We start from the raw sequence: 144,179 nt of genomic DNA, 5'->3' as shown, positions 1-144,179 counted from the left end.
TGGGCCAATAAAAAAAAGCCAGTAGCAAGATCCTGAGTGTTGTGTGTCCAGGCATCAGTAAGGAAGCCAGTGAAACTGGAGGGAGAGCCTACAAGGCAAGGAGATTGGAGGGTTAATGACGGGCCTCATCATGGGGAGATACATAAGTCAGAGACAGAAATCTGAATGTATTCTAAGTGTGACAGGAGGCCATGGGAGTATTAAATTAAAAACTGTTGCTTTGGTTGTTTGTATGCAGATAGGACTAAAGACTGTGAAAAACAGAAAAGCTTATTAGGTTACTGAAATATCTTAGTCCTTATATAAGGTAGCTTGGATCAGGAGAGGGAAACAGTGATGAACAATGAACAGTTCTTTGTATCATGTGGATCTATTTTAATTTCTTTGGAGGGACATTTAGTGAATGCTTCCAAATAAGAAGCAAGTATTTTTCCTGACATAAATATTTCTTGAAGTATCCTACAGAAAATGCCCTCTCTTATTCAAAAAAAAAATCTTTATTTTCTTGGTTGTGGTCATTCTAAAACTCTTATTATTTTGATGACAGACCTCTTATCATTCTAATTTTCATAGATTTTTTCACTCTAACTTTCCTGCCCTTTATATTTTTTCCTTCAGTAATATTTTTTCAACTTAATATTTGAAGTTTTTTATTGAATTTTGATTTCTGATGTTATATCTATAGTGTTACTCTATAAAACATAAAATTATATGTATATTATACATTATATTAATATAAATATATATAATTACTACATATAATTACAAAGAGTTCTTTGTTTTCTAAATATACCATATACTAGCATCTTATCCTTGTTTAATAGACTATATATTTTCTCCTACTCCTCGGAGGCTGTCAATGGTCTTATTTGTTTGTTTTCTTTTTATAGTTTTAGTTTATTCAGAATTGCTTTTTCTTTCTGCTGGTTTGTTATTTATCTTTCATATTAGAGGAATTCTTCAGTTGCCTGTGACTTTTAATTATCTTCTTATATTTAAGAGTGGGAAACTAAAAAATCTATTTGGAAGTTTGAGCCAGTGTGTGAGACTGTAGACTGTGGGATAATTGTACTGGCTGGTTTGTGCACTTAATGCTTTTCCTCTTCGGTGAATCAGTTTCACCTGCAAGAGAGTTTCCACACTCTTGTCTGAAACCTTTCCAGAAGATAGGGAAGGGAGAGGTAGGTCTCAGCAGCCAGTGTGTAAACACACTTAGCCCCTCTATTTTCAGTGTAGCACTGCCCTGAAAACCACGACTGATAACTTCTTACCAGAAACCCCTATTTTATCCTATTTAGTCTTCCAATAGTTGAAAGATAAAGTGGGGAGATAACATGGAGATTTAATTGCTTCTTTTATATACTTTCAATCAGTCTTTTCAAATTTTTGCCTTTATCCCCATTCCCAAAAGTATTGATACTCAATCCCTGCCTTTTTTTTTTTTTTTTTTTTTTTTTTTTTTTTGGAGAGGGTTTTATATGCATTATATACCCTATGCCTTTTCCATTTTCCTCATTACTGGTGTAAGATTCAGCTTCCTTGGATTCACTCACCTAACAGTTGTCTGTCAATTTCACAGCTCTCAAAATTTATTGCTTTTATTTTCTCTTCTTTTCTCTTTTCCTCTGTGGGTTTTGTACAATTTAAGACATCTTTAATTTCCATTTAGGGAATAAAGGTAAGTGTGTTTTCACTCCACTATCTCTACCCAGAGTGCATTAGTATGAATTATCATAAAGACCATGCAAAGGTAGAATACTCCTTGTTTTACAAAAGTAAAAATTAAACTCAGAGAATTTAAGTAATTATTTTTATATTCTCAAGGTTTATAATTGGTAGACTCAGAAGTGTTGTCCAGTTCAGAGTGACTCTAAATCTGTGGCTTGTTCTGGTAAATGCTGCTGCTTCAGTTAACACCCTTTGTTTACAGTAGACTAAATGAAAACATATTGTCCCTCTGCCAGGAATAGTTAGTGGCTTATCATAGTCCCACATGTCCTGTACACACATCTATTGACTTTGTCTTCTCACCCCAAAAGCAGACAAGTCTGCAAATCTCTACTTTCCAATTAGTCAAGTTAATGAAGCTTTTTAAAGAAATCCATAAAGCCTGCCTCCATGGTCCTGACATTTAGTAACTTCTGGATAATGGTCTCCAGGCCCCTTCTCCATTAAAATATTGTACACTGATTCCTAAAGTTCTGACTCTGAGACTTCCTTAGAATGGTATGAGGAGGGGTTTTCCTCTGAGCCTTCCCCAAATCCAGGATAAATGCAGAAATAGCATTTTTAACAGCTAAGCCCACTGAGAGGCCACCTCTAATATAGTTGTCTCCCATCAGAAAATCTGTAGTTTTCTGAATGAGGCAGAACAGCTGGAGAAAGGAACAAAAGAGAAAGGGAAGGAGCCTGGAATTGAGTCTTACAATGGCCAACAGAAGGCCTACAAATGAAAAGATGATCCATGTAGTAAAACGACAATAGGCCATAAGCTGGACTCCTCAAAATTCCCTCTTGGTGTTTCAGTTTTCTATTCTGTGTAATAGGAATAATAGCTTGTTCTTAATTTTGTCTTTAGTGAAGGTTCAAAAGAGAGCAAGTGTGGGGATATACCCAGATGGAAGGAATTAAATTACAGATCAACACTGGGATGTTCACATTAAGCTTGGCGAGTATGGCCAAGGAAGTTGAATCACATGTTTCTAACATTTTCTCCACAGTTTGGAGGCATATATTTGTCCCCTTAGTCAATGGCCTCCTCTGTCACATCTCTTACCCAAAATGTAAAGCTTGCTGGAACTCTGCTTTGACTTTTCATTTCAGTCATTCATTTTGATCACTTACTTGCATTTATCTATCTGGCTTCCACTACACTTACCTAAATCTAATTAAATAGTGTACAAAGGATAAACTATTCTGAGGTGTAACGTAAGTTTGCCAGTCATCCCCATAGAAAACCAACATTAAAATTTCACCAAAAAGCAGCATTCACCTGGCAAAATGCAATCCATATTCTCAATACATTATGATCTACATGACGTAATTCCAAACTACTTTTGTAGTTTCATTTCCTCTCTTCCTCTCATTCATTGATCTCCAACAACTTGGTGAGGTAGGTACAAGTATTTTCCCCATTTTAAAGAAACTGAATCTCAAAAAAAATAATTAACCTGATCGTGTTTATCTCTCTGGGAAGCAACAAAACAAGGACTAGGCTCTAATTTTATGCCTCTCAGCCTAGTGCACTTTCCACTACATTGTGGCTACCCTTGACTCTTGCCTGCATCTATTTAAAACTTGTGCAGCATTTTATGGTTAGTTAAAATCTCTCTTAAATCATAAATTCTTATAAAAGCACTCTACTCCATGGAGACCACTCTATATTCTAAAATAAGCAATGATCATTCAGGTCACTGGAAGTCACTTATTACTCCTGATGCCTTTTCTATGTTTGCAGTTATTTTTACACAATGTTGTTGCTAAGTCATCTATATGCTTCTATTACTTCTCTCCACTTTGGTTCTCTCTGAGAACCAAAGGTTGTCTCTCTGTAGGACTTAGCACATTGTTATCAATTTAGTAGGTTCTAGTCTGAGATTATTTCCTCAAGTACAAACTCTCCTTTTACAATTGGTCTAGAGATATATTTGGAATCCTAAAAGATTTGGATGGAGTTACAACCAAATGATGCATAAAAAATGCGATCAGGGAGAGTGGGGAGAGGTAGAAAAATCCAAAAGCAATTGATGTCAAAAACCCACCTTCTTCATCAATAAATCTATTTCAGCACCAATAAGCCTGTATGCCAGAGGTGAAGGAGAAAATATTTTCCTTTATTTAAGAATCCTGGAGTGGGAATAATATACTTACACTTAGTCTACACTTAGACTTTGGGAAATTCCTCCCTTTGTTTCTATTCTCTTATATTGGGCTACACATATGGTGACAATTAGAAGATAACCCACACTCCTTTCCTGATACAAATTACCAAAATATTTCTTGATAAAAAGTGATTTTCATTATAATAGATTAATGCTTGCAATAGAAAATTTTTAAAAAAGAGAAGCCATAAGATTAAAATAGAAAGTGACCTATAGTTATAAACCCAGGAATAATCACTGTTGATATTTGGTTCTAGTATCTGTGCTAAGCAAATGTATAAATCTTCTGATTCTTTTTTATGGTAACATAAAGATTGCATTATTGGGAAACTAGCTTGTTTCATTTAACAGTGTACCATGAACATTTTTCCATCTCATTAACTATTTTACAATATCACTTTAATGACTACATGAATATCTTTTTATGTATTTCAGGAATATAATAAACCAATCTACTATTACTAAATAGTTAGGCTTTATCTACTGTTTTGCCTTGTTATTACAAACTGTGCAAACTAGCAGGTTTTGTGACTTCTCTGGCACTCAGTTTCCTCCTTTAAAAAAATGGGAGTAGTAATAGTACCTGTCATGATGGGGATTAGAATTACACTTACCATGATGAGCCCTGAGTAGTATACAGAAATGCTAAATCACTATATTGTATACCTGAGACTAATATTATCTGTCAACTATTAAAGTAGAAAGCTTAACAAAAAAAAAAAAATTGTACCTGTCAGAGGGTTGTATGAGATTAAATAAGCTAATTTATGACCAACCAAAAAAGGTCAGTGATTATTAATAATCATTCTTAAACTGCTATACATTAGTGATAATTTCTTTGTATACATTTTTTGTGCACTCTGATTTCTTTGGGATTTCTGTATAAACGGTGTTTTGTTTTTATGTCCTTTGATACACAATGGAAAATTTACTTTCCCCAAAATGAACCAATGTACACAACCATCAACAATGTGTGAAAGCATCCGTTTCTCTACATCTGCACTGACCTAGTTCTTGGAATTACTTAGTCTTCTCAGGCACAATGGATATAAAACTGTTATTTCTTTGCTATTTTAATTCATATCCTTCTGTAGATGAGCATTCTTATATCAGTTTATTGATCCTTACTTATATCAGTTTATTGATCAGTTTATTGATATATATCATATATTGATCAATATAAATTGATCTTATATCAGTTTATTGAATTTCTAGTTACTATCCTTTACCTAGTTTTATAAAAAGCTTTTCATCAGTTTTTATTAAGCTGCAAAATATATTTACATACTCAAAGCAACAACCTGTTCTTTTTCATATATATAAATATATACATATTTCAAAATTTTTTTTCAAATTTGATTATATCCTTTCATATCCACATGAGGTGTAAATTTTTATGTAACTATATTCATAAATCTTCCTTTAGAGCCATGTTTATAAAGTCCTGCTCATTCTAAGACTTCAAATACTCAATTATTCATTTTCTTTTGAACTTGTGTTGATATGATTTTCATTTACCATTTTAATCAAAGTTTATAGTATAACATAGAGATGGGGTTTTTTTTTAATCCCTGAAATAGTAAGCTAATGAGTTTAATTAGCTTTATTTACTTTATTTAGGAATTTTATTTATTAGTTTATTTAGGAATTTTACACTTATTTGAAATGATGTTTTTTGATATTGTTCTATCTATACTTTTTAAACTAATAATATGCTCTTTATTGCTTTAGAGCTGGTAATATGTTAATAAAATGTTTCTTGGAAATTTTTAGTTTTAAACAGATTCTTCCGTTGTACTTTAAAAGAGGAAATGGTGTTAGTACTGCTACATTGTATTACATGATATGGACAGTCTTTTCAGTATTGAGTTTTCTAATTCAAAAACATCAAATGTAACTCTCCATTTATATATATAATATAGCTCTTATATAATATTGATATTGTTATGTATTTGTAACACATATCAATACTTTATAGTGCTCTTGATATTGATATTACATGTTTTTAAAATTTAGTCATAACTTATGAATTTTTATCATAAATAGGATTTTCTTTTATTGATGCAATCAGTTATATATGGATATTTTAAAAAACCCTGCTGCTCATGTACAAATTTTCTTTTACAATTTTCCAAGTTACTGTCATTTTTCTTTTCAGAAATGTTTGGAAGATATTTTTCTCAAGAAGTTTATTTAGATGTTTTATGTATAATTTTAACTAACATGGAAGAGAAAATGTTTTCATGTTTCAAATAGGGGAAGCACTTCACACAAGGAGATGGCTTGTGTTATTTGGAGCTAAGAAGTGTATGCCCTGCCTGGCCTGCGATTTCTTTCTTTTTTTTTTTTTTTTTCTTAAAACTTAGTTGAATTTCTTGGACCTTGTAGGAAGAAAATCATGTAACTTAAAAATATTTATTTTATTCCACTTTGTTATTTATAAACATTATATATTTTTCTTAGCTTATTGCATTGGATAGAAAGCTTAATCTTTTTATTCTTTAAAAGTTTGTTCCAACCTGTATGCTGAAAAAAATGTTGATATATTTCAGAAACTCCAAGGACCGTAGTACTACCACCTTATACTTACACAGCTCCTTTCAGTTTTCAAAAATCCTTTAATATCTTTTACCTAATTTTTCTTAAAAGCTTGTGATATAGAGAGGTTTTATATTTTTCTCATTTACAATATGGAAAAAAATTTTGGATTTTTTAACCACTCATCCAAGATACTATAGCCAATAACTTAAAAAACCAGGACTAAAACTCGGGTTTTTCAACTTCTAGGCTAGAGCTCTTTTCAAAACAGCAATTCAGCTTGTGGCCTTCTCTTGTATAAATTGTTTGGAAAGTCTTCAAATTTTGGATATAGTAACAATATTTCTGGTATATATAGACATTTGTTTTGTTGATGAGATGTTACTTGGCAATTGTTATTTATTAAATAACATGCACATGTGTTTCATTAAACAACATGTAAAACAGCTGAATCACTACAATTTAACATCAATTCAGAAAGTACTAATATGGATGGACCAAACCTTTAGGTACTAGGATATAAGAACTGACAAGATACAACAAATATATTAGAATAAAAGAAACTTTTAAAATAAGATCCCAAATCACTATGGCTTAAAATTTTATCTCTCTCAAACCACATGACCCTTTTTGGGTGACCATTACTGTGTTGTGCTCACATAGTAACTTAGAAACCTCCACTGACATTTTTTGTACATTTTCCCACAATCCACATGGCAGAGGATGGGAATGTGACCCATCACTCGCTGGTTGTTGAGGGTTCAGTACAGAGATGGCTCAGATCATAAGGCTATGACCAATTTGAAAAGGGTCAAAGAAGGGCAATCATATCATGTGTTTGAAAGGAGGGGGTCAGAATATTTACAAATAGTCCTGACGATTCTCAAAACTTCTGTCCTGGAACTATTCACAGTATTTTGGAGAAGACAGAAAGTAAACAAAACATGTAAGTATAATAATTATAATATAAATGATAACCTGGGCAAACTGTAGTTGGGGACTAAGTAATCTGTAGGAGTAAAATATAAAAATTAAATTTTCTTGGAGAAGATAAAAAATACCTCTCAGAGAAACTGGCATGTGACTTGACTTAAAAATATAAACTTACTAAGTAGACAGCATTCTATTCATAAACTTCAAATTAATTCCTGTGTATATGCAATTGAGAAATAATTACTTAAACAGGTATAAAGACAATCTTAGTTTTAATGAACTATTCACAATAAGGTATATGGCTTCAGATAAAATACTTCGCCTCTCTAGACCACAAGTCTCATGATAATATAATAAAAGGTGAACTAATAAGAACGTTCTCAGCTTTAATGTTATATGTTAGAATTTTTATGTTGGAAATTTGTCAGTAATTTGTAAATCCTAATACTTTGCTAATCATTATATATCAAAGAAAGGAAATGGCAGGTATTACACATGATTTTACACTGTGTAGGCCAATTCTAATCATTTAGATGGGTCTGAGTAAGAGGTAGCCTGATAAAAACAGGTGTGAATCACTGACAATGATTCCCATGGACTCAGAAATAAAGGTGGGATTGAGTAGAGATGTAGGAGTAGGTATCCCCAAGAGTTCTTGCTATAGAAGTGGTTCCATTTAAACAGTTGTTAGGCCTGTGATAAAAATAAATTGGTGTGATATTGGTGATATATGGTGATATCACACCAATATATTTTATCACAGGCCTAACAATGGATGAAATGGCACCACTTTTATAGTGATGTATTCTATATATCACTTTTTTATAGTGGTATATATCCTACACACACACACATACACACACACTCACACCCTGCCTGCATGATATATAAAATTTTGACAGCAGTAGTCACACAAATCATCTAGTAGACAGATTGCTCCTTCCCTTTCTTTAAGATGCTTACTCTGGTACCCATGAATGCAGAAGACTAACTCACCCAGACTCAGCACCCAGTTTTAATGGACCACAACCAGCACCAGGGATTCCCTTTCTTATACTGAAAACACTTTCTGAATCTGGGAGCATGCACATAAAATTGATGGAGAAAAAGAAAGCAGAGAAAAATTAAACTAGCAATATAGAGTAGAAAATATAGGGAAGAACAGAGAATGTCTTTTAAAAAGTGGCTATTTTATGGGACGCCTGGGTGGCTCAGTTGGTTAAGCAGCTGCCTTCGGCTCAGGTCATGATCCCAGTGTCCTGGGATCGAGTCCCACATCGGGCTCCTTGCTCAGCAGGGAGCCTGCTTCTCCCTCTGCCTCTGCCTGCCATTCTTGCTCTGTCTGCCTGTGCTTGCTCTCTCTCCCTCTCTCTCTCTCTCTCTGACAAATAAATAAATAAAATCTTTAAAAAAAAAAAATAAAATAAAATAAAAAAAAAATAAAATAAAAAGTGGCTATTTTAGTTTCTTCCATGCTTTAAATGAACTATTCTTGTTTTTATTATTTTTTTCCCTAAATAAAGTAAAGGCTAAAACCTGTTCTCAAAATATCTCTATACTTTGTAAGTACTACCTATATAGATTTAGGTAGTTTTACAGCATTATAAAAGTCCTAGCAAATGAGAATTTATCATCAAATTGATATAATTGTTAAATGATAACCCATTTATTCTGTTTTCAGTTAAGAATAATGATTGAAAATGAGTTGTCAGGCGATGAACTATTTCTTGATTAAATAGAATAATGTAAGTTTATGTTTTCCTTTCTAGTAAATAGACTACTTACCTATGTAACTGTCATAAAATGTGAATCTTAGATTGAAATATATCGATAGAACAAATCTATCGATTTTTTCAGTAATTTTTTCTGCTTCACTCCATTGGAAACTCCTTTCCAGAAATCAGTAGCTATGTACAATTTTCAAATGTATTTTTTTCTAAAATGTTTCTTAGTTCAAGATTTATAACTATGTATTTATTCTTATCAAGTCCTTAGAGATTCAAGACTTGTACTGTTGATTACAACTAAACCAATTATAAGTGAAAATAAATAGAGAAAACTTTGGGAAAAGATAAGAAATTTGTGAATGAAAATGGTATATAACAACATAAGGTCTAGTTTTAATTGCCCCCAAGTAATACCAATTATTTCAATCTAGTTTGTGATAGAAATCCAATAAGGAATACAGAAATATTTTAATTAACCCATCAGAGTATAAACTTGCTTAATTTATTATTCAATTATTGCTTGTAAACAGATAACTTTTAGTAATGCTGCCATGGGTAAAATAGCTATATCTAGAAATGACTTAATCCAATTAATAATTACATACCATGATACCTAATTCGATTTTCTATTATTTTTTAACATTTTGTGTTCTCTTCTGCCTGTACTCTTACATATTCACCATGCACAAAACATATACATTTAGAAAAATATATCAGCAAACCAACACCACAATTTCTTTATAAGACAACAATATTGCATTCAGACATTATAATTATTGTTGTCATATTTACTTATTACTTATTTGTGTGGTTTGTGTTTTTTATTTGTCATTTTATTATCTCTAACAATACTTCCATAGAAATAGATCCTTAAAATTTAGGGGCATCTGGTTGGCTCAGGCAGTTAAATGTCTGCCTTCAGCTCAGGTCATGATCCCAGGGTCCTGGGATTGAACCCCACATCAGGCTCCCTGCTCAGCAAGGAGCCTGCTTTTCCCTCTCCATCTGCTGTACCCTCTGTTTGTACATACACACTCTCCCTCTGTCAAATAGATAAATTAAAAAAATTTTAAAAATTAAAGATAACCCTTTGACACCAATGTATTTAGATCTATGCAACAAATCATCATGCTGTGCCATTTACATGTATTATTTCTCCAATCCTCCCTATAATTTCCATGCTCTTACTCTTTGAGAAGAGCAAGGAATTATTATTATTATTTAAAACAATGAGAAAACTGAAGCTTAGACAGATTAAATGATTTATCCAGTGTTAGTAGTTGTAAGATTTTGGACTCAAAATAAGGTGTACCAACTTGCATAATGTTCTTCATGTAGAAGAAAATTATTGCAAATATTTTCAGAGCTAAATGTGTAAAAATAGGTGATAGCTATGTAAAAAATGGAGAAACCTTATGTAGATGTTGGAGGAGTCTGCCATTAAGTTAGGATGTCTCATTAATTATTATGTCCAACTATCCCCAATTACCTGAGTAGAAAACTATAATTCTAAATCAGTGTCATCCAGTACAATAGCCACCAGTCACATGAGGACATTTAAATATGTGTCAAAAGTGACATCAAATAAAAGTAAAATTTGGTATTCATTTGCATGAACTACATCTCAACTGTTCAGGTGCTCAACAGTCACATGTGGCTAGTGATTAGTATATAGGACAGTAAAAATGGAGATTTCCATTATCACAGAATGTTCTTAGTGTTTCTCTAGATAAATATACTGATTAATTATTGGTTTTTATATTCACATTTTTATGGGGTAAGCTTCATAAGGTACATATTTTATACTTTCCCATATATGAGATTGTGGTTGATCACTCTAGAGCAGTCACAGTTTGTAGTATTACAAAGGAGGACACAGACCAGATCTTTGATAACTATTTCCTGTTGCATAATCAGTTAAGACAACAAGAAAAAGTAGTTGAGCTTTTTTTTTCTTTTAATTTTAACTCTTAAAACCTGAAATTAAATCAGCTACTCCACTTACTACCACACAACTTTTGACAGTTCTGTTATGAGTGTGTTTGTGTTTAAAGGTGCTTGAGGGGCACCTGGGTGGCTCAGTGGGTTGGGCCGCTGCCTTCGGCTCCGGTCGTGATCTCGGAGTCCTGGGATTGAGCCCCGCGTTGGGCTCTCTGCTCAGCGGGGAGCCTGCTTCCTCCTCTCTCTCTGCCTGCCTCTCTGCCTGCTTGTGATCTCTCTATCAAATAAATAAATAAAATCTTAAAAAATAAATAAATAAATAAAGGTGCTTGAGGGGCTGACCAAAACAATGATATTTAAAAAACAAAGAAAGCAGTCATCTCTGGATCAAGAGTGCAGTGATGAACTTTGTTTAGGATACTAACTAATCATCCTCAATTGCTTAATGAAGGGCATATGAAACATGAGTTCAGTGTATTTGAAGTCCAGTAGATAGGAACTCTAAGTTAGGAAAAATTATTTGCCAATATGTTTATTATTAATATTTGCTAACAATTACTTTAGTGTTTTATTGAACTCCTTCCTTCTGATTCAGTATCCTTTTTCCTTAATATTATTCATTGGATTTTTAAATATCAGAGTAGGATTAATTTGCCTTCTAGTCTGCAAATGGCTTTAAGTGTTACATTATTGATTAATAACTTGGCTTAGTGCAAAATTCTAGATTGACAATTGTTTTCTTCTTCCATTACTCTGAAGATTTCAATCAATGGTCTCATGCTATGTGTTAATGCTGGATAGAAGCCTATCTTCAAAGTATTTTATCACTGTTATTACTCTGTACTAATCTTTGTCTTGTAATGTCTAATTTTATTTTCTCTTTTGTTTTGATGGTATACATTTTCACAATGACATGTCTAGTGTAAAATTCCCCCCCTGCCCAGGATTCAATGTACTCTTTCTAAATCAAGAGTCATATCTTTCTTTAGTTCTAGAAAATTCATAGTCATTATATACCCAAATATACAGGGACTTCATTAGATCCTTAATATTCCATATTCCTTCATATTTTCTCTTTCATTTTTCTGAACAACATTTTGAGATATTTCTTAAGCTTTACCATTTGGTTTAATAAACACCTTTAGGAATATATTTCTGGTATACCTTTTAAGTCATAATTTAGGTTATTATTTTTTATCCATACCTATACATTTTTATCCATACCTATACATTTGGTCTAGAAATTCTGATTATTTTTCATATTTCCTGATTTTTCCCATATGATGCTTTTCCTTAAGTTTATGTATTTTTAAAGAATTTATTTGAGAGAGAGAGAAAGAGCAAAAGTGAAGCAGACTCTGCACTGAGTGCAGGGCCCAACATGGGGCTCGATGCCACAACTTTGGGATCATGACCTAAGCTGAAACCAAGTGTCAGATGCTCAGCCAACTGAGCTACCCAGGTGTCCCCTTAAGTTTATATTTTATCTTTATCTATTTGAACACTTTAAAATACCTCTTTCAGTATCTTAGTTCTACTTATATTGTGAATTCTTTTTGAGGTGCTGACTGATTCTTCCTCCATGTGCAGTGTTTCATGTTGTGTTTGTAATTTTTGATTGTACCCTGATCTCTCGGAGTTTTAATTTTGTTCCTGTGTGCATGTATGCACATGTATGTGTATGTGTTTTTTTGTGTACATGTGTGTAAATGTCCTCTATCCTGAGTTACTAAAGGACAGCTTTTTTATTTGCCTCAGCTTAGGGCCTTAAGTCTTCATCAGTTCTTGATCAAGAAAATGATCTTTTTTTGCATTAATCTCTTAGCTTCTGGATATCTATAGGACAATATTATAATTTTATATCCAAATAGGACATTTATGAAAGTGAACAGGAACTTTATAACAGTCATAAACCAGAACTGTCCTGGACCAATAGAATATATGATCATTCTATTCATGCACCACAAGAACAATGAGAATGTGGAACTACAACCATGGATGGATCATAAATACTGAAGAGTTTTCTTTTTTAGGTGATGAACCCTGAGGCAATGGAAAGGTCCTATCAAGGTAACTTTAGCTCTCCCACTTTATGAACTACACTTAGTTCATAGACAAATTATCTTTGGGCATTATCCAAGTAGTTCAGTTTCTACAGCCTAGACTTGTTACACTATGTGGACTCTGCAGGCCTAGTTTCCAATTACTAAAAGGTCTATGTCTTTGTAAATGAATGATTATACTTCAGATTCTACTAAAGCTCACTGCCCTTATGCATTGTCCTTATTTGATGTAAGCTCGTAGTTATATTTTAATTTTAAAACAATTTGTTATTCAGCATTATTATGTATTTGCTTGGAGTACAAGTAGGGATTTTTCTGTATCAACTTACTCCACTATATTTCTGAGTACAGTTTTAGACAGATTATATTAACATATTTTAAAATAACATAAGTTATGTTCTATTTCTTTCCACATATACTCAAATTTATTTATCTCTTCACCAAAGGACTCTAAATTTTTAAAATTTCTTTACTACTTCACTGACTATAACCTTTACATTCTTCCCTATTCTTTTTTGACTTATGGTTTCCTCCAAATATATACCAGTTTTGGTATAAGCCAAGATTCTCTCCTTAAATGTTTTATGATAGCCTTAAAAAGAGGATCACCTGTGGGCGTCTGGGTGGCTCAGTGGGTTAAGCTGCTGCCTTCAGCTCAGGTCATGATCTCAGGGTCCTGGGATTGAGTCCCACATCGGGCTCTCTGCTCAGCAGGGAGCCTGCTTCCCTCTCTCTCTCTGCCTGCCTCTCTGTCTACTTGTGATCTCTGTCTGTCAAATAAATAAATAAAATCTTTAAAAAAAAAAAAAAAAAGAGGATCACCTGTATCAAGAGTCAGCATATCAAATCCTAGGGGCCAAATACTGCCCACTGACTCATTTTGAGACTATCAGCTAATATTGATTTCTATAATTTAAACAATTTGAAAAAAAGATAAAGAATTATATTTTAACCTATGAATATGATATGAAATTCAGATGAGTTGTCCATTTAGAGTTTTATTGAACTTAGTCACACTCATGTATTTTCTATGGCTGTCTTTAATTACAATGGCAGAGCTGAGTAGTTATAGCAAATATCATAAAAACACAAATCTAAAATATTTACTATCTTGCACTTTACAAGAAATATTTGCTATCTTGCACTTCACACTGACCTCTGGCCTACTTAATTAAATGATCAAAATAATGGCATATTCTTTTTAAGAAATCTAGAATTTCTATGATCAACATCAATGGATCCATTTTAATTGAATTACTGGGGTAAAAATAAGTTCATGTGACATTGTGCTTTAGCGATTGGAATGAAAGAGGTGGTGTGAATGATATTTTATAATTTATCATAATGTAAAGTTTGATACTACATAAAGCAAAAAAAAACAGAAAATGACACATCATGAAAAGAAAGGAATAGTAAAAATGGTTGTGTGTATTTCCAAAACAGTTTTCTAATAAACTTCATTAATTTGGAGCACATGTATAAATAAATAAGACTAACACTGAAAAAGGAAAACAAAATTCATCATGCCAAATGCTGATATTTTGAATCTATGACTTCATGAAGTTCATAGGGATGAAAAATTTTTGACTACATTAAATATAAATCAACAACAATTGTACTAAGAGAAATGAAAGTCACATGCTCTTCTAGAGGAAAAACTCACAAAGGCAAAAAAAGAGAAAACTGATATTAACAAAGAAGATTAAAGTTTCCCTCTCCTAAGAGAGGGAATGAGTTTCATGAGTTTCACCTAAAATATCAAGGGGACTGATATACTGGGAAAAACTGGTTGCAACAAGAGAAAAATAAATCAAGTATGATAGAAAACTAAGGAATACTTCTATATAATTAATAGACATACTTTCTTCTATCTTCATCATTTAGTGGAAAAAAATATAGTAGTGCTAACTTTTTTAAATAATGAAGGACCTGTAATTCCTAAGGTGGGTTCTGGGACCAAATTTTATTTTAAAATCTGAAGAACTAAATAAAATTAAAAAAAAAACTATTCTTATTTTATGTGCTCTGAATTTACAAAGACATTTTTTAAATATCTGTTTATTTATGTTTCAACTCTTGAGGAACTATACTTGTTTATAGGAGTGTGGACTTTCAAAGAAAACTACTTTCATTGACAAATGTTTAGTAAGTGTCCAAAGAGAAATTTGTATCATAATTAGACCACAGTTCTAGAACTGGGATTGAAGAAGCCTGTACGAAGTGATCACTATGTTGTAGGCATTGTACTAAATAATTTATATTGATTATTTAACTTAATATTCACAAGACACTGACAAGTTACTCTTGCTTTATACATGAGAAAATTGAGACTCACAGAAAACAAGTTATGTATCTCTTGTCTAGTTAGTAGAAAGTGGTAAAACTGAACTTAGAAGTTACAGGTCTGTCTAAAGCTAAAGCATACCATTCTCAGGACATTGCTCTGCTTATATTTATTTCAGGATCATCCCAGGACAAACTATAACTCATAAAACATAGCTAAAAGGCAAAAAGAACAGGCTTTGAACTCAAATAGACCTAAATATCATGTTCAAATCAGATAATTCCAAGTCCTAGCTGAGAAAGTATTTAAGTTCTTGAACTTCAGTTTTCTTATCTGTGAAATGGGTATAATATTATCTATTACATAGAATTGTTGTGAAGGTCAAATATGTTAATTTTTTCTATGAAGTTCCCCATTCTTTCTCCAGGTAAATGGACTCTTTTTACTTGGTGAACCTTATATTACTGTAGCATTTATCCAATGATCTTTAATATTTATATCCAGCATAACATGTAACATTCTAGCAGATCTGACTCATTATTAAAATAGTAACAATTATTTCATTTTAAAATTATTCTGTTAACTTACTCAACAATAAATGAATAGCTTGGGTAACAATTTTGAAAGGTTTGTTTTTTGCTTTTGCTTTTGTTTTTGTTTTTTTTGCCCTCATACAGCACACAGATAATAATTCACAAACAAAGAACCAAAAGATTTCACGTAATGATAAATGGTATAAAGGAAAAAACAAAATAGGGTAACGGGATAAAGAAGATATGTTTTACATATGCCACTCAAAGACTGCTCCTCTGAGGAGACCCCTGAGAAAAGTCTTAAGTGAAGGCAAAGTCTGCCAACCTTAGTTCAGGAAAAGACTGCACCAGGCAGAGAAAGAGCAGATGTAAAAGCCTGTGTGATGCAAGAGCAGTGAGTTAGAGAGAAGAGAGTAGGAGATGACATTCAGAAGACAGTAGGGTTCACACTTAGGTGTCTGGACTATAATCTAAATGTTATGGGAAGTCAAAATATATAAAAATGTATCAAACTCAACACCCAAAAACCAAATAATCCAGTTACAAAATTGGCAGAAGACATGAACAGACATTTTTTTCCAAAGAAGACATACAGATGACCAATAAACACATGAAAAGAAACCCAGTATCACTCATCATCAGGGCAATGCAAATCAAAACCACAGTGAGATACCACCACACACCTATCAGAATGGCTAAAATTAACAATGGGAAATGACAGCTATTAGAAAAGACATGGAGAAAGGGGAACCCTCTTACACTGTTGGTGGGAATGAAAGCTGGTGTAGCCAGTCTGGAAAACAGTATGGAGGTTCCTTGAGAAGTTTAAAGTAGAACTACTTTATGATCCAGCAATTGTACTGCTGGGTATTTGCCCTGAGGATACAAAAATACAGATGTTTATAGTAGCATTAGCAAAGACAGCCAAGTTATGGAAAAAGCCCAAACATCCACTGACACAGACAGACAGACAGACACACCACACACCACACACACACAAAAACACCCATCAAAAGAATGAAATGTTGCCACTTCAACAACATGGGTGGAGTGAGAATGTATTATGCTAAGTAAAATGAATCAGTCAAAGACAGACAAATACCATATGATTTCACTCATATGTGGAATTTAAGAAACAAATAGGGGAACATAGGGGAGGGGGAAAAATAAAGAAAGAGGGAAGCAAACCTTAAGAGTCTCTTAACTATAGAGAACAAAACTGAGGGTTGCTGGGGGATGGGCTAAATGGGTGATCCTATTAAGAAGGCACTTGTTGTAATGAGCACTTGGTGTTTTATGTAAGTGATGGATCACTGAATTCTACTCCCAAAACCAATACTACACTAAATAAAAAAAATTTTTTTTTAAATGTTATGTAATACCACTGGAGAGTTTTGAGTAGTAAGAGGAATGGTTTAAGTTGTATTTTGAAAAGATCCTTCCCACAATTCCCTAGGGGATAAAGGGGAAGGAAGGAGGTCCATCAGGAGGCTACGTTGCTCTTGTTGAGGACAATGGCATTGTGGTTTGGATTATGGACAAAGGGTGGTGAGTAGTGTTCTGATTTAGGAAAAGATTTTGTGTGTGTAAATAATAGGACTTGTTGCTGGATTGGATATGGGATTTCAAATGTGTATTTCTTTGTTAAAAGAGCTATTGATCTCATTGTGTATACAGTAACAAATGAAAATTTTATAAAAGCAACACACAGATAACTATGACTCAGTGCTAGTTTGTGAAAAATAAAATTTTTGTTAAAACCTGACCCTGTGATAGACACAAAACCATGTATACTTATATATTTGTATGCCTATACATGCACTTATATACACATATATTTATATGCTCATAAATAGCTTATATGTTAAGGTTAAGATGCTTAACATTTATAAGTTGAGTGCAATAAGAGCATTCTCATGATGCTTTGAGAGGTGTTTTATCACCTCCCCCTACATTACCTAAAGTAACACTCCATCTCCTACTATTCTTTGATATGATCAATGAACATTTTTTTTTAAATCTTTAGTAGTGATATACTAATACTCTTAGAAGCTCCTTTCCCTCTTCCTATCAGATTGCTAGGCAGACTAAGCACTCCTAAAAATGAATGCAAACATCTACATGCTAGCCAGGGCGTTTAAGTTTTTATTTTTCCTTTTGCTTTTTATATATAACACACACTTGCTTAGTAATTGGCTCCCATGATCACATGAAGTCTATATTCATTATTATAGACTTCATAATAATGTCTATAATATTATAGACATTATTGAAAGGAAAAACTCTTTAAAAAATGATTTTATTTATTTATTTGACAGAGAGTGAGAGAGCACAAGCAGAGAGAATGGTACATGGAGAAGGAGAAGCAGGCTTTCTGCTGAACAGGGAGCCTGATATGGGGCAGGATACCAGGGTCCTGGGATCATGAGCTGAGCTAAAGGCAGATGCTTAACTTATTAAGCCACTCAGGTGCCCCTGAAAAATTCTAAAATAAGTAGAAAAGATGGAAGATGACTATGTGATCTTTCTCCAACCCTCTTGTTTTCCTAGGGGACTGGGGCTGGTTCCTGGTATATTGGGGCTGGTCAATGTGTTCCAGCCTGTGAGTCTGTGGAATGGCTATGGTGGCAGCAGATACCATGTCTGGATGGAGAGCTGTGCCTAACATAGGATCTCCAGAGCTACCCTGGCTCCCAAGGAATTGGCTTTTACTTTGAATGCTTTTGTCTGTTGTGCTCAGCTTATTATAGCTGTGGTTCTTTGCTATTAATCAATTTGATCACTGTATCTGGAGTGATGAGTCCAGGCATACAGAGCGTCTTCAAAAGTATGCTATGCTCAGACCAGGGTAAAGTGCTGCAGCGGTCTTTATGGCAGCATGGAAACAGAGGTTGGGGTGGAGGGCTTGTTGGCTGCTTGTAGGAACTGGGGTTTCCTTATATCAGAGATTTCCATCTGGTTGCATGGAGCCTACCTTTTAAAAGGTCCTGAGGGTGGGAGAATCAAAGCGCATGCTTCCCTACCACCATCAAGTTACTCCTTACAAACTTAGATGCCACACAGATAGGGTATTGGAAGTCATCTGACATTATGGGTGTGTACTGTCCATCTGTCCAGACCACAGCTTGGCTGACAGGACACTCCCTTTCTCTTCATGGTCCTCTCTGAAGCTATTACAGACTGCATGGTCTTGCCATGATCAAGGGCTCCTGAGAAATCTATTTTCCCAAACTCAATACTTCTCTTCCTCCAAATACTGTGCATTGTCAGAGGCAGCATGTGGAATCAGAACCTTGCAGTTGGCCATCCCGATGATTTAATTTACCTTAAGTAAGTGACTTAACTCCTGTGATGCTCAATTTCCTCATTTTTGAAACAAGTATATCATTACTTCTGTACTCACAGAGCTTTTATAAAGAGTAAATCCACTCAAGCATGTAACTCACTTAGCTCATGTGGGGCATAGTGTTGGTGTTCAACAAATGATGGACATTATCTTTTTTTCTGATTAAAAAATGATTTGATGTACTTTTCCTAAGTGCACTATATAATTTTCATGACAACACTATATGCATCTGTTACTACTGGTAGAATAAACAAATGAAAACCAAGTCCTTGAGAACCTTGAGCAACAGTCAATTACAACACTTAAATTTAAGAATCACGCCTAAGAAATTTCATAAGAAAGGCGTATTTACACTAATGTTTCTCCTTTTGATAAAAAGCCTTACAAGCAAAGATACCATAGTTTGTTTTTTTTTAAATTTGAATACACTCAAAACTCACTCATAAACCACACTTTAAATATCCTTCAAAGATCGTATGAGGCAATGAATAAGTGCACTTTTGTTCTTTAACTGACCTGCAGGTCCTAAATGCAGCAAGAGTATTTTCTTAGACAATATGAATTAGTGCATATATTTTGTTTTAAATTTATTTTTACTGAGGTATAATTGGCATACATTATATTAATTTAGGAATATAGCAATGATTTGATATTTGGGTATATTGTAAAGTGATCACCACAATCAGTCTAGTTAACATTGATCACTATATGTCATTACAAAGAAATTTTTTCTCTTATGAGAACTTTTAAGCTTTACTCTCTTAATATTACGCCTCCATCAGAAAGGATGAATACCCAACTTTCATATCAACATGGACAGGACTGGAGGAGATTATGCTGACTGAAATAAGTCAAGCAGAGAAAGTCAATTATCATATGGTTTCACTTGCTTGTGGAACATAAGGAATAACATGGAGGACACTGGGAGATTGAGAGGAGGAGTGAGTTGGGGGAAATCAGAGGGGGAAATGAAGCATGAGAGACTGTAGACTCTGAGAAACAAACTGAGGGTTTTGGAGGGGTGGGGGTAGGGGTTGGGAAAGCCTGGTGGTGGGTATTAAGGAGAACACGTATTGCATGGAGCACTGGGTGTGGTGCATAAACAATGAATCTTGGGACACTGAAAAAAAAATAAAAAAGATTTACTCTCTTAGCCAACTTTCGAATACATAGTATAACATTACTAACTGTAGTTCCCACACTGTCATTTTATCCCTATGATTTATTCATTTTATAACTCAAAGTTTGTACCTTTTGACTCCTTTAACCCATTTTACCCACTCCTGCTTCTGGCAACCACAAACCTGTTCTCAGTATCACAAGCTTGTATTGTTGGTTTAGATTCCACATATAAATGAAATTTTATGGTATTTGTCTTTCTCTGTCTGACTTATTTCACTTAGTGTAACACCCTCAAAGTCCATCCATGCTATTGCAAATGGCAAGATCTTTTTTTTTTTTAAGGCTGAATTATACTCCTGTGTGTGTGTGTATAACCACATTCTCTTTATTTTCTTTATGCCTTCATCTTTTGTAGTGTACATACATTAAAATTATTTCTGAAAGTGTTAGCTGACACATACAAATTCTCAATGCATGCCTTCTCTAATGCTGTGTGAATTAGGTACTCCAGCCCTCTTTACAAACTGCCTGTTTGTATGTGTGGTCATTGACAAACAGAGTGAGCAATTTAATCACAAAATCTGCCTGTACATGTTTTTAAATGTCGATTTTGGAAAAATCAACTGTCCTCAAAAAATTATTGTAGTTTGATACACTGTAATTTTAAAAACCCTGCTTGCCTTATGCCTGATGGTGTTCTCAATACACTGCACTAACTAGCACATAACTAGCAAGCCTATAGAATGAGGCAGAAAAGAGATGAACCATTCTTGTACAAGAAAGAGTGAAAAATCAGTAGCGATGGTGACACGCAACGGCAAAAACACAGTCACAGGCAAACAGAGGTTCAGATGAGAGCTAGGGCTTAACATCTCTGGCTACCCTAAAAAGATTTAAGAAAAGACAATGATTTCTGATGACCCAAAAGATAGTTTTGTGCAAATTAGGAAAAAAAAAAACATTTAAATTCTATTTTTTCATATCTTCAGAATCAAGCCTCAGGAAAACTTTTCAAAATCCAAGAGCAAAACACTGACTGTACACCCACACAAGCCCAAACTTTAGCCTTCCCACACACACCCTGCTACTACAAGGACACTCACGCCACTACTACAGAACATACTCAGTGCCGTGCCACCCCCTGACTCAGGCTGAGATGACTGTGTCAGATTCAGAATAGGATGAAGGAAAAGAATTCAGCCTCACAGACTAGTGGGTAGATAGGATAAAGCCATCTCAGGGCACATTTGGAAGCACAGCTGGACACGAATGGCTGCAAGGTAGCTTTAAGCAGGTTAAGGTTTACATCAGTTTATTTATTGTTTCTCTACAACTTGGTATATCTATGTCTAAGATGTGAACAGCATAGCCCTGAGTTGTGTCTTTTTTGTGTAGTACACTCAAATACCCCAATGTGACAGATATGCCTGTGAGAAAGCACATAACATTTGTACACTTACATCCGATGTCCAGTGCAAAAACTATGCCCAGACGCAAATATAGCATGGTTTAAGAAAAAGAAGAAGGGATCCAAGATTGATTACTAGACACAAATTATGCACTTGAGAAATATGTGCTGTTATATCAGAGTATGTATTTCATCTGAAATTCTTACTATTTCTATTTCCACTTTGGTATACTTGATATAACTCAGTTACTATTGTGTCACACGGAATGTTAAAACTACAGAGGGATTTAGAGATAATTAAGTTTTAGTTAGTTAACTTCATAGGTGAAGAACTTGACATCCTGAAAAATTAAGGGACTTGTGATAATAAAGCACCCAAACAGGAAAGCAGGACAAACTCTTAGCTGCCTGATCACTGGTATTGTTTTCAATATGCATCTTTATTAGTCATTTAAAGAAAAAAAATGTTAATCAATTTTATGTGTGTGTTTAATTATTTTGCTTTTTGCTAGCCATGCCTTTTGTCTTCCCCCTTCACTTTAGCTTTCATACTGCACTTGCTGCAATCATTCTAAAGCAGAAATAACAGAAATAGGGTCATGCAAATATCCTGCATGGAATATTAATCTGTTTTTGTACTGTGTATATTGATTTATTCATTTATTCTAATTATATCTATCATATCTATGAAAGATGCTGGTTACAACGTAATGAAAATACACATGGTCTCTGGCCTCATGGGATATCTGGTGAGAGACATTTAATATGGTAAAGAAGCAAAATGCCATACAAATATATACATAATTATAAATTTTGCTTAGTGACAAAAAAACCAAAAAAACAAAAATAAAAACCAAACTACCTCCTCCTCTGACAAAACCGTAGGCAGAATTCACCATGGTCTACCCAGGGCTCTCATATGCTTTGTATAGTTCCAGTTACCACTGGGCACTTTGCTGATTGATTTACATTTGTTTGCACCAGTTGACTGTGAATTCAATGAGAATAAGAACTATGTTTTACTCATTTGTCTAAATGAATGAATGAATGAATGTGTTAAATTCCTCAAGTCACAAAAATGTCACAATGGCATTCATGACAAACTTGGAACTAGAACCCAGAACTCTTAATTCCCAGCCCAGATCCATTTAGCATTCTAAACACACAAACTGGGTGTAACATTACAACACGACATGGTATCAGAAAGACAAAGACAATTTATCCAGAGTTTGAAGAGGGAGATAATATTGGTTCTCTCCATGCAAATCTAGGAAAACGTGTTTGGAAAATGACATTCAATTTAGAGCACTGCCGAACTGCATAAACATGAGGACACAGAGAAGAAAAACAGAACGTATTAGGCAAACAAACAAGTTGGCTTAGCAAAGAATCACAAGGATTCACACCTGAAATGGCTACTTGACATGAAAGAAGAGAACAGTTTAGTGCATAAACAAGAGAATGAAATACTGGATGCTTTATCAAAAGGAGAAATAAAATCAAATTTCAAGCCAAAGTTTATTACAACTAATTATTGTAATAAGTAAGTAACATATAATAGCTATATGTTTTTTTTCTTTTAAAGATTTTATTTATTTATTTGACAGAGAGATCACAAGTAGGCAGAGAGGCAGGCAGAGAGAGGGGGGAAGCAGGCTCCCTGCTGAGCAGATAGCCCAACGCAGGGCTCAATCCCAGGACTCTGGGATCATGACCTGAGCTGAAGGCAGAGGCTTAACCCACTGAGCCACCCAGGTGTCCCATAATAGCTATATTTTTAAAAGCATGTTTATAGTCACTGCTTCAAAACTGCATAGTAAGATAAAGTTAACTTGTATTATGACCTCTGTTAAACAGCTTGGGGACAGGGTTCTGACTTGCCAGAATCATACAACTAGAATTAGAATTATATGTGAATCATCTACTTCTCAGGACAGTGTGTTCACTGCTACATCACAATGGAATCAACCGTCTGTAAGTGCATGCATGGTGGACTAAACATGAGAAAAATATTCAGGAGTGAGACGCCCTGCCTTGGGAGCTAATCATTTTTCTGAGACATGTTGATGCATGTCCCAGTGCAAAATATTGTTGTATGTTACTTTAGACAACAGATATGTATCTCAACAGTTCTGCATAAATATGGGGTTTTTTTTGTAAATTTTATTATATTATAAATGTATTGACACCTTACTAGTAAAAGGAAACCTAAAATAAAAACTTCTGCAACATAATCATATAAATAAAATAATTATTATTCAATTTTGTAGTATAGGCAACTTGTAACTTTCATCCGGTCAAAAGTAGGAGCAATTTTGGTTCTTGTTATTTCGTATCATTTTTGTATCCCACCATTCAGGAAAATCTTATCTTGCGCTGCCTTCCCATTTGTACCTTCATTTTTTTTTTTTCCTCTCATTGTCTTTTCATGGATTTCTCATGTCAACAATCATAGGATTCTTATTCTTCTGTCATTATTTTAAATTCGGCATCTTTTCCAGATAATTTTAATGAATTCAAAAAGAGAGAGGACATCATAGTGTCCACCCTGGATGCTGATCTTTGGATCCAACACAATATGGAGGATACAGTCCTGACTAGTGCAAAGGACTGGGGAATGAAGTTGTCAGAGCCAATACCCATATCAACTGGTGACATGACCTTTAGCAAATTCAGTCAATGTTTTGTACTTCCTTGGGAGTGGTTTTCTTAACCTTCCAGAGTGAAAGAAGGTTGAGCCTTGATATAAATAACTTTGGGTCACCAGGTACTTTTCTGATTGATGTTCAAACACTGAATCCCACCTCCAGGACAGGACTGGGTTTTTTGGCACTCTGTTGAAGGGATGAACAGGAGGTAACAAAGTTGTCATTATTTGAATTTCTATTATGAGACATAATCTTCTCTGAAGCATGTCAGCACTGCAGAAATGAAGAGAATTCTGCTTATCAGGGTATTTGATTTGTAATGACAGCTGTCAGAGGGCTCTGCTAAGGCCCAGGTTTTAGAATGCAGAGTTGGAGAACAGCTTCCCTATGCCTTGTTTGCTTCCTTCCCCCCCCCCTGATTTTAATTTGAAAGAGCAAATTCTAAATTGCATTTCATGGTTCAGAGGAGACAGAAACAGAGCTCAATTATCTATGTTTATTTATCATTTGTACCAATTGGATAAACTGTGAAATTCTACACTACTAAAACTCAAAGCAGAGATTTTAGTCTATTTTGCAGTATTTAGTACACTCCACCCAAGCAAATTAACTTCAGGTCAGAAGAATCTGGTGCTATATGGATCTCTTGGTTTCTTAAATTCCTTGACACTTGACAAAGCTCAAGGGCTATTTATATATTTTTCTTATTAAAGTGTTGAGATCTGGTATTGAACTTCTTAGAGAATGACGTAAGAAAATTTACAGAAATTTAATAGTGAGCAAAAGAATATGGTACTAATGATCCTGAAGCTTATAATCTAGGAAGAAAGCTACATATAAACAAACATACACAATTACATATTCAGTTTTACTGAATTAATTGATCTGAAAGGAAATATTTGGTGCTGGGTAAGAGTATAACATGAAAATCTTCATAGGTGAATAATCACATCATTTCATCATGGTAATGTTGTTCAAATTGCTTAATATCAAGCCTATTTTGTAGATAAGGAAAAATGGCTAAAAAAGGCTTGAGAAAAAAAAAAATTACCAAGTCACCATGAGAACTGATTATCAAGGCAAGATCTTTCCTCAATCCCTAAGTCAATGTTTCTTTTATAGTTTGTGGGAATTCCACTTCAACACTGTGATTTTTTTTTTTTTCTAATTTCATCAAGGTAAGGCTACAGTTCCCAGACATCCAAACACTAAATTAAGTATTGCTGTAAAGATATATTGTAGATGTGATTAAAGTCCATAATAAGTTGACTTTAGCTAAAGGAAACTATCCTAGATCTTCTTGATAGGCTTGACTCGATCAATCAAGAGGCCTTAAAAGCAGAACAACTCTCAAACAAAGAAGGAATTCTACCTGAGAACAGTAGCTTCACCTTATGCCCCAGAATTCCAGCTCCTCCCTGACAATCCACTCTAAGGATTTCAGGTTTGCCTAGCAAGCCCCTCTAAGCACGGAAGCCAGTTCCTTGCAATAAATCTCTCAATATAATATCTCTGCCTGGTTCTTCTCTTGTTGAAGTCTTACTGGTTTAAACCTTCAGATTTTACCTGATACAAAGAAAATGTAGATAGCTCTTCAAGCTATTTTAGAAAGAAGTGAGTGAAAATAAATATTTAAACCATTTTTAGAAGAATTTTTAAAAGTTATTTTGAAGTGTCACCTTCCCCATCCCCCCCTCCTTTTCAAAGACAATTCTCCAAACTTCCATGGCACCAAACTGAAGAAAGGAGTGAAACAATGGATACCCTTTTCTCTCACTGCCTTGGGAAAAGGCATTCAACTGGAAAAAAGATGACTTTGTTTCAGGTCACAACCCTGCTACTTTCCAGTCCATCAGGTTTTGTGAACTTCACCTTTCTCAGTATCAAATGAAGCTCACCACTGCTGTCCTGCTTACCTCTGGGCTTGCTGTGAGCATTACAGAGAGTACAGATGTGAAAGCACTCTGCTTAGCATTAATGCTTTTAACAAAATAAGGCATAGAGTAACATGGTAAGTTCAATTCTGATTCTGTTATTTGCTTGATCTGCAGCAATGCTTCAATAGCTTTGCATAGCATTGGGGCACAGATGCTTTCTTCTTATGACTTACATGGATGCAAATTGTAGGCAACAGAACAATGTTGGTATTACATGTCAAAGCACAATAGGAGACAGAATAAAAAGGTTATAATCAAGCTGCACAATCTATTCAGTCAACTCTCTCTGAAATACATCAAATGCTATTTCCTGGAATTTGAGGCCCTTGATGGGTGAGATCATTAGTAAACACATCCACTTCATGAAGGCACTACTTATAAAATTTTAGTACTAAAACTGTAAGCACACATGTATACACAGAAACACATACAACACACAGTTTACTATGGATTAATTCCAGAATTCTACTTGTCACTATGTTATGAGATATATAAAGAATATTTTATATATGTCTTTGCTCTGGCACTGAGAAACTTTTTGCATTGAGGTTTTATATTGTTCTCTGATCAAAAAAACAAAAGGTTAGGTAAGAAAGGTCAATGAATTATTTTAGACCAGTAGTGTTTCTATGACTTTCCTTTAATTTCATCAAGGAAACAGAAAAGAGATGTGAAAATGGTACACAAAATTTTCAGAAAGCATTCTTACAGAATTAACAGCTAAAATTTTTAAAGTTCTTAAAATTAACAAACAAGCAGAAGGACATATTCTTCCCTACACTGTCTTTGTTGATATAATGATGTTATATCCATTCATCTTAAAAGCACATGTGTTAAGTAAACAAAATGTCATAGATGGTTTTGCTAATGAGAGAAAAGAGAGGGAGGGAAACTATGTGTCATATTCGACTTCATTGTTTTATTTGATTTTCAATAATCCTAAAAAGTTGTAGATTAGAAGTTAAGTGGCTTGTCCAAGTTCAAGCTTACCAAAAAATCTATTCCTGGCGTACCTGGTGGCTCAGTCAGTTAAGCAAGTGATTCTTGGACTCCTGATTTTTGCTCAGGTCATCATTTCTGGGTCATGGGATGGAGCCCCGGGTCAGACTTAGGCCTCAGCTTTGAGTCTGCTAGTCCCTCTCCCTCTGCTCCTCACTGCCACCTCCCCTCACCCCATGAGAACTCTCTCTCTCTCTCTAAAATATACAAATAAAATCTTAAAAAACAAAAAAACAAAAAATCTTCTATTCCAGATTCACAACTCTTTTATCCAAAGAACTCATTACATGTAAAACATTTTAATGAACATAGTATAGAGCTTAATATAAACTATTCCAGTAGGTAAAGATGAAGTCTTCAAGGTTATTCTCAGTAACATGCAGAATGGAACTTTTCTTGTTTTGAGAGAGTCTTGTAAAATGGCATTTTGTTTTACATAACATTTTAGCTATCTTTTCTTAAATTGATTTGTTCAGGTAAAGCTATACTTATACTTAAGCTCTTAGTATAAAATACTCATTTCTTCTCTACTATAGGCTTGTTCAATTTTTTAAATTAATTTTCATATTAATATTTGTTATTTCTGATTATAAAATTAATACAAGCAATGTTTCAAACATCTAGAGTATAAACTATTTGTTCCTTATAGGTCAGGAATAAGATAATCCTGTTTGCTATGAGTGTTATTATTTAACATCGTACAAACTGAAGCAACTAGACAAGAAAAAAGCAATACAGATTCAAAAGGAAGAAGAAAACAATAATTATCTAAAGATACATTATAATCTATCATAGAACAATTGTTATAAACACCAAATTTCAGAAAGTTGACAGATATAAAGCTAACATTCAAAAATCACTTGTCCCTTTTTAATCAGTAAATTAAAGTTGAAAATGAAAGAGAAAATATGATCATTTGCTTTAACAAAAAAACTATATCGTATGTATTAATCTAACAATTTCTTCTGAAGAAATTTATGAAACACTATAATACAAAATGCAAATATACTGAGAATAAAACCACATCAAATATAGTGACTTAGCATTATAAAGATTTCAAAACTCCCCAAATTAATTGATAATTTCAAAATAATTTTAATAAAAATACAAGGGTTTTTTTTTTGAAAAAATAAGTTAATTCTAAAACTTGTATGGAAGAATATAGTGTTCTGACAGCAAAATAACTTGAGAAATACTGGTGACAGGTCTCATTTACTAGCTATTAAGACATTTAGAGTCACAGTAAATTAAACAATTCATGCAATTAAATCAAAAGAGAAATAAACCAGCATGTTAGAATAGGGGTCTAGCAAGTTACTGATGTTACTTTTTGGAATTTAGTTCATAATGGAGGTGACATTAAAAAATTAGTGTATCAATATGGAATGGGTTATTTTGTAAAAGAATGTTGGAACTATTGTTCCACTCTTTAATAATGATGATGATGTTGATGATGATAATATAATCAATAACAGTACCTATATGGTATCCCAAATGTGTCAGGCAATGATCTGAACACTGCAAATTTACTAACTCTTGATAACATAGTCTTAAAAGAGAGGCATTGTCTTTGTGTTTTACAGATCAGGAAACTGAGGCACAGACTAGAGTTAAATAACAAAATGACATACAAGTAGCAGAGTTGGGAAACAAACTCACTGGATTGGCTATGAAGTCTTCTTAGGCATATCTTGTATGCCTAATAAGAATACTAAGAAGTATTCAACCTCACTAGTAATTAGCAAATCTTTTAAAGATGAGATTTATGTTCATTAGAACAACAAAAATCAAAATGCTTTTTATTAGAACTAAGTACTTGCTAATTGGGTTAAAAGTGATATAACCATTTAGAGAGCAATCTGGAAAAACAAAATTAAGTATGAGCCCTCATCCTGAGCCACTTTATTTCTGGATTTATCCACCTAAGATAACCCAGCCAACCGGTCCAAAGAGACATGTGAAGATGTTCTTCACATTGTTAGCAGTAAGTTTTGGAGACAACTTAAGAGATTTTACCAGAATAATATATATCAGGAATTCTAAGGAGTGATCTGAAGGACTGACAGAAGACTATATAGAGAAACAAAGGGGAATGGGAGATGCAGGCTACTAGTTAGATTGTAGGTGTGTGGGTGGGTGGGTGTGTGCATGTACACGTGCATGTGTGCAGGTGTGTTGAATTACCCGTTGAACTGGTTAAATGGAAGTAAATATAATTTTGTCACATTAACATTTATTTAGAAGAGTAGAGAAAACATGAGGGAGTTAGAATAGGTCTTTTATAGAGATTTAATTGGAATGCTGTTAAAAATTATATTTCCCTGTAATAGTCTCTAACATAATTTGGAGATCACACTTTCACTTTTCAATAATGCTTTTTTGACTCATATAGGAAGAAGGGCATTGATATATTGAACTAAAATTAATAAAATCAAATAAACTAAACCACCTTCTTGAAGAATAAGAGAATAAACTTTAAACTTACGCCTTATAGTCTAATTAATTTTATAGACATATAAGACAGGATTTAGAAATATTAATTAGGGATCTTTTCAATAATTGTAGAAGGACAGCGGCACCCGGGTGGCTCAGTGGGTTAAAGCCTCTGCCTTTGGCCTAGGTCATGATCTCAGGGTCCTGGGATCGAGCCTCACATCGGGCTCTCTGTTCGGCAGGGAGCCTGCATCTCCCTCTCTCTCTCTGCCTACTTGTGATCTCTGTCAAATAAATAAATAAAATCTTAAAAAAAAATCGTAGAAGGACAATTCATATGGAAGTAGTCTTCTGACATTTAAGTTGCAAATTCTAATACTTAAGTGTATGTGTTTTAAATAAAATTATCTGAACTGCTATATACATGGATAATTGAATTCTATAATATCATTCTAAAACAAAGAAACAAACAAACAAAAAAAAACAAATGATTCAACCTCCTTTCCCAAGTTATTTAATTCCTTTCACTATTCAAATGGAATAAAGAAGCAGAAATTATCTTGTAGAGTTTTAAGCCTTGCTGTTCCTTTATGTCTGCTCCTAAATCTTTTTGATAAATTGTTCTGTTCCTTAACAAAAGAGGAAAAAAAACTATAAGAAAAACAACAGAAACACATTTCTGAGGATGAAACTTTTAGTGTTTACAAATGAATGTTTGGATAATCTGATTATAAACATGAAGTCTCTTAACAGGGCTTGCTAAAATGTTCTTCTAGTAGATAATATGTAGAAAAGACACTGGGCACTGGGACCCAAGATACCTGGTTTGAAACCCGGGCTCTATTATTTTCAGGATGTGTGCTACTTGGCAAATGTCTTAGCCATTGAACTTCACAGACATTTTGCTTAGGATTAATCAGATGATGATTTCTTATAGTATAGTTCTTGGCCATAGAATATAATCAAATAATGATGGTTAATAATAAAGGTAATGATTATAATGATGGAGTTGGAATTGATAATAATGAGGAGGATGGTAAAGAATGGAAGCTTCATGATGTCCTTTTGCTAAGGAGTTTCTGCCTCATAAATGAGTCAAATAATCAAACTGTAATGTAAAGAAAGTAGAATATAAATCCTCACACTTTCTTCCTATATGAGAGGACTTTCATCCCTTTTATTAATCAGAGAAGACATAGATACTTGGCTCTATAAAAACTTAGTTTCATGCCCTTTAGAGGAAGGACCAGAATTGGCTTCATGGGTATGTGATCTGTGTACTTGCACTGGGCACCATGCTCACAACTTCTTTACCTTTTATTTTTTTTTTTAAGCTTTTATTTTAATCACTTGGTGCTCATCACAAGTGAACTCCTTAAGCCCCATCACCCATTTCACCCAAACCCCAACCTACCTCTCCTCTGGTGACCGTCAGTTTATTCTCTATAGTAAAAGTCCATTTTTCACTCTCTCTCTCTCCCCCCACCCCTCATTTTCTTTCTCTTTCTCTTTACCTTTGCACATTTGCTTTGTTTCATAAACTCTACATATGAGTGAAATCATATGGTGTATATCTTTCTCTGACTGGCCTATTTCACTTAGCATATACTCTTGTTTTCATCCATGTCATTGCAAATGGCAAGCTTTCATTCTCTTTTATGGTTGAATAATACTCCATTGTCTGTATGTGTGTGTATGTGTGTGTTTGTTCTTTATTTACTCACCAGTCAATAGACAGGGGCTGCCTCCACAATTTGGTTATTTTAAATAATGCTATAAGCACAGGGGTGCATATATCCCTTTGAATTAGTATTTTTGTATCCTTTGGGTAAATACCCAGTAGTGTGATTCCTGGATCAGAGGGTAGTTCTATTTTTAACATTTTGAGGAGCCTCCTTACTGTTTTCTACAGTGGCTACACCAGTTTGCATTCCCACCAACAGTTCAAGAGGGGTCCTTTATCTCTACATCCTCACCAATACCTGTAGTTTCTTGTGTTGTTGATTTCAGCCATTCTGATAGGTGTGAGTGAGTTTGGATTTGCATTTCCCTGATGAGAAGTGATGATGAGCATCTTTTCATGTATCTGTTGTCCATCTGCATATCTTCTTTGGAGCATTTTTAACTGAGTTATTTGTTTTGGGGAGTGTTGAGTTTTATAAGTTCTTCATATTTTCTGGGTACTAATCCTTTATCAGATATGTCACAAGTTCCTTACTCTTGATTTAATGTTCTGTTGTGTCTATCCTGAAATTATTAATTTTTAAATAAGTAACTCTACATTTTCATTTTGTGTTGGGCCCAGGAAATTATGTAGCTAATCTTGGAAAGAATTAAACAGAAGAAGTAACCCTTTGCTTTAAAATTTGTTGGATGAAATTCAGAACATACTTCCTAATAAAAAATAATGATATAACTTATTTTGTCCTGGTTGGGCCTTTATCATGCTCTGTGGCCCATAAACATGCTAAACTACCGAATATGCCTTCTAGTTACTAGCTCTGTACTTTGGGATACGTTGGTTATCTGAGATTAACACCTCAATGTTTGACTCTGCACGTTGGGGATAATAATACTCATCTCAAAGATTTGTTCTAAGGATTAAATAGTACAGTGTATTTAAAACTATTTTACTCATGACCTAGAATATGGAAATGGTTCAATGTTAAATATAATCATGTGTATATAAGGTTAGATAGGTTATATAAGCTTCTATAAATATGTTAAATAAGTCAAAGCTGATGGTTTAACATATAATAATTATTTATTAAAAAATGTTTGCGAGCACAGTAATATTTACATGATTTTAATAATTTCTTTAAAAGAATTACTGGAAGTGGGTTTATAAACTTTTGACACAGCAGTTTACTACCTTGTATTTGTCAAGTCTCTTTTTTGTCTACCACCTTATCCCCCAGTTTTGAAGTTTCAAAGAAAATAGCATGTCTAGAGCAATAGTGGTGGATAAGAACCAGACCTGAGGCTGAAGACATGGTTCTGTAATGTCAAATACAAAGTTTTTCACTTCAAACCAGGCAGGTACTTCATATGCAGAATGATAGGTTGTGTAATATACAAAAGGGCAGAAGTCTTAGTTGCTGTGTTTGAAGAGCTTACAATTTTGTTGAGTAGAATAGAATATATGAATACCAGTACACATGAAACAAATAGAGATTAAGACAATATAAAAAAGAAACGCTGCATTTCATGATCTGGGGATGACTGGAGATTTGAAATTTGAGATTACTTCAGGCATACTGAAGTTTGATTCTAAAAGTTGTTGAAACTTCTCAACCCTATGTTACCGAAATGCTCTCAGGCACTGGGAATTTCAGTCTTTCCTAACCTGCCTGCCTCATAGATACACCTCTAAAACATACTATTGCATCTTTGGGAATTTAAGTAACTGAGTCTGAAACTTTCACATTTCTGTTCTCAAATTTTGATCAATAGGTAAAATATATTTTTGCCACCATTGAATATAAATGTGAATATTAATGGCCTAATGAAGACATGGAAGCATAATGGACTCCCAAATAAGACTGCCTATAGTCAATTCCTAACTCCACTACCTACTGAGTCTTGACCTTGAATGAATTCTCTAACCACAATAAAATCTGTTATTCTTATTTATACTATGGAATTAAGATAGTACCCTCATAAATGTGGTAATGAGGAATTAATATAGTAATTCATATAAAGCATTTGGTAAAAGGCCTGGCAGATGGCAAACACTCAATATATGTTAGAAATGATGATAAGATGGAAAAGAATGATGACAATAATGGTGATGGTGATGATGATGATGGGATTATGACATTAATGTTGAACTGAGTAGATTCCTAGAAACTGTAGGGTTAACCACCTCCTATTTAGAAGTATGATATTTACACAGAATCTGCCTGGCAACACAGAAAGAACATTCATGAACTTATGTTTTGAGTAGGAGATATGTTAATGGAGTGAATAGTTCTACATAGGGAATGATGTTAACAGTTCTACATAGATAATGAACTATTTTATAAATGTTATATAGACACAGCACTGGTTTTTTGTTGTAATTAATGCCAATATACTAACTATTGCTTTGAGATTTTTAGTTACTTAAAATGTTCTTAAACACAAGAAAGCTAAACAAGGTATAATTACCTTTAGTAAGGGGACAGGGAAGTGAGACATACTATTTATTAAAAATCCACTCTATTACGGTAGTGGACTTGGCCTTTCTACAGGTTTCAGATCATCTAATCTTCACAGTATTATATAGTCTTTGAGGCAATAAAGGGTATTAACCTCTCATAGATGAGGAAATTGGAGAGATAGGTTACCTAACTTCTCCAATATCATGAAGATAGACATGGAGAAAAGATTCAATGTTAGATCTCAATTCCCAAGTCAGAATTCATGTCCTTTCCATTAACACCTCTTATTCTTACCCCATAGGAATAATCACTATCAACTACAAAAAACAAAATCATGAGTTAAGTGCAGACAGTTCTTCGATAAGCAGGCTGCTTTAAAGTGACTTGATAATTGCCCAGTGAAAATGGTATCTATCTTGGAAGAAAGGGGCTCAAATCTACTGAATTTTTGAAGATTGTCATGGGGTTCAAAAGCATGCTGCACAATTACGTTACAAAATTTGCGGATGCCTAGCATGCCACAGTAGAAAAATCTTTCTATTTAGGGGTTGAGGGAAATCTTGATTAAATTTTGGGTCCATGCTTGACATGGGCAATTTACCTCATCTTTCTCAGTAACAATGTCTCCATTTACAAAATAAAGGGAATTACAAAATTTAAGAAATGATTATTAGGCTTGAAATGCATAACAGAACAGAAAGTACTGATAAACTCTTAAGCATAATTAGAATGAAAGCTATTATGATCACATCAGCTCAAAATTGAACTAGAAGTTGGATATACTCTTATAAAAACTAAGAACAATTAATTATATTTATCAATTGGGTGCCAAAATATCATCATCTTATTTGTAAGTTTTATCCAAGTTTTTTTTTCAATACTGCTATTCTTATTTGACAAAGTTATGCATTATCTGTGTACTCCAAATACACAAATGTGCCTTGAATTGCGTCTCCACATCTGTCTGAACAATTAATAATTACTTGTACATGAGTATACAATAGTTTACAGTACTGGTTTATTACTGTATCTTCCTAAATTTCTTAAACCCTACACAAATGCAAACATTCATTTCCATGCAGACTTATTTGTAAAATACAATTCCTATTGTAATACTGTAGCCCAATAACAAAGTAATTTATAGTAGGCAGTGGAGGATTGTTCTCATTAGTATGAATTGGAAACAGAGGTATTTGGGGGTTGGGAAGAAAAAAGAGGACTGAGTATTTTGGAGTGAAGCATTGGAAGAGAACTAATCAGAGATAAAATGCCTTAGAGTCTTGGGAACACATCTCCGAATATATTCAGATTGAATTGGCTGAGATGTACAATGAGGAATTGATGAATATAGGCCAGAATGGTCTGTTCCATCCAGTTATCTTTCAACATGGCATTATCATGGCTGCAGCTAAAATTAGAAACAACCTATTATTCTTTGTGATTTATGTAATAAAGTTTATTCTAAACTCTTTTATGATTCCCATTATACTCATCATTCATAGATTCTCAACAATCTGAATATATAACAGTCTGCTCTACAGTTTAAAAGTATAAAAAAAGTACTTATTCTGACCTTGAACTTGGTTTTGAACACCAACAGAATTAACAAATAGATAAATTTGCTGGAGGGGAGGAGAGGGGGATGGGCTAACTGGGTGATAGACATTAAGGAGGGCATGTGATGTAATGAGGACCCGGTATTATGTAAGACTGACCTCTACCTCTGAAACTAATAATATATGTTAATTAACTGAACTGAAATAAAAACAATAAAAAAGAAATATACACAGTTTACATAAAAAACTGCATGGAGATTCATTAAAAATCTTAATATCTATTAAAAGGAACTAAATAGGCTTTTGGTCATATCAGAGTATGTGGGGGGCATATAGGGTGGGAGATGAAATATGAGTCAAACATGAATGCAGCAGGAATGTTTTAGAATCATCTTTAATCATCAATCAGGACTGTCACATCTTATTGAATTTTACTGTATTTGTATTTCCGAATGATTATTTATATGATTTAGTCTAGTGTTGACCAAATGAAGAAAATAAAAGAAAGCAAAAACACCTCTCATAATAACTATTAGTCAGATGATCTTAAAACTGAAGAATCCATTAACCAAATATGATTGTTTAATTAGTCATTGAAAGACTGTATTATTTCAGTGTAGTGCACCCTGCTCCTTGTGTAATGTCTTTCACCTAACAAATGCTCATTTTTTTCATTTTTGTTCATTTTGTTTGTTCACCTAACAAACAAAAGCTCTGGAAAGTTTTTCCCTGGTAAATACAAAGACTGTACACAAGCACTTGTAACACTTGCATTTTTAGGAGAATCTTACATGAGAGTGAACAATTTTTTTTAAAGTTACAATGTGGCTCCTTTATTCTACAAAACTTATTCCAAAGTCTCCATGTTATGTATATAAAACAAAAGGCATATAGGAAAATATCTCTGAGGCGCAATGCAGGAATAACTGACGGAAGGCTGAATACAGATGAATTGTCACCGTCTTCTCTTTCTGCTATGACTTTTTATTCTCTACCTAAAACCATTTGCATCCACATGTATAAACTGCATTGCCATGCAATCTATTTGTATATAGTGCCCTTCTTAAAACAGTTAAATTTGAAATCTAAGAAAAAGTTATAATGAAATATAAGAAAGAAGGGATTGGGGGCACCTGGATGGCTCAGTTAGGTAAGTGCCTGCCTGCCTTCAGCCCAGGTCATGATCCCAGGGTCCTGGAATAGAGTCCCCCTCCCCGCATCAGGCTCAGCAGGGAATCAGCTTCCCCCTTCTCCCTCTGCCCACCATGTCCCCCCACCCATCCCAGCCCCCTGCTCATGCTCACTCAAGCACTTTCTCAAATAAATAATAACTTAAAAAGAAAAGAACAGATTTCACTCTAAAAATTTTTGAAGAAAATTTACCAAACTATCTAAAATATAATCACTGCGTTTCCCTATCACATTCATGCCCTGTCTTTTTTTTTTTTTTTTAAGATTTTATTTATTTATTTGACACACAGAGAGAGAGATCACAAGTAGGTAGAGAGAAGGGGGGAAGCAGGCTCCCTGCCAAGCAGAGAGCCCAACAGAGGGCTTGATCCCAGGACTCTGAGATCAGGACCAGAGCCAAAGGCAGAGGCTTAACCCATTGAGTCACCCAGGCACCCCCTTGTCCTCTGTTTTATCTCCCTTTGTCCTCCATTCACACAAAGACAGCTCAGCCCTGAAGGAATTCTTTGTTAACTCTCAGTTGGGAGAGTAAAGTGGGGCTTCCTGCCTGAGGTCACAGAGGCACTAAATTCAGGAATCTGTCTCCAAACCTAAGGTTCTCTTCCTCCAGGGCTGGAGACTTAACCAATACACAGGGTTTCCTTTTTTAAAACTCAGAGAAGACAATTTGTTTCTCTTCTTTTTGAATTCACACTGTAATGGAGGTTTAGTGTAGTTTTCTCTATTAATAAAGCATTAAAATGATTCTGTTAATTAAAAAGCTAACTTGTGCCATCACTTAATCTAACACATTTAATTTCCATCTAGTAAAGAATATAAAAAGTCTTTTCAAAACTTTTTTTAAATTGTCTTTTTTAAATTAGTAGACTAAAGTAAATCGAGATTGCACGGTGTTTTGTTGTTGTTTTTTGTTTGTGTTTTTTTGTTGTTGTTTTGTGTGTTTTTTTGGTATTTGTTTTTTTGTTTTTTGTCCTCTAATGGTATTTAATTAATTTAGCCAAAATGAAAATATGTATTTATAAAAATGCTAACAATACTACTGCCACCACTGCACAGTATTTATTTACTAATTTATGCTGTTAAAATGTAATTTCTGTAAGACACATGTGACCTCATAAGCATAGATAAACATAGATAAGGATAGTGTAAGGGCCTCTTGAGCCAGAGCCATTCCATCTGGTTAAACAGTGATTTTGTTGTTTATGCAGTAAAACTTAAACTGACCCTGCCCCCACCTCAGGGAACTTACTTAAAAGCAAGTCCAGGGAAACTAGTCCCAGGTAACAAAGACCAAATATAAGGGTGGGTCAGGCCAGGTGGAGACATCCAATCAGTGGGGTGTACATACTGTTTCCCTAGCTATTAAGGAGTGTGGGTCTGCCTTTTGGGCACCAATTCTGACCAAGGTGATAGGCTAGTTCAAATAGCTACTAGGGTAAATTGTAATTCAATTGGCCACCTGTGTATGACCTAGCATGACTGTGCAGCTTTCTCTGTGTGTTACAATCTCATTGGCCGCCTGTGTGTGGCCAGGCTCAACCACATGGCCTTTGCTCTATAAAAGTTAGTCTATAAGGCAGGGAGGGGTCTCCCTCTCTGTAGAAGGTGACCCCAACCAGTTGGTTTGATTCTTGATGCTTGGCACGAAATAAAGCTTTGCTTGGCCTTTGCTTTGTATCAGTCTCGCTCCTTTGATTACAGACCTAACAGATAGGTCATCTTCCTTTTAATATGTGAGGAAACCAAGCTCCTGAAATTTTCAGTGATATAATGAAGATCCCCTGTTCAGCAAATTATAAAGTCTAGACTAGAATTTATGTCTTCTTTATCCTAGAATGGTGTTTATTCTGCCACATTAAGTCACCCTTAAATATTTTCATAAAGCTGTTAAAGGCAAAAGTAAACTGAGGTAAAATGAGCAGCCAGTTCAAGGAGGTAGCTCTAGAAACGAGAATGTTTGGGAAAGAACATAAATTTCAGATATATTCCCTATGTTAATCTCTGCTAATTTTTGTAATGAATAATTTTGGGGGGGGACAGCTTTAAAAGTGAGCAGAAGTTACAGAGATTTCCATATATATGCCCTGCCCCACATATGCAAACCTCTCCTAGTTATCAAACCCCCCCCCACCAGAGTGGTACAGTTGTTGCAACTGACAAACTTATATTGATGTACCATTATTGAGGGTGCAGAGTTAACATTAGCTCTCACCCTTGGTGTCTGTACATTCTGTAGGTTTGGACAAATGTATAATGACACGTATTCATCATTACAGTGTAATAGAATATTTTCATTGTCCTAAGAATCCTTTGTACTCTGACTACATGGTAATTTTTAATACTGTAAATCAAAATATATGCTATATATGCTCATGAAAGTTAACCCTTCAGAGTAGTCATAGTTTTACACACTCATCTTGTACTATACTGTGTGTTTAGAGTTTAAAAAGAATACCTCAAAAATATGGGCTCATTTGTGCAACAGTACATTCTTGCTTAGATAATATTTCACAAGAATAGAACTCCACCTAAGAAAAACTACTGCAAGACTAGGGTAGATAAGGAATCACACTGAAATTTAAAATAGCACACTTTCTTTAGGAAATTGTAGTAATATAAATAATGTATAAATATGCTTTTCACAGATGAATGGCAACAAGAAGAAAGAACTATAGATCTACTCCATGGTGGGATACGGTCATTTCAGCCTAAGAAAATTTAGGTTGAAAGGAGACACAAGGTTTATTTCTTTTACTCTTTCAACTATACACCCTATATTATATAGGTTTATATAGATACTAGCTTAGGATTTATATACCTGTACTTTAATCAATTGAGCTACTGTTTATTATTTTAGGTGATTTGTTAGTACTTGTGTTTTAAACATATATGTGTGTTTTATTTTATATTTAAAATTCCTATAAATTTAAAAAGTTACGAAGTAGATAAAAATGTTGTTTGACTGTATTATTACATTAGTGTTTATTATTTTGTCCCTTAATTTCTGCCCAATACATGATGTATGATTAGTTCATTTATCTTGTGATTGAACACATCTATGTTCAGTTTTAGCTCTATTAAATCAAATATGACTATTAGATCTTCTGTACTTATTTCAAATCCAGAATGTTATCTAGTTTTGCCTTAAATATATAAAATGACAAATTCTTCCTTTGCTTTGTCATTTCTGCTCAAGTATAGAGTATGCAAAGAAAGAACAACTAAACATCTAACCCTGCTCAATTGAGGATTGAACCAATCATGGCTTATGATTATGATCTTATCTCATCACATAATTATATTGCAGCTACCTCAGGAACTGAATAAAGAATCAGCATTTTTTTATTTTTAAAAATATTTTCTCAAATTTCTCATTCAGATGTTGGTAGACAGCTATGCTAAAAATTCTTCCTATGTGGAAACATTCATTTATTTCATTCCATAATATTTATTATTCAAATTTCTCATTGTTGAAACCATCTATACAAAGTATACTTACTAGAAGTGGAACACAAAACTAAATTGTGAACTTTCTGACAGTCAAAGAAAAAGGAAAACTCATTGGGTTTTACAGCTTATTAGATGTTAGGTATACAAATATGTATAAAAATGTCTTTCTGTTACAAGGATCTAATGGTCTATAAAGAAAAGTAGCATAATCAATAGATTCCAATAAAACATGGTAATAGATTCAGAACAAGTTTGTGGGCACTTGTTATTAGTGCATGGAATGAAGAAAATACTACCTTGTGGGTAACCCCAGGAAGCCTCCCTAGAGGAAGTACAATTTGAGTTTGGCTTTAAAAGGTACCAGATAGCCAGCATTTAAAAAAAAAAAAAAGTTGTGTAATGGAAATATCATCAAAGGAATCTTGCTACTTTATAAAAATATTAACATTTTTCTCTGTCTTCATAGCAGATGTAGCATGTTAGGACACTGACTCATGGTAATTACTTAATTCTTCTAAAGCACAAATAAAAATGAAGGCAGAGATATTTTTATACAATGATTTAGATCGTTACTGGGTAAAAAACTGATGACATATTGTGGCTGTCACTTTTTAAATTGTAGAAATGTAAACACATACACTTAGTTGTGCACATATGGTCACACACAAGCAAGTATGCATGCATGTCTCACCTCAGTCTTTCTCGTAAATTTATTCATTATACTCTAGCCTGATAAAACTCTCAGAAATGCTATCTTTACTCATTCAGACTTTCCAAAAAATTAAAAAAGTTCAGACACTCAGAAATAAGTCTTTCCTGTCCATTACTTATTGATTACTGCTCCAGTTATCTATTTCTGTGCAACAGGATATGCCAAAGCTTAGTAACTAATAACAATGACTATTTAATTTTGCTCATGATTTTGTGGATCAGGAATTCAGACTTAGCTTCGTGACATTGCTAGTGGTCATTAGGCAGTATTCACCTGGCAGTTAGGATCTAGAAAATCCAAGACATATTTACTTATATTCTTGGTGCTTTGACAGAAATGGCTGGAAGGCTGAACTCATCTGGGACCATCAACAGTAGCTTCTCTAGCATAGTGGCTGCAGGGTAATTGGACTTTTTATAAGGTTGGTCAGGGCTCTGAGCAAACTTTTGGTGAGTAAGTCAGAAGCTTCCAGGTTTTATGCGACCTAGCTCTGGAAGTGATCTGGTGTCAGCTCCATTGTACTCTACCAGCTGAAGCAGTTACAAGCCAATCAGATTCAGGGGGTAGGGAAGCAGAGATACCATCTCTCAATGGGAGAAGTTTCAAAAAATGCGTGGCCATGTTTTAAAGCTACCATAATGGACTGATTCAGATTAAAGTAAGACTTAAACGACTGTCCTGAAATACACATGTAGAATATTTGCCTGTGTCTACATGTTCTAATAGACTAGCCAAACCCATTCTTCTCACTCTCCCTGATTAACCATCATGAAATTAACTACTTTGAAACTATTAAAATATTATAGCTTATATCTCAGTGTATTCCTATGTCTTAAATATACACCTAATATCCATGAATATGACTTGACATAATCAAGTTTTCCTTAACACGGGTGCCTATATCATTACCTGCATCATACTTTAGAAAATATGCCCAAGGTTTTAAAAATCCACTGATTTTTGGAAGTTCTAGGGCTATATTGAGAATATAGGACATCTGTCAGATGTTGACAGCTAATTATGACAGTAAGAGCATTCTTGGCTCCCCAAAATCTGGCCCAAATGTTTTCATATGGTGACATCAAATATTCACATCATGGGAATATCCCTTTGATCTTAAAACCAAAGTGGGGCATACTGTCTGTTAAATGTTAAATGCAAAGGAAATATATCAAGTAATTTTCAGACACCATGACAATCTGGAACACAAAACAAGGGAAGGGTAGTATGTATGTGGGTTGCCATGGTGAAGCTATTTTGGGTGGCCAACAGATAATGGCTCTGACAAAATAGAAGAGGGCATAAAAGGAGAGGTCATGGAATAAGAATAAGAAGAGTTGGAAAACAGAAGTTTAAAGGAGGAATATTTTTCTTAAGAATAATGAGGAGAAGAAGGAAAAGAAAAAGAACACATATTTAATAGAAGATTATTACTAGAGGCATTCATTGTATGCTAACATCCATGTTTTTTGTTTGTTTTTTGGTTTTTGGTTTTTTTTTTACAGACATATGGTGATTCTCATCATGTTTTAATGGCAAGAAAGTAAAGTATGGAAATACTAACTTGTTCAAAGTCTTAAAGCTAGAGATAGAAGCACCAAGATTCAACCACCTCAGGTATATCTGATTCCTTAACAATTCTACCTACTTCAAAAATCTTAAGCCTTTGTAACTCTCAAAAGACTAGTAAAATGAACAGTTGAGCAAGATACTCTGTTACTAGGACTTGGGCAGATTTTCCGGAAGGTAACAATTTAACTGCCTTTTATAGGCTATCAAGATTATTCTACGTGGAAAAAGAAGGTTAACATGGACAAAGGAAATGAATGATGCAGTGGTATAAAGTTTAGTACCTTATACGATAAGTTATCTAAATACAGCAATAAGAAGTGAGTTTTCAAAAGGCATAGAGTATTTTAGAAGGTTCACAGGCTTTGGAATCAAATAGAATGACTTAAAGTCATAGTCATATGTGATCTTACATATTTTACACACTCAATGTGATGTCAGTTTTCTCATTTATTCCATGCATGCATTTATTACTTTTTTCATTATTTCAGCAAATATTTATTTGGATGCTTATTACATACTAGGTACTAGGGATCAGCTGTGAACAGAAAAGACATAATCTTGGTTTGTATGGAGTTCAGAGGCTTAATGGAGGAGACTCATGACTGGTTGCCACTATTGAGCTTCCAGGTTGCATGTATGAGACACAGTTGTGGGAATAGCTGGTGGGGGCTATGGTAGCTTCATGTGCTCTGGATCACAGCTAATGTGGGGTGTCCTTGAACTCAACAGTCCAGTGGCAGTGATTTGGTAAGTAGATTTTATATATAGAAGTAAGTACATTTATTTATAATGTCTTTGTGCTTAAAATACCTAGAGTATTTCTTTTGTTTCCTAAATTAAATCATGACCATAGTAGTGAGTCAGAGATATAAATAGACAACTTATACAATATGTTCAGTGCTCTGACAGCCAAAAGCATAGTGGCAAGACAACCAAACTGTACTTTTAATTGACCTGTAAATTGTAGCACCAAATACCACCAAAGACTTTATAAAAAGGCTTCCAGAGAAATAGGCATCAGCAACAAGAAGAGAGTCATTGAGACTAAGGGAGGACATGAAATGTCACTCTGACCAGCCTTGCCAAGATTGAGGGCTTTTCTGAGCCTCTATTTCCGTAGATGCAAAAGCTTGAGATTCAGTTAAGTTCCCTTCCTGGTCTAAAATTCCATAAATCTATTAGAACAACTTTGCTTATAAGAAAACATTTTCAAACATGTCAGAATTTCAAAAGATATTTTCTTTCATAAGGAATATAATTAGTCTGTACTTGACTATAACAAGGATAAATGTTAAATTAGTTGTTATAATGGGAGGAGATCATTTAGCTACTTGGGAGTTTGCAGATTCTAATAAAATGAAGATAAATTCATGTATCTTATGTGTGACCAATGGTACACAGGTGTGAGCAAACTACACCATCAGAAAATATCAAGTGAGATATCTGTGTCTTAAGCATTTCATCACGACACAAGCTCCCTGTCCTCAATGCCAATTTATTATCTAAACCTGAGAAAATGAGCCTCTCAAATTCAGGAACAATTTATATCTTTATTATAAGACAGGAAGACTGGGAGCAAAAAGATACTCTTGTATTTTCCAGGCATTATAATTCCTAAGAAAGGTTGAAGAATAGTCAACATGTCAGTTGTCATCATCCCCAACCCTCAATTATAAATGATTCATAAGTAGAAATTATTATTTAATAGCAAGTTCTAGAAGCACCAACATATTATAGCTCCTCAGTTCAAATTCTCATATTGCTAAACATAATCATACAACCCAAAGACATTCTTTTCTTATGCAAAAGGCATCTCTGTAAGTTGCTGTAAATTGCTGGTACTACTGAACTTCATTGTTTGGTGTTTTATTCTTTACTATCCCCCCAGCCTGTATGCATCACTATCTCTGAAACAAATGTAACTTTTTGTTGAGAGAGTAGAAAGATCTTTCTACTTTCAATAGTAGGTTTCTTTGAAAACAATCAGTGACCTGATGATTGGGTAGCATGGCAGGGAAACATATGTTTGTTTGTCTGTTTTCCTTCTATAAAATAGGCAAGTCACCACATTCTATTTAGAACAGAATGACACTCCCTATCTTAGAAATCCTTTCCACGCACTGAATGTTTTTTTTTGTAGCTGTTGTCTAACAGAAGTAGAAGGAAAAAGAGCTCCCTAAGAGCAGAGGAAGAATCTTTATTTTTTTCCCCCTTCACTCTCTCTAGCAGCTAGCACAATGCTTGACAGTTTGACAAAACAATAAATCTGGACTAAATCATCTTGAAATATATGCAAATGCTAATTTAAAAGATCTGTCAAATTCAGTTTAAGCCTAATAAACCTAAAGGAAAAATAAATAAATCCTTACCCATAAGTTGTTACATAAGGAATTACTAGGAGGCAAGTCTTTGAAGAATGATGCAGTTTCAAAAAAACAAATTATGTTGATGTATAAGCAACTGGGATGATTCTGAGTATGAAAATGTAACCAGTTAAAAGTACCTGGTTATAATAACTCTGATTTTTAAAACAATGAAAGTGGAATAAAATCTAAATGCTTTATTACAATAAACTTGGACTTAAAAACACATAAAATTTTGTAAACTTCAAATCAAGTGTGAGTCCTTATGGTGATATAATGGCTAATTTTATATATCAGTTTCATTAGACTATCCAGACCAGCTGTTTGGTCAAATACTAGTCTGGACACTGCTGTAAAAATATATTTTAGTTATATTTCAAGTTTAAATCAGTTGATTTTAAGTGGATTTCCCTGCATAAATCGGGTGGGCCTCATCTAATCAGTTGAAGGCTTTAAGAGCAAAGGTTTCCCAAAGACGATGGGATGCAGCTTCCGGACTGCACCATATAGATGCTGTCCACGTTTTTAGCCTTCAGAATCAAAACTGCAATATCAACTCTTACTGAAGGGCACATGTACCCTGATGTTTATAACAACATTATCAATAAGAACCAAATTATGGAAAGAGCCCAGTTGTCCAACGACAGATGAATGGATAAAGAAGATGTGGGAGATAGATTTATATATATATATGTATACATATATATATGTATACATATATATATATATATATATATATATATATATATGCACAATGGATTATTACTCAGTCATCAAAAAGAATGAAATCTTGCCATTTGCAACAACGTGGATGGAGCTAGAATGTATTATGCTCTTACCTAAATCTTCAGCCTGCTTGCTTATCCTATAGATTTGGAATGATAGCCCCAAATCATGTGATCTAAGTCCTAATAGGTGATAACATAAGCCAGGAGCAGAGAGCCTTAGGTTATACTGCAGACCCAAGCAGCCTATGGACCTGAAAGTCCATCAGTTTCCGGTGACAGCAGATCTGTATTTTAGGTGATTTCTGAAGCATTCCTTCTTTGGATACTGAGAAGTGCAACTCTTCAGAGGGTTAGGGCAATAGGCATTCTTTCTAGTATTCCCCATTCACTGTTCCCTCCTGTTCTTTTCCATTCCTACTGCTATGTGTGGCGTGGGTACATAATTTTCACTAAAGCAATAGAGATAGCCTCAGAATTCCTCCTCCAAGTCACAACACCTTGCAGCCTATCCTCACAAGACAGACTTCCAAAGAGCAAATCCGGTTTATTTCTCTCCTGTTTAAAACTTCTCAGTGGTTCCCCAGATCCTTTAGGAGAAGGCTAAACTTCTGTAATATGACATCCATGGTCCATGGCAATCATGGCCAACCTCTTCCTAGCTTTATCCTCAAACCTGCCTTATCCTCTCTCCCTGATCAAGTGTCAGTGGGCTCTCTGGTTCCCTGCAGCGCCTTATCACAACTCTGTCTTTAATCCAGAAATGCATACACCTCACATACTTCAGGCTCACATAATTTTCAGGCTCACATACTTCAGAGTTGAGAGGACAAATTACCCAGGAGTGAAACTTCCTTGACTCCCAGGTAGAATTAGATACATATCCTCCCATAGATGCAAAGCTTCTCAAAGCACTCCGTCTTCACAGGAGCGATTATCCCAAGAACATCATTGACAATTTCCACATACATTTCCCTTTAGACTTTGTCCTTCTTGAGGGTAGTCTCCACAGTTTCAGAGTTGTATTTGAGTGTGTGTCCTAGTGCATAGCAAGCATATAGACAGTGAGTAACTGTTGACTGAGTAATGATACAAATGTGGAGTCAGTGCTGGTAATTGGTTTCAGTGTAACTACTCAGCATTAATTGTTGTTTCTTTACAGCCCAGGACTGTTTCCTTTATTTCCATTTAACAATATGGACTCTGAAAACCTAACAACAAGTTTACTTTTCAATAGCTGAATTGCATCGATTTGGTGAACTTATAATGGGTTTGTTTTATTCATCACCTTGTTTTATTCACCATCTTCAGTTGTAAATTCTTTTCATGGGGTTTCTATGGTTTAATGATAACCAGAAATGACTCAAGCAGTTAAAGAATTCACTTCATTAGTGCAGAGTGTACTAATTTGCATCACAAAACAATTCATTTAAATACAGAAAGCTGCTCTGCATGTCTCTTCTTCATGCCTAGTATAATTGTACCTTTATTAATGCAATCTCTCAAGGTATCCATCTTAACTAGCTTGTTCTCCAGCTGTCAGGGAGGTGAAGACCAGTATTTTCTCTGATGCTTTTAAGTAGTGAAGAAAGGCCAGTACTATAAAGTAAAAACTTATGCTAATTAGGTATATTGTTTTCACTTTTGCAGTAAAATAGCATGCATGACCCTTGTCTTGCAGTGGGAGGACCATGGAAAGGACCTAAATTCAAATCCTAGTTCTATCACTTACCTGTATGTTATTTTTAAATTTACATAGATAATTCCAAACACCTCCCAACTTCTTTCTCTGTGTGTATGTGTGTGTGTGCACGCATGCACGTGCACTCATGCAAGTTTTTCAAAACCACAAACTGTATGTAAATGTACCAGGAATGATACCACTAAGAGTAATACTATTATATTATAGAAAAGGCATGTGTTTTTGAGTCGGCAGACCTAGAATAAAGTTATTCTCTAGCATGTAGTATCTGCACACTTTCTAAAGATTTTTATTTATTTGAGAGAAAACAAGAGAGAGAGCACAAACAAGGTGGGGGCAGCATGAGAGGAAGAAGCAGACTCCCCACTGAGCAGGGAGCCTGACTTGGGGTTTGATCCCAGGACTCTGAGACTATGACCTGAGCTGAAGGCAGATGTTTAACTGAGTGAGCCACCGAGGCACACCTGCACATTTTAAACTCATTCTTCATTGGGTAGTTATGAGGGTGAAATGAAATGGTAAATATAAGGCACATTAGTACAATATTAGAAGCTCAGTAGGTGATGGATCAATGTCAGGGGACCCTGTACTAATGAGTCAAGCAGTATATGCTATACTTCTTTCTCTTCTTTCCTTCCTCCTTTCTGTATAGATTTATTAGTTATCAGTGGTTATAAACCCTCACAAAGAGAGATTCATGTTCAAAACTCTAAAGAAATTTCTGTTCCTATAGTCTTCATTTCTGCTGTCCTTCCTCTTCCTCTTCAGAATTAGCTGATATTTTTCTGATACATAATCCTGTTATAGCTCTGAACAGAAAATTATCTGCTGCAATCATTTATATCTTGATTGATATTCAAAGTAATTTCAGACTCCTCTCCGTGTTCTGAGTGCTTTTGGACAAAGTATCTGATACAATCAAAGCCACTGGAGGAAATTGCAAGGAAGATGGAAACCAGGGGCAGCAGCTGAGGTAGAAGCTGCCATTTCCTGAGCACCTGTCAGGGACACTGGCTATGGGACTCGAAGTCCCATAGTCACCATGAAAGCAAGTGTTCCTGTATATAATCGAGAAATGAGAAACTAAGGGTAAGAGAAATAAGTGACCAAATGCCTCTAATTAAAAAAAAAAAATCGGGGAGCCTGCTTCCTCCTCTCTCTCTCTCTCTTCCTGCCTCTCTGCCTACTTGTGATCTCTCTGTCAAATTAAAAAAAAAAAAAAATCTGTATTTTTCATTTGTTTTAAAACCAACACATTTTCTAATTCTTTCTATTTGCCTGTTATACCTGAAATTATCTTATGATAAAGAAGATATGTGATTACTTTAGGAAAAATAAAAGCTGTCTACTGGACTTGGACATCTGTTTTGTAAAGCTGCTGGACAAAACGTTCAAACATCATTTGTTTTATGACTGGGTCTCCTCTCCCCTCTTCTTTAACATTTACTCAACCTTATTATCAGACACAGGGAAAAGCTACAGATGGAGGCCCATACACCATATACCTAAACATTTAAAAATTATTAATCAATGATGAAATAGCTAAAGGTATAGTATCTTTCAACCAGAAAGGTCAAACTTAAGTTTAGAACTATTGTACTTCTTGGAATTCTGAGCTAAATGTGGTAGTACTAAGAGATACCCTTCTCAATCCCCAATCACCAGTCAAATCTGCAGCCCTGTCCATTTTCTGCTATGTCTGGCTCATTCAACTGAGAAGGGTCTTGGGGACACATGTATGGGTCCTCTTTCCATATATCCCAGCTCTGTCCATTACCCCCCCCCCCCCACACACACACACACAGCCTGTGGCCACATGGGCCTAGGATATGTTTCACAAAAGTACAGAGGGAGAGACCATGGGAAAAAAGAAAACAACAACAGTGAATTCTGGGATCCCAAGTACCCAGAGCATACAGATCCAAGGGGCATTCAAGGGCTCCAGGCAGTCAGTTATGTCTCTGACTCCACAGGATCTTCATCATATAAGGAGGTGTGAATTGAGAAGAAGGTAAGGTGCCTTAGCAGGGGACCCTCTAGACCTTGTGGTTTTGTTCTGTAAATAATGAAAACCCAGGGTCAGCTCTCCTTGAAGTCTCTGCATCCTGTGTTCCACCATCCTTAGTAGAAGTTCTACCTCCTGCTGTAACTTGGCAATCATACTGATTTCATCCTCTCCCCTTTCTCCTCTGTCTCTGTCTCCCTCTCCTTTTCCCCCCTTCCTCTTCATTCATTCCCTTTCTCCTTTCCACTGTCTCTAAGCTCATTGCTTTAGGAGTCAGAAAGCCTGAGCTCAAATATTGGCTCTTTTACCTGCTGTTCATAAGGCCTTGCTGTCTCTGTGCAGCAGGTTCCTTATCCCTAAAGCCTTGAAAATAAGAGCTCCAATCTTACTTGACTGTGGTGAGGGTTATAGGAAGCAATCACTGTGTGTGAAGCATTTAACATGGTGCCTATCAAATTTAGTGTCTTTAAATGTTGGTCTCCTTTCCTTCCCCTGCCTCTTCTTCCCTCCCTCCCTCTTTATCTCTTTCCTCTCATTTTTCCATGATTTTTTTTCCCTCCCTTGCTTCCTATTTTTGTTTTCCATGTTTCTTATTCAGTCACTGACTAATTTGCAACTGCCACAGTTTTAGATCTAGAAACACAGGGTTTCTCCAATGGGGATGGTTCTACCTCATGAGAACATTTACCATTGTCTGGAGGCAATACACACTTTGTCATAACTAAAAAAAAAAGTGCTAATGCATCTGGTGGGTAGAATGAGGGATGCTATTAAATGTGCATAATGCTAATGCCCTGGACAGCAGCCCCTCCCCCCCCCGACAAAGAATTATCCATCCCCAAATGCTAGTTGTACTGAGTTTGAGAGCCCTGTTCTAGAGGTTTAGATTCATATCTTAAGAGTCTCAGGTTTCATAGGAAAGACAAACAAGATGTTAACAATGTTCTCTTTTAAGCTGCAAGTCTAGGTTGTTGGAGACATAAAAAGGAGATGTCAGTGAACTCCTTACAAAAGAAATGATATTTTCAATGACTCTTAAAGAATACTAGAAATACAATAGGAGTTTCCACCCACTGAGTGCTTTTTATACACTAGCATTGGGCTAAGCCATTTCCATACAGTATGAGAGAATGTGTTGTTTATGAGCTTTGTGTAGGGAGGAACAAGATCTATATCCTCAGCATCTGTATCAATGTCAGGTACATATTAAGCACTCACTAAATACATGTTGAATGAATAGATGGATGCAAATATCTTAGCTCCAAGCTTAGAATATAATAAGAACTCAGTAAATAATATTTATTATTAATGTATCTTTTATTATTAATGTATGTCATATTGAATATAGTAGGTCATATACTAGTAAGTTTTAATACAAATCGGTTTATGATTTCAATGTTCACACTCATAACAATTAAGCCCCAGAAATTGTATAGGAAAACAAGTTAAGAACAGATGAAGGATAAAGCATTACAAATGAAAAAACGTAGGACAGTCATGGAGAAAATAAGGGCTGTTGGGAGGTAGTAGTGATGAGACCACACAGACAGTAGAGGTGATAAGGTAGAACAATAGCAATGAGGCTGCAAATGTCAGTTGCAGTCAGTTTGCAGAGGCTCTTGTAGGTCCTGCTATGGTGGGCCTTGGATGTGGGTATTGATAGATGCACAGACAAGTATTCTTTTTCAGTTACTCCTTTAGTCTTTAGACAGGCGGTAACATGCAGAAAGATGTCTATCCCTATGTGAGGCATACTGAGCAGTTTTTAAAAGAAAAAGACAAGTGGGGAAAGAGATGGATTTGGGAGATCTGACAGATGAGATGTCCTAAGGAGCAGAGGAAAAAAAAAAAGCCAGTGCAAAATAATAATCATAATAATGTACACAGGAACCTGATTATACACAATATCAAAATTACATGATGCCAGCCTCATTGTCTAACATCTTTCTTGCAATTAAGAATTCAGTAATAAGATTTTTCTAAGTTTCCTGTCATTATCACCTTTTGTGCTAACAGTGTTTTTCCATCACACAGGTGCTACAGGTGCAGACATTTTGGCACCAAATACTTAAGACTGCTGCCAGAAGTTGTTGCCACCCAGCAAGACTTCCAAGCTCAATCATGGCCTAATCTTGATTCTTAGCAAATCTCTTCTCTGTGAGACTCCTCAACTCCGCTTCAGAGAGGAGAACCTAAAATAAATTTCATTCCTGTTTCATTGAATAGGGCCAAAGGCCAAAGAAAATCAACCAATAAGTCTCTCTTTGAGATTTCTATCTTTATTTATTCTTTAAGTACCAATTTAGGATAGTGAGTGTTACTATGTGTTAAACAGTTACTATGTAACATGAGCATGCTACATAATTAAAATATACCTCATGTAAGCTCCCCTAAACCCTATGGCTAGATAATCTTCATTTTCCAAGTGAAGAAAATAAGTCTTAAAAATCCAATAATAGTTAACATTTATTGAGCAGAAATATTTGACAACAAACATTCTATATGCTTTTTTTATGCATTATCTTACTTTATTCTTATAAAATGCTTTCTGTAGGCTCATTCTGACTCTCCTTTTATACATTTGCATCAAAGAAATGAGCAAAATATTCACCTTCTATCTCCATACTCCTTAACCCCAAGTGCTAAGGAATAGTTGCTTAAGGAATGTGTAATGAAGAAAAAGATGAAAACAAAAAGGAAGAAAGAAGGAAAGGAAGGAGTTGCAGATAAGGAAAGATGGAAGGTAGGAGATCATGAAGCTCAAAACATTTCAGTGAAAAATAAAAATAGCTAAAATAATATTTAAGCTCAGGGTAGTCAGCTCTACAACGGGAGTATTCTCAAGATAACAATAAAGCACAAGGAAAAGGTATTTACAACAGTCTGGGGACTCCTGGAATGCTTCTGTGAAGATGCTTTGTCTTGGCAAAGTTCTACAGGATGAAGAATAGTTGCCAGGGCAAGAAAGAGGGAAGAAGTCATAGCCCACATGGTTGAACAAAAGATTCAGCTATAAGGTACTCACTATGTCTTAGAGAATTACTCCTGTTGGTCAAATGAAGGCATTGTTTGTACATGTCTTAGAACAACTCCTTAACACTAGCAACCTAATGAGTATGATTTAGTTGTGAGGGAGGGACATTTGGTAAAGGACTTTGGGTGCAGATATACACACACAAAAACCCCCAAACAGCAATAACAACAACAAAAACCAATCCCACAAAAACAGTTAACTGATTTTGTGGGATTATTCACATCTGTGTGCTTCACATCTGAGTGTGAAACACACAGATGTGAACACATTCACACTTAGATCCTTAATTTTTTCACCTTCCAGCTCAGATCAAAGCTTGAAATGCCAAGTGTGAGTACAGCAGGTTCCTATCATAAATCTCCCCAGTGGGCTTGGGGTTATCATTGTGACCCTAGTGGAACGAGCTGCTTTATGAAGAATTTATGAAGAATCCAGGAAACTGTGATTCTTGTCAATGGTCAAAGATTTAATAGTTTATTAGAGTTATTTATGAAGACATATTAACTCCTCAGCAAAACAATAAAGACCTTGAGGTTTGGACCATAACTGATACATTTTGTTTCCCTATGAAATACTATCTAGCCATGCCCTCAGTGAGTACTCTCAGAATATATCCTCAATTAAGTAATGAAGGGGCTAGTTCTTCAGAGCTTACTAAAAGGGTAAAGTCTGCCTTCTAGTCAGTGACTATAAGGGTTGTATAAAAAAGATTGTAGAAAAAAATGCACTAAAAATGGACCGTGGAGAAAAGACATAGAGCTCAGAATCAGGGCAAGAATGGTAGAGGGAGAGAAATATTGAGGCAATATGCTATTCACAGAAATAGGCAAGGTTAGAGCATAAAGCAGAATAGCTTAGAAATCAAGAGGAAGAAGAAACAAAGAGTCAGTTTATAAGAGTCAGCAAAATATTACTGCAATAACTGGACACTGAAATATTTACTGTGGGACTCACTACCCACCCCCACCTTGATAAAAACATATGCTCAGGGGGCGCCTGGGTGGCTCAGTGGGTTAAGCCGCTGCCTTCGGCTCAGGTCATGATCTCGGAGTCCTGGGATCGAGTCCCGCATCAGGCTCTCTGCTCAGCAGGGAGCCTGCTTCCTCCTGTCTCTCTGCCTGCCTCTCTGCCTGTTTGTGATCTCTGTCTGTCAAATAAATAAATAAAATCTAAAAAAAAAAAAAAAAAAAAACCCCTTTTCTTTAAAAAAAAAAAAAAAAAAAACAACATATGCTCAGGACAAAACAAGAGACCACAGTCATATAGGAGCCTTAAGAAAAATGCAATGGATCAAAATTTAATTTAGCAATTCAGCAAACATTTATTAGGTATCTACTCTGGACCAAGAATTGTGTTAGGCTGTTAAAATAAAAAGACGAATGGGACAAAGACAAATGAGCCCATGGTTTACTGGGGCTAAATGACATGCATTATAGCTTTTTGTTAGCAGTGTGATAAGTGTTATAAGAGAAGTATATGTGCAGTGCTTTGGAAACAAAGTGAAGAAAACAGTTTAATCTATCTGAGGGATTCCAAGAAAAAAAAAAAAAAAGAAAAAAAAATTCGGAAAAGCAAGGACATTTGCAACTGGCCTTCAAGGTTGCTAAAAAGTTTCCCAAACAGACAAGGAAGAGTAAAGGACAGATTTTCTAGGTAAAAAAATAAACAAATAAATAAAAATTAAAAAATTTAAAAAAATAAATAAATCATGAGCAAAGGCAATGAGGCATACACATTTTTGGTTTTTGGGAAAAAAATCCCTTATAAAGTAGCAGAATGTGACTAAAGTATTAGCTACTCAATTAAGGATCAAAAATAAGTAACTAGTAGCTGGGTTATAAAAGGCTCTGAATTACATGCTAACAAATCTCGACTTTTTTCTCTAGCCAAAATATTAGAAGCTTTAAAATGAGAAGATGTGATCAGAGCATGTTTTAGAAAATCACTCTAGTGCCACGGTAAAAATAAAATGAGCTTGCTGAGGTTTTAAAGAGATTAAGGCAGGAAGGTCACTCAGAAGGTGATTTTTAGTAGATTCAAACTGAGAAAGAAAAAAAGAAATGAATGAAAACATCCACAGAGCTACTTCTGTAGCATAAACTCTTGCTAGCATCCTAAGAGTCTAGATATCTAATGCTATGGATATTTGTAGGCAACATTATCTAAACACACTTATGGCCAACATTATATAAAGTACATTTGATTTGAATATTTTATAACATGGTTGTGCTTGCATCCTATTATTACCCAGCACATAAATAATCAATAAATATTTATGTGGATGAATGAAAAGTGTCCTATGAAATTATACTCAAAGGTTTTCCTCTGTGAGGAATAGTACTAGGCCTCTATGAGGGACTGTTTATATCAGAGGTACTTGTATCTGGGGGACTCATTGGTGATTTGGGTCACCAGCAATAACTTAGTTTTCTGATTTTATCAATAAAAAAGTTTTAGTCTGAAAATTAAAAATGTTCACATTTATAAAAGCCTAGGTGAGTGGAATGGTAAACATTAAAAAAAAGAAAAAAAGAACAACAACAGAAAACCTATCAACTTAGTAAGTTATTTCTCTGGACAGAAAAGCCCAGCATTACATATATAAGTAATGAAGAAAAGATAGTATTACAAGTTAACACCTTGCTCCATTGTAGCATAACACAATGGCATACCCCTTTAAAATGGAAAAAGATAATACTTCATTTATTTTAATTTTCATCTATAAGTTAATGTGGCTTTTTGGTGTTAGACCATTTAAAAAAGAGTATTCATGCTTGGCATAAAATTTCCATATTTATCAGTATCAGAAAGAATATCTTATTTGAAGGCAGATAGAACTGCTTTCAAATCTTAGAGCTTTTCCTCAACAGTTGCGTGACCTGGAAAGAGACTAAATCTCTTTATCAATAAAGTCAGACAATCTTTCATACCCATTTTTGGAAATAGCAAATAAGACAAGTACAGAAAAGGTTTCATTGTCTTGAGGAACACAGAAGGTCCAGAATTCCTTCTTTTCTTCTCTCATTGTGCTCATTTCCCTTCCTATCTCCCCATATACATGTATTTCTAAGACAGACAAACAAAACAAAAACAAGCCCCATAGTAACTGGAAAGCAAAACTGCCACAAAGTTCAGAGAAAGTTCAAGTAATTAGATTGCACTGGTATTTGATCTCAAATTAAAATCCCCAACTCCCTGAGAAGAGTTCCAGCTATGTTGGCAATAATTCAAACACCCAGAGTTTTTCCTGTCACAGGTAATAGCCTTTACAAAGTGACAATTTTAAGGAACAAAGTAGTATGACTCTTTGTGTATGTGATCAATAAATACAGTTAAAATTTTGCATTTCGGGGAAAAAACAAACTTTAGAAGTCTCAGCTCACACAATGCCACTACTTCCAAACTACCCACAGCCCAACAAATTTGCTTTGTCATGTTCTAAACAGGAGAGCAAGTATGTGTTCTGTTTAGTTATGGGTAACTTTCTCTCTGACCTAGAGAAAGCAGGGGAACCATGATCTAAAGCCAGGCTGAATGTCTCCTGATTTCTCAGTGTATTTGGCATGGCATGTTCGTTTAATTTGCTGCTATCTCAGGGTTAAGTAATGGTTTTGTTTCCATCCTAGTGACTTGAATCCTTTAGCTAATCTTGTTTATCATAATGTGTCTGTGACTTTGTAGAGAATCTCTATGTAAAGTAAGAAAGCGCTGGATGTCATAATGGAATTGCAGTTTACTATTTTCAACTCTCATTCTGAAGTATCTAATTGGCATTTTCCTAATGTCACACAGACAGTAAGTCCTACACCATCACTGGAGATTAAAAAGCCCTTGAAGGTGTATTGTGTAACCTTTATTTCTAGAAACACTTCTGCTCCTTTCTGGGGGAAAAAATGTGGATTTGAAGAAAAGTTACAGCTGAGTCAGGAAATGGAAGAAAACCCGGCTAAGATGTATTTGTAATTATCAAAAGAAACTGAGGATTGGAAGGAAGAAGGGAAGGAAAGGAAATGACAGAAGAAAAATATCTGTGGGTGCCTGAGTGGTTCAGTCAGTTAAACATCTGGCTCTTGGTTTTGGCTCACGTTATGAACTCAGGGTCATGGGATCAAGCCCCAGGTCGGGCTCCATGCTCAGTGGAGAGTCTTCTTGAGATTCTCTCTCCCTCTCCCACCCCCTCTGCCCACACCCTTCACTTGAATGAACAAATAAATAAATAAATAAAAGTTTTAAAAAATAGTTGCATTTTTTTGCAATTCAGCCTAGTGAATCTCTCTAGTGAGAGAGACAGCTAAGGATATATATACTTCCTCTCTGGAAGACAGTTGTTTGTAGGGGAAGTGAACTGACTATGCCATCATGCAGAATGTCCTTGTTCAATTTTTCCCAGAATGGACTTACCATAGATAACATTATGGTTGATACAACTCAACTTATTTGCCTCTACCACCACTCTCTACAAACATGTTCCTCCTCCAGTGTTACTCACAAGGGTGAGTAGCAGTAGTATCTTAGTAGGTGCCCAAACCAGAAACCTGAATATATCTCTGAACTTTCTCCCACTTCCTCTGCATCCTTCCATCAGAAAATTTTGTTGGCATTACATTCTAGAACATTCACACAGTCCATCTACTCTCTGAGAAGTTCCTCCGCAACTCTTCTGGACCTGGGTACCACTACTCCTTGACTGATTTTATTGCCTAAGCCTTCTGAGTAGCTTCCTGCCTTTATATCAACCTGCTCTGATACAGACCCTCCAGAATAGCCCTACTTAGTACAAAAAGAATCCTATCATTTCCATATTAAAACCCCTCAGTGTCTTCCAGTTTACCTAGAATAAAATCTTATGTCTTTAAAACAATTCAGCTAAGACTTTCCATCCTTATCATCAACCTTCACAGTAATTCACACGATACAAATTTCTTTTACATCTTTTGTTTGCACCTTGAGCTTTTTATTCTCTTTGTCTTCCTACACACTTTTCTCTTTGCCTGAAAAAAAATCCTCTTTCCACATCCCTTAGGTCTTAGCCTAGTCATCAATTTCTCAGGAATACTTTCCCTTTAAAAAAAAAAAAAATTATTGATTTGAGAGTGCGTGCACTCACATGCATGTGCACACAGAGCATGAGAAAAGGGGAGGGGTAGAAGGGGAGAGAGGGAGAGAAGCAGGCTCCCTGATGAGTGGGGAGCCCAACTGGGGCTCGATCTCAGGACCCTGAAATCACGACACAAGCCAAAGGCAAACACTTAACCAACTGAGCCACCCAGGTGCCCCTCAAGGAAACTTTCTTGACACACCAAATCCGGTCAGTTATTCTAAGGTGTTCTCATATTACTTTCTATTTCTCTTAATTAGTATGTAATGGGCTTTATTTACTGTATTAAAATTTACTCATCTATATCTTTCATTGACTAGCATGCTTTTCAACAAAAGAAACTTAGTCTTTTGTATGCTCAACAACTAGAACAGTGCGGAACAACTAGAACAACAACTAGCTCTTGTATCCTCAACAACTAGAACAGTGCCCAGCACAGAATAAAACCCAATAATTTTTTATTAATTAAATTATTGATTAAGTGAATCCTGTGTACTGCCTTCATAGTATGAAAAACTACTTGGATTCATAAGATAATTTCTTTTTTTCATGGTCTAAGTAGACTATAAGTTGGTAACTTAAAATGTTTATTACCTCAAACAAACTTTTAGATCACTCTGTAGCTGTCCCTAAACAAGGATCTAAGTTACCAAAATAATCATCTTTGATCCTTAAAAAATATATAGGCACATTTTAAAATATTCTACTTTCTTCTGTTAAACTAGTTGTCATAGGATCACTTCCATTTCTCTCACATATTAGTCTACAACATGGTTACCTCTGAATTACCACCCCAAGATGGATCAGGGAGATAAAAGACATAGTCTACTTGTGATTGCGACAGACAATCTGGGAATGCTTATTTTCTATTTTTTAAAAGATTTTATTTATTTATTTGACAGAGAGCAAGAGGGAGAATGCAAGTAGAGAGGGCAGCAGGAAGAGGGAGAGAGAGGAGCAGGCTCCCCACTGAACAAAGATCTGGACATGAGGCTCCATCCTCCTGTGATCATGACCAGAGCTGAAGACAGACACTTAACTGACTGAACCACCCAAGCGCCCCAAGAATGCCTATTTTCTAAAAGCCTAAACTTCATTCAAATTAAATAAGCAAAGGTCAGGGCCAAGAGGTTATCATGCCAAGACACAGAAAAGAGTTGTGACCTGAAATTCAGTGATAGATTAGGAAAATTATACCAAAAGTTAGCTATTTTAGAAGTTAAAAAAAAAAAAAAAAGTTAAAAAAAAACCCTCCAATTGGGGTTGGAATCTAAGGCTCAGTTATTGGCATGACATAAACAATCCTGTTGTGAATAAGACATTTTAACTTTTGGTTTATCTCCCCTGTAAAATGGGGCTGTATGCTTTACTTTTTGTAACCCATAGGGTGTTTGTAAAGCTCCAACAATAATAATGTTGACTCTGATAAAGACTCAAGTAGTAAAGCTTTGTAGTATCTCATAGAAAGAAGACAGCAGAGAACTGTATGGTAGAACTCAGTGACCCCATCCAGTGAAGGTTGAATGGTCATTCTGCACTCTCTCTTCCCAGAAGAAACTGCATTATGGGAAATCACAAGCAGTAATATTCTCCAATTTCTGATTCTTATATAGTGCCTATAAAATAATGTATGCTCAATGAATACTTGTTGAAGAAAACAAAGTTTATATTTTTCCTGATGCAGAAATATCAACAAGTATTGTAAGAGGAAAGAATAGTGATCTAAATTAAGCAGAGTACGTCTCAAGGAAGAGGGAAAGAGAGCTGCTGTGTCACTGCTACACATTCTATTCCTGATTCGATGTTAATACTGTTACAAATTTTGCTCCACCTGAACCTCTCATCTCTGGAAGGAAATTGGCACCATTTTACTAATGAGAAAACTGAGGCTCAAAGAGTAGAAAGAGATGTTTTTTCATGACTAAAAAGTGGTAGAACCAGGATTAAAAGCTGAATTTACAGCTTACAAATTTCATTTTCTATCAATTTCAATTACTGACAGAGGTAGGATTCTTGTGCAAGAATGAATATTTTCTATATCTTCCCCTTAAAGATTCTATACCTACTTACATAGCCAAAAAGCAAGGAGATCTCATGATAGTTCTCTATAGCTAGGACTATTTTAATCACCCCCAATGGAAAGAATGGTGAATCACACTATTTGGTCAGAAATCGGAAGATAAATTAGGTTCCTTGCTGCAGCACATTTCCTTGATGCATATGTAACATCAATCAGAATCTCTCTTGATGACTCAGTGGGAAAGAACAGCAGGAATGTCTTCAACATCCAGCGGGAAGCCTGTTCCAAGTATTATTTGAGAAGGAAAAGTTTGCAGGAGGGCACAAGATTGGTCCTGCTAACTCAGTATTAACCAAACTCAGGCTGGGCTGAGATCAAACTTCCCCAACTTGCTCTGATACCTTGCATTTCCATGTCACCATATGAATTCAGTTAAATCCATTCTAAAGCACACAAAATACACTCTCAATATTCATATGCAGCATAAACATCATGTTCATCCTAAAGAACATTTTTTTCTTATGAAGAGAGGTATCAGAAGGCAAAGGTGACTCTAAAATCTTTTCTTCCTGTAAATGACGTACAGAAATTAATTCGAACGCTAAATATGTCAATGTGCTCAGTGACCCATATGTAGTATAGCTCAATCTTGTCTTGTCTGTGGTCTCTCATCTCAGTGTGTTGTGAGAAGATACTGAAAGACTCTGTCAGGGAACCTAGCATCCAGTCCCAGACTTGATATTTGTTTGCTGGGAGCCCTTAGCAAGTAGTTAGTAACCCTAAATGATAATATAAAGCAGCCATCAGGCTTTGCACTTTCATCTGGTCACTAATGATTCATCCTCTAAGACTCAACTTTAATAATCTTCTTTTAACAATATATGGACAGAAGTGTTCTTATCTGTTTCTTATCTTTACCAGAATCTAGATAGGATAGTGCTTCCCTTATACTAGGTACTTATTAATATTTGTTAAATACATTAATGGGAGGCAAGCCCTGACTTCTGATGGTGACTGTTCCTTCTCTGTGGCTCTTACTTTATTTTATATTTATCTGTGTGAAAGCATCAATAGCTTTATGCTACCTGTATTTGCTTAGTTATTTGTCCCCCTTATTAGACTGAGATCTATTTATCTTTGTGTCTCCAGTCCCTACACTTCTATATGGCTTATGGTTTTAAATAAACACATCCTTGCGGACTGTGTGGTTTTATGACAATCAAAGTTAGTCTTGCTCTTGAAAGTCTTTGCTTCCACTGGAGCCCGTTCTGATTTCACTTTTGTTCAAACTTCTCTTGTTTTTCTTCAGTAGTGCCTTGTAGTGATTAGATATTGACTTTCTATGATGATAAACATGAAAGGAAACTCATATGGTGGTGCTTGTTATCTGCCAGATGCTGTTTTTATCTACTTACTGTTATCAATATCACACATATTATATATAACATATATTTATTTAACTTCTCTTAGTACATAAAGGTGGCTACTATTACTATTTCCTTTTCCTAGATGAGAAAACTGAGGCACATGGGGATTAAGGGACTCGCCAGAGTTCACACAGTAAGTGGAAGGATCAAGATTGTAAAATCTGATTATCTAGCTCCAAAGTCCATGCCTTTCTTTAATCATTATTCCATACTGCCTTTCTCTGGACTAGGTATTTATGTATATGTTTTCTAATTATTTCCTATCATAATTCTACAATAATGTTATTACTATTTCTCTTTAACCAATGAGAAAATAGAGACTCAGAGAAATTAGGTAACTCAGTCTCAAATCTCACATATAGTAACTAACCAGGGTCAGAATGTACCAGACTGCAGAGCTTTTAACTCCATGTCCTGTATTTGCTCTATGTTATAGCACAGAATTTAATTAATTACCACTTGTTTCATACCTTTTGGTCTGTTCCCTCCAACTTTAAATCTCTATAGAAAAATTGTATATGTTGTATTAGTATGTTATTCTCAACACTGAGTATGGTTCCTAGCATAAAAAATTAATATTAACTGTTGCCCTATTAATTAATATCAGTTGGACTTGCAGAAGTAATTATGAGCCTGTGCATGTCAAAAGCTGGAAAATGAGTAAGTTATAAATATAAAGATATGAGCTATGCAATGAGAATTTTAAGTAAAATGTAACTAGAGATTTAAAGAAAATTTATGGCTTTGGGTTATTATTCACACAGCATGAAATTGAGAAGTAATTTGGTCTTGTGGGTAAAACACAAGAAGTCAAGAATTGTGGGTTCTCTGCTTTAAATGCTATTTTATATGGCTTTCTTTATATAGCTTCTCTGTCTATGAAGGGGGAATGACTTACATCTTTTTTTTTTTTTTAATCAAAAAGAAGAGACATATTTACCACTGAGCAATTTGTACAAAAAAAAAAAAAAAGTTAAATAAATATCCATTACTCTTAAAAAGCTCAAGCTATCTAACTCTTCCCTATGTGGATGTGTGCTTTGTCCAAAAACAGCAGGATCACAGTATTACCTGAGAGATTGTAAGAAATGCAGGATCTCTGGCTCCATCTCAGACCTAGTAAGTCAGACTGGACAACTTGAGCAAACTACTCAAGCAATTCATGCACTCTGAAGTTTGAGAAGTTTGTTCTCTATATTCACAAATCTGTTTCTTCATCGTTGTCATTGTTCATTTGTTTTGTTTTTTAGATTCTGCATATGAATGAAATCATATGGTGTTTATCTTTTTCTTTCTGACTTATTATATTTAGTATAATACATGCTAGGTCCATCAATTTTGTTGTTAATGGCAAGATTTCATATATTTTTATGGCTGAGTAATACTCCATTGTGCATATGTGCTGTACGATGGAAACTTAGGTTGCTTCTATATCTTGGTTGTTGTAAATATTGCTACAATAAGCATAGGGTACATATATTTGCCAAAGGGGGAGAGGTGGGGGGATGGGTGAAAAGAGTGAAAGGGATTAAGAGGTACAAAGTTCCAGTTAAAATAAATAAGTCACAGGGATGACAAGTGTGGCACAGGGAATACAGTCAATATTATAATGCAGTTATCTTAGTGAGTCTTTCATCACATATTTGTTGAATCACTATGCTGCACATCTGAAACTAATTTGGTATTATATGTCAACTAAACTTCAATTAAAATAAAAAATGTCAGGACTATTGTAAGTTCATCCCATATGGAATAGTTCCTCCAGGATTTTTTTTTTTAATCTTTTCCCAGGATTTAGTTTAGAATTCTTTTGTTTTCTGATCTTCCAATCCATCTTTCAAGTACTGGAACTACCAGTAAAGCCATTTTCTACTGCTCAAGATTCCTTTTTTTTTTTTTTTAATTTATATTTTTTACATTCTTTTACTTTGGGTCACTAGTTCTTTCTAATAAACTGAATGAACGGGTACATCACTACAGCTCTTCTTATAAGGATGTTCATCGCTACCTTTTGGGGTCACTCCTCACTGGAGCTATGCAGCAGCAGTCTGTTTTTGGCGTGTGTACACATACTGAGATACCTTATCTTTGAAAATGTGGGTCCTTTTTTTTTCCTTCTGTGAGCTGGTCTACGAGTCTCCCTTCACCCTCAAGAAGCCATAGATGTAATCTGAAATAATTACACCTATCTCCTATGGCTAAATGCCACCACCTGGCTTCTATTCTTTGAGGATCCTATTATCTATGTTATTTTCCAAAAGCCTGGGTCTGGGATAGAATTTCCCATCATTTGCCCTATTTTATAGAGAACAGCCACCAATGAGCTTCTCAGTAATTCTGGTTCCTCATTAATGAAGACATTCCTCATTGGCAAATGGATTGTCCCCCAGGCCTTCCTTTGCTGTGTTCTGGACATATATACTGTATTATGCCCATGGCTCTGAACCATTGGATCATTTTCCCCCACCATCTTCTGTGGAATTTCTGATATTCCTATTTCACTCATCTTTTCTCCAAGTTTCTAAGAACTTCCATAGCTTCCTACACCTCTGACTATCTCCCAGGTTCTTGCCGAAGTGTTAAATCTTCATTCATGGGATAGTGCACCTATATCAATAAAGATTTATAAATAAACTTTTGCTTTTCTAAATTAACATTTCATCCTCCCTCTGGGGCATCAGAGATGCCTGGCTCTAGCTAGCACTTGTTGGCTAGACATTTGGGCTTTTTAGGTATAACCACTGTCTTCCTATAGAAATATTACTTCTCCAATCAGATTATATTACAGTTTGATCCTAATTGTTGGTTTGGTAGCTAGAAGGGAAGTAAGAAGTAAATCCTGAAATGGGTGCCTACTGGACTATAAGGTAAAAATCTTTACCTCAGTCTCGGGCAATGAGAGAGCACTACCCTTTAACAAAAAGGGTTGGGCCACTTCTATAGGTCAGAAGTTAGAGTAGAATTTAGGGATTCAGAATTTTAAGCATGCCAACCCAGGTATTCTCGTTCCAAGTTTTAGAAGCTCACTTCTCCCTATTCTAGGTCTTGACTTTGGTATAGCAGACTTACAGTGTCTGAGAATTTAATCATTTTTGGAGCTCTAAGACCCATATAATGGAGTCCTAGATCTGATTCTCAACTTTGCCCCCACCCTCACCCTCCACCGGTTGCAGATGAGAGTTTCTTTATATGTTGCCAAGGAGGCCCTCTGTCTTTAATAGTTTGCCCTTAATTGGTGATTAAAAATCTAGTCTTTCATTATCTTTTCCAATCCATCAATCACACCCAGAAAGAGCCATTTAATTGCATAGTCCTTATAATTGCTACTCCCTCAAATCTTCCAAAGGTCTGAGATATTCTACCAGTCAGTGCATTACCTTCTGTGGTATCTCATCCCAGTTCATCACCAGAGAGTTCCAGCACTGCCAGGGGCTATAAGTACTCCATCTATCACTGCACTACCAACTGCCCGGAGGGTGACAAACTCAAAAATCCCATTTTACAGTCAGATTCCTAGAATCATTTCAACTACCAATCATCCTAAAATTACATTTCCCAGGAAATAAACTATTAGGCAGGTATTTATGTGCAGGAGCTTTATTGGAGTGTTTGGGAAAATATACCTGAATAGGAGTACGGGAACAGGTTTGGGCAGAGGGAGGAGCTGAGCTGTGAGCAGCAGTTCCTACTGAGTCCTCACCATATCCTATGTGGAACTCTTGAGCCAGAAAAGTCCTTCCAAGTTATCTTGAATTAAGGCAAGATGTTAAGACCTTTGTATTTCTCATCAGCCCATTTTGGATGTGGTTATTGCCCAGGGAGGAGACCTAAACTTGGTTGAGACAATGCACTTCAACCAAACACAATTCCTGGAGAAGGACTTATATGATATTTCAGCAGCAACACTCCTGGCAGCCCACAATTATAAAGGTGGGATGATGCCTCAATAAATACTTTAATTCTTAAAAAGGGGGAATATGGGCAGCATGCCACAGCTCCCACTGCAGGAGATAATGGGATAAAATTTCTATTAAGAACTTCTAATTTAGTTATACAGTTTGTTACAGAAATCATAGATTTTTGATGCACACTGTAGAAACACAATTTTCCCCACTAAGTTAACTTTTTTAAACTTTATGAACCAAGTGAGGGGGTAATCTCTAAAAATAGCTTCAATTCCACTTCTTTTTTCTTGATATTGTGACTACATTCTTCTAAATTTATTTATTAACTATATAATAAGCATCTACCAAGCAATCTGCTAGATCAGGAAAATTAAGATGATCCAGACCTAAATTTTGCTCTCAGAGAGTTTATAGTTTCATATTTTATATGACATTATATATATGCTGTAGGTAAAAAAAAAATCACATTCCTTTTACTGAACTATAAAAGACTTATGTTAGCTATTGTAAATTTATTCCAGTTTAAATATTTTCGTTCTGAAGACATAAATAAAATTTCCCCACCATTTTTTTCAAGAAATAAGAAAATAAATTTGTATATTGGAAAATGTGTGTCTTTTTCAGATGGTAGTTACCATCTGTGGTTTAGGGTAGCATAACATATAAACTTTTGAATCACTATGTATGCACCAGAAACTAAAGTAACATTGTGTGTCAATATATGAAAGAGAGAGAGAGAAGAAAGGGGGGAGAAAGAAAATTAGTGTTTTTTTAAACTCTGAAATATTAAACAAAACAAAAGGACAAGAAGTGACTGTTATTTCTTATATGCCCCAGTTTTGTTGCAAGATCAGAAAGATAAGGCAGAGAAGAGGACCTGGGAAGTGAACAATAGTTCACTTCATCAAGGAGAACTATGAACATTAAGTTCTAATATGAATTCTATTTTTGTTAACCCCCAAGACTGCCTTTTTTGTCCTCCCATGTCTTGTATAGGGTATGTCCAGTGCTACTTTCTGGAGGGAATATTAAAATTATTACAACCCCATAGAAAGATAAAATATGATATTCCTATTTTAACCTTGAGCAAAATTTTCATGAATATTTACTTTTTTTCCCAAAATACATTAAACAAGTCAACTGAGGCACACCACTGATCAGACTGATCAAAATGTTAAGACTTTGGTATGTGTCTCATGACAAATTAATACTTTGTATCTTGAATGATTTCTCTAGCTAAAGAGGAAAGGGAAATTAAGACAAGTGCATAGGATAAAAAGGCAAAAGCTAATGAAGATGAAATCAATATCAAATCCCTTAAGTATTTAAGTAGAACACTCAGACCCACCCTTGTCAAATAGACACCCCAATCTGAGGAAGAGGTTTTGAGCAATGTTTTCTGCCCTCAATGGAACTAAATTTTTAACAAACAAGAAAAAAAGTAACTAGGCTTGTGATGAAATGATAAAGTACCATATCTCAATAGTTTAGGGAAAAGCTCCAGGAACTCACTTGCCCTTTACAAAATGGGAATATTTCCATAGGATTTCATAGGGCCTGTATCCAATAGTCATAGAAAGCCAAAGCCAAAATGTGCTCTGTAAATAAAGCCAGCTTGAACACAGAGTACCAATTTGGACAAGATGTAAGCATAAGAATCCAAAGATATGAAGCCAGAAGATCTTAGTTTAATTTAAACTGTGGGCCCCTATCTGTTGGCCTGTGATTTGGGACAGAAGAAGAGCCTATCTGTGCCGCATGCTCCTCATCTCTAAAAGGGAATGAACCATCCCATCAGAAGCACAAGATTATCTCAAAGATGCAAGAGGATAATGGGTGCAAAAGGACTTCAGAAATTGTGTATCTTCAACCTTTATTCATAATTATTGTTATGGCAGTGATTTCAAATTTTCTCTAGGCTGATGAGCTCACAACTTTGGTGGCAAGGGCTCAGAATTAAATATAGTCTTGGCAAAGGGAAATCCAAGTATTTCAAGCAGAATGGTATCTATATAGAAAAAGGGGAAAAGCTTTTTTTCTTTTTTTTTAATCTACAATGTGATCTGGACATTTTTTCTGCTGTGATCTTTTTCTCTATATTTGTTATGTGTTTGGTGATTGCAAAATGCTTAATAGTAATTACCAAACTTTGTATAAAGAAAAGTCCTACCACATTGCTACAATGCAACAGATATGTTTTAGACCTAAGTAGCTGAAAGCATTAATGCAATAAAATACAATTACATAGCTAAATTATTCCTTGAATTATTGATGCAATATTGACTCATTTAGTATCTCTCATAAGAAATGGGCAGAACATACACTTACAGGTTAATATGCCCTACCAAGGGAAGAAATGCACAGCAGCTGAACCCATAAATTCAGTAATTTTATAACCCTATGTTTTATTAAAATCCATTAGATTCCTTCAGAGGCACAAGGTCAGGAAGAAAAAAAAGTGTTCCATACTAGTTTAAATGAGTTTAAACAGATAGAAAAACAATGCTGAATATGTAACATTTGTTATTTTAATTACCAACATCCATTTTCTGTTAATTCTTTGTAATGTAGAGATGTGGTTAAACAATAAAAACTGTTAATAGCTCATGGACTCTTTGGCCTCAATTACCTATATCTACAAGGACTGGTTATGTTTTTGCTGGAAATGTTGCTATATTTTCTGTATTTCTGAGATACGGAGACAACCTGGAGATGACTTTAAATACCGGTGACCCCAAGAATCATGGAGTATATACAGTAAGTAATTGGTGAGTGCTTGTTTGTTTTTTAAACTACATATGACTCTCATGATCTTCATTTTCAACAGTTCATGTATTATTTGCTTCTGCATATTCTTCCTAGTTTGTTAACACCCTGAGAATAGAGCCTATCTTTTAAGTTCTCTCTGAATGTCCTGAAGGTTCTGAAAATGCCTTAAATCCAGAGACAATTAATATGTACCAAAATTACTTAAAACACTCAAATTCTCAGTTGCCAAATGCACAAAAGGATAGAGGCTGAAAGGATAATACTGTCAGAGTAACAGTTGTCTAAATGTCAAACTACATGCAATTCTTACATTCCATTTAAATATGATAAATACTGCCACAAAGAGTAGCAGTTGAGTACCCTCAAACAAGGCTTTTTTTGATTAAATATCATTCTTTGGATAGTTGTCATGTAATGAGGTCTGAGTCTTGATAGCTTTCGGCTAAAATGTTGAACTTTACCAAGTTTTCAGGTAATTACTTTAAGTAAATAAGAGCCTTCTGAGTTCTTAGATCTAAGGGTGAGTGTTTGGCATTTCTGACACTTCAAGGGAATGCCTCAAACTTTCATAGAATTTTTAGGACTTGCTCTTTTTTTTTTTTTTTTTTTTTAAGAAAACAAAACTTGGCCATATATTACGGATTAAATAAACCTATGAAAATTAATAAAATATTTTTTTTTCCTTCAGGTAAGTGTCCTGCATTCCAATGAATGGCATCTTAAAATGTCAGAGTTGAGGGGAGGAGTCAAGATGGCGGAGAAGTAGCAGGCTGAGACTACTTCAGGTAGCGGGAGATCAGCTAGATAGCTTATCTAAAGATTGCAAACACCTACAAATCCAACGGGAGATCGAAGAGAAGAAGAACAGCAACTCTAGAAACAGAAAATCAACCACTTTCGGAAAGGTAGGACTGGCCGAGAAGTGAATCCAAAGCGACAGGAAGATAGACCGCGGGGGGAGGGGCCGGCACCCGGCAAGCGGCGGAGCAACGGAGCACAAAATCGGGACTTTTAAAAGTCTGTTCCGCTGAGGGACATCGCTCCAGAGGCTTAACCGGGGTGAAGCCCACGCAGGGTCAGCGTGGCCTCAGGTCCCGCAGGGTCACAGAAGGATCGGGGGTGTCTGAGTGTCGCAGAGCTTACAGGTATTAAAACAGGGAAGCCGGCTACAGAGACAGAGCCGAGGAGTAAGCTCTAAGCTCGGGGTTACCTTGAACTGGTCGCAGCCTGGGTCAGCTCGAAGCGCGGCCGGAGGCAGGGTGACGGGAGTAAATCGGCACTGTTCTCTGAGGGTGCACTGAGGAGTGGGGCCCCGGGCTCTTGGCTCCTCTGGGCCGGAGACCGGGAGGCCGCCATCTTCATTCCCGCCCTCCGGAACTCTATGGAAAGCGCTCAGGGAACAAAAGCTCCCGAAAGCAAACCCGAGCGGATTACTCAGCCTGGCCCCTGGTAAGGGCGGTCCAACTCCGCCCGGGGCAAAGACACTTGAGAATCACTACAACAGGCCCCTCCCCCAGAAGATCAACAAGAAACCCAGCCAGGACCAAGTTCAACTACCAAGGAGTGCAGTTTCAATACCAAGGAGAGCAGCGGAATTCCAAAGGAGGAGAAAGCAAAGCACGGAACTCATGGCTTTCTCCCCATGATTCTTTAGCCTTGCAGTTAATTTAATTTTTTTTCTTTTTCAATTTATTTTTCTTCTTCTGCTAAATTTTTTTAACTTTTACCCTTTCCTTTTTTAACGTTTTTTAACTAGTTTATCTAATATATATATTCTTTTTTTCCTTTTTATATTTTTTCTTTATTGGTTTTCTTTTTTTAATTGTTTCTTTCTTTTTTTTTTTTTTTTCTTTTTTTTTTTTTTTCTTCTTTCTGAACCTATTTTTATCCCCTTTCTCCCCCCTCACGATTTGGGATCTCTTCTGATTTGGCTAAAGCATATTTTCCTGGGGTTGTTGCCATCCTTTTAGTATTTCACTTGCTCCTTCATATACTCTTATCTGGACAAAATGACAAGGCGGAAAAATTCACCACAAAAAAAAGAACAAGAGGCAGTACCAAAGGCTAGGGACCTAATCAATACAGATATTGGTAATATGTCAGATCTAGAATTCAAAATGACGATTCTCAAGGTTCTAGCCGGGCTCGAAAAAGGCATGGAAGATATTAGAGAAACCCTCTCGGGAGATATAAAAGCCCTTTCTGGAGAAATAAAAGAACTAAAATCTAACCAAGTTGAAATCAAAAAAGCTATTAATGAGGTGCAATAAAAAATGGAGGCTCTCACTGCTAGGATAAATGAGGCAGAAGAAAGAATTAGTGATATAGAAGACCAAATGACAGAGAATAAAGAAGCTGAGCAAAAGAGGGACAAACAGCTACTGGACCATGAGGGGAGAATTCGAGAGATAAGTGACACCATAAGACGAAACAACATTAGAATAATTGGGATTCCAGAAGAAGAGGAAACAGAGAGGGGAGCAGAAGGTATATTGGAGAGAATTATTGGAGAGAATTTCCCCAATATGGCAAAGGGAACAAGCATCAAAATCCAGGAGGTTCAAAGAACCCCCCTCAAGATCAATAAGAATAGGTCCACACCCCGTCACCTAATAGTAAAATTTACAAGTCTTAGTGACAAAGAGAAGATCCTGAAAGCAGCCCGGGAAAAGAAGTCTGTAACATACAACAGTAAAAATATTAGATTGGCAGCAGACTTATCCACAGAGACCTGGCAGGCCAGAAAGAGCTGGCATGATATATTCAGAGTACTAAACGAGAAAAACATGCAGCCAAGAATACTATATCCAGCTAGGCTATCATTGAAAATAGAAGGAGAGATTAAAAGCTTCCAGGACAAACAAAAACTGAAAGAATTTGCAAATACCAAACCAGCTCTACAGGAAATATTTAAAGGGGTCCTCTAAGCAAAGACAGACCCTAAAAGTAGTAGATCAGAAAGAAACAGAGACAATATACAATAACAGTCACCTTACAGACAATACAATGGCACTAAATTCATATCTCTCAATACTTACCCTGAATGTGAATGGGCTAAATGCCCCAATCAAAAGACACAGGGTATCAGAATGGATAAAAAAACAAAACCCATCTATATGTTGCCTACAAGAAACTCATCTTAAACCTGAAGACACCTCCAGATTTAAAGTGAGGGGGTGGAAAAGAATTTACCATGCTAATGGACATCAGAAAAAAGCAGGAGTGGCAATCCTTATATCAGATCAATTAGATTTTAAGCCAAAGACTATAATAAGAGATGAGGAAGGACACTATATCATACTCAAAGGAACTGTCCAACAAGAAGATCTAACAATTTTAAATATCTATGCCCCTAACATGGAAGCAGCCAACTATATAAACCAATTAATAACAAAATCAAAGAAACACATCGACAATAATACAATAATCGTAGGGGACTTTAACACTCCCCTCACTGAAATGGACAGATCATCCAAGCAAAAGATCAACAAGGAAATCAAGGCCTTAAATGACACACTGGACCAGATGGACATCACAGATATATTCAGAACATTTCATCCCAAAGCAACAGAATACACATTCTTCTCTAGCGCACATGGAACATTCTCCAGAATAGATCATATTCTCAGTCCTAAATCAGGTCTCAACCGTTATCAAAAGATTGGAATCATTCCCTGCATATTTTCAGACCACAATGCTCTGAAGCTAGAACTCAATCACAAGAGGAAATTTGGAAAGACCCCAAATACATGGAGACTAAACAGCATCCTTCTAAAGAATGAATGGGTCAACCAGGAAATTAAAGAAGAGTTGAAAAAATTCATGGAAACAAATGATAATGAAAACACAACGGTTCAAAATCTGTGGGACACAACAAAGGCAGTCCTGAGAGGAAAATATATAGCGGTACAAGCCTTTCTCAAGAAACAAGAAAGGTCTCAGGTACACAACCTAACCCTTCACCTAAAAGAGCTAGAGAAAGAACAAGAAAGAAAGCCTAAACCCAGCAGGAGAAGAGAAATCATAAAGATCAGAGCAGAAATCAATGAAATAGAAACCAAAAAAACAATAGAACAAATCAACGAAACTAGGAGCTGGTTCTTTGAAACAATTAATAAGATCGATAAGCCCCTGGCCAGACTTATCAAAAAGAAAAGAGAAAGGACCCAAATAAAGAAAATCATGAATGAAAGAGGAGAGATCACAACTAACACCAAAGAAATACAGGCAATTATAAGAACATACTATGAGCAACTCTACGCCAACAAATTTGACAATCTGGAAGAAATGGATGCATTCCTAGAGACATATAAACTACCACAACTGAACCAGGAAGAAATAGAAAGCCTGAACAGACCCATAACCAGTAAGGAGATTGAAACAGTCATCAAAAATCTCCAAACAAACAAAAGCCCAGGGCCAGATGGCTTCCCGGGGGAATTCTACCAAACATTTAAAGAAGAACTAATTCCTATTCTCCTGAAACTGTTCCAAAAAATAGAAATGGAAGGAAAACTTCCAAACTCATTTTATGAGGCCAGCATCACCTTGATCCCAAAACCAGACAAGGATCCCATCAAAAAAGAGAACTACAGGCCAATATCCTTGATGAACACAGATGCAAAAATTCTCGCCAAAATACTAGCCAATAGGATTCAACAGTACATTAAAAGGATTATTCACCACGACCAAGTGGGATTTATTCCAGGGCTGCAAGGTTGGTTCAACATCCGCAAATCAATCAATGTGATACAACACATTAATAAAAGAAAGAACAAGAACCATATGATACTCTCCATAGATGCTGAAAAAGCATTTGACAAAGTACAGCATCCCTTCCTGATCAAAACTCTTCAAAGTGTAGGGATAGAGGGCACATACCTCAATATTATCAAAGCCATCTATGAAAAACCCACTGCAAATATCATTCTCAATGGAGAAAAACTGAAAGCTTTTCCGCTAAGGTCGGGAACACGGCAGGGATGCCCGTTATCACCACTGCTATTCAACATAGTACTAGAAGTCCTAGCCTCAGCAATCAGACAACAAAAGGAAATTAAAGGCATCCAAATCAGCAAAGAAGAAGTCAAACTATCACTCTTCGCAGATGATATGATACTATATGTGGAAAACCCAAAAGACTCCACTCCAAAACTGCTAGAACTTGTACAGGAATTCAGTAAAGTGTCAGGATATAAAATCAATGCCCAGAAATCAGTTGCATTTCTCTACACCAACAACAAGACAGAAGAAAGAGAAATTAAGGAGTCCATCCCATTTACAATTGCACCCAAAACTATAAGATACCTAGGAATAAATCTAACCAAAGAGACTAAGAATCTATACACAGAAAACTATAAAGTACTCATGAAAGAAATTGAGGAAGACACAAAGAAATGGAAAAATGTTCCATGCTCCTGGATTGGAAGAATAAATATTGTGAAAATGTCTATGCTACCTAAAGCAATCTACACATTTAATGCAATTCCTATCAAAGTACCATCCATTTTTTTCAAAGAAATGGAACAAATAATCCTAAAATTTATATGGAACCAGAAAAGACCTCGAATAGCCAAAGCAATATTGAAAAAGAAAGCCAAAGTTGGTGGCATCACAATTCCGGACTTCAAGCTCTATTACAAAGCTGTCATCATCAAGACAGCATGGTACTGGCACAAAAACAGACACATAGATCAATGGAACAGAATAGAGAGCCCAGAAATAGACCCTCAACTCTATGGTCAACTCATCTTCGACAAAGCAGGAAAGAATATCCAATGGAAAAAAGACAGCCTCTTCAACAAATGGAGTTGGGAAAATTGGACAGCCACATGCAGAAAAATGAAATTGGATCATTTCCTTACACCACACATGAAAATAGACTCAAAATGGATGAAGGATCTCAATGTGAGAAAGGAATCCATCAAAATCCTTGAGGAGAACACAGGCAGCAACCTCTTCGACCTCAACCACAGCAACATCTTCCTAGGAACATCGCCAAAGGCAAGGGAAGAAAGGGCAAAAATGAACTATTGGGATTTTATCAAGATCAAAAGCTTTTGCACAGCAAAGGAAACAGTTAACAAAACCAAAAGACAACTGACAGAATGGGAGAAGATATTTGCAAATGACATATCAGATAAAGGGCTAGTGTCCAAAATCTATAAAGAACTTAGCAAACTCAACACCCAAAGAACAAATAATCCAATCAAGAAATGGGCACAGGACATGAACAGACATTTCTACAAAGAAGACATCCAGATGGCCAACAGACACATGAAAAAGTGCTCCATATCACTCGGCATCAGGGAAATACAAATCAAAACCACAATGAGATACCACCTCACACCAGTCAGAATGGCTAAAATTAACAAGTCAGGAAATGACAGATGCTGGCGAGGATGCGGAGAAAGGGGAACCCTCCTACACTGTAGGTGGGAATGCAAGCTGGTGCAACCACTCTGGAAAACAGCATGGAGGTTCCTCAAAATGTTGAAAATAGAACTACCCTATGACCCAGCAATTGCACTGCTGGGTATTTACCCTAAAGATACAAACGTAGTGATCCGAAGGGGCACGTGCACCCGAATGTTTATAGCAGCAATGTCTACAATAGCCAAACTATGGAAAGAACCTAGATGTCCATCAACAGACGAATGGATAAAGAAGAGGTGGTATATATACACAATGGAATACTATGCAGCCATCAAAAGAAATGAAATCTTGCCATTTGCGACGACGTGGATGGAACTAGAGGGTATCATGCTTAGCGAAATAAGTCAATCGGAGAAAGACAACTATCATATGATCTCCCTGATATGAGGGAGAGGAGATGCAACATGGGGGGTTAAGGGGGTAGGAGAAGAGTCAATGAAACAAGATGGGATTGGGAGGGAGACAAACCATAAATGACTCTTAATCTCACAAAACAAACTGAGGGTTAATGGGGGGAGGGGGGTTGGGGGGGTGGGATTATGGACATTGGGGAGGGTATGTGCTATGATGAGTGCTGTGAAGTGTGTAAACCTGGCGATTCACAGACCTGTATCCCTGGGGATAAAAATATATGTTTATAAAATATAAAATTAAAAAAAAAAATGTCAGAGTTGAGGCACAAATAAAATAAAAACAAGCTTGGTTTCACTGAGGGAAAAGAAACTGCCTACATAATTTTATCATCTGCTAAAATAAAAGTCTCTGCCAACGAGAAAAAAAAATCTTCAATAATGCCTTCCAGGGTTGACTGAGAATTCTGCATTGCTCTGAGCATGTAGTACACAGTCTAATGGAAGAAATATCGGACTTTCTTCATAGGCTTGAGATCTTCTAAGCAGTGTGAACAGTATTTCCTGAGTATGATGGCTAACAAAAGGGTCTGCATAGCTTAAATGTCTATGCTAATACAAAACGTACTCTGACTTTTAATCTGGTCAGAGGTAGGAGATTGTGGCACTATTTCTAGACGGTGAAAGTCCATCCCCCTAATCTCTTTAGTATCCCCTTTATCTCTCTGCCATTCCTAGAGTACAGGTTTTTTAGATACCTTGACCATTACAACCATCTCTGGAGAATCAATCACTTTTTAATCTGGCTACCTCTATACTGGGTACATACTTCCACATTTGCACATACCATACATGAATGTAATGCCTTTCTGGAATGTTTGTCACCTCCAATAGACTGTGAACTTTTGGAAGAAAGGAATTTTATGTATCTTTGTATTTCCAGCACCAAGCATGATTCTTGGCATTCAGTGAATTCTTACCAACTGGTCTCTGTTATTACTAAAGCTTCAATAAATATGTGTTATTGAATATTTTCTGCCATACAACTGCTTATATGAATCCACATTCTTCAGTTGAATAAATGTAAGGAATAAAGCTAACCATTTTTCTAGATAAAGTCTATAAGGCTCACTAATAGAAAAAGAAAGGGAACCATGAAAGGAGTATCTATGAAGAAAAGAATAAAGGAGAAATTAACCTTAGGAACTTTGGGCTAGAGAGTCCTTCTTCCCTTCATCTTGGCATGTATGGATGCATTCTGTCATGCGGATCTCAGTTTATATTTTAAGAGAGGTCTCTCCCCTGATTACCTAATCTAATCTCTTCTCATGTTCTCTTATTATAATTCTCTGCATGGTATTAGTCATAGTCTGATTGTTTTTATTTATTTATTTTTATGTATGTATTTACTTGCTGCATGCCTACTCTCCCACTGTAATGTAGGATCCATGAACCAAAGCTACAATTCACTGCTTTTATGTCTAAAACACTACTTGGCTCAGAGTAAGTGCTTAGTAAATATATAATGAATAAATATATGAATAAATTGATTTGAAAAGCAAATCAATTGCAAAATTTGATACTTTTTGCTAAAAGTAAATTGCTTTCAAAATACCTAACATGAAAATGTTCCCTAAGTGTATGTTTCAAAAGTCTCAGGTAAGAGTAGTAGAAGTAGGAAGTCAGGGAGACCAGAACTTATTGGTCTCTCAGTCATCAACCTGGGTGAGAAAGGAAGGGACAAAAGTAATGGATTCAAAAACACCTTCAGAGGAGATAATGGTAATGCTTTAGAGTAACAGTCAATGAAAATCTATAAGGAAATAAACGATAAGTGGATTCCTTGATAGCCGATTCAATAGGTTATATACATGTGCAGAGACTCTTGACAAAATGAGATGAAGGCTGTTAATCAAACAGGGAAGCCATTAAACTGAGGTAGTTTTAATGCCTAAGAAGACTATGTAAGCAAACCAAAACATACACATATAATGCCTCAAGATTAAGAAATCAAAATCTAAGGACAGCAAATCACAAACAGCCCACCAAGCTTCCACAAATAAAGCAACTGTTTAAGTTATAGCCAATCAAATAATTTCCTTACTTTACCTCCACCTTTTCTCTAATAAAGTCTTTCTTCTAGCTCCCATCAGTATAGTGCTTCTAACCACTTCCAGTTTGCTGCTGACCAATTTGAATCAAGTTTTACTCAATAAACTGCTAAAATGTTTACTATGCTTCAGTTCACCTTTCAACAAGTTCCATTTGAATTGGACATTGGAAATACAGTACTCATATGGGTTCGTATTTATATAAATGGCAGAGAAAATGCTATCAGTCCACCAATGCTACTTCCTTTGTTCTTTGTGCCCACAGTCTACATTTAGCTATAGTTCTTTGGTCTGGATAGTGGAATGTGGATGGAAGTGTTTACCACTTCCAGGCTTGGCCCCTAAAACTTTCAAGAGATCTTCCACAATTTCTTTCATGCAGTGAATTCAGTGGATGGTTCTAAGGTGTCACTGAATAAGCGACCTACCAATGACCCTCTTGGACTCTGAGGTAAAAGAGAAATAAAGTCTGCTAAAACACTGCAATGTTGTGATAGCATATATTGACATATGTTTATTTTATTTCTCAAAATACTCCTGCTCTCCCCCTCTCTGAAATTTTATCTGTGTGATTCTATGGTGATTAGAGACCAAGGTATCCTGTCTCTGGGTTGATTTGTACAAGTGTAGAAAAAGGCTGAGGTCAGGGCAATTGTAATCCCACGTTAGGATTTTTTGATCAGGAATCTAGGGAAGAGTTGGAGGCCTCTACAACAATGAAGTTGGAAGATGTGCAAGTAGACTTTCTGAGAGACTAAAGCAAATAGGCAAAGGAATGCAAAGACGAGCATTCTAGAAGCATTTGAGCCACTGCTTTCCTGAATCCCAGAGATCTAGCTAAAATCTTGCTTTTTCATAATTTTCGGAGATACTCCATTATTCTTCTTGTCAGTTCTATGTTACTTAAAACCAGGAATACATGTATAATATCAAGACTGAGTATCACTGTATTTTAACAAATAGAATGACATGGGATTCATTAAAATCATTTACTCCATTCCATCCCGTCCTCATTGTATGAGCAAGCATGAACCATAAAGAACTACTCTTCATTCTAGGCTATAGTTTCTCAGACAGAAGGCAAGCCCATCTGCTATGGAACAGGAAAAAGGAGAGGAGGAAATGAGTGCAAGTCAGCAAATGATTTGGCTATTCTGTACTTGAATAGTGTGTCTAAAATTCTGCTGAGTATATGAATTACCTAGAGATTCTGTTAAAATGCAGATCTGGATACAAGTCTGGGTTGGGACCTAAGACTCTACATTTCTGAAATGCTTCCAAGTGCTGTTACTGCTGGTCTACTATTACACTTTGAGTAGCGAAGTTCTGGAGCAGGTTGTATATCTCTTGTGGTTGTTCCTTCTTTGTGTATGACTCTCATTAGGGACAATTAGAAAAGTTACATATTGTACCTCAGAACTCTCATAGAATTCAAAGTGTAGTCCTCAGAAATCCAGCATTGGTGTTATCTAGGATGATGCAAATTTGGGAGAAATGCAACTTTGGGAGTTCTACCTTGATCTACTGAATCAGAAGTTCTGGGCATGGGGCCTTCGAAATTGTATATGTAAACTCTCTGGGCAAACATTATGCCATTTTATGGCTGAAAACTCTAGAAGACATGGATTGGAAGCTGACAGATTATCTTCAAATAAACATCACTTTCATTGGGCTCAGAAGCTATGTTATGACTAAGAAAAAAGACACAGACCAAAGACTTTTAGAAAGGCTTAGTCAATGTGAATGACACTTCAACCCTTTACATGTGTTATATCAAGAGCAAGGCTCATGAGTGCATGAATGGGATGGTCCAGCAGGAGAGGCTGGGCAACATGGCAGACTGTAGGAGATCCATGTTTCTGTCTGGGCTCCACATGCAAGCCATAGCTTCTCAGAAGAAATAGTTTCCTAATATGTAAATGGGCATATTACCATTTTTCTCTACCTGTCAGAGAAATTGGGTAAACTAAATGTGAGGTTTTATATGCTGCCCTTTGAGGATTCTAACCAGTAAGTATTTGTTAGTAGTTGATATTTATGTGAAGAAATATTTTAATCAATTCTAAGGAGTATGTTATCTGTCAGGAAAGAAAGCAGGAGATTTATCAGATGGGGGCGGTAAGGATAATTTAAAAAGAAAAAGAATAGTTCTAAAAAGAGGGTAATATGGATATAAGTGATCACAAGAAAGGCTTTATGTAATTGAGAAGAGCTGCAGCTAGATATATGAAATCTGTATTGATATAGACTAAAGAAAATCTTTAGTTACTCTCTCCTGCACTTCTTTCTTCTATTAACCCTTGGTAAGTACGAACAGCTACATTCAGACTATCACTCTGAAAGCTATGTATTTATTTTGATCTTTAACACAGGACTGTGAGGTCTTTGAGAAAGGTCATTTGTTTTTGATGAAATATATTTTTGATGGATTTACTTGACCTGGATCTATGTAGGGAAAGACATGTCATTTTGAGAAAAGAATACGACATAAGAAAAGATATTTTGCACAAGGAATATACCTGCCTGCTTAGTACTACCCTTTTATTCCCAGACTAGGCCATGGGAAACTGAGAATCTGAGTGGATACAATCACAACACAATACGCCAAGGAGAATAATTCATCATCAGGAGCCTCTGACCTAACTTGGACAAAGCCTGGATGAAAATAATTAAAAGGAAATGAAGATAAAGTAACTCAGCAGTAGAAAACAGTAAGGAAAATAATGTTTCATACCTTGTGTTTCTGGGCAATGATACTCAACATCCCTGAGCTTTCTGTTAAATTAAGCTTAATGTTTTTTTCTCATCCCAGATCACACTGTTCAGAGCTCCCACTCCCATCCCTGCCTCTTTTGCTGTCCACTCCAATTTAGTTTGTACAGGATGTGTAATTAATGCTCAATTTATGTCCTACTCTGAAATGTTTGTGAAGACAAACAGAGATGGTCCCCAGAATGACCTTTGTTGAATCCCTTGATACCCTTCCCTAAAATGGATGTTTTAGCATTTACAAATCACTTTCATTTTCTCTTTGCCTGCCAGATGGGTTTGAATCTCTGTGGTGGCTTTCTTCTCCAAACACCACAGTTTTCTAAAGGATCAAATAAAGTTCATAGGGGCTTATCTCAATTTCCCTGGGATAACTCACATTTCGAGATGAAAACGTCAGAATAAATCAACAGCAGTAGCAAGCAGTTATCGGGGTCCATGCAGAGGGCAGTGCCTTCCCTCTACCTACAGTGAGGTACATGTGAAGCTTGGTCTCAAGGAGAGAGTCGGGGGGGGGAGCAGCAGCAATCAGAAAGCACGATGGAGATGATTAGCAGGTGAGCAACTAGAATGCGGCATCCGAGAAAGGCAAATACATGAAAGCCCCATAAGCTTATCAATCCTCTGCCTGCAGAACAGTTGTTACAGATGCACAAACCAGGATGAAGAAGGTAGGGAGGAGCACAAACTACAGTCAGAATACCCTGCACTCAACACTGTCTGGCAAGCAAATGACTCCCTGAGCAGACAGGAGGGAGACATTATAATTGTTTTGTGTTGTTGATAATATTACTAACACCTTTTTAAAAAAATCATTTATCTGGTGCCCACTATTGTGCTATGTACTTTATGTGTGTATGTCCTAATCCACACAATCCAGAAGTTATATTATGATTATACTCATTCTAAAAACATAAAAACTATGGGGGCAACTGGCAGGCCCAGTACAGAATACAACTCTTGATCTCTGGGTTTTAAGTTCAAGCCCCACGTTGGGTGTAGGGATTACTTAAAAATAAAAATATTTTTAAAAATAGGAGAACTATGGTTCCAATAGACTTTACATATCCCATTGATTTAGAACTAGATTTCAAAGGAGATCTCTAATGTTAACATTTAATAAAGCCAATATATTTTATTTATTTATTTATTTATTTGACAGAGAGAGAGAGAGAGAGAGAGAGAGATCACAAGTTGGCAGAGCAGCAGGCAGAAAGAGAGGGGGAAGCAGGCTCCCCACCCTGCGCAGTGATGTGGGGCTCGATCCCAGGACCCTGAGATCATGACCCGAGCTGAAGGCCGAGGATTAACCCACTGAGCCACCCAGGTGCCCCTAAAGTTAATATATGTTAAATAATTGCAGCTTGTTATACCATTGCTCTCCCTCCAATTCCTACCACAAATATATATGACTTTTAAACTTACCTGTGAACAATGGAGATACATTGTTTATTATTGATTATGGTAATATCTCACAAATTAAACTGTGGTGAGAGTTTAAGTTATTTTATGGTATGCCTTTAATTCTGCATTTATATACCTTTTCTAATCCATGGCAAGAACCATGCCTGTCACATAAAGATCTGTAACTCTCTTCTATTTTTCTGTTTTGACACCAAGAGTCCTTACTTGCAAAGGAGTGAAAGGTATGCAGTGGGGTCCTGCCACATGAAGGGCAATACTTACTGAGTAGCAAGGGAAACAGAGGGAAGTGAGCTTCAAAACAGGGCCTTAAAAGTGATCAAAGCGGAAAGTATCTCCATGATGCACAACTCCAGGAGATCTCTCTCATACCTTACTTGAGTAAGTCAAGAGCACCCAGGGGAGGAGCACCATGTGAATGCGGCCTTGGGACTGTGTAATAGTTGGGCCTGGATGAAGGGAAGACACTTGCAAGTACTTTTGCAGCAAAACAGCAATGATGTGTTCCAAGATGCCACAGCAAAGAGTTTTAACTCAAGACTCACTTGCATAGGAAATGCTGTAGGAACTTCTCCAGGATCTGCTAGTCATTCCAGATTTAATTGAAAGGTGACCTCTTTCATGGGGCTTTTCCTGATGCTTTTAGTTAGCTTCAATATCATTGTCATCTATGTTCCTCAGGTAATTTTTTTATAATTCTAGTTTAGCATGTCAAGCTTATGTTACATGGCCTTCCACTGTGTAGGGCTATGAATTCTCTGGTGCCAATAGCTCTTTGGGACTGGTACACCTCAGAGTCATAGATCTGGGTTCAGAGCCTGTATGAACTAATTATTAGCTCTTACCTTTTTGAATTTTTTTCTCCCTCTATCTTTAAATGGGAATTATTTATGGAATCTATTTCATGGAATTGTTCTAGGATTTCATGAATGGCAAGGTTTGAAAATATTGTTGGATACTTTATTAATAGGATTTCTTACCTAAAACTAAAGGGTCCTAAAAGTATAGTAAAAATTCATGTACAGGCTAGAATTGATTTTCTACTATATCTTTAATTTTTTTAAAGATTGTATTTATTTACTTGAGACACACAGAGAGAGAGAGAGCACATGAGAAAGAGTACGAGCAGGGGGGAGGGGGAGAGGGAGCGGGAGAAGCAGACTCCTTGCTGAGCAGGGATCCTAATGCAGGGCTCAATCCCAGGACCCTGAGATCATGACCTGAGCCTGAAACCAAGAGTCAGATGCCTAACTGACTGAGCCACCCAGGTGCCCCACTTATATTAACTCCTATTCTACTATTTCTATGCATTTGATTATTGGAAAAAGCAAAAATACAGAGACAGTAAAAAGATAAGTGGTTCCCATGGGTCAGAGGGCTTTTCTTTGGCTGAGGGACCTGGAAGGAGTCCCTTGGCTATGCCTGCCCACCTAGAAAAGGTAAGGAAGTTTCTGCTTCCTGTTCTCCCTTGCAAGCTGCTTTGGTCACAAGCAGGTGAGGGAATCTTTCGCCAAAACAAGCTCATGACCAGCCTCCCAAGCTGCAGGTTAGGTGTTGCAAAGATTTTCTCTTCCCTGACTATAATACAGAGTACAAAGGATTTTTAGGGCATTGAAACTACTGTATATAATACTACAAAGGTGGATACGTGTCATTATATATTTGTTCAAATGCACAGAATGAACAATACTAAGAGTGAACCCTAGTGTAAACTATGGACTCTAGTTGATTGATGTACCACTCCGGTGGGGGATGTTTGGAATAGAGGAGGCTATACTTATGTAAGGGCAGGGGTTATATGAGAAATCTCTGCTTCTGCTCAATTTTGCTATGAACCTAAAATGGTTCCCCAAAAAAGTCTATTTCAAAAAGGGAAAGAAAATTCTGACACATGCTACAGTATGAATGAACTTTGAGGACATTATGCCGAGTGAAATAAGCCAGTCACAAAAAGACAAATGCTACATAAGTTCACTTACATAAGGAAACTAGAGTGGTTCAAAATTATAGAGATGGAAAGTTTTTCTGGATTTTTAATTTTTTAAGAATTAAATTCAATTTATCATTACTACACAAATAACATAAGTGACATTAAAGCATCACCCATAATGCAGTATTTTAATCCTAACAAAACTAATCAAATTAATCTTTTTTGTGTATTGACAATTATGTATTTTTTATACATAAAAGTAAAATGCTATAGTCAAACTCTTTACATTAAGTTGTTTTATGCCTTCTTCATTTCATGTAAGAATTTACTTATAAGCATTAATTATGTATCAAATGTTATATAATCTTTTTCAATTGAGATAGTTTATAATCTAATCATCTATTTTGAGGTTGTTTTTTTTCTCTTTATTTATACTGATAGTAAAGACCAACTCAATAATCATCTTTATGTCCATGTATTTTTTTCCTTAGTTTTGGAATGGAAGCATTCAGACTAATAACCTTTCAAAGACACCTCTCAAAATTTTTTATCACCTTATCTTGTTTTACTTGATAGCATTTATCCCATGTGCACTTTCTGTTCCTGTACATATGTGCATGTATGTGTGTGCACACAACTTCTCTGTGTGCATGTGCACTGACTTTCTTCCCTGGCTCTATGCTGCTTATCGACAAGGACTTTGCCTGATTTTTTACTATTACATAGTCAATCACTGGATTTTCCAGATATATATTAGGTACTCATAAATGTGTATGAAATTAAAGTGATAATTACGTGAATAAATAAATGGATAGTTTTGAATGAACAATAGTTATTTTTTCACATTTCAGGGTAATATTGGCATCAGTGTTTGGAATTTTTTTATAAATTAAAACATGTATGAAATTTCAAAGTGAAACTTATTATCTCTAATACTCTTATAAACATAATATCTAGAAAAACAGAAAGAAAAGGAAAATCCTTCACATTCTCATCACTCAAATACCGAGCTTTTCAGAGACTTTATTTCTGCTCTTTTGTGTTCATACAGACTTACATGAAATTATGAGTTAATTAGCATATAATATATACATAGATTTCTCAGCATATTTCTCTTCATGTAGTGGATATATTCACAAAGTAACATTTTGAAGACTGGTTTTATTAGGTATAAATAGTATTATGTACATCTTATTGAATTTATGGTTTATTTATGCTGCATTCAGGGAAATATGCTGAATGCATCATGCTACCAACAAAGGAAGGTTAAAATGCTAAAGATGGAGAATGTTATTTATAGGGATTTTAATTGTTGTAGAAAAATATAACCATAAATCTACATGCTACACTGAAAGCTTTATGAAATGAAAAAGGTTTTAAATGCCTATTTCAAGGTTGACAGTGTCATACTATTTCAACTAAAATATCTTTTAGTGTTCAGGGTGCAGTGCAAAGACGCCAATAAAATCGTCCACAAAAAATCAGACGGAAAGATTATATGAGCTCTTAGATATCTACTCCAGTGTCTCTAAAATTATGAAGAAATAAAAATATCCCCCAATGTCAACATTTCCTAGTTGTTGGAAAAGTATTTTTAGAAGTTAAAGGAAAATTGTTTTTCGTTATTGTTTATGCATCAGAATAATCTGGTGGTATAGAGAAGAGTGATTGTTGAAGTCAGAGAAACATTCAAATTCTGGCTTGATAATCAAAGCAAGTTACTTATTTTTCCAGCCTTCAGATACCTCCTTTCTAGCATTAAAAATAATATAACTTCCTTTATGAGCTAATTGTAAGGATTAAATGAAAAATACATTAAATGCTTAGTATGCTGCCTGGCTCATGATAAGCACTCCATAACTACAGTTATGTAATGATAATGGATGATGGAATCTATTCACGAGGTGAGGGATGAACTACATTCATCCCTTGTGGTTCAATTTACACCCAGGTTACAAAGAGAAGCCAAGTCACCACATCAACATTTGTTTGGGAAGCTGCATATTTGCAAGACACTATTTTTTTTTTTTATTAGTAAGACTGTAGTTGAAAATAATAATGAGAAAAAAATTAGGTCTAAGCTAAAGAAGTTTTTTTGTTTTTAAAGATTTTATTTATTTAGTTGATGGAGAGAGAGATCACAAGTAGGCAGAGAGGCAGGCAGAGAGAGGGGGAAACAGACTCCCTGCTGAGCGGAGAGCCCAATGCAGGGCTCGATCCCAGGACCCTGAGATCATGACCTGAGCTGAAGGCAGAGACTTAACCTGCTGAGCCACCCAGGCACCCCTAAGCTAAAGAAGTTTAAAACCAAAATAAATGTTTATTAATTCACATAGTTAAATTTCAGGGGCAGTTCTAACTTTAAAACATAGCTAATCACAAGCTAAAAATCTGGCATCAAGAGAAAATGGCTCTACCCACCTTCTCCAAAACTCAGCAACTTAAAATTAGATTTGTTGGTTTCTGACTGGCTTGTTTTCGGGTCAATTACCTACACATTCCTGAACTGTGGCCGACAGCATGGGAGATTCTAACTGGCTCATGTAAACCCACACTTTTTTGGATGGAGCTTCAAGGACTAAGAGCTGAAAAAGGGTGGTACCACAAATATACTACTCTTTTACCGCTGTAAAATCGGGGTGCTATTCTCAAGAACAGAATAAATAAATATTTCAGTGGACAAACCCAATGGATTTCTACTCCAATGACCTAAAGCTATGTAATGCAGATGAAATGAGGACTGTGGATATATACTGAGATTCAGATCCACAATGGAACACACTTCTGTTTTGATGAATATCAGTAATTCTTATCAAAAATTTACCTTTAGCATGTAGTAAAGGCTAGCCAACATTATATTCCCAGAAAAGACAAACTATTAATACCAAGCATTTTGTAATGTATCACTAATCATTCACTTGCTCTTTCTGTCCTTTATTTCTTCCTTCCTTTGTTCTCTCTTTTCTCTCCCAGGATTCTTTTTTCCCTCAAACATTTATTGATCACCTCCTATGTGCAGCCTACATATAAAGTGATAAAAGGCATTTCTGCCTCTAATGAAATTCATGATCTAGTTAGAAAGGTACCACAAAAGAAAGGGTACTATATTGTAAGAAAAGCAATGCCAGATAGGACCAGACAAGTCTAATTTTGGAGTATAACAAAAATGTTATAATGGAATTAAAATATGGCTTGGGGTCAGAAGCCCTGGATTGTATTCCTAGTTCTGCCTCTTACCAGCTGTGTGAATTTTGGAAAGCCATATAAACAATCTGAGCCTCCAACTCTTCATCTGTGTCTTAGAAATGATGCCACCTGTCTCACAGCAATGTGGTGAGGATCAAATGAATGACATATTTGTAAGTGCCAGCAGCATTCTCTGACACATAACTGGCATCACAATGTTTCTAAATAAAGTGTTGTAGGGTTTTCATAAGAGGGAGAAATATTTTAAGCTAGCTGCAGGAACCAGGGAAGACTTCACTGGGATGGCTTTAAAATTCATAGACTGGGATAACATATGGAAGGGAGAGACCACTCAAGTTTCAGGGGGGAAAAAAGCAAAACAATGGAAACAAGAACACAGAGTTTTTTCTAATGAAGAGAACATTCCCCAGTAGCCAAAATGGTGAGATTTTGTTCTTCTCTAGTTGTAGAATTCTTCCCTCAGTCAGTTTTTTGCAGGCATTTAATTCGTAAAACAGCTAAGTGAAACTGCTCTTGTTGAAACAGGTGTGAAAAGACTCCCTATCTCACAATCCCACATACTTGCCACTAAGGAATCTAGGGCTTCACCAATGCAATGTTAATAGAAAACAGGAAAAAAACTGGGCTGGGGATCAAAGACAACATTCAGTGACTGAAGACAGATCTAATTTGTAGTTTTACAAATATACCATGCTCTCTCATCTTTCATGCCTTTGCACACGAACACTCTCTAATCTGAACGCACCCCTCATGAATTCACCCACATCTTGTCCTTTAAAATTCAGTTCAGCAACGCCTTCCTTGATCTTCTTTGGCCATCCTTTAAGCTTCTTGCTGAGCTAAGTGCTAATTCTCTGAGCCCCTTGCTGAACCAAGCATATAATTTTTTTTGATCTTCTATGGTTAAGAACTGACTTGCTCATTCATTAAGAAGCTAGTTTCCTTCCTTCCTTCTTTCCTTCCTACCTTCCTCCCTCCCTCCCTCCTTCTCCCCTTCCTTCCTTCCTTCCATATTTCTAACAGCTTTATCAAGGTACAATTGTCATACTTCATTTCTGAAATATACAATTTAATAAGTTTTGACACATATATGCACCCACGGAAACACCTCCACAGTACAAAAGAGTTAAGACTGTATTCACAGTTTCCTCACACCAATTTGTAATACCTTCTTTTCACGAGTCTCTGTTCCCCCTCATTCCCAGTCAACCATTGATCTCCTTTCTGTCATTAGTTTTTTTCCATTTTCTAATAGTCTACATTAGTGGAATCACAGGGCACTTTTTTTGTTCTATTTTTATCAATCAACATTTTGAGATTATTATTTTGAGATTCACCCATGTTGTAGCATATAGCATCAGTTTGCTCATTTTGGTAGCCAAGTAGTATTTAATTATATGCACATGCCACAGTTTGTTTGTTCTTTTTTTACCCACTAACTTGTTCATAGACATTAAGGTTATTCTTGGTTTTTGGTTATTTCCAGTAGAGATGCTATGAACATTCATATAAAATATATATATGGATATACACTTTCATTTCTCTTGGAAAAATGCCAAGGAATAAAATGGATGGATCATAAGGTAGGTATATGTTTAACTCTTAAAAAACTATTCTCCAAAGATAGTTTATCAATATATAATATCCACCTATATTTGTCAGTCTTTTAGATTTCAACCACTTTAATAGGAACATAGAATAAACTTGTATTTCTCTAATGACAAATTATCTTGAGCATGTTTTCATGTGCTTATTTGTCTTCCATATATTTTCTTTGGTTTAGTGTCCACTTTTTTTTAAATTTTTTATTGGGTGGTTTTATTATTGTGTTGAGGTTCTTTATAAATTCTGTTACAAGTCATTCATCAGCTATATGATTTACAAATGTTTTTATTCCTGTCTATGTCTAGTCTTCTCATTCACTTAATATCTTTGAAAACATTAATTCTGATGAAGTACAATTTATCAATGTATTCTTCTATGGATCACATTCCTGTTATGTCTAAGAAAACTTTGCCTAACCCAAGATTACAGAGAACATCTATTTTTTATTTTAAACATGTGATAGTTTCATGTTTCATATTTATATTTTTAGAGATTTATTTATTTATTTGAGAGAGAGATCCAGAGTGGGGAGGGGTAGAGGGAGAGGGAGAAGGAAGAAGCAGATTCCCTGCTGAGCACAGAGCCCAACATAGGGCTCTATTCCAAGACCCTGAGATCATGACCTGAACTGAAATCAAAAGTTGGACACTTTAAACAACTGAGCCACCCAAGTGCCCTCTAAGTCTATTATTTCAAAAACACACTGGGTACCAAAGACCAAAGTCTAGTTTGTCTAATATAAATATTGCTACTCCACTTCCTTTTGACATCATTTGCATGATAAATGTTTTTCCAGCCACTCAGTTGCAATCTGCAAGTGTCTTTAAGTCTAAAGTGAGTCTCTTGAGGCAGCATACAGATGGGTCTTGTGTGTATGTGTTTTAATCCATTTTGACACCCTATATCTTTTAAGTGTTTAGTCCATTTACATGCAAATTAATTATTGATAAATATGAATTTATTGTCATTTTACTTGCTTTGTCATTGTTTCTGCAGATTTTCTCTGATCTCTTCCTGTTTTTGTCACTTTTGGTCTCTCCTTTCCACTCAAAGAGTCCCTTTTTTTTTTTTAAAGATTTTATTTATTTATTTGACAGAATGAGATCACAAGTAGGCAGAGAGGCAGGCAGAAAGGGAGGAGGAAGCAGGCCAAGCAGAGAGCCCGATGTGGGGCTCGATCCCCGGACCCTGGGATCATGACCTGAGCCGGAGGCAGAGGCTTAACCCACTGAGCCACCCAGGCGCCCCTCAAAGAGTCCCTTTTAATATTTCTCGCAGGGCTGGTTTAGCAGTCACAAACTCCTTTGGTTTTTGTTTGTCTGGGAAACTTTGTCTCTCCTTCTATTCTAAATGATAGACTTGCTGAATAGAGTATTCTTGGCTGCATGTTTTCCTCATCAGCACTTTGAATATGTCATGCCGCTCCTTTCCGGTTTGCCAAGATTCTGTTGAGAAATCTCCAGCTAGCCTTACGGGTTTTCTTTTGCAAGGACTTCTTTTGTCTTGCTACTTTTACGATTTCTTCCTTATCACTATGTTTTACAAATTTAATTTCAATATGTCTTATTGTTGGCCTGCTTTTATTGATTTTGATGGGAGTTTTCTGGGCCTCCTGCATCTGCGTATCTGTTTCCTGCCCCAGATGAGGGAACTTTTCGCTATTATTTTTGAAGTTAATTTTCTGCTCTCTTTTCTCTCTCTTCTTCTGGGGCTCTAATAATATGAATGTTATTACATTTGATGGAATCATTGATTTTCCTAAGTCCATTCTTGTACTGCATCATTCTTCTTTCTCTCTTTTGTTTAGCACCATTATTTTCCATCATTCTATCTTCTAGATCACTAATTTGTTCTTTTGCAAGTCTGTTTCATGGCATCAAGCCTGCTTTCAGTCTCACTTACTGCATTCTTCCTCTCTCATTCTTTTTTAACTCTATTATCTCCGTGGTAACGGTTCTACTGATGTCTTCTATTCTTTTCTCAAGCCCAGTGACTGTCGTTATCATTGGTGTTTTAAATTCTCCATCAGGCATGTTATTTAGATCTGTTTTACTTAGTGCCTGGACATGGCTTTATCTTGTTTTTTTCATATGGGATAAATTCCTCCATCTTGGCATTTTGTTTAAGTCTTTGTCTTCTTCCTATGTTATAAAGGCTAGTGATGTCTCCTTTTCCTGAAAGTAATGGCCTTATAAAGAAGAGGTTATGTAGTGCTCAGGACCTGGTGCTTCAGGGAGTACCGCCAGTGTATGCTGTGTGTGCTCTGCTATTGTGTTATGGCTGCTGTATCCCTCATGGCAGTCATTTGCTGAGGCTCTTCTTGCCTACTGTGGACAGTGTTTGGCCAGTTTTAACTAGGTGTACTCTTTTCTGCTTGTGAATGAAACCTGGCATCAATTCCACCAGAACTGAGGCCCTTCAGAACTCTTTGGTCAGAAGATGTAGTGTGGGCAAGAGTCTGTGCTGGTCTTCTGCAGGAGAGGCCTGCAGTGTCAGGAATGGTTGACTGAAAAGTGCCAATCCCTTCTGATCACAGGGTGGTGAGGTTTGCTGTATGTAAGTAAGGGTGCCAGTGTCTGTCCTGAGCTTCTTCCTGTAGGTGGCTCCACATTTCCTACCTTCTTTGGTATGGCATCTTCTCTGCCTTTAGTTGTGGAGTTTGTTCTCTCATTTTTTGGGTCTATTTCTGGGGTATTCAGTGTGATTTGAGAGTCATCTAATTGTGTTTGTGGGACAAGATGAGCCTATGGTCTTCCTCCACTGCCACCACCTTCTTTTCCTCAGTAGCCATAGGTTTTTTAAGATGTCCTTTATTGTTAGGTGTGAAATTTTATTAAAACTTTATGTTAATATTTGTCAAACGCTACATTTCTTTGTCTGAAAATTTTTTTATTCTATTTTTGTCTTAGAAAGATAATTTTACCAAGTATAAATTCTAGATTGACATTTTTTTTCTTTCAATAATTTGTAGATGGGCTTCATTATTTTCTCAAGTGTACTTGTTACAAGGGAAAGTCAGCTGTCTGTCTTTGCTGCTCTGTACACAATGTGCCTTTTCTCCTCCAGGATTCTTTTTTCATGGTCTTGTTTTCCATCTCCATTCCTAAGACCATTCTACACAATTTTAGGATTTCCTTTTGATTCCTTGACCTCCAATACCAGCTTAGTTCCATCCTTCAACTATTGTACTCCAAAGAACATTTTAACATTAGTCATATCATAACATATCATATCATATCATATCATGCCTATGGTTAAAGTCCTCCAAGGACGTTTCCTTGCATTTAGAATAAAAGGAAATTCTACAAACCTGTTTTGGAAAAGTACATAAACATAAACTAATAAATCCCTACACAATCTGGCTTCTGTCTTGCTCTCTCCCTTACTTTCTATTACAGCCACAAATTGCAGTCACGTTGGCCTTCTTTCCTTTTTTTTCTCATATGTTAAGCCTTTAGAACCTCAAAAATTATGTCCTCAGGTCTTCAAGCCTGGACCCTCCTGTAAATAGCTCAGTTTGAGTTTACTTCCTCAATGACTCTCCCCGCTTCTGATATAAAAGAATAATGCAATCACTCTGCATCATCATCATATTTTAAATTTCTGCAGATTTCTTGAGATCCATAAGGAAGCAAAATATGATTTTTTTTATCATTGCTTTAAAACAATTTTATAATTAAGTGCCTTGGTTTAGTTTTCTTCATGTTCCTTCTACTAAGGTGTTTGTTGAGTTAAGATTTCAATTTTACAGTTTTTCTCAAATCTGAAAATTTTTAGCTAACATCTCTTCAAAATTTTTTGCCACCCTCTATTAGGCCATTTAAGATGTCTCTAGGGGCACTTGGATGGCTCAGTCATTACGTGTCTGCCTTTGGCTCAGGTCATGATCCCAGGGTCCTGGGATTAAGCCCCACATCAGGCTCCCTACTTGGTGAGAAGCCTGCTTCTCCCTCTCCCACTCCCCCTGCTTGTGTCCTTCTTTTGCTATCTCTCTCTCTGGCAACTAAATGAAAAAAATTAAAAAAAAAAAGATGTCTGTAAATTCATTGGTGCTGTTTCACCCTGCCTCCTTTTTTTTTTTTTTAAACTTTAGGTAGTTTTTACTGCTGAATTTTCAAATTTTCTTTTCTTCTGCATTGATCATTTTGTTTGGAATCCTAACTAATTTAGTTTTCTTCTAAAACACTGTAGCTTTGACATCTAGAAACTTAATTTGGGTATTTTCTTATCTCTTCCATATATCCTAACTTTTAGAATATGTCTAGGTCTGCTAATTCTTTTATTTTTTTTATTTTATTTCTTTTCAATGTTCCAGAATTTATTGTTTATGCACACACACCCAGTGTTCCATGCAATACATGCCCTCCATAATACCCACCACCAGGCTCACCCAACCCTCCACCTCCCTCCCCTCCAAAACCCTCAGTTTGTTTCTCAGAGTCCACTGTCTCTCATGGTCTGTCTCCCCCTCCAACTGCTAATTCTTACATCTGTGTCAGTTTTAACTTGGCTTCAAATAATTGATTTTCTCGTCAGTATGGGTTGTGTGTCCCTGATGTTTTTTTATGCTTGGTAATTTTTTTATTGAAGACTAACTAATATGAATTCTACCTTGTTTGGTGGTGGATATATTTATTATAAGTATTCTTGACTTTTATTCTAGAATGAATTTGAATTAGTTAGAAACAGTTTGATCCTGGGGTGCTGGCTGACTCAGTCAGTACAGCATATGACACTAGATCTCAGGGTTTTAAGTTCGAGCCTCAGACTGGGTGTACAGATTATTCAAAGAAACAATTTGATGTTTTTTAGGTCTGGCTTTTAAGATATGTTATGCAGAATCAGGGCAGTGCTCAGTCTAGGCTTCTTTTCCTTCCACTAATGAAGTAAAATCCTTAAATATATTCTACCCCATCCCCTATGAATCATGAGTTTTCCCCATCTGGCTGATGAAAGCAGACATTATTCTTCACCCTGTAGGAATGTTGGGTACTGTTCTTTTTCATCCTTTCTAGGTAGTTCTTTCTCTAGCCTCTTGCAGTTTTCTCATATACATGCCCTGATCATTACTCAGCTGAGTATTCAAAAGAACGTTTCATAGTCTCTGAGGATTTCTTTCCATGCAACTGTCTCCTCTGTGCTACTAGTTTTGTCATCTCACATCATTTTGGTCTCCCCAAACTGTCATGTCTGTTTCCTCAACTGTAAGAACCAAGCATACTAACTGACCTAGAACTGAGAGTATAGGGCAAGTCAGGTCACATTTGTCACCCTATCACTAGGCTTTTTCTGAGTTCGCCTTCCATCTACCACACCCAGAAACTCAAGGTAATAAGTTAAAATAAGCAAAGTCTCCCTAAAAGGTAAATATGATGCCTGGTATACTCCATCCTAGCCAGAAGCCCAAGACTTACTAGCCTTTCTTACGTGGAAGATCTCTTCAGGATGTTATACAACACCCAATTCTTAATAAGGACATAATATATGCTTTTTACCTTTAAATTAATCAATAAATCAGTCTCGGAGTTCCAAAGTGGATAAATTTGAGATGTAAGTTAAATATTGAGGATATGTTTTTAAAATCACAGGGTCTCAAATAAATAAGACTTCTTCTAAAGGATTAACATTGGAACTATAGAAAATGAGGGAAATGTGAAACTGCTGAAAACAAAACAAAACATGTATCAGATCTCTTCAGTGGACTTTCTAAAGAGAAGCAAAGGAGGACCATAGTGCAAGGTTCTGTACCCTATCCCAAAAGACATATAAGTCAGTCTCTGCTAAAACAACAACAACAAAAAAAATCAAACAAAACAAGAAACAAAAACGTATGGAACATCCAGGAGGAGAAAAAAAGCTTTGGTGTCTGAAGAATAGTAAGTCCTATAAAACTGCTACAAAGGATGGGAGAGCAGGTGCAGAAAGTAGATCAGAAAGACAGATTAATCCAGACTGTGAAGTTCATGCTTCCAATGCAATGGTATTCAGATTTTATCCTGTAGGCTAGTAGTTCTCAGCCTTATCTGTATAGCAGAATCACCCATGGAGATGTTGAGAAATGTGTTTGCCCTATAATGACTTTCTGAGTTACTTATGTAGTAGTTCTCAGGCACAGTCCAGGTCTCCAATGTTTTAAAATCTTAGCAGGCAGGGCTATGAACAGCCAGATTTTATGACAGCAGTTTTATGACAACTTTGTAGATCAAAGTTGCTATAAAATAAAACAAGATATATGTTCTTTAATATTTGTATTTGTACCTTTCTAGATCTTCTGAGAATAATAGCACTGAAAAAATGTAAAACATATCCAATACAAAAATGATCTATAAAATATTATCAATAGCTATTTATGCAAAAATACACATTGAGTGGATATGTTCTGGGTGCAACACTCACCATTTGTTTCACAATTATATGATGTTAGGCATGATTATTATTCTATAGTGGGAGGCACAACACAAAGACTCAGGAAAAAAGCAAATAGATCTCTTTATTAGTGACCTCTTCAAACAAGGGAAAGCTACCATGCAGGGCCACACACATGTTTGCACCTGGCACTAGGGTAACAGCAAGCTGGCCCTACAGAAGGTGGTTTATACAGCCATGTGAAGTGGAGTTAGCAAGGTTTCATAGTTTTCATGTGGATTAGATATTTTAAACAATTCTGCCAGCCCAAGAAGGGGGCTGGCCTGAGTGTTAGGTAATTGAGAGCCTCTAGTATGGGTATATGTGTTTTATAATCCAGGAATGTTAGAGCCTGATAAGGGAAGTAGTTGGGGGTCAAGGCTTGGAAAAGTACCCATGAAGGAGAATTGAGAATTTTTAGCCATGGCTTCAAATCTAGGTCAAGACAGCCCTTGTGAAATATTCTATTACACTATGCCATTTAAAAAAACATCCTTAACAATTCTTACATAAGCCATGGATGTTGGAATTATTCTATTTTGTAGCTGACTTTGGACTGTCCAGTAATTAAATCTTTCCATAGTGGGAATATCCCCACTGTATGAATCTTGGAGAGAGACAAGCCTGCCCCCTTTCACATAAAGGTCACATACTCATTATTCTCTACCCTCTGGTAGCACATTCATGGCATACAGCTGAGCTTGAACCTATCAGAACTTCTGACCTAAAAATTTGAATCTGGCCAGAATGACACAAGTAAGTCCAACAAAAAAATAATTCATTTCAGTGGTGACTCCTAATCAGTTTTTGGAATAGGAGGGCAAAGTGTGGCAGTACCAGCCATGGCAATGACTGCCCAGTGGCATCAGCACCAGATGGCTCCCATGGCATGATCTGGGCTATGGCTCTAGTGCTTATTCAACCTTGGCTCATGGCTGGTCTTAGTTTGGTTCTCCTAGGTTTCTATTAATTCTGTGACTTATTCACGATCTTCTGTAAATTCCCTTTCTATTTGAATCAACCAGAATTGATTTGCATTGCTTATAATTAAAAAAAAAATCTGACAGATAAAACGCCATTAAATGTATGAAAAATTGGAAGCTCAATGAATTTAATTAACTTGCCAAGGCCACACTGTCAGTAGCTAGCTGTTAGTAGTTGGTGGAACTAAAATTTAATTTTGGGTGAATCTAACTCCAAAGATGATCTCATTTCACTGTATCTCACCATTAGGTACTGTTAAAATATATCTAGAGACTAGGATGTCACTATGACCAAATTAACCTATCTTCTTGGGAGGTCTTTGTATAGATTGAGGTGAAATCTACCTTCGTCCAACATCTCTTCATAGTCTGTAGTGCTGCCTTCTGATGTCACAAAGAATAATTCGTTTCTTCCATGTGATGGTCTACCAAATATCTAATGCCATGTCTTATGCCACTGTGCTACACATATGTAACAGAAAAGACAAATTAGATACTATGTTTGGAGAGCCGTACCAGGTATGTCATCACAGATGAAAAAGAAATTTTACCTAGTTAACTGTATGAAATAAATATTTACCTCACACTCTAAAAAAGTATTGTGCAACCCTTTGCAGAGAGAATCAAATTATCAGTTCAATCAGCTGGTTGGGAAAAGCTTTACAGAAAAGTGTATGATTTCATGTACACCACATGCTGTGTTTACTATATCATTTCTTCTTCTATGGTAAACAGAAAGGACTACTTTTCTCAACCTTTTTTAGAGTTGTTTTGTAAACACATGACTGAGTTTGGCCAATAAATGTGGGCATAAGTGTTTTAATCAAATTTCAGACTTTGTTCTTTAAAATTATCACTTGTTTCTCCATCTTCCTTCTCCTACTACAGCCTCAAATGGTAACATCTTAGGTTCAAAGAGCTAAAAGCTGAGTCAAAGTTTGGAGGAGAGCCTCAAGTGAAAGCCACTCAATCTGCACTAAATTTTTCACAAGTAAGATATAAATCTTTATACACTTAGTACACTGAGATTTAAGAGTTTGTTACTGCAGCAGAGCCTACACTATCCTGACTAATACAGATACACTAAGGAAAGGCAGTTGAAAATTTTCTCTTTGTTAGTGTCTACTACAGTTTCAGGATTTTGTGGAGGTTAGAAAAACTGAAATGAATAAGATAAATTTCCTACTCACAAGCATCTCAAAGAAACTAAATGATATTGCCAGGATAGCCAAGCTGTTACATTCTACACTAGATGTGCCAAAATTCCAAAGAATGAAATTTGAACTTTGATTTAATTTTAGAGTTTAAAAAAGGAAATTGAAGTGGGTAGAGAAATCCAATGAGTTACTCATACCATAATGCTACTAGTATTTATAATTTATAAATGAGAATTTTTGGGTTGAGTATTTTGGGGTTCAGAGTTGTTAAACAACATGCCCAAGGTTACATAGGGCATAAATGGAAGATAATGAATTTGAACTCTGGTCTGTCTGGCCAATCTTATCTATATAAATGCATAACTAAGTTACCTGATTTCTCCTATTTCCTCAGTTCATACATTTAACTATAAAAAATTAATGTGTTCTCCTAGGCTAAGATATTGACACAGGAGACATTACTGGTACAAAAGAAAATTTTACCAAGTTACAGCTACTTTATTTTCTTAATTAAAGCAAGCATAATCTAAAAAAACAAAACAAACAAATAAAAAAACAAAATAAAAATAAAATAAAATAAAATAAAAATAAATATATAAATATAAGGTATTTATTAAGGTAAATATAAATTAAGGTATTTATAAATTATAAATTTATAAATTTATAAATATATATTATATATAATTTTATATAATATATATTTATATATAAATATATAATATATAAAAATATAAGGTAAGCATAACCTTAAAACCATGTAGCAAATTATTCATTTTATTATGAAAACTCTATTCTATATACTTATCTTTTTGCTTTATTCATGTAGATACATATACATAACAAAAACCCAAATTTTAGTTGAATTCATTTTCTCTAATTTACATTTGCTGAAAATTCCTTTTAACAAGTGTTAGTGTTACATGTAATATTTATTTATGTATCTATCACTGATCTTTCTATCAATCTTCCGTCTATTGAAACATTCAGTGTCTTCAGATAATTTTTAAAAATAAGGAGAGACATAGTGTATCCTCATCCATATTGTTTAAGTTGCAATTTTCTCAACAAAAATAATTCTGCATTATCAGTCTTAAAGGTTTTTTGTGTGTCTCTCTTTTTTTTTATTTAGAGAGAGAAAAAGACAAAGAGAGTATGCATGGGCGGTGGAGGGGGAAGGGGGAAGCCCAATGAAGGGTTCAATCTCATGACCCCAAGATCATGACTTGAGCCGAAGTCAAGTTGGATGCTTAACCAACTAAACCACCCAGATGCCCCTTGAAAGTTTTTTTTTTTTTTTTTAAGACATTAGGCTTTATTCTATTTTATTTCAATTTGAAACTGTGGTGAGGTTGGAAACATAGTTATTTGTTACTGTGATAAATATCAAGATAATCCTCTCAGAGAAAGTGATAACTCATTGATAACCCAGAAAAATGTTGCTTTAAAGTACTGTTCTATCAATGCTGCAAGTTTTGTTTGTTTTTCTTCAATCCCTTCTTCATAACCAAGGATATTTGCATGAAATGTATGTCTTGTTGAGAATATAGCTTATCCTTCAAGAGAAATCAGTGATATCTTCAGAACTCAAAATAATTTCAAAAGATGAACAAAATCTATAGGAAGAAATATTAGAGACTGATAAACCTATATAGGGTTCCATCAGATTTTGCTTACTGTTGAATATAGAATTAAGCTATACTGATGTAGAATGTGTTGCTCTATAATTATACAGATCTGAAATTCCAAATGTATTTTTAGCACAGTCTAAAAATTATATATAATATACATATGTATACATATCTTTTACTATATTTATATGTAAGATATGTTTATACATGTGCATATATGTTGTGTCCCTATATATACATATATGTGCATCTCTTACATACATATGTGTGCCCACACACACACAACTTCTGGCTGAGTGCCATAGCATGGATAAAATGGTGCTGAAATTATATGCTACGTAAAAAAAAAAAAAAGACTCCTCAGAAAATTAGTCCAGTTGGAAATGCAAAAGCTCATAGGTTTGTGTTTAAAAATCTCAGAAATGAAAGAATATTTTGTTTATCAAAAGAGCTAATAAAATTTTAAACAAAGATTCTATTTTCACACCATTGCCTTTGATGATAGAGAATTAAAAAGAGCAGGAGGAATTCCTACAAGAACAAGCAGCAACACTGATAAGCAAATCCCATTCAGCCTAGAGGCAGGATTGAACAGAAAAATACTGCACTGTGAGAGACACAAGAGAACTGATTCCAAATTTCCCTGATGTAATTTCTATGATTCTGTTAGCAGTACTCAGGGTTTTGTTTGGCAGAACTATGCTTGACATGTTAGTGGATGCTCTTACATTGTGGTGTCTGTCCCCAGCCTCTGTAATTGCACAAGATTCACCTAGACAAAAGAAGCACATTTATTCCTTTCATAAATCTGAGGATTCTTTACCTTTCCACCACCTTAATATCAACTTCAGTCTCCTTACTATGGCCCACAGAGCATTCACATTCTACCCTCTTTGACTTCACTAACATTTCTTCACTGCATGTGCTACTCACTTCTCTCATAGTTCCTGTCTGTAGCCACTGTACACGAGCAATGCACAGACCACGGAGTGTCTTTTACACATGCACTTTCTAATACTTGGAACAATGCCCAAACAGGATCTCACTCTGCATTTAAGAGTCAATGCAAAAGTCATTTTCTCTGTGAATTCTTTGTGAAGAAATCCTCCTTGTTACTCTATTCTCCCCTCCTCATTTTGATTCGATATTCCCTAGAAGAAAGTAAAGTATGTGTTTGTAGATCTAAGATCAAATATTTAAATTATGGATTAACAATTTATTACAACAGTGACCATAATTGAATTATTTAACTATTCAGTGTTTCAGTTTAGTCACATATAAATAAGGTGTGATAAAATCGAAATTACGGTTTTTCATGAAGGCTTAAGGAAATATACAAGTAAAAGTCCACAAAAGGGCCTACTACACAGTAGATATCCAAGAAGTGTTGTCTTTCTTCCCTCATTCCTTTCCCCACACTCCCATGGGCTTTGCACAAAACCAAAGTAACTCAACCTAATTCCATATACAGACATGCTGATCTCCTTACCATCAACAGCTTGATGGGACAGCCATGAGTTTTTCATCATAGGTCTTCAAGGATGCTTCTTAAAAATACCAAATAAACTAGCCTCCTTCTCCTATGTTTCCGTTTATCCCCCCTGTATGTGATTACATATATTTAACATAAAATAATGAAAAAGATTTCTTCAAATTATGCTTTTATCTTAACCTAATATTTTATTGTCCATTTTGTTTCATAATCCTTTAAATTGTTGCTGGTGATGAGTAATTATCTTATCATACTGATTGATGTACCATAAATTTATAGTCTCTGAAATGATATTGAATACCTAAGGTGCTTCTTACCTTTCACTATTACAATGACACTTTAATAAGCATCCTAATGTACACATAGTTTTTCTTCAAAATACATAGTTTTCATTATCAGAATGCACTGAGAAGGCTAAGAAGGCGTGGACATTCCTTTGGCTATTGAAATAATACGCCAAATTACTTCCAAAAAGATTTCCATGGGTTCATTCTATCTCCAGTAAGGCATATATATGCCAACTGTACAGAAATCTACCAAAATTGCATTTAATCTTTCGGTGGACACCTGTCTAATCTGCTCTTCTTTTCTTCCATTTCTTTGATAGCTTCTCCTATTCCCACTTAAGCCATAGGACTCTAATTGGAAGTTATTTGCTCACTTTAACCCTGTCTTATTAGGCAGAGTTAATCGCTCTAATAATAAGCAACTGGGCCAATATTCCTCATGGAGAATTTTCAAATCCTCAAAGGAAATTGGGAGTCAATCTCTCTCTCTCTCAGGCTAGGAAGTAAAGGTTGTAAAAATAGAGTCTTTGCTTTTCTCTCCCCATTGCTTGAAATTTAATATGTTTAGCTTCTTCCCATCATCCCCACCAGTTTCTAGTTTCTCTATATTATTTTTTATAAAAATGTATAAAATTACTCATTGCTAGACTGTTTATTTTCACGCTCATCCCTCCACAGCCTTAATTCTCTCTGTAATAGACAATAAACTTCATGAGGGCTTGTTGTTTCAGTCTTATTTTGTATTGTATCCCTACCATCTGGAAAATTACCTGGTGTATAGAAGCATGTCAAGAACAATTTGTTGAATAAATATTGAATTATTATGTGAGATATCCAGTATACTGTCAGTAAATTTGAACTGAAGTTGATTCATGAAAGAATTCTGAAAGAGACCTAAATTTGAGTCTTGGTCAAAGACTATCTATGCTTCAGCTTCCTTAGTTGTTCAGAGCTTAAAAAGTAAGGTTCAGGGCACACAAAAATATAACTTCTTCCAATGAGAAATTTGTGGAAACTCCAAAAGAAATAATAAACTCTTGTAATCAAGGTTTCTCATCAGGTTCCACCAGCCATTTGTCATTTTGTTAATTCTCTGCCTGATTTCATACAGAGGAAAGGAGTTTTACAACAGGAGCTCATTGCAGAAATTAAAACTCAAACTGGCTGTCCTCTGTTCATTTGCCACACGACATAGGTTTCTGGTGACATTCAGCTAATGAATTTTCTTCATGATTAACTACCCGTTATAGGTGGCCATTATAATGGAAATATATTCAGCCTGTGCTGTACCCCTTACAAGCAAGGTAGTTGTGTAAAGGGTCATTAATATAAGTGAGCTGGGACAGTCTTTTTTTATGAAGTGAGAGAAAAATGGAGCTTGAAAAATATTGCTCACAATCAAACAAATTGCTGAAACAAAAACTATGCTCTGCTGGACCATAACATCTATTCTTTTTTATTAGGATACAGGGCAAAAGTTATGCAAAATTAGATGATATATGCAATATAGGCATTCTTTATTTCATTCTTCCAGATGCATTGAAGGGAAAGCAGAAAGAACTGAAAAAAGTTGAACAACTGCCCAATTATTTTTCTTTAAAAATCAACATCTTCTAGTATTTGCTTAACTTGTCAAAATTCTCTGTGGAATTTATACTGTGGGAAGCCTTTCACCATTGCTTAATCTGTAGTGACATCTGGTGGCCCAAATTACTCCAGTAGCTAGAGAGAACTTATATCTTCATTATATATCTTTTAAGAAACCTGAGTGGTCCTTTCGTGGTCACCATTAAAAATGAGTTAACCCTTTCTCGGATTTTAAAGCCAAGTGTGCTGTGTGATGTGGGAGAAAATGGAGGGATAGCAAAACTAAATTTTAAAAAAACTGTAACAATGCCTCATGTTAGGATTAAAGTATAACCTCATTTTGTTAAGGATTCTTTTTCATGTTCAAAATGATTTGCCTTTGACATTATTTTGGACTAAATTATGAAATTAATTAAATATTTACTGAATACCTAGTAATCATCAAATACTATGGATACTTTGCTTCTTTAAGGTATCATTAATTCATTCAACAAGTATTTTATTGAGCATCTATTGTGAATCACATTATTTTAAAAAGTTACCTATAGATAGCCTGATTTTGATAGTTTGATTAGCCTGATTTTATCAGTGGAAAAATCAATATGCCATCTCAATAGTGACTTCTAGATTCCCTGATGTCCCAGAAAATATCTTGAGATTCTCAAATATGTTTTTACATTTTTGCAACCCTTAACATATCAGGTATATTTCTGGGCATTTAGCAATTATTCAAGTTATGCATGACAGTCAAATGCCTCCTGATCATTAATATATCATGCATGCCTCACAAATTAGCTAATCATTAACAGGATAATGAAGCAATATATTCTTCCACAACTCCCATTATCAATAAATTGGTACCCTTTTCATCTAGTTATACAAATCAAGTACCTAGGAGACATCCTTTATTCCTCTTCTTCCTTAAATCCAATTCATAACCAATTCCTATTATTTCCTAATAGATTCCAAACCCGTCAAAATCTGCCTGTTTACCATAACCTTAATGTCAGTTCCCATCATTTCTCAACAGTATTACTAACCAGACTAACTAATCTCCTCACATGTTCTTCCATTCTACCATTCTTCTCCACATTGCGGCCAGAACCATCTTTTCTAAATCAAATCTTGTCATCTCCATACTTAAAATCCCCTACTAGCTTCCCATTGTTCCAATGAACAGATAAAAATGTTTAACCATGCACATCTTACTGAGTCTTATTTTGATCCTCAACCCATCAAAACCCATTCTTTCTTCCTCAGGGAAACCCTTATCATTTTTCATATATCAATTGTAAGTTACTTCATAAAAACCTAAGCTGAACTTCCTGTCCATCTTAACCCACCCCCTCCCTTAATATATGAGCATGTGCTTTCCTTTCCATACTTACTGTAATTGTAATTTCATACTACTTTTATTTTGTTCATATCTACCTCCCCTCCTATATTGTTCACTCCATAAGGGATGGAAATGTGTCTGCTTTTGCTAATCAATGAATCCTTCGCATCTAGACCAACACCTCTGGCATACCCATTACAGTTGTTCATTAAATACTGGCTAAAAGAATGAATCTCTCTATATTTATGTAAAGGTAATTAATAAAATGCATACTCCAACACACTTAGGTTCAAATCCTGACCCTGTTATTGTCTAGTTCTATGAAACTTGATACATATTTCTATGACCTCAGTCTTCTCAGCTGCAAATAGGTATAATATTTAACCACAAAGGGTTATTGTAAGAAAAAAATTTAATGAATGAATGCAAAGCCCTCACTACTCACTGAATAATGGCAGTCATGTAATGGTAGCTATTTAATTATTATTACCTATATTTAAAAGAAAATGCCTCAAATTGTAGAACAATATGGGCCAGTCTCGATGGTCTTTGTGATTTTGTAGGAGATTATAAGCAGGGCTCTAGGTGAGCTTAACTGAAAAACGACATCACCCATTATTTCCATATTAGGAAGAGGAAAGGATGGAAGAAAGGTAGTAGGGGAACAAAGTGGTCACCAGCAATGTTCCCTGAGAAGTAGAGTGTAAGAAGAGGGAAGTTCCATAAGTAGGTCAATTATCATTTTATATATGCAAACAGACATAAGCAAACAGACATACGTATGTGTGTGTGCGTGTCTCTATGTGTATATGTACTTTTAGTAACCATGAAGGGTTTAAAAGACACCAACTTTAGAGAAAGGGTTTGCTAAGAAAGAATAGATGTTCCCCCTACAAGGTAGGAGGGCTCCAAGACATGGAAGACTGTGGTAAGAATACTCTGGAGACACACCCTTAGAAAGAGGTCAGAGGGGCTCCCAAACCAAAAGAAGGTGATAAGAGAACAAGTTACTCTTAAGCTTGAACTGTAAAGTTAGAGATTTGGGTCAGGGGAATCCCCACCTGTTTTCTAATTATTCCTTATTTGTACATAGATATTTTTAGACAAAAATACTACGTTGTGCATGATTTATATTTCTAGTTTTCCTTTTGAGATCATGTTTTCCTTGCCTTCTGTATTGTATAATAAAGATCATGGTTTACATAAATACTTTTTTTTTTTAGAAATGCATAACAAAGAAAAAAAAAAAGAAATACATACCAAAGATAGGAAAGGCTATGATCTAATATGTATCTTTTTAAAGTCCTGAGTACAAGAACCATAACTATTTCTGATAAACATATTTGTGCCTGGCCTGGCAAACTTCTTCCCATCATCCATTTCTGAGACATTATTCCTAGGTATGTCTCAAAAGTGTATTATGAAAGTAGAAAAGGAGAAAAACCTATGAGGCCCCCAAAGAGATACCAGAGGAGAGAGAAGAAACATAACAAAATAATCTGATAATTAAGAAATAGCTGAATTTTTTAATTAAGTGAGTACAACAAAAAGACATGTCCAAACACTAAAGTCCTAAATGGACTTTCTAAGATAGGGAGCTAGGATGTGTCAGCTTTGAAGAAGTTCCCTAATTGGTTTTAATGAGCAACCCCATTTAAGAACCCAAAAGTACATACCAGAAATCAGGGAATTGAGGGGGGATTTTTTTTCCCTACTAGTTTATTTAGTACTTTTCAAACACATTATGGATTTTCATTTCCCCATATTTTCCCCTTGATGTTGCCTTAGTCTCAGTTGTCACTCTATTTTCCTCTTACCAGGGCTTTACAGCATCCATCCATGGAAACTTTTCCTATATTCTTCAATGAAAATGAATCCCCACTTTCTGTCATTTTCCCATGACTCTTTTGAGGTAATTCTAACAATCATTTTGCTCAGCCTCACAGTACTTAAGGTCGTATGCTTTCCTTAGGTAAAAGAGCTTATTCAGTTTTACATCCCACCAGGCCCTTAGCACAGAGCTTTAGACATATAAAGTGCTCAATTTTTATCATTTAAAGGAAAAACAGAATAAATTAGTCAATTAGTGATTGTTTCAATTTCAAATTTATATTCAAGAAAGTATTGCGTAGTGCTCTAGATACTAGACTTTGGAGTCAGAATGCCAGAAGGCTTATACCAGTTTGGCCATTTATAGAACACCTCAATTCTCCAGTTGCCTTGTTTGGAAAAGAAAGATTATAATAATGCTCACAAATTATGTTGTTATAAATATTAAATGTTAGTATTTGCAGTATGTTTAATTGAGCATTTGGCATGTAGAAAGTATTCAGTAAATGCTGACTACATTGATTGAACCAACCAATCTACAGAAACACTGTACTCTGTCATAACTAAGACAGTTGAAAGTATTTACTGTCTTTTCTTTTTTTATTCAGTTTAAATTACAATAAAGTAAAATCTCACATTTAATTGATAGTCTCTTCTCAAGCAGTCCAACCATTTGCAAGAAATACGCTAATTTTAACTCTGTGAAGCACTATAATAATTAATATTTATTAAGCATCCAGTGTGGAAAAGGCAGCATATAAAAGATAGAGAGCTTGAATTTGAAAGAGACAAGTCTGGTATTTTCCTGTACCTTCATTGGCATTTTAATCAAGTATCCCAGCAGACATTCCACTGACCAGTTGCAGAATCTATATGGCTTCTGTGACTGCCAAAAGTCCCTCACATGTCCCATCTAAAGTAATTTTATAGGAGGCTAGGTGTAGTAGAAAAAGCCTGAGTTGCATGAAGATATTCCTGGGTTTGAGATCAAGATAAATTGCCTTTATGATTTTGGGCAAGATATTGGACCATTCTGGGCTCCAGTTATTCTATCTTTAAAACTGGAATTATAATATTTACATGGTGGGGATAGTGGTTGGCAGATATTAAATGTCATGGTTATTATTTTCTGTCAGTTAAGAATGATTTTGAATTATCATTATGGTTCTAACATCTCATGTTCTGGGAGCTCATTCTAGGTTACAAGAATTACTTAAATATTTGCATGGGGAATTAAAATTGCTCAGAGTCACAAAATTTCATTATCGGTCACAGGAACTGTCGGCAGCCACACAAAAACCAACTTCAAAGCCCTCTGCATTAATAGCATAGCGTATGATTATGGGGTGAGTCTGAGGTAGCTCTCATCTATAATAAATGACCTGCAGGGCAAAGAAGAATAATTATCCTTGCAGTCACTGGCTTTGTAAGGTGACTCACCTTTCTGCTTGAGATAGTTCTTTACCATTGCACATTTAGAGGAGTGAGAACCGTAAAGAAGTTGAATGTACATCCAACATTTATCTACAGAGTTTCACTTTCTAAGGAAGAGCAGGTATGTCATATAGTTTCTCAGAGGGACAAAGACTCCTCTAAGGCCTCTTTTGGTACTTGCGGGAATGGAGGGCATGGCATGGAAAGCCACAGATATGTATTCCACTCAGAGATACTGAGAGTACATTCTCACAAGACTGAGTCTCAGAAATAGTCAAATTGTTAGAACTAAAGGAGAAAACTCTTAGAGGAGACTGATTTAAAATTGATACAAACTCAACCCAAAATATCTTTAAATCACATTATTGAGAATACTTCAGTGATGGTCTCTGAGTACTGTTTCGCTCTCCGTCTTCCATGCCTCCACTCCACCACTGATACAGGCACACCTACATATTCATAAAACCAGAAATAAGATTTAGCACACTGCTACTGTTAGTTTATTTACTTGTTTTTGCTTATTAAACCATCTTACTATTCAAATACCTAAAAAGGATAATTAATGTATATAAACGTATCTCGAGTGCAGTGCTTTGTGATTACTATTTAACAAAGAAAATCTCCTTTCACATAGGTATAGTAACAATCTTCAAACATAGTTTACCTATGAATTTTCTCCAAATAACAGTTGTAATAGGCAACATGCCTTCAACATGTAACCACTTACTGGTTACTATTTTAATTTTTTCCATGTACTAATTTATGTCACCATCCAAATTTTACAAGGTTGGACTATTATTAGTCTTTTAAAGTAATTAGTACAGATAAAGAGACTGAGGCTGAGAGGGATGAAGTAACCTAGAGTTAAATAGTTTATGAGTGCTGAAACTAATTTTTGAACATGGTCTATTTCTAGAAACCTCACTCCTAACTTATCTAGTATAGGTTAAATTAAAAAACTATAAAACAAAGAGGATCTGGTAAATTTATTCATTCAACAAATAGTTATTAATACCTACTATGAATCATGCTACATCTTTTTTTTTATTTGAGGATTTTATTTATTTATTTATTTATTTGTCAGTGAGAGAAAGCACAAGCAGGGGGAGCAACAGAGACAGAGGGAGAAGCATGCTCCCCACTGGGCAAGAAGCCAGATGAGGGACTCATCCCAGGCCCCTGAGATAATGACCTGAGCCAAAGGCAGACACTTAACAGACTGAGCCACCCAGGCATCCTGAATCATGCTACATCCTAATAATTAGAAGTAGATGATGAATTTGTCCTTGTTGATATGAAGCTTGATAGTAGAAAAAAGATAATAAAACTAATAATATACAAAGAAAAAGTAAATACATAGTATTGTAATAATCAACTCTGTAGTCCTATTCTACACATGCTCCTTCTATACCCCAGTGATCCCATACATAACATATAGCCCCACCATTCACCAAAATTGTTTATTGCTCAAATATTGAAATAATGACTCAAACCCAACAAAAAAATTCTATCAGCTATACCTTCAAAATACATTCCCAATCTGATTCTGTGCTTCTATCATGTGGTCCTAAGCTAGGTCACATGATCTCTTACCTCCATTACTGCTCTAACCTCCCTCATCTCCCTGGTCTTCATGCTTCCCTCCTCCCTTCTCCCCAGCATTCCTCTCCCTATCTAACAGGACAGTGAACTCTGCTACTTCTACCTCCTGAATCATTCTAAGTATGCATTTTCATTGTTATTTTCTGAATTCAGGTCTGCATTTTGACTCTATCAGTGCTAAGTCAGGGACTGTGGATCACTGAGGAATCTCAGAGCTGTAAGAGGTCTCTGGAGACATATGTGTACATAAAACTTTCTGTAACTTCCATAAGGACATGAATGACTACTACCAAGTGATATAAGAAGGAAAAAAATCACACTGTAAACAGACTTCTGTAAGAATGTTGACAACACTGGCTCCATTTTTGGCCCTCCACCTCATTTATGCCCACGCAGTGACCTCTTTTCCTCTCTACATGTTCTAGGCCCCATGGAGACAATTGTGTCCTGACTGGAATGTGGGAAGGCTTGTTCTGATCTTCCCCGTAAGGACTCACAGAGGCTCCACTTTAGATAAACTGGTAGAGATGACAGACAGAAGAGTCCACTTTAAATATGTACCCTGTGACCTTAACACCATGAAAGCTCCAGGAAAGCTGGGGTTTAAGGTTTGGACTGGGTGAAGAATAGCTGAGAATGGGGGCAGAGAATGGCCGAGTACCCCCGGGTCTTCCCTCCTTCTGATCCCCACCATAAATTTTCCTGAATAAAACACCTTATAAATGGTATGGAGTGGTTTCCTTCATTTTTCAGTCTTAAAGTGCCTCCTCAGTCTGGAGGATATTTTACTAACCCTCTGCCACCTTCTAACAATTTCCAATTTGGAAAGTTAGGAGCAAGTGACAGATCTCTTGACCAATGGCCCCTGGATTCTGTTTGGCCACATTTTTATACATCAGACATTTTCATCACTCCCAACACTGTTCCCTTTTAAGTAAATTGATCTGATCATGTCGCTACTATGCTAAGACATTGATGTCTTCCTATTGTTTAAGGGGAAATATTTTAACTCCTTAGTTTGTTCTTTGGGATCTCTCTCCTTTTTTTTTTTTTTTTAAGATTTTATTTATTTATTTGAAAGACAGGAATCACAAGTAGGCAGAGAGACAGGCAGAGGGAGAGGGGGAAGCAGACTCCCTGTTGAGCAGAGAGCCTGATGCGGGGCTCAATCGTAGGTACCTGAGATCATGACCTGAGCTGAATGCAGAGGCTTAACCCACTGAGCCACCCAGGCACCCCTTGGGATCTCTTTTGTACCATACTCATTTTTGTATCATCTGTACCTTAATTACTACCTAATTTGCTATTAATTAGGTATAAAAAATCTTCATGACTTCTGTTTAAGCACTAATATTGTTTTTGTTCTTTATCTTCTAGACAAAATATTTAAAGACCAAACACAATTGCTGTTTCTTTGGAGCCTGATTCCTTCTATGCAAAATAAGTCAATCATTCTACTAGTACTTCCATAGTACTTATACAGTGGTCACAAAGTTACACATCATGTTTCCCCCTCAACAGGATGACCTAAGAGCAGGAACTTTAAAAATCTAAAGTACCACCACATTCTAGCATATATCCCACTGCATAGTATGCATGTAAATGTTTCAGACATAATTTTTTACCTGTCTTTCTGCTTTGTTTTCTTTCTTTTTTTTAAATTAGAGTATAGTTAACATACAATATTACATTAGTTTTACAATATCTTTATTTGTATTACTTAAATTTAAATTCAAACTGTTAAAGTTTACAAATTGTATACTTTAAATATCACCTTATTTTCAAGTTTTGCTTACACATTTTGAAAGCAAATACATTACTATTTATTTCTATCAATACCTTAACAAGTCTTTATTCACAACCACACTTAATTAGGGTAAGCAGTGTCCTATTTGATCTTCTCACATTTGGTTTACCCTTCTCCGGTTCAATGTCTATTTTATAGTTAGATAGCTAGTTTCAAAATCAGAAATTTGATTGTTTCTTCCTTGTATTACAAACCCTTTCATATCCCAGATAGTCCAAAGTCCTTTCTATGGTTTTTCAGATCCTTCTTTCCTGGTTCCTCTTCATCTCTCCTGTCTTATCTCCCTCCATTCTTAATTCTATTCTACCCTAAAGCATCAAAATGCCATTCTATGCCCCAGGCATGTTAAATTTGTTTTAGTTTCCCTTTCATCAGGCACCTTTGTAAAAGTTTGTTAGTCTTTGCCTCTATTTATATATCTTCCCCCTTCAATACCTTGGTGTTCTTTATGGTTATACTCAATTTAAATGTTAACTAGCCCAATGCCTTTTCTGACCAGCTCCACACTCTCCCATCCAACGGTACTAGGTAGCTGTCCTTCCTCTGTCTCCCACTGTACCCTGTGCCTGCCACTATCAGAGCACTTACCAGGGCTTATTTTTACTTGCTGTTTACTTCTCTGTATACTTCGCTAAATTTCAGAGTCTTTGAGTTCTTGAACTATCTTACTCATCATAGTGTCTCTAGGACTTGGCACAGCCCCTAGCACATAGTAAATATTAAACAAAATTTGTTAAATGAATGAATGCAAATTACTATTTAGACCTTGAACTCAGCCAAAATCTCAAGAGCAATGTTAGAAAGATCTTAGGAAAAATAAATCTCAAGATCATTTTAGGGACTATAAATGAGGAAAACTCTCAAGCCAAAGATTATTCTGAGCTTTTGGCTGGGAGAAAGGGATTTTACCAATAGAAAGGGATTTTTACCAATAGAAAAATAAATAGTGAAGTAGACCTTAAGAAACTAAATCTGGCTTAATAAGTCCTAGTTATTTCAGAATGAAAACTTGCTGTCCCCTGGAGAAGCTAAGCAAGTTGGTATTAGTTTTCTTCATAACAAACCAAAGACAGAAGACAGATCTATAAGGCAGAAACAAAGATTACATATCCAAATGGGGTAGGTAACCTTGAATAAGTAAATTCTCCTTTATTATCCTATTTCAACCACAAAACAGAGAAAAAGGTTGAATTTTTCTTCAGGATCCCTGATGACTGCTTTCTGTTTAATGAGTCTAGAAGATAACCCTCACCTCTATTACCTACTATTGCAAAATCTCCCTAAAGGTATGCCATTTTCTCTTCTGACACACCCTCCATACTACCAAAACTTTCATTCTGAAACAAAAAAGTAATCATATCGCCAATCATTTATACATTCCAACCACTGTCTTATACATCCTTGATGCTCCAGCTTAGGCATGGACTCATGTTCAATCAATCAAATCATTCACCTCCTCCTCCTTGGTTTGTCCCTGAGCCATCAGCTCAAAATTTGGCCAGAATGATTAGAAGCTCAAAATATTGGCCAGAATGATTAGAAAAGAGATAATTTCTTGTCGCTGCTGCTACCAGGCTGGTAGCCTATCAGCTTCATCTGCATATGGTAAGAGTCAATCTGTAAGGAAGATGGTATAGAAGAGAGCAAGGCAAATAGGTAGAATGAGGATGAGGCGTGCTCCTGATTTCACCATTTGAGTCCTCAGGTCCAGTCAAATGTTTATGGTAGCTTGAAGTTTTCAGTTATTATGAGTTGGTTTACTATCACTTTAATACCCCTATTCTTTTATATTTAAGTTTTCAGGTAGATCTCAACACGTATATTTAACAATAAGAAAAATACCACCTTTTATAAGGTTATTAAAATAATATATGAAACATTGAATAGCATATTGTATTGATTTGCCCGGGCTTTCAATACATGCTACTTTCTTATCTGAATATATATAATCTTGGTAATTCTATTATCTTTTCCATGGAAGGTCAAAGTACTGTCTACATTATGAGAGAAATTCATCAGGCAAATGCTTTGTTAAAGTGTAGACTGAAAGGCTTACTTATGTGAACAAGGAGAAGTTTCAAGCATTGAGATACGCTTGGGCTCTACATTCTTTGAATCCTGACAGTCTATATTGTTGACTGTTCTTTTACACTTACTATTGCAGTTAATCCTCACAATAATCCTACTAGTTTTTATTATGCCTAATTTTAGATGACCAAGCTATCTTAGTTTCCTTGCCTTTTCTAGCTTCTCGAGGCTGCCTGCATTCCTTGGGCCCACACTGACCTCTGGTTCTGTCACTTTGCCTGGGTCTGGTCTCTGACTTCAAGCTTCCTGCTTCCCTCTAATCAGGACTCTTGATTACACTGAGCCCATCTAAATAATGCAGTATTAACCACCCCCCACCCAAGACCCTTAACTTAATCACATCTGCTAACCTTTCAGGAAAAATATTCACAGGTTTTAGGAATTAGAATATAGACATATTATTAGGGAGGGATGGGCATTATCTAGCCTACAATGTAACCAATCTCTATAGAAATTAAAAGACATGTCTAAAGCCACACAGATGATTACTGTGAAGGCTGGGTTTCAACTCTATCCAGGACAGTCTAACTCTAAAGTATGCACTCTCATCTATCACATCTATGATATGTAGACAGTGCTTCATGGCACACTCTACAATATGATAAAAATATAGAAAACACAGTATAGATTTACTCACTGTCAGCCTCAAAAATAGTTTGCTTGGTCCTGCCTGAAGCTTTTTTCCCAGCCATAAGCTGCAGAATAGTGAATCTGTTACTTGGGAAAGTGCATCTGTGTGCTTTCTCCAGGCGGTCCTGAGACGTCCATGTCTTTGTGATTTACACTGTATACAAATCTTGGCACCCAGTTAGTTTCCTGTTGGCAAAATGACTTCGCTATATACATCATTCTTATCTTAAATGTTTGAGAAAGTCAGTCAGTCAACAAGCACTTATTGAGTGCCTAAAAAAAGCATTGCACATAAATCAATACGCTATGAGTCAATAACATAACCACTCAAATGTCACCAGTAAAAGTGGCATTCCTCAAATGAACGTTTTCAAAGGTACAGATCGTGAAAACACACACACAAAATATGACTGCACAGCTAAATTACCCTTAATAAACTGAAGCTTTAGAAGATGTCTAAATGTCTGTATGTCTACCTACCTAACCACACACAATACATACATATTTAAGTAAAATATTTTCAGTGAACCAACCTATTCATTTTTTTTAGATGTAACATCCAACACATGGATATGTGTGCAGTAAAAAAATCAGAAAACATTTGCTGAACTAGGAGGTACTATGAGTTGTACTCTAAAGCATAAAAGTGCACTCCACCTTGAGGCCTCTTAGAGATGAGAATAGCAAGTTACATGCAGCTTTCTGGTTGTATTATACTCTAATAAAGGAAACTTTAACATGGAGCTCCATCTTACTGGAATGGTCTCTCCAATCTCTTCACCTAGTTAACTCATACAGAAACCTCACACGTGATCCTCTCCAAGGCACTTCACATTCCCATACAATCAATGAGATGTCTCATTTACATGATTTCAGAGCACTCTGTACTTGCCTCTATATGGTGACACAGATTATCATTCAAATTAGCTGGCTATGGATCTGTGTTGCCTATTGCAACATGACATACATGAAGACAAGGTTGCATCTTATCTACTGGTCTGCAGTCCCCAGCATGGAGTCTGGCTGGAAAGAAAGAAAATGCTATGGGAGCTGGATGATGAAATGTCTGATAGTGTATAGAGGCATTTGAATTTTCTGCAGTGCTGGAAATCTCAATGCAATTAATACTCAGAACCATGTTCCTGCTTCCTCCCAGTTGATGAAACCCTTCCCTTTTACTGAGATTAGTTTAGAATGTAGGAATCAACGTTTCTCTCAAATGGAAGCATATAAATTATATGTATAATTCTTTATGATAGTAATGAAAACAACAATTATGTAAGAATCATGGCCCAATAAGAAATTAAGCTTCTCAAATCAGCCAGTATCACTGGCAGAGGCATGCCAGCCCTTACGCCTTAAGTATTTGGAGGCCTAGAGAATGCACACTGAAATAGGCTGCATCTGTTCCAGTTCTGGGTGGCCAAACTCACTTCTAAAAATGCTCTCTACCCTCGAAATGGATGAAATAAGTTGATAATGTAATCTACCACATTGCGTTGTAGGGTGTGTGCATCTGTATTTGGTTTCTATCTTCCAAACATCAAATGACACAAAACATCAGAGACAGCTTTGGAATTCTGTCCCATGCAGGAGTGGGAGTAACGGCCTTCAAGGTAGAGGGAAAATGTACAAATTTACAGTATCTTCAGGAAAAGAGAGAAAAAAAAAATAGTGCTGCATAAAATGAAATTGGACTGGTAAGTGTTGAATATTGGAAGCTAAGTTTGGAAAGGGGGATTAGAATTTGACAATGAATGGCACTGAAAACCAAGTTAAAGAGTAAATGCTAGCAAAAAATGACATAAAAGGATTTTTAGAAGTAGGATATTTAGTAATTACTGTTTAAAAGTCATTTAAGGCTAATGCTGTTTTGTTGATTTGTCATCTCTTTAGTTTATTTCTTTAGTTCATCTTCCCAGAACACTGTCCTTGCTGGTTTCTGATGCTGAAATATACATGAGAAATTTGATACTAATGTGAAATCATTCAGGGCCAGGCTAAAGAGCTACCTCATTTGTGAGACAAGTCCAAATTCTCACTCCTTAGGTACTCTTCTAGTATTCTTTCTATTTGAAGTTTCTGGAACATAGCATAATTTTTATTATAATTAGTTTTGTTTATACCTGTCTCTCCTAGTAGAATAAGAACCCCTTAAGCATAGAAGACATGTCTGATTTCAAATGACAGCAACAATGAAAACAATAATAGTAATTGTGAATAACTACATAATGTTTACTGTATGAGAGGGACATCTCTGAGCACATTATAACCTTATTCACTACTTTTTTTTTTTTAAAGATTTTATTTATTTATTTGACAGAGAGAGAGATCACAAGTAGCAGAGAGGCAGGCAGAGAGAGAGCAGGGAGCCTGTTTAGCAGAGAGCCCAATGCAGGGATGGATCCCAGGACCTGAGATCATGACCCGAGCTGAAGGCAGAGGCTTAACCCACTGAGCCGCCAAGGCGCCCCACTTATTCACTACTTTGAAAAGATGAAAATATCACATAGAGAGGCACAAGATCATATACATTAGATGAGCCAGATTATCACCCAAAAATTCTGGATCCAGAGTTCTTGCTCTTGAACATATGTGATAATATTCTTTACCAAAACCAGGGATGGTGTTTTATATATGCTATAATCAAATAATTATAATAATATTAACAAGGCTCTCTATTTACCCAGAGTCTTACCCTCAAAAAATATAGCTGATTTATTAAGACAAATATTTCTTAAGTATGCTTTATTTCAAATATGTTCTGTTTTCCCAGGATTCAAAAGCAAATCAGATTCATTGCTCTTGTAGGCCTTACAGCCACAAGAGATGATATATCTACAAAATGTCATTTACAAACAAGCTTTTACTCACTTAAAATGGTACCAACAGCCAAATTATGTCTTCAGTCATAATTTCTAATGACAAATGTAAACCTGGATTAGTGCTGATTATTTTAGTGAATTCATATATCCTTTTGGACATTTTATTGCTACATGCCATTATCAAGAAAACGAATTTTAGTCAGAGCTGTGTGGTTGAGAAATTTTAACTAATTACTTTAGAGAAATTGTTTCCCTGTTCATCAGGATTTATATATCAAAGAATATCCAAACCAGACAGAAATTCTTCAGTTGCAAGAGGGAGTAATTTTAGACCCAGAAGAAAGGCTTTGATACAATAATTCTTGACATTTGAATTCATCATGATATAGTTGCTTAGGAAATAGCTGGTTACCTATAAAAGTTAAATGTACTCTCTTATCCATGTGAAGTATTCAATCATATGTTAGTTTCTCATGTTTGCAGTTCAGTACCACAAATAAGCCATTATTTTCCTCTTGATTTAACATATAGATTTATCTACTCCTTAAATTGGTGTTAAATGAAATACAGATACTCTGGTACTGAAAATAGTTGTCTTTTTGAAAGGTGAGAGGTGAAAGAATCAAAACCCAAGGCCGCTTCTTTGGGCCCATTAATGGCTGTTAAAATTCACCAATATGGCTGGTTAATGTCTAGTTTTTTCCCAAGCTAAATTTCAAAAGGTCTTACAGACTTTTTCTGCAATCTCCTACATTATGGGTCTCTCTAATATGACTACCAATCAGATACTGCTTAATTAAGGTAACAAACACATGTGTCAAATACTTTCAAGAAAAATGTCTCAACAAGTCCCATATAGTTCATTTTAAGAATCAAATTAATTTTAAAATACATTAAATAACCAAACATATCATCAGATGCCCTTTCTACTTTATACATAGCGCATTTACATAAAAATACACTTGTTTATACACAATGACTTGGTCTCTGAATTTGAAACTTCTGTATTTTCTATTCATTGATTTAATTTCTTTTCTAATATTATTTATTCTAATTTTTCGAAGTTTCATGGGCCATTTTAAAAAACTCATAACTTTTTTGTATTCTACCATATTCACAATGGACACTTAGGATGTTGGTTATAATTGTTCAACATTATCATATTTGCTTGTGGTGATATCAGATAGCATTGTCTCATTTGCAAAATGAGAACTTAAAAGAGAAATGCTATGGGAGCAAATAAATTTTACTATAAAATGTTAATAGGCTGGGAAGGTGGTAAAGAATAAGCCTATTTCAACTCCTCTAATAATATTTCCTCTTATATTCTCAAAGGAGATGGTTAAAAATGTATTGTTAAGATGTCTGTGTAAAAGAAAAATATCACAGACAATAATATAAATCCCAATTTCTAAATCATAATTAAAAATTATATGTAAGTCTATTTTCAATGGCTCTCCCAAGATATCTTGCATTATTCAATGAAGTAATAAGAAAGATGAAAACACCAACAATTCCTCTTGAATAACTCATCTGATTTATTATACATTTAAGTCAAGAATAAATTCTTCCTTCTCTATTGCTTCTCAGCTAAGTTACTTAGATTCATGAGCATAGATCCACAGAACATCTAAATTATTTATTAGGAAAGAAATGAGATTTCCCTTGGTTTATGTTAAAACCTGTGACTTTACAGTGATGGTTTTTTTCAACTTGAATGCTATGTGAATAGCAACAGGAAATACAATCTGCTATTAAAATTATTAAATCAACTCGAAAAATACTTAATTTGAAATTAGTTCCCGGATAAAATTAATAAGTTCTAGTAAACTTGATTATTAAATGTGCAGGCTACAATATTAGGAAATCTAACATTTTCTGACAGGATTCTATTACTCTGATACTTCAAAGAAACTAAATACTTAATACCATTCAAATTCTGGAACAAGGATGAATCATTCATTTCCATATTTCTAAGCACTATCTGAGAAGAAAATTTCAGAGACATTTCATATTTTTCATGGGGTGCTAAGAAATTAAAAAATATAAAATCTAAGTAAATCACATTGTTTAGAGAAGTTAACAATCCATTGTTCCTGTCAAGTTAGTTCATTTTTCCTTTGTCTCTTCATTCATATGGACCCTCATTTTCCTCTAAAATATGATTCATGACAACACACTGAGTGTTCTCTAAATCACTTAATTCAATTTTTTTTTGCCACTCTTCAGATTCAATTGTTTCATCTCTCATATTATTTAGTGATGGATAAATAAAAAATATTTCTCTGCAGGTAGAGAATAGAATATTATAATCCCCATAAGTCATAGGTTTGGTTTCTAGCTTTGAGGACTAATGGTGCCAGAATATCTACTTTTAAAAAATGCATCATATTAAGAAGTGTGAGGTCACTTACCAGTCAGTTTATCTCTTATCATACATCTCTAAATAAAATTGACACTGAAAGAATTAAAAAACTAATTAAAAAACAAGAGTAAAAATATAAAAATTGACTATATCATAGTAAAACTAAATATCATATTGTTAAAGATATATTAACACAGCTACTAAATAAATACATGGTATTAAGACAAAATGCAAGAAATAATGATCATAGAATCTATATAGATACAAATTTGCACAAACTAATCTTCATTTATAACAAGGATGAAAATCAGTAAATTTTTTAAAGGCACCAACTAGGGTTAGAATGGTTTAAAGATGAAAATCTTTCCAGTTAGAGTCTATGCTGACTTAATGCCTAAGCAGATATGATAAAAATAGAGATGGCAAAAAAAAAAATAAATAAAACACCTAGGAATAAACTTAACCAAGGAGGTAAAAGACCTGTAGTCTGCAAATTGTAAAATGCCAATGAAAGATATTGAAGATGACACAAATGGAAAGTCAATTCATGTTCATGTGTTGGAAAACAAATGTTGTTAAAATGTCCATACTACCGAAAGCAATCTACAGATTTACTGCAACGTATACCAAAATACCAGTAGTATTTTTCACAGAACTACAACAAACAATCCTAAAATCAGTATGGAACCACAGATGACCCTAATTAGCCAAAGCTGTCTTGAAAAAGAATGAAACTGGAGGTATCACAATCCCAGATCTCAAGATACACTGTAAACCTGTAGTAATCAAAATAGTATGGTGTTGGCACAAAAACAGGCACAGAGGTCAATGGAACAGAATAGAAAACCCACAAATGAATCCACACCTCTATGGTCAATTAATCTTCAGCAAAGGAGGCAAGAATATGCAATGAGGAAAAGACAGTCTCGTCAATAATGGTCATGGGAAAACTGGACAGTTACATGCAGAAGAATGAAACTGGGCCACATCCTTACACCATAAAAAAAATAATAAACTCAAAACATATTAAGGACCTAAGTGTTAGACCTGAAATTATTAAATCCTAGAAGAGAAATAGGTAGTAATTTCTCTGACATGGGCTGTCCCAACATTTTTCTAGGTATGTCTCCTGAGGCAAGGAAGAAAAAGCAAAATAAACTACTGAGACTGCTTCAAAGTAAAAAGCTTCTGCACACAAAGGAAACAACCAATCATACTAAAAGATAGCCAACTGAATGGAGAAGATATTTACAAATGACATATCCAATGAAGGGTTAGTATCCAAAATTTATCAAGAACTTACACAACTCAACACCCAAAAAACAAATAGTCCAGGCAGTAGGGATGAAATACAAAAACATTATTTGTATTTGAAAAGGTATATGCACCCCTATGTTTATAGCAGCATTATTTACAATAGCCAAATTATGGAAGCAGTCCAAGTGTTCATTGCTAGATGAATGGATGAAGAAGATGTGGTGTATATATATACACATATACAAACATACACACACAATGAAATATCACTAGGCCATAAAAAGAATGAAATCTTCCCATTGGCGTCAACATAGATGGATGTAAAGAGTATAATGCTAAATGAAATAAATCAGACAGAGAAAGACAAATACCGTATGATTTCACTCAAACAATGGAAAAAAGAGACAAACCAAGAAACAGACTCTTAATTATAGAGAACTGATGGTTACCAGAGGAGAGGTTGGTGGAGTGATGGGTGAAATGGTGAAGGGGATTAATAGCATACTTATCGTGAGGAGCACTGAGTAATGTATAGAATCATTGAATTACTCTATTATACATCTGAGGCTAATATAGCACTTTATGTTTATTTAATACACTGGAATTTAAAAAAAAAGAGATGGTAGTATTTATTGTAGCTTTAAAAACTATACACACACACACACACACACACACACATGGATTGGCAGACTTTTCATCTAAACAGACAGTGAATACTTTAGGCTTCACAGGTATGCTGTATCTTTCTCAACTACTCAACTCTATGCATGTGAAGGAATAGATATGTGTGTGCAATTCAACTTTATTGACAAAATCAGTCAGCTGGCAAGTATTTGGCCCCAGGCCACAGTTTGCTGACTCCTGAAAAAAAACACATTGAGTATTACAACCCAGAAATATCAATCCTAACACACGAAAGACAAATGAAATATAGAGAATTACTGGGACTGAATAATTAGAGCTCCTAGCTTCAGAATAAACTATGTGATTTAAAATCACCCTGTAAAAAACCTGCAGAGGTCTCAGCCCCAAATGATGAAATAGGAGAGGCAGAATAATTGTTTCTAATATTTATAATAACTATTAAAAATACCTTATAAATGTAAGTTAGATACCATATCTACAATGTCTAAAATAGACATTTTAGTCTAAAATAGACTAAAAATAGGATAGTAAATAGGAAATCTCATATTTTTAAAAGAACAAAGACAATTATTTGTGATTTTCATGTATGCTTTTTAAAAAATAGACTAATTGTAGATTCCTGGGACCTCACTTTTGTTTATAGGTTAGGGAATTCAAATACTAAATGAGAAAGAATAAGAGATTGGAATTAGCCAGACAGAGTCATAAGTCCAGCTTTACAGTCTTTAGAAATGAGTTGAAAAGATGAAAGTATTGTTTTAGATAAAGGTCTGATGTCAGTCTGGAAGGGAGTTGTGAGGGGCTGCCTACAATAGTTTCATTATTTTATCATTAATTAACCAATATGTGATACTGCTAAAAACATGAGAAGAGACTGAATGCAAACATAATCAGGTATTGAGTGCCCAGGGGGCTCAGTCAGTCTTGATTTTGGCTCAGGTAATGATCTCACAGTTGTGGGGATGAGTCCCACATTTGTCTCCATGATGGGTTTGAAGCCTGCTAAAGATTCTCACTCTTTCTCTCTCCTCCTGCCCCTCCCCCCTCATTCCCTCTCTAAAAATAAACAAATAAATAAACAAAATGTTAAGAAACCACAATCAGGTGTTTAGGAAGATATTAATTTTACTGTTTTGGCAATATGAAATCAACTTCAAATTGGGAAATGGATTATGCAGAAGAGAAACAATAATATTTGTGACAGAAAAGGTCAGCAACAAAAATTTTTACTATTATTGCACTGTTGGAACTGTTACGTATTCATTTTTGAGTTTCTGAAAGTGGTTGTGGGTGATAGACCTTAAAATTCATTTCAGTATTTAGTGAACACCTACTCCAACTCACACACATATAGCCTACTTCTACTCATGTGGCTATCTTCCATTTTGAATGGCTGGATCTCCTAGTAACTTTACCTTTATCAAAAAATGGTTCTACTGGGGGCGCCTGGGTGGCTCAGTGGGTTAAGCCGCTGCCTTCGGCTCAGGTCATGATCTCAGGGTCCTGGGATCGAGTCCCGCATCGGGCTCTCTGCTCGGCAGGGAGCCTGCTTCCCTCTCTCTCTCTGCCTGCCTCTCTGTCTACTTGTGATCTCTCTCTGTCAAATAAATAAATAAAATCTTACAAAAAAAAAAAAAAATGGTTCTACTGAGTGAAATAAGTCAAGCAGAGAGAGTCAATTATCATATGGTTTCACTGACTTGTGAAGCATAAGGAATAACACAGAGGACATTGTGGGAAGGAGAGTAGTAGTGAGTTGGGGGAAATCACAGGGGTGAGACAAACCATGAAAGACTGTGGACTCTGAGAAACAAACTGAGGGTTTTGGAGGGGAGGGGGGTAGGGGGATGGGTAAGCCTTGTGGTGGGTATTATGGAGGGCATGTATTGCATGGAGCATTGGGTGTGGTGCATAAACAATGAATTTTGAAGCACTAAAAAAAAAATAAAAATAAAAAATAAAGACCAAAGTGAGAAAAATAGGGGAAAAGAATGGTGCTACTTGTCAGAGCCAAAAAGTATTACGGAAACATCTCTGACAAACATACATAGTGGATTTCTTGCTCTCTTCATTCATGACTCCCAGTTACAGGTCCAATGTGTCTTTCCAAAATCCATATGGTGGATTCCCAACTCCCAGTACCTCAGATTGTGACTGTACTTGGAGACATGGTCTTTATAGAGCTAATTAAATGAGATCATTAGAATGGGCCCTAATCCAATATGACTGGGGCCCTTATAAGAAGAATAAATTCAGAGACAAACATGAACATACACAGAGGACCATCCAAAGACACAGGGAGAAGAAAAGCAATCTACAAGCCAAGGAGACAGACCTCAGAGAAAAATAAAACAAAAACACAATCCTGCCAACACCTTGATCTCATACTTCTTTTTCCTAGAACTATGAGAAAGTAAAATTCTGTTTTCAAGACAACCAGTCTGCGGTACTTTGTTATGGCAGCCTTCGTAACCTATTACACTTCCTCTCTCCCCTATAGTACCAATGGAGGAATGGCAGCAGTGCAACAGACAAGCTAAAAGTCACCTTACCCCTCCATCTCCTCCAGCTCCAGTGACTAGTAGCAATTACAGAAGTATGTCACATGCTTGGACTGAAGGAAGAATCACTGGCTCCAGGAGGAGGAGGAAAGCGGAAGGCTCACTGTAAACAGCAGTTCCCCATTTTAAGAAAAGCTATAAATTGATGTAGAAAATGCTGCTGAAATCCATGTGGTCAGAAAGTATACATTGTCCCTTTTTTTGTACATTCCTAGTTATTGACTGCATTCCAAAGGCCAGATGTTGGTATTCCAGTTAACCATGAAACTGTCAAAAATAAGGTTTATTTCCTGAGACCTTGACAATCTGCTCATCATTTCAGAGAAAACTGAGGCTCTTAAACATTAATTTGCTCAAAGTCACAAAGGTAATGATTTGTAGATGTTGTGTTCATTACAAAATCAATTGGTCCTTTTCTGAAGTTTATATACTATGGAAACCTTACCTCAGTGGGCAGTTTATTTGTTGTTTCAACAAATGTTTATTGATTGCCTGCTATGTTCCAGAGATATTTCTTATTATTTAGGATACAGCAGTGAACAACACAGACTAAACCAGCCTCTTAGAGTTTATATTCTAACACTGGGTGATGGACAGTAAACAGTAAGCATAATAGGAAATTTCATTACATAATATGTGATAAGATTAAAAGAATTAGACAGAAAAGAGAAAGTATAGGAGGGAAAAATGACTGGGGATAGCAGTCTGAAAGTTGACATGGACCAGGCCAGGAGGCAGTTTGCAATTTTAAATTGGGTATTCAAGGTAGGCTCATTGACATTTGGGCAAATAATTGAAAGAGATAAGGGAGCTAACTAGAAACCTATTTCTGTAAAGATTGATCCAAAGACAGAATTCCACTATGGGCCTTAAGCTTTAAGACTAGAGCCTGCCTGGCTTTTTTGAGAAACAGCAAGGTGACCAATGTGACTGCTGCAATAGAGTGAATGATGGAGAAAGTAGTAGGAGAAGAGTGGAGGCAAAAAAAGGAAGGTGACGGAAATAGACCTGATTGGGAGGGCCTCCCAGGGCACTGATTTTACTCTAAATATAATGCAGAGCCATCACAGGGTTTTTTGTTGCATTTTTTTCTTTTTTTTTTTTTGGAATATTTTGGAAGATAAACATAAAATCCTTTATCTCTCCTTCTATTTTGAATGACAGTCTAGCTGGATATAGTATTCCTGGCTACATATTTTTCCCATCTAGCAAATTGACTCTATCACACCACTTACTTCTGGCCTGCCAAGTTTCTTTGGATAGCTCTGCTGCTAACCTTCTGGGACTACCTTTGTAGTACTTAAGGACTTTTTGTTCCCAGCTACTTTCAGAATTCTCTTTATCTTTGTATGTTCCAAGTTTCACTATGACATGTCTTGATGTTGACCTGTTTTTGCTGACTTTAAGGGAGATTCTCTGTGCCTCTTGGACTTGAAGGTCTGTTTCCTTCCCCAGATTAGGCAAAATTCTCAGCTATAATTTGTTCGAATAAGTATTCTGCCCCTTTTTTGCCACTTTTCTTCTGGAACTCCTATGATATGCATATCATTGCACTTTGTGGAATTGCTGAGCTCCCTAAGTCTGTATTTGTAATCTAATAGTTTTCTTTCCTTCTTCTTTTCAGCTTCATTGTTGTCCATACCTTTATCTTCTGTATCACCTATTTGTTCTTCTGCTTCTTCCATCCTCATTGTGATTATATCCAGTCAGTTTTGTATCTCAAGTTATAGCATTATTTACTTTAGTCTTATTAGTTTTTAGGTCTTTTATCTCTGCAGCATGAATTTCTCTGGTGCCTTCAAGGCTTTCAAGCCCTAGTATTCTTATGACTGTTGTTCTAAATTCCTATTCAGATATATTGCTTATACCTGTTTTGAGCAAATCCTTGGCTGTGATTTCTTCTTGATTTTTCTTTTTGGGAGAATTCCTCCATCTTGCCATTATGTCTAGGTTTCCGTCTTTTGTTTGTTATGAAAGCTTGTTATGTTTCCTGCTCATAGTGATACTATGTTAAGAAGGGGGTCATAGAGTGTCCAGGGTCTGACACTTCAGGAAGTGTTTCTGGTGTATGCTGTGTGTGCTCTGCTATTGTGTTTTGGCTGCCCTTTCCCACAGGTCAATCCTCTGCAGAATTCCTCCTTGCTTGCAGTGGAGAGTCTATAGACCTTCAACTAGGTGTGCTTTAAAGCTGACTCAAGGAAAAAAGAAAAGAAGAGGAACAAAAAAAGCAAACAAAAGTCTATAATCCTAATTCCAAAGAAAGAGAAAGGAGGAAAAAAGAAAAGGAGAGTGAGAAGCCTAATTCAAAAAACAAGGAAACAGAACTATAAGTGAATAAAAACTGTAAGCCTGATTCCAAAGGGAAAAGAAAAACAATTAAAAAGTTGTTTGTTTTTTTTTTTTAATTAAAAAAAAAATCCTAGCCATATTTCCACCAGAAGTGAAGCTGGTGCTGTGGAGCACTCTATGATCAGTAGATTTTGTACAAGTGGGGAGCCTGTGTTTGTCTTCTGAGGGAGGGGCCTGCTGCATTGGTTCACAGTCAGACCTGCCCCAGTAAAATTCCCCTGCTGGGCACAGAGGAACAGGATTTGGTTTAAGTGACTCCAGTCTCCACTGGAGGTACTGTCTTTCTCTCTGAAGTCCCACCATGCTCATGGAGGTGGGGAGGGGCATGGAAGATGGTGTCACCCCACCCTCTTGACCTCAGGGAGGGGAACTGGAGGCCACAGCTGCTCAAGAGGTCTCAGAGAAGCAAATCATCTCCCCTCCTATGTCCCAGGCTTTCATCAGGTCCTTGCCCTCAAACTGTGTCCAGGCCATCAGTATGCCTGGTACCATAGTTCTCCTGTGTTTTATCTCTGGCTGACAGATGGGACTCAAAACCCTAAACCTACAGGACCCATCAAAGGGCAGACCTGTCCCCTCTCCTAGAGGAGAACCTCTTAATGGTGAGCTGGCAACTTTGTGTACCAGAAAAGCAGTCATACAGCCACAGAAGTGCCTGGAGTTGATGGTGATGCACAGTAAAAAGCTACAAAAAGGTTATCTGCCCTCTGTGCATGCCTCTGTCTTCTGCTGTTGAACAGCTTCTCAGTGGTGCCCAGTGGGTCCTTTGTCCCTGGAGAGACAATATGCCCTCTTCCAAATTTACTCCAAGAAGGGGAATGTCCAGTGAAACCCAGGGCATCTGCACACCACAGCATCTTGCATGAACCCTACATGCTGCTCTCTCTCCCTGACTTCTATAAAAAGGGCTCCTTCCCCTCCCCAGCACTACTGCTTTTCTCTCCCCCAAATCATGTCTCCAAACCTTGCATATGCCATGGTCCTCTCCCTCCAATTGTGCAGACTGTTTTCTTAATTCTCAGACTGATTTCCTAGTTGTTCAATATGATTTGATTTTGGTCTAGCTGTGTTCGAAGGATGAGGCAAGCCCAGAGTGCCCCTGCTACTCAGCCATCTTAACTCCTCCCCTCCAATTATAGTTTTTTTTTTTTTTTTAAAGATTCTATTTATTTATTTGACAGACAGAGATCACAAGTAGGCAGAGAGGCAGGTAGAGAGATGAGGAAGCAGGCTCCCCGCTGAGCAGAGAACCCGATGTGGGGCTCGATTCCAGGACCGTGGGATCATGACCTGAGCCGAAGGCAGAGGCCTTAACCCACTGAGCCACCCAGGAGCCCCACCATTATAGGGTTTTGACCAAAAATTAATTCTTATTAAGAGAAATGTTCTGGCTGCTACAGAGCATAGATCTGAGTTTTAGGCAGGGTATAAGCAGGGACAGGAGTTAGGAAGTTACTGCAGTAATCCTCAAGAAAGATGGTCGTGGCTTGGACCACGGTAGCAGCAACAGAAATGAGAAACAACTAATTATTGATGTATTTTAAAGATATTAGAAATGTGAAGATATCCTGGCATATTAGATACGGGTTCAGAGAGAACAAGGGAAGGAACTTGTGTTAATATGTGAACTCTTTCCATTAAGGTTTCTCTTTTATATAATACCTGTTTCATGGTGTGATAAAGCATGAACTTTGAAGAAAGGCAAATGTGGGGTTGATTTCTGGCCCTACTATGTATTAGACATCTCTTTCAACAAAATAGTGCAATGCTTAAGAGCTCAAGTCTGATGTCTTATGATTCTTAATGTGAAAGCTGGCTCTTTCACTAAATAAATTTGAGCAATTTACTTTGACCCTCTAATCCTCAGTATCCTCATTATATAACTGGGGTCATAAACATAATTACTAGAGAAACACACACAAAGAGGTGGGGAGGGAGAAAGAATGTATTACATCTGCTAAGGCCTATTGAACAGTATCAGCTCCGTGACAGACATAGCAGGTGTGGTAGATTGAATTTATAGCTCCAATGCTTCTTCCCACCCCACAGCCGCACCCCTTGCCATGTAATTTTGTAGTTGCTTCTTCTAGAGAGGAAAAGTCTACTTCTTTACTGCTCAACTTTGGGTTGAGTCCTGTGTCTTACTTTGGCCTGTAGAATGAAGCACAAGTGCCAGTATGATGATTCTAAGCCTAGTGCTTAAAAGGCTTTGGACATTTCTACTTTTCCTTTTGCACCTCTCTCCTGGATTCCCCCTGAAAATGAGAGCATTCTGGGGCAGAGCACATTCCTCAGACCCTTGACCTGCAGCTGGAAGTAGAGTAGCTTTAGCTACCTCACCCACAGTAGAGCTGTCCAGTCAGAGCCCAGAGGAACCCCAACCAACCGCGAGATATTTTTAAGAACCAACAGTTGGTCTTTTCAGTCACTGAGTTTGGAGATACTTTGTTGCACAGTTATAGCTCAGTGATACAGTAGGCATTGACTAATCCCAGCCTATTTCCTTAACGTTTGGATTAAAACAAAAACCAAACAACTCGTCAATTGAATAGCCTTCCTTTGCTCTATCGCTTTTAATACTTAAGTGCTGAGAGCAAATTCTACAAAACAAAACACCAAATTCTACATTACACGAGTCTAAGAGTTAATTAACTCCTCCCTCTTTAAATTATAGAATACCTTAGAGAGTTTGGTAAGTGCTAGAAAGCTTCCAACGGGCTTGCCAGCCAGAGCCAGCGTCTGAGCAATATCCCGGACTATACCAGAATACTCCTTCTTACTCACTGTAAATACAGTAGGGGATTGAGCTACTTTAAGCCAATTCTTCCCAAATGAAATATGCCTAAAAGAAAAGATAAAACATTCTCTAGTGTGTGTTGGGGGTGTATATTGCTCTGAGGCTATTTATTTTAAATAATGTTTAAGTGATACATACAGAGAGAGAATGTGTTTGTCTATCCTCCTTATTTGTGGATTTTGTGTTTATAAAATTGCATACTAGCTGAAATATATATGTAATCCCAAATCAATATATGAGACTTTCAGTCATTTGCAGACATGTGCAAAGTGGTGAGAATTTTGAGTCTCCTGGTGACTGGTGAGCCTGTTCCCAGCTGCAGTTGAACAAGGCACAATCAGCACTACTGGAAACAAGTGTGTCCTTTTCATGGTCTATTTAGTGCTATGTTTTCTCATTTTTGAGGTTTTAATTGGGGATTTCACTATTTAAAATGAGCCCCACATGTAGGGCTAAAGTGGTATCAAGGCTGTGATGTGCCTTATGGAGAAAATATGTAAGTTAGATAATTCATGTTCAGGCATGAATTACAGTGATGGTAACTGTGAGTTAGTGTGAATGAATCAACAATATGTAATAAGGGGTCTTTACACATAAAACAAGGTTATCCATTGGTCAGCAGACAAAAATATTGTGACCAGAGGTTCAGAAAACTGAACTCTATGTTTTCACTAGCAACAGTGGTTTAGTATTTGCTAGTATAGTATTTGTGGTCACTACAGAACAAAACTATAGCAAATAGTGGGAACTGTGTGTACATGTGTATCTATATGTATATATAAATTCATATACCTGTATATCTCCCAATATTGACCACATATCTTCCTTAGAATGGGATTTTAATGATAGCCCCCAATAGTTTCAATCACCATACAATTCTTTACAGATAAAAGCCACTACTTTCTGTAAAGCAAGCCTAAGACCCGTCATGAAAAGATGGTGAAAGACAATTTTCCTAACTGTATCAGTCATTTAGGTCTTCATCTTTTTAAACTTCTTGGGTTGTAACACTTACATGAGTGAGATTATTACCACGAGAGTCAGTGGGAGAAAGAAAAGCTAAATGACTGTCCCAAACTTACTTATAAAGCAACATATCAAAAAGAGTTAAATATCTCATTAAAATAAGGATTATGAAGAGATTTAATGAGAAATATCAAGGGCAACAACTTATCCCTGAAAACACCATTTCTTCACTGGATTCCCTTGTCTTTTGGAATGGAAAGCATTTTCTATGCATCTCATTATTGCATGTAAACTCTATTGAAATAATCTTATTACTTTTGTCTTTGATCTCTCAATCCCTAGCCCAGTGTCTGCCACACAGTAAGTGCTCAGTGCATGTCGTGAAAAAGAATGGAATACTTAGCTGTCACCACATGACACCGGAACTTCATATATATTTTTCATGCATATGTATGTGTGCATATAATTTGTGATATTTAAAAGATAGCATTAACCTCAGTATAAATGACCCCAACCAAATACTTTACCTCACACTCCTAAGGAATTTCTTGTTAAATTTATGTCTGTCTAAGACCAGTAAAGTTTTGGAGGAGGTCATTGAGAGGACATGACTGCTGATCGAGCCGGACCCAGGAAATCCGAGGCCCCTCACCCCCTCTGTTGTCCTTGGAATATATGCTCTGCCCACTGTTCCCACAGCTGGAGTCATTATAAGGATACAGCCTTAGAGAGTAATGTGTTGTTGAAACCATCTGGAAGGTAAACATGGCTGACCCCAATTAAGGCCTCTATAGAAACCTCTTAAGTTTCTCTCAGGTGGGTTGAGAGATCTACTTGTCTTGTGGCCACCCAAAACAAGCCTTCCATGTGAGTTCTCTTGTTTATTACACTTGCCTCCTATCAGTCTGGAGTGGCCTGCCTCTTTCTTTGGTCTTTTCCTTGCCCTTTGTGTGGGGGACTGTTTTGCAAACCAATACCAGTGTGGTGGAAAGAGCATGATTTTTATTAAATAGGGTTTTACATTCTGGTTCTACCATTTACTCATCATGGAACTTCCAAAAAGCTACAAGATTTTTCTGATCTTCAGCTTCTTTATATATAAAATGGGTGGTAGGATAAAACTACTCAAGAGAGCTGTGTGGATTGTGCCAGATCCTACTTGTAAAGATGTCTGCACATAGTATCCACTTTATACCTGCTCGTGTTTTTCTCCCTAAGGTATGTGCATACCTTCAAATAGTCCAATGATAAATTTACTTCACATAGAGATGATCGTTGTTGTTATTTTAATTTTCAGAAATGTAGCAATCTGGATTGCAGCTGGGGGGCTGTGAATTATCAAAAAAAAAGTCTCTGCTATAGGCAATAATTTTAATGTTAATTAACTCCATCTGGAAGGAAAAGCAGGTGTTGAAATTGATCACTTAAGTACAGAAAGCAAAGGCTGTTTACTAAACTCTCCCTAAATTAATTTGGCTGAGCTTGTGGTTAAATTACTTTCAAGTCACTTTTCTATAAATGCCTTATACCAAATGCTGAAATTGGAAAAAGAAGTAGACCAAGCAGATTTTAATGAAATGTAACAAATTGGACTGAAAGGTCACCTAAAAATAAAAATTATATATTTTTTAAATGAAAAAAGGCAACATTTTTGCTTCAATAGCAGGTGGAATTTGAGCAAAAACCTATGGCAATTTTCGTGTGTTGTTCTCAAATCACCTGAATCAAATCAAAATGTGCGCACTAGAAAAAAAATTGGCCTGCACTCTTTACTAGAACAATTGAATCAGATGTGCCAGGAAGTTCCAGGAATCTGCATTTAATAAGTCAGGTAACTTTTATTCTCACTAAAATTTCAGAATCATTGTCCTAAGGATGGAGAGATACCAAATCACACAATAGTGATACAGGGTACTAGAACGATGACAGATTAGTATCATGATTGTCTGAGAAGGTAAAACATAATATGGATGCTTGGAAAAATATCAATAAACAAATCTACATTTACCATTTATGAAAATATTAATACAATGATAGTGGTCATTCAATTTCTTTGCCTTCTATCATCACCTAACTCCTCAATAGAAAGCCCAGATTCCTGAAACTTCTTTCCAAAGCCTTGCATAATCTGATTTGATTGTCCATTCGACTCCAAAGTGCAGTCCCAAACCAGCAGTATCAGTATCACCCATAATCAGAGAATCAGAAGTTCTGGGGCAGAGCCCAGCAATCTGTGTTTTAGCAAGGTCTCCAGATGATTCTGATGCAGACTAAAGTTTGAACACTATGCACCCTTCTTGGTTCATCATGATTCATCAGACTTGCAGCTGCTGTTGTGAACAAGGCATTAGGGATGAGACTACTGTGGGAAATATAACTGGGTCTTGCTTCCACTGCTAGATGGGGTATCAGCTCTAATTGTAAAATGATTAAGTTCTGGTGATTTAATGTACAGCATGGTGCCTGTAGTTAATAATAATGTGTTGTATACTTGAAAGTTTCTATGAGAGTAAAGCTTTAACCTTCTCACCATAACAAAAACAAAATGGCAGTAATGTGAAGTAAAGGATGGGTTAACATTTCTGTGGGGGAACATTTCACAATATAACGTGTATCAAATCACTACATCATACAGCTTGAACTTACACAATGCTATATGTCGACTTTATCTCAAAACTAGAAATAAAAGAGAAAATTGCATGAAAAAAAAAAGCTTTTGATAGAATCTGCTAATGTCTCCAACTATGAAAGAACCAACACTTACTGAGTATTTACTACATGTTATTCTCTCTTCTGAGTGCTTTGCATTTATTGTCTAATTAATCCTCACTACAATCTAAGGATACAGGATTGATTATTATCACTCCTTGACACAATGATACTGCGACACAGAAAGGTCAAACAACACCATCAAAGTCACATGACAGCTAAGGGATGGAGTCAGAAATTGAACTCAGTCTGTCTCTAGAGTTCACATTCTTCATCACTCTACAAACTGCCTTTAGGAAATCTTAGCAATTCTCACACACCACTTGAAGAATTCTTAGCCCTGAGACAAAGACAATGCCCAAAACTGGGAAAAGAGTAGGATTTTAAAGACCATAAGACTCAGTATTTTACACTAGTGTAAATTTGTTCCTAATATCCTACCTTTTTTTTTTTTAAATCATCTCAAAGCCTGCCTATCTCGAGGTTTCTATTAAAACAGGCTTTATTAGAAAGGCCTTTCAGCTGTGTGAACTTGAAGCAAAACACAGAGTATCAGAGCCTCGGTTTCCCTATGTATAGACTGAAGATAACAGTATTATTTAACCATAGAGAAATAGTATGAAATGAGGGAATAGACGTGAAAGTGCATTTTAAACTTCAAAACACTGTTATATGCTTGTAATGTGGTGTCACAGTATTTTTTTATACTGAAGGTTTCAGAATTTATTGTTTGGAGACTGTCTTCTTTCACTGACCTTTTAGACCACAATTAGCACTGTCTATATAGACTGGTTGCCCAAAGTGCTTTTTTAGCAACTCATTCATCAAAACTCAACCCTCCCCCTCTACTTCACAGTAGAGCATTTTTCAAAGTTTCCTTACTGTAAGATTAACCAAAGATGTTTCTTTAAAATATCATATTCTCTAGAGTCTCCCCTGGAAATTGCAATTATTTAGGCATGAGATTCAGAATACTTTATACTTTAGGAAATATCCCAAGTGATTGTTATAATGAGTTGAGTATTAGAGATATTACAGTAAATAGTAAAATTTTCTAGAGATTTAAAAACAAAGACAAAAATCCTCTCAATTGTTAGCTAATATTAGCATAAAATTATTTTTGGACATAGATTATTTTTGGACAATGTTTTTTGTGTGTTGTTGGTTTTGGTTTTGTTAGTGTACATGTATGTGTGTGTTTATTCCAATACATTTGCCAGAAATGGCAGAGGAATAATTTCCTTTTTTCCTGGAAGGAAGGTATCTTTTAGTAAGGTGTTAATTCAGATAGACAAAGTTATAAGAGAGTAACAATTTAGATACGAAATCCTAGTGGGTTAACAATAAATATCTCTGCATCATTCAGTGTATGTCTATTGAGGGTTAGGAGGGACTAGAGGAGTGAGAATAGAAGATCTAGTCCATCTGGTGACTAAGCAAACCAGAATGAGTTTCTAGCACCTTGTAAGCTATACCATCTGGGAATTGCAGCCTTTCAGTTATCAAGGTAGAGGAAGGGAGAGACTGAAAACTCAGATTTGGGTACGTCTCTGCCCCAAGCCAGAAGTGACACACAACTCAATCCTTAGTTCATTGGCCAAAACAGTCAAATAGCATCATCAAAATAGACAGAATTTAGAAAAGGAAGAGTGACAAATGGAGTATTTTGTAAGCTTTATTATCTCAGCCTCAGCCCGCTTTAAAGTTCAACAAATACTCTAAATAAATAATCACGAATCTCTAAGCAATTTAAGGCTACCTAACAATCTGGGAAAAGGAGAAAGCTCTAATCAAATTGGTCTCTCACCCCAAGAATTTCAATTTTACTTAAGGCTGTCATAGTGTAAATCATTAAGTTACAAGAAGTATGCATTAAAGATCTTAATGGTGTGATACAAGCTTTAATTTTAAAAAAAATGAACACTTTTAGTAAGACAAAGCTTATGAAAGAAATTGGATAAATTTGGACCACAAGATTAAGAAAAACTCTGGGAATATGCAGGTATATCCTTTGCAAAGTGTTATACAGGTATAACTCTTTGAGGGAATCACCATGAGAAAAACATCATGCTTGTGTAATAACACATGGACTAAATCATGAAATTCAGTGTATGATTCAGGAAAATACAATATGACTCATCATCATAGGAAAAGAAGAAAAAACAATATTTTTAAGAACCTTCCATATGCAAGGATTCAGCTAATGCTTGAACTGTTATCTCTATTTTATCATTGACTAAAACCCTCAGAAGCAAGCATTATTCCCATTTTATAGATGAGATAAAAAATGTGAAGCAACTGGATTAACATTACACAGTTAGTAAATAGTAAAACCAACACTCAACCCTGTGACTGTGGGTCCCATATTGTGTATGGGAATGTGTACATCTTTCCCATTATATTAAGTGACGCTGTGCTAACCTAGGACCTCCTTCACTAAAATCCTGCCTTTATAAAGAGAAAGAATACTTGTAAAACACTATACCAGTAATTTTTAATGAAGTCATAACCTACTCACAGCCATACTCAGTGATCCTGTGATAACTTCATGTATAACATTTCTGTGCTATAGGACCAGAGACATAAAACAAATAGGCATGATCACTGAGGCATATTCCTTTGAACGGTCCTTCTCTGCCTTTTCCTCCTAAATTGCATGAGAATTGGCAGCTAATTAGCAGCTCATTAGCAACATTGATAAACCATGTGACAAAAACAAATGCTGTGCTAACAGAAGGGAGAGCTTTCCAATGAATATGAAATAGAATATAGGATAAAATCAAATTGCTAAATCTAGCTTCCTAGAGATCTCCAAATTATTCCTGTTGTATCTCATGATTTCTTAGTCATGCATTCAGGTATATATATATATATCACCATGCTTAAGACAGAAAAATATGTGTCAAATGCAATTCTTGCTTTCAAAAAGTTCATAATATAAAAAGATGATTAAGGAGTCTATAAATTCCCTTTTTGTAAACCATCTTTATGAAGCTGAAATATAATCTTTTTAGGTAAAATTTGGCATTATCGGACTACATATTTGATGGTTAGACTGTTATTAAAGGAGGCATGAATTCCATCGCTAAGGACTGAGAAAAATTCTGGTGTGTATAAAAATTGGATCTCACAGATTATTTGAGTCATTTTGAATGACTAGACATAGTTTTCATGCAAATCTGACCTGCTACTTTTTCAATTAACAGCATTCACTTATCAGCAATTTCTGTTAAAACAAATTTGTATCTCCTTAAAAAGGGAAATAAGGTCTTGACTTGTCCTTCCAGTTTTGGCCTATTCTCTCCTATTCATGGATCTCAGAATAAGCCACACTGTATCACACCTATTACTCCCTTTACATTGTATGGCCTTCACCCATCCTACCAACTCACTTCATTTTTACAATTCCTCCTCACGTTTTAAGATGCAGGGAACATTATCAAATATAGAAGGCTTGCCTAAATTTAAGTCAGATTTGACACACTTCTTATCCCCTATATTGAACTCACCCCACCATATACTAAATACCTTATTTGTCTGCTATTTATCCCTTTAGCCCTTGGGCTTTTTTGAAAGCAGATGTATCTTCTCATCTCTGTATCCTAGGTGGCTAATACTGGGTAAGGGCTTAGTATGAATTTATATCTGAACTATTAAGTGAATTAGTAAGTGTGTGGTATTCCAATTCACATCTATAATGAGAATATGTGAATGCTGGGCACATGAAACTCTGCTTTAAGCTATAGACATGGTTAAAAGAAAAACACATGTACTAACATTGTTTTCTCTTCAAAGAATAAATCCAGCTATTTTAATAAAGTAGTTAAGTAGATCATCTTATAGAACAAAACTTCAAAGAAATAAATGTAGATTTTTTTAATGGTCCCTTCAGTATAATTTGTACTTGTCATGATCATAGCTTAGTTACATGATTACATCTAGGAGATCATATTAGAAATATAGGATACTTATAATTCTCTGCTTCAATAGATAGTAGCTATTAACATTATGTGAGTTTTCTTTTCTTTTTAAAGATTTTATTTATTTATTTAAGAGAGAGAGCATGCAAACACACAAGTGGGGGAGGGGAGGAACACATGGAGAAGAAGGAAAAGCAGACTCCCCATTGAGCAAGGGAGCTGATTTGGGGCTCAATCCCAAGATCCCGAGATGATGATCTTGACCCAAAGGCAGACACTTAACCAATGGAGCCACCCAGATGCCCCAATATTATACGAGTTTTCTTTTCAACCTGTCTTTGCAAAAGATTGAACACTTTTTTTTTTCTTTTAAGATTTTATTTATTTATTTGACAGACAGAGATCACAAGTAGGCAGAGAGGCAGGCAGAGAAAGAAGGGGAAGCCGGCTCCCTGCTGAGCAGAGAGCCCGAGACACAGGGCTCCATCCCAGGACCCTGGGATCATGACCTGAGCTAAAGGCGGAGGCTTTAACCCACTGAGCCACACAGGCACCCCAAAAGATTGAACTCTTAAAAGAATATTTTTTCCCTCTGATCTTTTCTGTTTTATTTTTTAAGATTTTAATTATTTGACAGATAGAGATCACAACTAGGCAGAGAGGCAGGCAGAGAGAGAGGGGGAAGTAGGCTCCCTGCTGAACGAGAGCTGGCTCCGGGCTGGATCCCAGGACCCTGTGATCATGACCTGAGCTGAAGGCAAAGGCTTTAACTCACTGAGCCACCGAGGTGCCCCCTCCCTCTGTTCTTTCTTAAATGCAAACAGGAAAGAAAGAAAATCCTAGGTTCAGATTTCCCGAACATGAATGCAACTTAACAACTGAGCTGAATGTACTTGTGAAGTGAGTAAGAATTTAGAGCCATGAAAATAAGACATGGCACGTTAAAAGTCAGCTTGTGAGTACCACAATAAGAAACTGTTCCTCTTCCCTCCCACTTCAGTATTATGCCCATTAAATCATCTTCTAATTCACCTTATCCACTAAGATAGGTTCCATGAGAATTAAAATGCTGGGGTAGAAGATTTAAGAGTAATCCTTGGCCCTGTCTGTTGGGGAACGTTGTTTGTCTATCTCTATCATTGGCTTTATTTGGGAAAAAATAAAAGAACCTTTAGAATACTAAAAATTAAAAGAGAGTGTATTCTAAAGAAATCAGCACACACTTCAAGAAAAATAGTCATTTTCAATAGAAGACAAAATTAAATTACTTTTTGAAACAGATAAAAGATTAAAAAGATGTAATAAAAGGACAATCTTTGTCTGCTTTTAAAAAAAATCCTAAAAAAACAGTCAACAGCATCAAACTTATTTTAAAGTGTGCATGAAATATAAAATTATATTACCAGTATCAAGAAAGCCAATGTGAAGCTACAGAGTCTAGTCATTAATGCAGAGAACAGACAGAGAAATCTCTTGAGAATACAGAAGAAAAATAAAAGCGTGACAAAGATTGAAGTTCCAAGAGAGCTAATAGATGTAGAAGACAGAAAAATATATCAAATATTGAAATCTTAGGAATTCAGCATAAATAAATAAAATTATAAGATATAATTAAGAGTGACAAATTTGAAGAAATTCCCCAGGAAGTAAAAATATGAAAGTCTTTAAACTTTGCAAGCAAAATTAAATAGAAATATTCCATAAGAATTTGCATTTTGAAAAAAGAATAAAGGTTTAACTTTAATGGTAATTTAAAAAGATCTAAGCATTAAAACAGCATCTAAAATATATGGAATTATTCTGATTCAACCATCCCCTGTGGCAGTAAATTCAAAAAATGATAAACCAAAATTTAAAGGATTTTGAGTCTCTCTCTATATAATGTTCCAAAGGATAATAAGTATAGAGCAAGGTGAAGATATGCTAAGCTATGCCAGATAGTTAAAATTCTCAGAAAATGTGTTTTTTTGGGGAAAAAAAAGATATTTTGCCATCATAGTTAAAATAAAAAATCAAGAAAAAAAGGAAATTCCTAAAAGGATCTATGAAAACAATGATATAAAATGAGTTTAACGTTAGATTAACACTATACTTTGTAAATATACATTTGTTCATAAAACATTTAATATCACAAGGATTTGAAAGAGAAGTTATTTATATAAAATATATTAACACTGAAAATCAGGTGTTGGTGAAAAACTAAGAATGTACTCCAATTAGGACAATTTCTTTATAAAGTTATCTAATTATTGGCATACATCTTTTTGTAGAAAACACAAATAGAAAAAAAACATGTATATGTGGATGTGTGTGTGTGTGTGTGTGTGTGTGTGTGTGTGTGTGTGTGTATTCATTCTCCATCCAACTCCCTAGAATTAATGTGGCATAGTTTCTGGTGAGCATCTTTTATGAAATGGGAAAAATTCTCTTCCATTATATTTAGAAGTTCTTTATTGTTGTTGTTTTTAATAGTACATTACTCATAAGCATTATGTTATAAAGTGTTCTTGTTTCCTTGAGATGCTCTAGCATTGTCCTTTGCTACATTCAAAGTATTTGTAGGTCACTTCCCTGTATGAATGTATACATCATTACCATGTCTGTTTCCCATGGGTGGTGTGGGTGATGGCTGCCTGGCGTGCCTTGGAACTAATTCTCAGGCAACCTGATATAGCTATTGTGTGCTTAATGGTTATGAGAAACAGATACAATTTCTTACCTATCTGGCTAAAAATTGTGTGAATGTAACGGGAGAGCTAATAGTTAAAGAAGTGGCCTTTTGCCTGAAATGGGTAAATGAAGCCTTGGTTTCATATGCATATCCTAAGAATCATAATGTTCTCTTATATAACCCCAGTATAGCTATCAACTTCAATTAATTTTACACGAATACAATATTACTGTCTAATTTGTTGTTTGTATTCTAATATTCTCAGTAGGCCAAATAATGTCCTCATCAGGACTTTCTTTCTCCTCCAGTCTAGGGCCAGGTAGAAGATTTCTTCTCAAGCCTCCTTTAATCTCATCTATTACCACAGTCCTTCATTGACTTTGGTGCTGACATTTTTGAAGATTATAGTTCACCATCCTTTTTTCTAATAGAACACTTTTCATTTCATTTGTCTGAGGTTTCTTAATGATTAACTTTCAGATGTTGCTTTCTTGGGCAGGACACAACTTAGGTAACAAGTCCTCCTTAGATTTTGAGGCATGTGATGCCCACTGATCTCTCACTAGAGATTTTAATTTTGATAATCTGATAAACACTTTGCCCACTTAATGGGCATTTGTTCATGGATTGATTATATACAATCAAATATATATTTCTTCTTTAAAACATATATTTCAAAACAAAACTATGTGATTTATAATCATTTTGTGTGTATGTTCATATACGTCTTTACTATTGAATGTTGTGATTTTTGTCTAAGTCTAGGGTTTGCCATGATTGAGGTATTGTATGAAAATTATTAACCTTATTGTGTCCTGAGACTATAGAAGATTAAAAGTACTGCATGTGGTAGTAAGAAAGGGAACACAATTAAAATAGGAAACAAACTGAGGGTTTTGGAAGGGAGGGGGGTGGAGGCTTGGGTGAGCCTGGTGGTGAGTATGGTGGCACGTATTACATGGAGCACTGGGTGTGGTGCATAAACAATGAATCTTGGAACACTGAAAAAAAAATAAAATAAAATTACAAAAAATAATAAAGTAGGAAATTCAGGCTTTAACCAAAAATGATTAAAAATAACAATAAATATTGCACATGACAATGAATTAAATGTATCAGAGAGAAGCAATCTCAAGAACAAAAATCAAACAATGGAGGGGAGGAAAATATAGTACAAGACAATGAAAAGTGGCTGATCCACATAACTCTTGTAAGGGTAGGAGCAGCAAAAATGTTGCATGCCTATATGCTTAATATTGACAAGAAATCACGTGCAGTGGACACTGTGGTCTGCAGTTTAGATCTCTCCTTTGGGAACAGGGCTCTCTTTCACTGCCCCACCTGCCAGTGGTAGTAGCTGCTGATGGCTTAGAGTTATGTTCCTCTCTGAGAATTGCTCTTGGCCAAAGAGAGGTACCTCAACTAAGATTATGTTCCTTCTTTGTGTGTCTGTGACTAGGGGAAGGCAGCCTGAATTTAGTGACTAGCTGATGAGATGTTAAAAAGTTTCGATTTCCTTGCTTTGATTTTGGTCTTCCCTTAAGGTCCAGACCAGCTGATGAAATTACTACGAAAGGCCTAGATGATGTAGGATATTCAACCCCTGCCTGAATATAGCTGACAAAGTGTTGTCTGTAATATCTTTGTATACCAGAGTAGTTTCACCTTCTTTGATAGGTTCTGAATAAAGATAAATCTAATTTAAATTTACTTAATAAGTGATACCTGATAGAAAAAATAAATACAAATATATGTACTTTAAGTATTGCTTTATTATACATACACATACACACACACACACACACACACACACACACACATACACATACCTTTCAACTTCCAAATGAGTAGACTTCTTTTTAAAGATTTTTAAAAGTTATTTATTTCAGAGAGAGAGAGAGAGAGAATGCAGGGGAGGGGCACAGGCAGAGGATAGGGAGAAGCAGACTCCTGCAGATATCAAGACCTGAGCCAAAATCAAGAGTCAGACCTTTAACTTACTGAGCCACCCATGTACCTCTTAAATTAATAGACTTAAACAAAGCTTTGTCATAAGCATTTTAGGTATTTTTCTCATCTTCAAACCGGACTCACATAGTATCCTTATTTACAGAAAGAGAAAACGAGGCTTGAAGAGCTTAAACAACTGGTTCAAAGCCACATGGCAGCAAGTGTAGAATCAGGATTTGAACTAGTACAGGGGACTTCAAAGTTTTTAACTCTTTGACCCTTTCATGAATGCCATTGCTCCAAAATATGATTTGGACATTAGTTAAATTACTGGGAAAAGAAAGGAAAGAAAACCCCATCATATTCCCACCCACAGATGATTGCTTCCCTTGAGGAATCAAAAGATATGTACGGTAGAGCGTGAGAACTTTGTATCCACACATCCGGATTCAAACATGGACTTTGTCACTAAGTAGCTGGGTGATTTTCCTAAATGACTTGACCTCTCCAAGTCCCAGCTTCATCTGAAAATCAGGACAGTGATAATAACCTCCATGAGTGCTTGTGGAGATAAAATGTGGTGATGAGTTAAAGCACTTAGCACAGTGCTTGGTGCATAGTAAGCACTCAATAAATGATAGCTGCCATTAAATTAGATAGGACATGTGAAAGAACAATACTGAAAGGTTGTTTGATTCTCTTCTCTATTTTTAGTAATAAAACATTAATCTCAACAAATCACAAGGTATTTCAAGGTCAAACATTTAACAATAACTAATTAATTATATTTTCCTTTTAGTAAATCATTATCGGAAGAAATCATTAGGTGACCTTTTTTGGTTACAGCAATCCAATAAAACTTACATTAGCCAGTGTTTCAGGAACATTAGTCTAATGTGCTTTCAGAGATCACCTTCTCTGAGCAGTATAATAAGTTTGTGTGAAAAGCATAAAGCATGTAATATATAATAAGATTTGGACTTTAATGAACCATCTTGGCAAACTGACTGGTACTATAATTCAAAGGTGAGCTTTCCTTAATTAATGAATTAAAAAAGCCAAGAGTATTCCCTAAATGCTACACTTGATTATGCTTCCATTTATTTTTGTTTTTACAATATACCTATGAATTGTTTAGCAACATGAAGTGACTCTTAAGTGACCTTGGCTATGAAAATAATAGGGAAAAAGAGGAACAACTTAAAAAGAGATGGCATAGCTACCAATTTGTGTAGCTTCTAAAGCATGGAAATATTAGCAAGTTTGGCTACTTTTCATATTGGAGTAAGGCAGCCAGAGGATTAGCTCTATTATAGTGTTATGGAAGTGTATGTGGGGACAGGACAAGTACTGGTCAGAAACAAAAATGTAACCTCTGCATCTTTTTAAGTAACTTCGTTTTTTGTAATACCCTTTTTCTTAAATTGCCTCCCTAGTACCAGGCAACACAACACCTGAGTTTGGCCACCATCTTGTTCTTTGTTTCAGCTGGGCATGGCTTTGTTTCAAACAGTCATGCTGAATTGTGCCAAATCAATCTTTTCCTCCTTCCCTCATCAAAATTAAACTGAAAGCTGAGATGTGATCTGCTAACCTTTGAACCATTATCACTGACACTAGTATTCTTTAGTTGCCAATAAAATCTAAGGATACTTTTTCCAAATATTAGGAATTCTACAATAATAACTCTGGTTAAGATTTAGCAGCAGTTTGTGTCTGAATATCCTACTACCCACCTATCCTCAGGTTCCAGGACAAATAATTATCTTCATGAGGACAAAAGCCAGATGAGAAATGAAGTGCTTGGGACCTTAGTAAAGTTTGTTGGTAGGTAAGCTTGTGTTTAGGAAGCTAAATGGGACTTTTCTCCTTTCTTGAATCTGAAGGGTCTGATGATATGGTCTAGAATCAAGGTCCAGTTTCCCATGATGATGATGCTAGCAAACATTACTAAGGGTACTCTATGGGCCAAGAGTTTTTCAAACCACTTTGGGTGTATTAACTCATTTAATCTTCACAATAATACCAGGCAGTCTCAATCAACTGGCAGGCTACTGAATCAACCTCTTTGTAAGAGAAATAAATTAGCGAGCAATAATATCATCACACAACAAGATAATCATTTTCTTAAATGAGTTTACCTCAGGAGAAGAGAAAGTATGAGAAACCTACAGTCTCTGGATGTACAGAATGAGTGAAGATGACTGTAGCCAAGTCCTTGCAAGACAACATAACCAGCTCCAGTAGTAAGAGGTGACCCATGAATCTCTTAGCTTCTGATCAGTAAGGATAGCAATACTCTGTCCCATCATTGCTGCACTGATGTGAACTACCCTGACAAGACAAAGGGGAGCCCTATTCCAAAGGGCTGTGAGGGTGTAAAGAAGAAATAAAATAGATTCCTCCATTAAAAGCATATAATTTTTACAATTAGGCAATTTATTGGGTACCTCTAAGAGAAACCATATCACATTCTTAAGTTTTTCTTATCCCTTCGTAAGACTGCTAGCCATTTGTATAGACAGCTAACACAGATATAGAGAGGCAGGAACATCTTTCTGGTGGGTGTCAGCATATCATTTGGAAGTGAGCAAGTATCCATTTATTATAATTAACAAACAGGAAGACTCCAGAAAGTTACACAACAATTAACTCCAACTCTGGTTGCCTAAAACTTGTCATGAAAAGATGCAGAGATAAAATAATACACTCCTTTAGTCATTGGTAAGTGAAACCCGAATACCTCCCTTGAAAAGAAAACCTACTTTATGTAAAAAAAAAAAGTGAGGCAGTGGCTTAGACATTTATGTAATACACTAACTAAATTATGTTTAAAATATGTAAAATAGCTGGTGATTTATAGTGTTGGTTATCTAGTTTTGTTAAACTGTGGCAGGTAAAAAGTAAAAAGTAGCCAAACTGAAAAGGTTGAGCACTGCTTATAAACATGAGTAATCAATACATTGACATGGCAGCCATGTATTTCTTATTGAGAGTCACCCTGCCTAAACTGAAGCAGAATGAAATAATAAAATAAAATACGCTGAAACTGAAATTTTGTATTTAATGCATTATATATTTATGTGTGTAGACATGTTTATGTGTATGTATCCCAAAAGTTGTGGAGGGCATGAGTAAAGAATACTCCAAGTGAAAGAATACTCTAGAATAAAGATTCAATTATCTACCAGTGATGTTGCCTTAAGCAAACTATTTAATGTTGTGGAGTCCCAGTTTATCTATATACAACATGAAACTATGATAATCTGTTCTCTTCAGCTTTCAGTTATACTTTCAATTAGATACCTCAAATGAGGTAATGCCCAAGAAAGCCTTTTTTTTATACTGAAAATTAGTATGCATATGTAAAGGCTTATTAGCAATACAGTAATATGATAAACACTGAAGTTAAACTTTCTAGATTGTGTTGCAGTGAGGGTGTAGGCATCTGCTTCTTCCCCAAACACTGATCCCATTTGTTGTACATAATTGCACAACTTGGAAGGAAAAATGTTACAAAAATCTCAGGAGGTTCCTATTTACCTTCATGAGTTATTTCTACAATTGACCCAGAAAATAAACTGTTAATGTGTGTATTACAAATAATTGCATAAATAATGACAGCACCAAAGAAACAATCAACAATTATCCACACACCTCTTATAACAGTAAATTCCAAGTGCAAAATGCTTGGCAACTTAAAGAAAGAAGTTGAACTTGCGAATTTTGTGCCAAGAAGGTTAGGTAGAAAAGAAGCAATTCAAACATATGTGAGCAGCCGGGCTCACTGGCATTTGAAACCCCTAAACAGCTGGCAGGGAGGGAGCCTACTGTTGAGGATACAAGGGGGGCAGGGGGGATTGGGGAGAGAAGAAAAGAAATGGATAAGAGAAAGCTTTACAGATATTTTCTCGGAGATGTGTTCAATTTGTCAAAAACTTTTCTGATTAAGATCAAAGTTCTGCAGTGCTACAGTTAACATTTTCTGAAGATCTATTCCACTTTAGAAATTGTATATGTGATTATCTCGTTGACTCTCCACAAACTGAAGACAGTGTTACGATTCTTGTTTTGCGATTGAATAAACCAAGTTCAGGAGGCTTCAGTGATTTGACCAAGGTAAATGAGAGAGTCAGGATTCACATCTGTGTGTGTTTGACTCTGAAGCCCATGGTTTTTTTGGAGCTTTTTACCCTATCTTGGGAGCATGCACGTGCAGAAGAGCCACAGGGGTTCTTCCAAAAGATAAGGCTTCACACTTCTTTCATACACCTTCTTGGCAATCAGAGACACAATATATTTCAAACTAGGTAAAATCATATCAAATTGCCAAAATTAGACCATTTTTGACCATCACAATGACAATGCATATAGTTCAAATTAACTAGTTAACTTTTATACCAAACAATTCAACTTTTTTTTTTTTTTTAATATTTTATTTGACAGAGAGAGATCACAAGTGGAGAGAGAGAGAGAGAGGAAGAAGCAGGCTCCCTACCTAGCAGAGAGCCTGATGCGGGACTCGATCCCAGGACCCTGAGATCATGACCTGAGCTGAAGGCAGAGGCTTAACCCACTGAGCCACCCAGGCAGCCCCAACAATTCAACTTTTATGCTTCAACCTAAAATGTATCCTCCCCACTTTTGCCATTTAACAACCCCTCAGTCTCTTATTCTACTCTCCAACTACCAAAAATCTCTTCAATCCTTTTTCAGACTTGACTCAACTATCACCTCCTCCTTTAAAGACATCCCTCAAACTGCAAGATAGGAAAAGCAAAAAACAAAACAAAACAAAAAAACTGTCAATGACCCTAAAAAGAAATGCTTTCTGCCTTCTTTTAAGTTTCTTTATCTGAATCCTCCTTGGAGAATTTTTCTCTTTTCATCTTAAATTATAAATATTTGTAGGGGCACCTGCGTTCCTCAGTCAGTTAAGCATCTGCCTTGGGCTCAGGTAATGATCCCAGAGTCCTGGGATGGAGACCCACATCAGGCTCCTTGCTCAGCAGGGAGCCTGCTTCTCCCTCCACCTGCCACTTCCCCTGCTTGTACTCTCTATCTCTCTGTCCAACAAATAAATAAATAAAATCTTTAAAAACAAAACAAAAATTTTAATCCACATTTGATCATTCCTATGATACTGTAATCTCCATAAGGGGAAAGACCATAGGTTCATCATATTTCAATTCCTCAAGATTGAAACTATAGTCATCAATAAATGTATATATAATTAATGATGGTGCCATGTTTAAACCATGCATACCTGGATCTTATCACTTTTTCCATTGCTTATCACTTTTCACATTTTTTTTTACATGATTCCAGCACCTAAGTGTAGGGAACTTGTCTTGTATATCTTTAAATCACTCAAACCTACTTTAGGACCAGTACACAGTTGGTGCTCACTGAATGTACATTCCATACACAGTATGCCTCAATGCTCCAATCCCAACTCCACCCATTAACTAAGACTAATGTAGCTTTAGTTTCTGTTTACGAAGTTTGCTTATACCATGTTGTTATACTCAGCCTTCAAGAGTCTTACTGTGCTGGCTGATTTACCAGTTTATCCTCCAATAAAGTATTTATACACAGATGGAAC

This window comes from Enhydra lutris, unplaced genomic scaffold (genome assembly GCF_002288905.1).
Source record: "Enhydra lutris kenyoni isolate GAN:26980312 unplaced genomic scaffold, ASM228890v2 scaffoldscaffold37, whole genome shotgun sequence".
NCBI classification, from domain to species: Eukaryota; Metazoa; Chordata; class Mammalia; order Carnivora; family Mustelidae; genus Enhydra; species Enhydra lutris.
Note: the sequence above shows the minus strand (reverse complement) of the source record.